This window comes from Haliotis cracherodii, unplaced genomic scaffold, assembly GCF_022045235.1.
Source record: "Haliotis cracherodii isolate W230 unplaced genomic scaffold, xgHalCrac1.p SCAF_3, whole genome shotgun sequence".
In the NCBI taxonomy this organism is placed as follows: domain Eukaryota; kingdom Metazoa; phylum Mollusca; class Gastropoda; order Lepetellida; family Haliotidae; genus Haliotis; species Haliotis cracherodii.
In genome coordinates, this window is record NW_027266286.1 from 76,049,135 (window position 1) to 76,193,313 (window position 144,179).

Genomic DNA, 144,179 nt, shown 5'->3' on the forward strand with positions numbered 1-144,179 from the left:
ATTTATGTATATTTAATATTTAGCTTTTGCTATTTTTTTTATTATGTGACTGTTTACAATGTACCGTCTCTGATAAATCGCTGTGCGATTGGTTGTAAAAAAATGTGGTATACAAGTGAGACGTTAATAAAATCTTCTTCTTCACAGGTAAAGACGACACATCTTTTGATATTGACACACTTGCTCGTGCAAAGTCTTGAAAAGCTGCTCAGAATCCACAGGTCGCGTTGACCTTTCAGGGGGTAAGTAACATACACATACACTGAAGGTGCATTCACTAGTCCGTGACGAAAACTTCAGCCAAAGAATATCGTCTATGGACTGATCGAGAACAGAAACATCAAATACATTCAGACAGTCCTTCTTTATAAAAAATCCTACCCCTACCAGATGCCCTTTTAGCATTCACATGTCTATCGGACCTATTTCTACCATACCACACGTACTCATTAGGACAGGGTAACACATCATCATAACTAAGAAATGTTTCACAAATTGCAAAAATATCAAAACACAGATTGGTAATAACACTAAGTCTAAAATCAGAATTGTCATTTACTTTCGTGGAGAAACCTCCCACGTTCCAAAATCCTAGTCGGGCACACCTCGAGTCTCTCTTTTTATTTTCCTGCTTGATTTTCACAATTCTCCCGCTTTTAACTGTGAAAAGTTTGTCTTTCCCTATTTTCCTCAAAATTGTTTTCATGTTTGCATCGAACTTCCTTTTATCACTGGGAATGTCAAGTTCAATGTATGCTTTATTGAATTTCTTACTGTCTTTCAGTTTGAAATCAAGTCAGACAACATGGCTGTTCATATTTATTACCAATCTTCTCTTAGAATTAGTGATAAATGTTAGAATCCCACACAAAACTTTCTCTTATTAATTCTTACAAAATACAAAACAGAAAGTGAGGAGTGGGGAAATGGGACATATCCCTACGTGAACAAATAAGACATTATTAGTGGTGACATCTCTATCATAATTGTACTATCTTAAGCACAAATTTGGCGTACGAAAAGCGTAATAGTTGCAATCACCTGGAATGACTCATGCTGGCAAAACTTAAAACGAATATGTCCGCAATCCACACACAGTCAACTCGGTGTTTCCCCTAGCAATAAACTCGCATCTAAATTATACTGAGAGAGAATATTGTTTATTAAAGTGTCACATGTTATATACACTTCGTGATAGGATATATACAAAACAGTTAAATATAACATCCGGCCAAATATGGCCTACGAGACACTATAAAACGTATCAATCATAAACTATTCAGTTGAAACAGAATAAAAAATGAAGCACACGGACACATACCTGCGTGAACTTCTTTTCAGCCACACGGAGGTGCGTACTCATACTAAACATACACTGCACATATACATCCATCCATAGACACATATACATAAATACATACCTCGTGATGCAGGCGCGGAGCACGGCCGTGGGCGGCTTCAATGAGGAGCGCACCAGTATGCCAGAATACAGTGCAACTGACTTCGAAAGTCCTAAGTTAAAAAGTGCGCTCCCCCTTGACTCCCCCCACCGCGTTGCGCCGCCCCGCTCCCGAGTGTACAATTACTCACCCTGCATGCACACACACGCGCACACACACACACACACAAACATACAAACGTCATACACACACACACACACGCACGCACGCACGCATGCATGCATGCATACATACATACATTACAGTCATACAAGTCATACATACATACTTGGCTTAAAAATAAAATTGCCTTCTTTGAACCATGTTGTAAATTGATTTGGCTAAAATACGTTGAAGCGATTCTTTGTTCATAATAAAAATAAACTTTTCTAACCTACTCATAAAATGAAATGCATTATCTACTGAAATTGCTTCTTTAGCTAAGTTGTATCTTAAATCATCATTAAATGGACATTCTATTAAAAAGTGACATTCATCTTCAACATAATTTACATGATCATTTAACAGTGGGGTAGTCCTATCCAACAGTGGGGTAGTCCTATCCAACAGTGGGGTAGGTGGCTTGGCGTAACGGCCGGTTATGCTGTTCTACAGTCGGCTAGCCCAATGGCTAGACTGGATCCTCGTGGAATGAGCCATGCCATAAAAGTCCAGCAACCGAACACTAATTAAGACGGGCCGACCTTGTGTTTATGGTCTGGTGAACACAGGTCAATGGCTCCTCATTAACTCAAGATTCACATCTCACTGTTTTGTTGTATCTCACTATTCATTTGATACATTTCTCAAATTCAACTGAAACCTGGTCCCGTGTTACATGCATGGCACACGCGTGTGCAACGAGTGACCCACGCGTGCTTAACGGGTTGCACACGCGCTGCACACCCGTTGCACACACGTGTTCAACGGGTGCTCGACTCGTGTGCAACCCGTTGAGCACCCGTGTCACATGCGTGTTACCCGCGTTCTCAACGCGTGTGAGGGGAATGAACTTCTAGGCAGTAGTGTATGCCTGTATGTCTACATTTTGACATACTTCTCCCTAAAGTATCTACAAGTGATTATATTCTTTCCACCAAAACACACAGCTATAAATGGAACTCTCGTAAGCGTGATGTGTCTAAAGGAAGTATAACAAATCTAGTCCATCCTTTAACGAGCTTATCGATCTTTTAACTTTTGATTTTAATCTTGCCCTCGATAAATTTGTTAATGTCGTTCTTAGTGTCGCTGAATGTATGAAGGTACCTTGTGTTATAAGTCCATCCCGAAATACGGGATTTATAAAATTGAATTGCCGACAAAGCGGGAAGCAAGGCGATACGTGAGAAAATTCAAAGAGAAGAAATCTAACGAAAATAAGTTAAACTTTTGTAAAATGAGAAACAAGTATAAACTCGTTTGCAGAACAGCAAAACTATCAATTTATGATACGAACAAAACTAAAGCTATCTCTATCTGATTCAATCACATGTTGGAAAGATTTATGGCCTGGAGTATATCAGGCCATAGGGAAAAAAGAATAACATAAGTAAAGAGTGCTGGTTTGATCATGTTACAAAAGTTTTTCAGTGTACAGATGTATTACAAGCTGAAGTCGAATATCAATGTGATGAAGATTTTATACTTGATGAAATTGACCAGTGCATTTTGGAGTCGCCCATTACCGACAAGGCTATAAATCGTTTAAAGAATGGCAAATCCCCTGGTGTTGATGACGTGGTTATTGAAATGATGTTATTCTTGTCTATGACACAGTAACTGGTTTACAGAGCCAACTTAATACTCTTGAACAGTTTGCAGATTCACATGGGTTAACGGTAAGTTTAGATAAAACGTGAGTTGTATTGAGACGAGGAGGGCGGTTATCTGTTAATGAGAAATGGTTTTATAAAGGCAAACTTGTTTCCATCTCCTATAGATTTCTTGGGTTTGTATTCTCATATACATCAAAGATGAACCAGTGTGTCACAGATCTAGCATCAAGGGGTAAACGAGCTTCAATGGAAATATTTCGCAATCTACGGAAGATTGGTTTGTTGACACTTCCGGTTTCTTTAAAATATACGATAGTAAGATTCAACATGTTCTTTTATATGGTGCGGAAATATGGGGTGCAGACAAATATGAAGTACATATTATGGCTTGTAAAAAGTTTCTTAACGTTGGTTTGCAAACACCAAATGTTATTGTGTATGGGTAATTCGGTCGATACCAACTATATGTAAATATTATGAGTCGTTCTGTAAAGTATTGTCTAAACGTGATTGAAATGGACAAAGATTGGATACCAAGAAAATGTTATTATATGCTGGTATATAACGATAAGAGTGGCAGTCATAACTATGCTTCTTATAGTCAATCCATGCAATTCTCTCACTGATTTGGAGTAGTTTGGTTCAGACAAACCATCATTCAGTAATAGTTTTTATTTTTTTTGGATAGATATGTTCTACTAGCCATAGAATAGTAATATCAAGCCTTGTTCTAGGTACATCCTTTATGAAGAGTTGGAAAGTCTCCTGGAACCAGAGAAATACCGTTCCATTATTGCAGAAATAAAATATCGAAATAGTATGATAAGGCTTAGAGCTGGGCTCAACTTTTTGCCATAATCCAAATATGCATAAATTTAAAATGCTTGTGTCGTGCTCATGGAAACAATTACCTGGAAAACTTTGTAAATACCTGTATTGCAGCTTTGAAAGAAGACGCAATTATGAAAAGCCTGTAAATCTGTAAATGTGTACCTGACATTACCTTTCTTCATGTACCACACTATTTCAGATTTATGTACTGTGAAGGGGCTAGTGGCCTTAGTACAAATAAAAGACTTCTACAAGTCTTTGAAAGAAGGCACGATGAACCCCAATAGTGAGATTATCAGAGTTTATGTATTGCTAAATGATAATAATACAACAGCTGCATCAACATTTATTTTTTATCAGTTTGAATAACAGATCAGTACACCTCCTTATGATCGTTACTTTATTAACAATCATAGGAGGTCACTTCATGATACACCCTCGAGGCAGGTCGGTACCGAGATATACAATTGTAGGAGTGCCACACACAATTTTTCACCCAAACTTATCAGAGACACAATAACTGTTGCTGTCACATACAAGTTACTGTCAAATAACTCTTTTCTAGTAGAAAGGTTTTCTGTGCATCACCCACAATCATGGGAAATATTAAATAAACACGAACAAAGAACCATTTTGCAACGGAACAATATATTGATGTCAATGAAACATGGATTCATCTTGACAGTGTCAACACATGTCTCTGTAAACGTGTTCTGAGGCTGGTCAATCGTCAGTTCACAAGTCAGTATCGTATATGACCATCATTATCAGTGACAGAAGTTTGCAACGGCGCCTCAACGCTGACACAAGATGGTTGAGGGAAGCTTGTGGGATGTCATTCCAGATGTGAACCAATGCCTATCGCAGCTGGACCAACGTTACCGGTCTGTCTGGAGGTACGTGAAGAGTTGGACAAACATATGACATGTGACATGCGAAGCATTGTTTGACCCATGTGACATACATATGTCTGTTTGATTGTCGCATGTTAAGGCGGCTGATGCACGTGCTAGACGTGGGAAGCCTTCTGGTCCTTTTTTATAATTTATTATTTTTGTTGCATTTTTCATAAGTTGCACATACATATTAGACTTGTCACTACTTTTTCTAAAATAGTAAATGACAGCTTGACCAAAACTTATTAAACATGTTAACATTCGAATTCAAAGTTGCTGCATATTTAGTTAAGTTGTAATAGTCGGAACAGCCTTCTGGTCCTGATGTTATACCTGCTGAGACATTAAAAACAGTAGTTGAGTGGACGTTCTTTTCAGATTGTTTACATGTTGCTTCGATAATAGTACTTGCCCAGATGTATAGTGTAACAGTATAAGTAATCCCGTTTTGTCGACAATGTTTCAAACATGTGTATCTATCTGCCTAATTCTTTGGTCGTCAATCGACGTATGTGCCTTCAGTTGTTGCATTCCTTAGACGCGTATGTTGTTCTGCTCTCTGATAATGATGTGCAACGATTCTGTCACGATACACCAAACCACGGGATGTCAAGCACCTCGTGCACATCGTGTCCATGACTGAATGCCTATGTCCGTCCATCATGACACTGAGGTCCTACACTGAGGTCCATTGTGGACCGCGATATTTCTCTCTGGGATCATCAAAAGGTGTGTTAGCAAACTCTGAGTAGTATATGTGTATGTTATAATTTGTGAAATTGTCACTCTGGACATCCTGAAATCTCTTACCGTTCCCCATAAATGTTATATGAGCATCCTGAAATTTCGTGCACTGTTCACCTTGAAGTTTATGAAAAGAATACATTTAACAGCCATAACCACATTTTGGGAGGAACAGTGAATAATCAATATTTGTTATTAGAGTGAGTGAATGTCTATGGTTTTACGCCGCTTTAAGCAATATTCTAGCAATATCACGGTGGGGGACACCGGAAAGGGGTTTCACACATTGTACCCATGTCGGGAATCGAACTTGGATCTTCAGCGTGATAAGCGAAGGCTTTAATCACCATGCTCCGCCACCGTCCGTTGTTGTCAGAAACAACTGTACAGTAAAACATTGTTATGAGGCACCGTTTTAAGTTCAGTCCATGCATGGTCATAGCCTTCACTACCCGTGTGCTTCGTTACCTGTGTTCTATTTGTTATTGTTACTGTACATCAGGCTTCATTACCCGTGTGCTTCGTTACCTGTGTGCTATTTGTTTATCTTACTGTACATCTGGCTTCATTACCCGTGTGCTTCGTTACCTGTGTTCTATTTGTTATTGTTACAGTACATTAGGCTTCATTACCTGTGTGCTTCGTTACCTGTGTGCTATTTGTTATTGTTACTGTACATCTGGCTTCATTACCCGTGTGCTTCATTACCTGTGTGCTATTTGTTATTCTTACTGTACATTTGGCTTTATCCCAGTATCAGTATCCTACTTGTTATCTATTACCGTTGTTGTCATCACTTGGTTGTTGTCACTCCAGCTTGATAACTTTGTAAGAATCTACATTCAAACGTCGCTATACGCAATAAATCAGATGTTGTTATCCATTAGGTTGTACGTTTCCTTACTTACACACCAACATTTTTTTGATACAAATCAAACAGTGATTTTGGACTCAAGATGCCCGCTAAACAATCCAGTCAATATTCTAGTTGAATGTCTGGATTCGGGATGATCTTGAAATAGTATACAGGTGACATGTAAACAGTTGTTGTTGTTTTTGGTCAGTAAATGGCAGTACTGACTCGTGCTTTCCATTCCAATATCAGACCAGGGACAGCAGAGACAGGTATTACATACAATTGTTATTGACAATGTTATCCTGATAATGCATTCTCTAAACGTGCAGTATCTGTTTACTATGACGACACTGACACACAAATCATCCCAACAAACGACCTGGTGGACCCATCCGCGTGCAGGTCACGTTTCTGATATTGTATTGAGCTGTTCCTGATAGCGCGGTGCTAGACTCACAGGTCAGTGGGCAGGCACACAGAAAGGTAGACCTTGCTTTAGCAGGCATCCGACACACAAGTCAGTGTGCAGGCAGACGGGTACGTAGAAACAATGGACGATATTTCATTGGTGATCAATACCTTAAAGTTTTTATGTAGAAGGTATGTAGAAAATATAATTAAATTCGCCCCAGTTATTTGTATATGAAAAGGGTTCCATTGAGAAGTACATGACACAAAGCGAAAAACCCCTTTCAATATCCAAAAGAAATTTCTGCATAAAGCGGGGTCGATTGTACAATTTCGACTTTTCCATGATCATGTGTTTAGGAATCACTATCAAAGAGTGATGATGATACTTGGTGATGGCTAAAAACGTGAGCGTATTGTGCCCCACCGTGGGCACCCGTCACAAACCCTAAAACAAGGCTAAGTATTCAATCCTTGCCCTGTTTCAACAGGCAGTTTATAATTACAAATTCAAAAGAATATCAGTTTTGGCAATCAGTACGGTTTTAACTGTTCTTTCCACATTGATAACGTCAGTCAGACCACATCTAGTGAATGGTACAATGCCAGTGCCATCGTTTATCGTCACCTAACTCAGGATAAATGGCTAAAGTTTTGACGCGTTCTCCGAAAAGATTTTTGTTTCTTTGAGTTTTTTTAATTCAATGATAATATGTGAATGTGCTGTTACTGATGGGTAATTATACCCAACCTGGATCAAGGAAAATACACATACACTCTTCAAAAAAAAGAAACGCACAGGTAGTATGTAGTTCATTGAACCTGACTACATAAAAAAGTCCGGTATAAAAATTGTTTACATGCGATTGGAAAATGTTGGTTGACTGATATTCAACAAACGGAATCGCAGTCTTCTGTTGCACGCCACTTTAACGTCCACCACAGCACCATTTGCCGCCTTTGGGGCCGATACACACAGTTCAATTCCACTGCACACCGTCTGAGAACCGGCCGACCAAGAGTTACCACCCCTGCACAGGATCGCTACGCTACGCCCTACGTCATCGCAATGCCACAGCTACAGAGACTGCAGGACCCTTGAGGAGCATATCAGACCAGACTGTCAGGAACCATCTTCGCGGGGCTGGAATACGACACAAAAGACCAGTTATCGTCCCTGTTTTGCAACCGATCCATCGATAGCGACGCTTGCGTTGGTGCCATACCTTACAGCCTTTGAGATACTGGAGACGAGTGTGGTTTAGCGATGAATCACGTTATCTTCTTCGCCGGCGAGATGGAAGACAACGTGTTTATCGTCGTCGAAATGAGCGTTTTGTCATACATTGCGTACGTAAATTCCACAGTTTCGGTGGCGGTAGTGTCATGTTGCGGGAGGCCATAACCTACACCAGGAGATCTGACTTGCTTGTGGTTCAGGGAAGTTTGACAGCAAAGCGCTACATGAATCAAATTCTTCAACCTCACCTTCTTCCAATCGTTGACCGCCAGATGGAGCTGTTTCAACAAGACAACGCTCCATCGCACACAGCCTGTGTCACGGTAGACTACCACCTTCAAACACGTTACGGTTAAAAAGCTGGACGAGAAATACCTTTCCTTGCGCTTTTATTACAGTACATTGAAAAGCGTTTTGGAAAAACTGTGAAGACGTCTGTGACCATTGGCTGGTTATTTGAAACAGTGAGTTGTTTCGGTTCAAAAGCACAATTAGTGGAAGTACACGCACGCACACACACACGCACACACGCACGCACGCACACATATATACAACATCTAACACGACACGACGTTTCGGATAATATGCTTACTTCTTCATCAGGTGAACGAATAACTGTATATATATGCATGCGCACACACAAATACTCCAAATTTGTGGTATTTCAGTTCTCTGGTTCAGCAGCTACTTTTAAATAGAACAATCAGAAATGTGCATCATAATACATTTTGTTATCTGATTTTTATGATATGACTTGAGTTCAGTAAGATGTCTACCTAAATCTCATCAGTGTTTAAGGTGCTGCCTTTTTTCTTTGCAGATATTTTACATGGGAACTGTGTTGTACGCACCTGCATTAGCTCTGAAAGCAGGTTGGTAATTACTGCACGTGCAACTCTGAAAATGAAAACTATTGAATATATAAAACATCATAGCCAGAGAATAATCCGTCTACACCACCTGCCAAAACAGATTCCATCTGGCGTAAATGAAAAGTATATGAGTGAGTGAGTACCGTTTTACGCCACTTTTAGCAATATTCCAGCAATGTCAGATCGGGGGACACCAGAAATGGGCTTCACTAATTGTGCTCATGTCGGAAATTGAACTCGGGTCCTTGGCGTGACGAGCGAATGCTTACCAACTAGGCTACCCGAACGCCCCTGAAAAGTATTTGAATAGATCACTCAAAATCAGTTAGTGTTCGCGTCAATGGTAAACATGTCCTACCAGTAGTACCCGCCACTCGCACAATTTGCTTAACATGTAAGTGTTTGTTGCCTGGCGCCGCATTGTGGTTCTCCTGCCATGCGACAGCGGCCTGTAATCAAGTGACCTATGGACTAGAAAATCCAGTTAAAAAAAACTTAAAACGAAATGTTGATTTTAACATTATGTCTGCTGTGTACAATGTATTTTCTCATGTGACTAATACGATATTTAAACTTACAGTAACTGGTATGGAGTTGTGGGTGTCGATTGTCACGATAGGGTGTTTGGTCACAGTGTATACAACATTGATGAGTTACATTGGACTGATCAACCAGTGAGTCACTGTCAAACGAACATGCAAAGCGACTGGTACACTACACACTGTAACTAAACTCGGGCGTTACTTACAATAATTGAGAGACATGTTTAACGTCTCAGGTATCTATTCTTTTACTCACTTACAATTTACAAGTTTATGATTTTAATTGATGCGGAAATATTCATTATTTTACTTGATTTTATTGCTCTCTTTGTCTGTATTGTATGTCCCGTTAGGGTGGTATGAAAGCCGTTCTGTGGACTGACAGTTTCCAGGCTGGGTTGATCGTAGTTGGTCTACTGTCTGTCGTCATCCAAGGCTCTGTCGTCCTAGGAGGATTTGACAGGGCGTGGCAAATTGCAAGTACAAACTCCAGGATCTATTTTGATAAGTAAGACGAAGTATATACTTTTAGATCATGAACCATTTCAATAAATGGCAAAGACATAATGTTAAAGACATTTTCTCTGGATAGATTATGCAACATAAAGAGACCCCTGCGAATGAGGGCCTTTCATATTCCTGTGTTCGTCTTTTACTGTTTTGTGTGTTTGAGAGACCTATCTGGAACAACTAACTGAGGTAATGCTGTTCAGCTTCAGTGTCGATCCTGGTACCCGAGTGTCAGTCTGGTCCGCTGTTATTGGAGGGGGTATCATGCTGATGTCCTTCTATTCAGTCAACCAGTGTCAGGTACAACGACTCATCGCCTGTCCAACACAAAAGAAGGCTCAGATGTAGGTTTGCAGGAATTACGGGAATCTTGATAACTAAATGCGACAAAAGCCTCCGACTCTAGCTATAATGTTACAGGGCCACATTCTCCTTTATTACATCACATACGGTAGTAGAGCACATCTAACAACGAAAACATGTCCATAACCATCAGCAAGCTCGACAGAAAGCCGACAGAGAACATTGTATTATTCCACTTTATAACAGGCATGTGTCAACAAAAACTACCAAACATCGACCCACATAATGAAGGATACGATAACACGTTTTACACCCTGTACCTGTGTCTTCATGTGGGGAGCTACGGTACAACACGGTACAACACGGTACAACATAATCACAGTTAGTACATGTTTGACACACCAGTTTACATGGAAATAGCAACTAGCCAGGGAAGTGGAATTAAGAAATTCGTATGTATGAATGTATATGCTTGACATGCTGGATGCTTTCGTATGAACAAACATAATTCAGCCATCACCAACACCTGCTTCCAGTAACTGGGAAGTAAATGAATAATGGATAATGTGCTTGTACGAGCACGTCCTGAACGTATTAATATACGCAGTGAAGCTTTCGGCCTCCCAGGCCTTCACCAGGCACACTCTGTTGGTTTCCTGCTACATCACTTGAAATCCTTGTAATGGTTGAGTTAATACGTGAATTAAAATTTAACGCCACATGGGTTATGAATAGGTGTTACTGATATGTCAAAACGAAAATAATACCTATTGTATTCATACTATCGTCAAAATATGTATCAATATTGGTAACACACTTCCGTTTGCAACAAATCGATTTTTCTTGAAAATGTTGACTTTGATGTGATTTTTTTAGAATTAGTAAGAAATGCATCGCCACAACGCAACAAGTGGCACCTTGCACGTTGAAATTGGGCAGGAAAAGCATGCAGTGTTTGGCAATAAAAAGCAAGCTTGCTTTCGGAAATAGGCATTCGTTCAGAAGGTGTTTCCAAGCCAAATGAACATGCCACGTCTAGATGCTGCCACAAGGAACATCGCCATTGGAAGACTGCAGGTTGGCGAGTCCCAATCGTCTGTTGCCCGACGTCTGAATGTTAGCCAAAGCACAATAACACGGCTTGCAGCTCACTACAACCAAACAGGCACAACAAGTGACCGTCCCCGTACACGGAGACCTAGAGTCACCACAGCCCAGGATCGCTACATCCGGGTCCTCCATTTGCGTGACCGTACTGCTACGGGTGAGAGCACTGCAGCCAGGGTGCCAGGACTTAGGAGGATATCAGGCCAGACTGTACGGAACAGGCTGAGAGAACATGGACTGAGAGCCAGGAGACCCTACGTCGGGAACGTGTTACGTCGTCACCATCGTGCTCATCATCTCCGTTGGTGTAACAACATGACTGCCTGGAACCTTCGCAACTGGCGACGCATTTGGTTTAGCGATGAATCCAGATTCCTGTTGCAGAGACGAGATGGTAGGAACCGGGTCTACAGACGTGTTCATGAACGTTATGCCCCTAACTGCGTGCGTCAAGTGGACAGATTTGGAGGAGGGAGTGTGATGATGTGGGCGGCAATATCCTACACTGATCGTACCGATCTTGTCCAAGTCCAGGGGCACTCGTGAAGAGCAACCTCCTCGTGGTGAGTGCTGGGTAGCGCTAATAGCTCTTCCCCCGTGTGGAACCGGGGTAGAATATTTCCACAGCACCCCATTGCTGGTCGTAAGAGGCGACCAAAGTGGGCAGCCCGTTTGCCGTGGGTTGCGTCCCTGTGTCGGCGGAGGACGGGAGTCTGGTAGTTGAGGGCACTGGTTCCTGGAACTGTGTTCCTTTGCCCAACACACTACTTCGACCCTTACTTCGCCTAGACGGGTGGTAAGATGGGCCCGGTCTTATCAATCGGCTGGTCATGCCAGGCCCTGTGCGTAATAATGTATATGCACACATGTGTTGTATTCTAATGTAAATTTCGGTCTTGGCCATGCATATCTTGTGTTTATTATCAATTTTGGATTGAATAAATTGCCTAGAGTCTTACGCCAGAAGGCGGTGGCTCATGGGCCAATCTGGTACTTTCGACCTCTGAGTTCTGTATGTCTTCAATTTCCTGTCATGGGCCGAACCAGCCTGGCATTTTATTTGATAGACAAATACAGCTATTCATGTTGTTCTTACTGGAGTATACCACCTCTGTATCCCTGATGTTTGCATGTTGGAGATCCGGTGCAATATAACATCGCTCTTTGTAGCACTCCATGGTGGGTGGGGAGCAGAGGTGCTGAATAATTTACTTTCACCATGGCAAACAATCTCTCTGGTTCAAACCGCAACGAAAAGAAAAGACGTTTAGAAGCTGAGACTTTCTCATCTGACGCTGCTTCTGTTCAACAAAATTCTAATTGGTCACGATTTCTTGTAGTTGAATCTGGAACTGATCATCCTTTAAAAATGAATCCATTTGCAATTTGCAAAGCCATTGAAGGTATTTGCGGAGAGGTAAAAAATGTTTCACGGCTCCGGGGCGGCTCTCTTTTGGTGGAGTGTGCACGGAGACAGCAAGCTATCAATCTTTTGAAGTGTACAATGTTTGCAAACACTGCAGTAGTTGTCTCTGAGCACAGAACGCTAAATTCAAGTCGAGGTATCATCCGCGACAGAGCCCGTTGTCTGGCTGAGATGTCAGAGGACGAGATACTTGATGAATTACAGGAACAACATGTCACGTCAGTGAAACGTTTCTCAAGAAAAGACGGTGAGACCTTCGTTCCTACGAACACATATTTGTTCACCTTCTCCCTTTCAACCATACCCCAATCAATAAAGGCAGGCTATTTCAACATCGGAGTGGAGGTGTATGTCCCCAATCCACTCCGATGTTATAAGTGTCAGAAGTTTGGACATGGGTCCAAGACATGCAATCGATCGTCTGTTTGTTTCCGCTGTGGTAGCAATCATGACGGTTCTGATTGTACAGCTGAACTCAAATGTGTTAATTGTAATGGCCGACATGTTGCTTCTTCCAAATTCTGTCCACTGTGGAAACTGGAAAAGGATATTTTGACTGTCAAATGTCAAAATAATTTGTCTTATCTAGATGCTAAAAAACTTGTTGCCAGCCGGTCTCCTCCATCAACACAAACCTATGCTGCAGCTGTCTCTCGCCCTTCCACAACTAGATCAATAGAATGTCAAACAGATTTGACATGGACAAATTCAGACCATCCAATGCCTATTACGACAACATCTGAAAGCCAGACACCTCAATTAGCTACTACAGCATGTGACAATTCTCCACCATCTAAGATTATGAGTGAAACTTTGACTCAATCTTTAGCAGCTCCAGAAATGTCAGCTACTGTACAAACATCAGCTGACACGTCAAGAAAACAAAAGAAAAAACAAAACAGGAAAATTACAACAAAGATCCCGACTCCTACTGAAACATCTGTAGATGTTCACAACTTCTTTGAACCTTTAGAGATGGATGTTACTCCATCCTCACATCACACCAACAGTTGTGACTCCTCTTCACGTTCACGTGAGCGATCTCCTGTGGAACCGCCATGAATTATTCAAATGTACTTCAATGGAATTGCAGAGGGCTTAGGCACAATTTTAACGAACTACAGTTATTAACAACTGATTTTATTCCATCAGCAATTTGTTTACAAGAGACGTACCTGAAAAATACTGATAAATTTGAATTAAGGCAGTATAGTTCCTATCATTCTTTTTCTCCTCCGGGAGATAAAGCTACTGGAGGTGCTTCTATTTTGGTGCGGCGGGGCGTTGTTCACAGTCCTGTTCCGCTTGACACGAATTTGCAAGCAGTTGCAGTTAGACTTACACTGCATATTGCCTTCACACTTTGCTCCTTATACATTCCTCCATCCTCAAATCTTCAGCGTAATGATCTCCAAAAACTGTACGACCAGCTCCCAAAGCCCTGTCTCATCATGGGTGATCTAAATGGGCATAATACTTTATGGGGAGGTTCTATCATTAATCAAAAGGGTAAAGTCATTGAGGATTTTGTTTCTGATAATGACCTCTGCATCTTTAACGATGACTCGGACACCTACTTACACCCTGCAACTGGTACGTATTCATCATTAGATCTGTCTTTGACGGATTCAGTTTTGTTGAATGAATTTTCATGGTTTGTCCATGATGACCTATGTGGGAGTGACCATTTCCCCACGGTGCTTAAACCCATTAATCCCGCTGATGATCCACCTTCACCTCGATGGAATTTTGTGAAGGCTGATTGGCCTTTATTTCAATCTTTATGCAAAGATAAATTACAACCTACGTCCTTTCAGAATGTTAATGACCCGATTCAGTTGTTCTCAGATCAACTGAATAAAATTGCTGATGAATCAATTCCTAAGTCCTCCGTCAACCCACATGTTCGTAAACCATGGTTTGATGACTCTTGCAAACAAGCTAGGAAATGTCGTAAGAAGGCGGAGAAATACTTCCGTAAACATCCCACTGTCCATAATTTAAACACTGTCAAAATTTCAAATGCTAAGGCGAGGCGTCTATTCAAACAAAATAAACGTCAATCCTGGCAGAATTATGTCTCAAAAATTAACTCTCGTACCCCCATGTCCAAAGTATGGAACATGATCAAAAAGATCAAAGGCAAGGGATCAAATTCTACAGTAAACCATCTAAAGGATGGCGATACTTTGCTAACGAATAAGTCTGATATTGCCAATAGCCTTGGGAAAACGTTATCTCAACATTCGTCTTCATCAAATTACGTTCCTGAATTTCAAAAATATCAGCTCCAACAGGAAAAGAAAAAAGTAAATTTTACATCTGATAATGGTGAAGATTACAATGAGGTATTTTCACTACATGAGCTATATACTGCCTTAGGGCAAGCTCATGATACAGCAGCAGGCGCTGATAATATTCATTATCAGCTACTGAAACACTTGCCCGAATCATGCCTTGCAACTTTGTTGACTATATTTGATGACATTTGGACATCTGGGACATTTCCACCTTCATGGCATAATGCCATTGTTATACCAATACCCAAACCTGGGCGGGATCATTCTGATCCATCAAATTATCGACCTATCTCACTAACTAGCTGTGTTTGTAAAACGATGGAACGCATGGTAAATAATCGATTAGTGTGGTACTTGGAAACAAATAATCTTCTTACCAATATACAATGTGGTTTCCGGAAGAACAGAAGTACTATCGATCATTTAGTGCGTTTAGAATCGTTCATTAAAAATTCCATTGTAAATAGACAACATGCTGTATCGATCTTTTTCGATTTAGAAAAAGCTTACGATACAACATGGAAACATGGTATTTTAAAAGATCTTCATGATTTTGGATTAAGAGGCCGTCTGCCTCATTTTATATCCCAGTTTTTAACAGACAGGCAATTTCAAGTCCGAGTGGGTACAACCCTGTCTGATCATTATAATCAGGATCAGGGTGTCCCACAAGGCAGTATTTTGTCTGTCACTTTATTCAGTATCAAAATTAACAGTTTGTCAAAAGTTTTAAATGATTCAGTTGATGGTTCACTTTTTGTGGACGATTTTAATATTTCATGTCGTGGTAAAAATATGCGTACCATCGAGAGACAGTTACAGCTATGTCTCAACAAAATCGAAAAATGGTGTCTTGAAAATGGTTTTAGGTTTTCAAAAGCTAAGACCAATTGTATTCATTTTTGTAGAAAATACAAGCACCACAACGATCCAGAACTAGTTTTACATGGCACTCCTATCAAGGTTGTAAAGGAGGCCAAGTTCCTGGGTCTCATTTTCGATCACCATTTAACTTTTAAACCGCATATTAACTATCTTAAAACTAAATGCCTGAAGGCTCTAGATTTGTTGAAAGTTGTTGCCAATACGAAGTGGGGAGGTGATCAATCAACTCTCCTACACTTGTATAGGTCTCTAATCCGCTCTAAATTAGATTATGGCTCCATCGTTTATGGTGGAGCCTGTAAGAGCAATTTACAAAAATTAGATTCTATTCACCATCAGGGCCTAAGACTATGTCTTGGCGCCTTTCGAACGTCTCCTGTAGAAAGCTTATATGTAGAAGCTGATGAACCATCGTTAAAGCAGCGGCGTATCAAATTATCGCTTCAATATATTGCAAAATTACGTTCTAACCCGTTAAACCCTGCATATAACTGTATATTTCAACCCCATTACGAAGACCTTTTTCATAGTAAGCCTAAGCTGGTCCCACCACTAGGCATTCGGATTAAACCCCACATTACAGCTGCACATATTGATTTAGATAATATTTCTCCTTTCAGGCTTCTGTCTTCCCCTCCTTGGCAACTTATCAGACCGGAGGTGGACTTGACTCTCACACAATTTAAAAAACAAGACACAAATCAATTAGTATATCAGCAAGAATATTTACAAGTTAGAGCTAAATACGAATCCCACCGTTCTATTTTTACAGATGGATCCAAGGACGGCAGCACAGTCTCCAGTGCTGCTGTCATTGGATCCAAAACCGTCTCATCTCGCTTACCAGACCATAGCTCCATTTTCACTGCTGAAGCCAAGGCAATATTAACTGCTTTAGAATATATCCCAAAACAGTACAGTTGTAAACGGTTCATCATCTTTTCAGATTCATTATCGTGTCTACAGGCAATCAAATCTAGCTCTTCGCATCATCCATTCATTTTAGATATTTTAGAATTGTATAATGACCTTGCTACTGGCCAATACGACATCGTCTTTTGCTGGTTGCCTAGTCATGTTGGAATCACGGGTAACACTATGGCTGATGCTGCAGCAAAGGCAGCTCTCAACAAATCTGTGACACCACTTCTACTACCATACAGTGACTATAAACCTGTTATTAGATCCTATATCAAAGACCTAATGCAGAAGAAGTGGGACACTCAAGTGGGTATAAATAAATTACATGCAATTAAAGCAGATATTGGTTATACCTACTTGGGCTGTCAGTCCAGATTTGAAGAAGTCGTATTAAGACGATGTCGTATTGGCCATTCTCGTTATACTCATGAATATTTGTTAAAAGGTGAGGATCCTCCATTCTGTATCCCTTGTGATGAAAGAATCACAGTCAAGCATGTCCTGCTTGACTGTGTTGATTTTTCCATCACAAGGGACAATTATTTCACGGTTTCATCTATGAAGGATCTTTTTAAGGTAAGTTCTCATTTAATTATTGCTTTTTTAAAAGAAATAGAATTGATTGATAAATTTTGATATGTATTGTATAAAGTATGTGCTTTTAATTTGGTAAAATGATTATATGACTGTGATTGTTAGTGGCTGTTCCTTCAAAGGGGGTTGAAGTAGCGTAAAATAATTGTCCCCCTGAGAGGGTACATAAGTCCTATTTCATTCAAAGTATTTTTCATTTTCCATGTTTTTAATCGTAGAATTCTTGTTGTTTTTAACTGATTTGGCTTAAACTTGCTGACAATCACCAGTAGCCGGAGCGATGGTGTAAATCCTGCTGGAGTACCATGTAGGTAGCAGAAGTATCGTAAGTCCCCATGGTACCCAGTATGGTGACCTACCTTTGGCTATTGGTGATCTATAGGCCATTTTTATTGTGTATTGTTGTGAATTGTTACAAATTTTATTATGTTATGCTAGTTTTACAATCTACATCTGTGATGGTCTAGTGTTTTTACTGTCCTTTGTCGACAGATTTAAATGTCTTTATTTATGTATGATTACTGTCCAACTTGATTTAGTCATGATATGGCTGAAATATTGCCGATGTGACTATAAATCTTAACTCACTCACTCCAAGTCCAGGGAAACCTGACGGCTGTACGCTACAGAGACACCATCCTGCTACCACACCTCCTGCCAGCCATTGACGTCCAACGTGAGATTTTCCCGCAGGACAACGCCCGGCCCCACACGGCACGTGTCACAACGACTTTTCTCGCTGCTAACAATGTCAACGTGCTCCCCTGGCCGTCCCGTTCCCCGGATCTTAACCCAATAGAGCACCTGTGGGATGAACTTGATCGTCGTCTCCGTCAGCGTCAACATCAACCCCAAACTCTCCTAGCACTAGCTGCATTTCTGCAGGAGAAGTGGCGGAGGATTCCCCAGGCCTTTATCCAGCGTCTCATCCAGTCCATGACAAGGCGTGTGAGAACTGTTACTCGTGCACGTGGTGGGCACAACATAATTATATTGATACTCCATTCACGATTGAGGGGAATATTGTGAATGCCTTATCTCAAGTTATGGACATCATGGTATAGACATTGATCTATCCTAAACGGATGTAAAATTTCATGTACTCAAGTTCATTTCCTACCAAGTTATTTATGTTTTAATATACAACATTTTCTCAGCAAATACGGTTTATGCGTTTCTTTTTGGAAATTGTATTGTCAAAACATACATTCATTAAACAACACAATATAAAGACGGGCTATGGATCGCCAGCTACTGAAGGTAGATCACCATACTTGGGACCACAGGGACTTACAATATTTGCAATGGTTGAAGAAGGATTCAATTAATTGAATTGCCCTTTGGAAATGAATGTGAAAAGAGCTGACTTGATTTGTCTGATACACCTGCTTTGTGTTGCAGTGCGATGTGGTGCAGCGGGGCCCAGCTGGTGCTCATTGTCAGCCTGTGCTGCATGGTCGGGGTAGTTCTCTTTGCCTTCTACAAGGACTGTGACCCCCTCCAGTACAACCTCGTCAGCACGACGGATGAGGTGAACTACTTGGGGATAGTACTTTACAGTAAAATAAGGATCACATTAGAATGTTTACCTCATTGAGCGGATATATGCATTTTGACATCAAGCAAAGGAACCTGTACTTTCCCCTTGAAAATTACCGGAGAATATACATTGCCTATAGTTAGACATATACCAATACTGTTATTATTGTTAGATAACAAACAAACCTCATTACAAAAAGAGCAATTTGGCGCTGAATCTTCAATCAATATTGACGTCACAGCCACACTGAGAAACAAGCCGAGTGAGTTCTTCAAACTTAAATAGTGACAGCGACCAGAAGGTTTTCAAAAAGCCAATATACTATCCTGCCTGGTAGATAGCGCGAAGATGCTGACGATTAGTAAATATTACTTATGAAAAATAATGCAATTTTACACCAAAAAGAATTAAACACATACATGTTTAGAAACGTGTTTCAATCCTTAACGGTATGAGCATTTAGAATTGTCTATCTAAATACGTTTCGTGTGTAAACACATGACATGACCTCAAACTGCCACCTGAACACATCCTTAACGCAACATCCCCCAATCCAAATTTAAAAACCGCTTAACACGTTTAGAATTTAAACACCTGTAAACATGTTTAGAATTTAAACATGGTTTATAAAGTGCATATCATCAGAAAAATAGGGATGTGATGTATAACATATATTGAAATTGCCTCCCAATATGTCCGCCCTGTTCCAGGCTTGTCTGAGTTCCACCCAATATGTCCGCCCTGTTCCAGGCTTGTTTGAGTTCCACCCAATATGTCCACCCTGTTCCAGGCTTGTCTGATTTCCACCCAATATGTCCACCCTGTTCCAGGCTTGTCTGAGTTCCACCCATTAAGCCCGCCCTGTTCCAGGACTGACTGAGTTCCACCCTATCCGTCAGTCCTGTTCTAGTTTTTTCGTTTCCACTCGTGAATGCCGTGACCCCATCACTAATGTATTTGCACACTTTTCCTGTGTGTTTTCTATACGCTGCTTGCATTACACTACACCCATCATGCCGTCTGCCCGTCATGTGTTAACTTTTCACGAACATCATGCATTTTACTTTTACCAAGTCCTTGAAACTGTTTTCATGTTGCTATTCTGCAATAGGTTGCATTCGCTTGTTTCTACTGTTTCATGGAGACTTAAGCGCTCGGTTCCAAATTATATACGAGCTAGCTAATCTACATATAGACTCAATTCTGTGAGTGGCATTAAAAAGTGATACACATAATTAAGTGAATGGATGGATGTCAATTTCTTTATTCTGAGGCTAGGTGTTTCCTCATACTGAAATAAAACCCAAATGATTCAGGTATATTCAATATCATGCCATTTATTTGATATTTATTACCTAATTTATTTTGAATTACTTTATGGCTGATTGGCATTGGCAAAATAATTAATGATATATTCTGTGCCCTGTAAATGTCATGCTCACATGTCTGTATTTCGGGCCACTGGCCTTTTACTGAATGTCTGTCTGTCTGTCTTTCTGATTGGCATTGTATTTCCCAATATTATACTAAAGTGTTTATCCAAAACTAATATAGATATTGAATATTTACCTGTATGGTGTCAATCTTTTGTCATCAGCTATGTTAGCTATGTTAGCACCTTCTGTCATAATTCCACATAGCTTGTTGACACACAGTGGGGCATTTTTTTGTACCAGTACGACTGTTCCTTCCTGTTGTTATTGACTGCTAGAAAAAAATGGACTGTCTGGTGTACAAGAGGCTGGTGGTCGTCTTTGTCTGTACAATTTATATGCATTGACAGGGCATCTTTCCAGGTCTTCTGGTGTTGCATAGGCTCTTGGTTTTATTTGCCGTATATTTTTAGGATTATCCCCAGGTCTTGTTTTTGTTTGTCGCTCACTTATAAAGATAAGATACTCGGATCCATCATCATCATTTCTAATGTCAATGTCTCCCCATTGTAAATTTCTGGTTTCCTTTCCAGTTCTCATGCCGAAGTTCAGACAACAAATCATCCACATGGTGTGGAGGAGGCTGTGGGGGTTATCACTTCCGAGGGTCTTGGCATCGTACATGGCATCAATATCCGTATCTGACAGCTCTTCAGCAGCCTTGGGTTTGTTGCCTTTACCCATTGATTTAAGTTCTTTTTGTTTGCATTTGAGTGTTTCTCTAGATCTTGCAAATGTGATATCAGAAATGATGTTAAATGTAGAACCCATTTGTTTCAAGTATCTTTCTAGGTAAGATTGGTAGCTTTTTAGACTGACTGGTTCATATTCTGATCCATCATCCTTTTTTACTGACAGAAAAAATCTTGACAAATAGGAATCTAAAGATACTGCATCGATTTCTTCAATTTTTCTAGTTTCCCCCTCAACCATCACTAGGTACTCACTGATAATTCTAATGTCTCTATCTGTCTTCTTTCTTGTGTTTCCATTTTCCAGATCTCGAAGAAACCTTGAAACATCATCATCACTGATCGATTGGTACTTTTTATCACCAAGTATGCTGTAATTTATTAGCAGATAATAAATTATCCACATCATCTCTCTCTATTTTGTCGCTCATTTTGGCTAGCAGACGATCCAAGGGAGGTAATCATGAAAATATGTCCCTTTGTATCAAGGGGAAGTAACTCGAGATGAAAGTAGTTTCGGTTCAAACCTAATATTTTCACCGGTTAAAATAAAAGTTTATATTTTCACTGCAGTGAAATATCATTTTTCAAATTTATTTCACAATACCTTTTATATTTTCACTATATATCTATATATTTCATACTTATGTATATAACAAATAGAGAATACTAAACGAGCTTCCGTGTAATACCAATTTTATGAAACGAGTGAATAGTTGTGGTATCTGACGAGCGAAAGCGATACCACAACTATTCACTCGTTTCATAAAATTGGTTTTACACGGGAGCGAGTTTAGCATTGTACTTATTACTTGCCATTTATAACGTTTTTAGAATTATACTGTTGAGTATGAATAGGCTGACACCTACACGATCCACGGCATAGTCCAATTGAGTTGAACAGAACAATACTTCAAACACGTCAAAAGTTGAAACGTATGAATTTAATACCATACAACGGTCCACCTTTAGAATTCACAAAATTATCGTAGGGCTAAGACTATCGCAACTCACTTACTTTAACTTAGACTATCGACTGGCGTTGCGCTACAATACGATCGCCTTGTGGAACGGGCCTTGCCCCTCAAAGTTTACAATAACGTCACAATACCCGATGACGTAAATTGTGGAACTTTGTTGCAAGATCCATCGGCGAAACAATGCCATGTGACGTCAGCCTAGCAACAACGTTGCTGGGGTCATCGTGTTCAAAAGCTCCTCTCATTGATCTATCAACTCCACACGCAATGTCGTTGAATAAGCCAAGGGATGTTGAGAGCTTTCAATATTTGTTCGTGAAACGTGTTCCGAGAGTACATAAGCTCGCGTTTTGGTATTACACAATATGTAATGCAGCTCTATGTTTATTAAACGGGTGATCTCTTCACGGGCAAGTAATAATAAGAAATATCACACGGGTAATGAAGTCATATGTGCAGTAAGAATAAGAAATATCACACGGGTAATGAAGCCAGATGTACTGTAAGGATAACAATTAGCACACAGGTAATGAAGCCAGATGTACAGTAAGGATAATACAGGCAATGAAGCACACAGGTAATGAAGCCAGATGTACAGTAAGGATAATACAGGCAATGAAGCACACAGGTAATGAAGCCAGATGTACAGTAAGGATAATACAGGCAATGAAGCACACAGGTAATGAAGCCAGATGTACAGTAAGGATAACACAGGCAATGAAGCACACGGGTAATGAAGCCAGATGTACAGTAAGGATAACACAGGCAATGAAGCCAGATGTACAGTAAGGATAACACAGGTAATGAAGCCAGATGTACAGTAAGGATAATACAGGCAATGAAGCACACAGGTAATGAAGCCAGATGTACAGTAAGGATAATACAGGCAATGAAGCACACGGGTAATGAAGCCAGATGTACAGTAAGGATAATACAGGCAATGAAGCACACGGGTAATGAAGCCAGATGTACAGTAAGGATAACACAGGCAATGAAGCACACAGGTAATGAAGCCAGATGTACAGTAAGGATAACACAGGTAATGAAGCCAGATGTACAGTAAGGATAATACAGGCAATGAAGCACACAGGTAATGAAGCCAGATGTACAGTAAGGATAATACAGGCAATGAAGCACACAGGTAATGAAGCCAGATGTACAGTAAGGATAACACAGGCAATGAAGCACACGGGTAATGAAGCCAGATGTACAGTAAGTGAGTGAGTGAGTATGGTTTTACGCCGCTTTTAGCAATATTCCAGCAATATCACGGCGGGGGACACCAGAAATGGGCTTCACACATTGAACCCATGTCGGGAATCGAACTCGGGTCTTCGGCGTGACGAGCGAACGCTTTAATCACTAGGCTACCCGACCGCCCCTTGTACAGTAAGGATAACACAGGCAATGAAGCACACAGGTAATGAAGCCAGTTCCACAATAGACACGCCAGGTTTCTTCAGTAAATCTCCAAATTGTGTCAGTGTTTCAATGCGATACTTCAGATAGTCTTCAATCCCTTCCAACAAACCTATCGGCATGGCGTCGGGGTCTCTCGTGGCCAGGCCACCTAATGTCCATTTCCCTTCTGTTCGGCTTAACCGGGTCTAAAGTGTGACGAAGAGGTCCCTGTCGCTTACTGCTATAAGGCCACCAATGTTGCACAATCCATACTTTTTAGCGGAAACATCACAAGAGCAATGTCTCTTGCTGAACTGTTAGCATACGTCATGTCTCTTATTTTGATGAAGAATGCATTTTCTGCAAAGCGACATCCGTCCATGAACACACGAATACCCTTCTCATGGTAGATCTCAGAAGGTCTTGTTATGCGTGCCATGGATACTTGCTGCCCTGCCCTATTGCTGGTCAAGGTCAAGACAACCATGGTATTGTCTGACTCAAGATCTACCCGAGCCAATTCTTCTTCCAGTTCCTCACAGTCAATATTACCATTAAAGGGTCCATCATACAACCATTTGCAAGGGAGTTGGATAACTGTAGCTTTAACAAGTTCAGCATTTCTTTTAGAAGTAGAATGCAATGTGTTACTAAAGACTTTAAACCCCGGCTTAACAAGAACTGAGAAGAGAGCATGTTCCGCTTCCCTTCCCTGGTGAACAGAGAGGACATGAGGGAAGCCGCTTAGAGGTTCAATGGTTTCTTGAAACTTCAAATAACTGTCAGAAACAAACAAAACCCTCTTGGGATTCGATCATGGCGGCCCACTGCTGATTGCACATTGCACTTGTCCCGGAATCCGTCCAAAGATCAAATGTGACCGTTCGGTCTGGAACCCTAATGTTCAGCATAAGATTCAATCTCTCGTCCCTTGTGATGCTTGGTAAAGGTTCACCCATTTTTATACGGAATGATTCTACAAACGCCATTCTATAAAATGATAAAAGTTACAATTATTATGCGGCAATAATAACTTTGGGAGATGATTCTAACGTACCGTTGCCGGGATCCCCATGCAAGCATGTTGTACAATATTGTATTGATTTAACCTGGAAAAAGGACCACGATTTCTCAGCAATCGGTAGCGGTGATACGTGTCTGTTAGTTTAAGATCAGTCATAAGGTACTCGTATGTATTGATTGAGTGGAACGGACGGAGACAGACATACTTTACATACTTGGCTTTGTTTATGGATATGTCGCGCCACCTTGGTTCCACATGATATTGAAATTTATGCCATGAGGTTAGCCCGGGTTTGTGAGGGAAAGAAAAACCTTAGTTCATAATTCTGGCTAAAGAAAAAACCTCCATCTGCTTGGAAAAAGATACTTCTGCCGCAATAATAAGTCTGGACGGCAATATGGCCATCCTCATCAATACAGAGTACTTTGTGGGCAAAGACGTAATCTTTGACAGCGAGACAGGGCCATGAGAGACAGTATGCCTGTAACACTCATTTATGAATATAGAGAATCTCACCCTCGTGTCTTTTGATATCAAATATATCAACACGAGTTGATAAAAGTGGAAAAATTCCGAGGCTTGCCGAGGATTTTTGCCACTTTTATCAACGAGTATTGATATATTTGATATCAAAAGACACGAGGGTGAGATTTTATTTATCATCCAACATCATTCTTCCAACTTTTTCAATTTGTAGACAGTAATTAGCAGTGTCTTCAGTGTAAAAAGTACTGCTAACAGCTTCAGTAGCAGAGCCATTAGTGATGTCATTTGATTGTGACGTCATGGTAACAAGTGATGTCACAATGGTCTGCAAAGCATTGTGATGTAATTTCATTGCAGCGATATCTACAGTGTAGATATCGCTTGATCTCATCCAAGCGATATCTCCTGTTGGAGCCAGTTTTGGATGATAACAGCATTTCAAATCTTCCTTTTTTCAATAGACCATAACAGTTGTTCACTGTCATGTGAAATGACCATTAAGCATCATTTACCATTACTTGGAAAATAATCACAATATAATCATATATATTAAACAAAAATAGTTTATTTCAATAACATAAACTGGAGAGCAAAAGAAACGTTACCAACCAACATTGTTTGTTCCTAAAAATAAAACAAGACCAAGGAAGTCAACAGTCAAGTAAGATATTTGTATTGTCAAAAGACATGAATTAACATCATTACAAATTATGCCATGTCCACACCCACATCCACTCTCACATCCACATCCGCTCTCATATCCACACTCAAATCCACACCCACATTCATGCCCGCTCTAACAACCATATCCACGTCCACACCAACATCCACATCCAAACCCACATCCACACCCACTCTCACATCCAGATCTACATCCACACCCACTACCACATCCACATCCAAACCAACATCCATACCCTCTCTCACATCCAGATGTACATCCACACACACTCTCGCATCCACATCCACACCCACATTCACAACCACACCCATATCAACATCCACGCCCGTTCTCACATCCACACCCACTTCCACACCCACTCTCACATCCTCTTCCGCTCTTATACCCACTGTCACACCCACACCCACTCTCACATCCACATCCGCTCTCATACCTACTCTCACACCTACACCCACTTCCACATCCTCTCTCATACCTACTCTCGCACCCACTCCCACATCCATACCCACTCTCACACCCACTGCCACATCCACATTCACACCCACTCTCACATCCACATCCGCTCTCATACCTACTCTCACACCTACACCCACTTCCACACCCTCTCTCATACCTACTCTCACACCCACTGCCACATCCACATTCACACCCACTCTCACATCCACATCTGCTCTCATACCTACTCTCACACCTACACCCACTCCCACACCCACATCCATACCCACTCTCACACCCACATTCACACCCACTCTCACATCCACATCCGCTCTCATACTTACTCTCACACCTACACCCACTTCCACGCCCACTCACATCCTCTTCCGCTCTTATACCCACTGTCACACCCACACCCACTCTCACATCCACATCCGCTCTCATACCTACTCTCACACCTACACCCACTTCCACTCTCATACCCACTCTCACACACAAATCCACACCCACATTCACACCAACTGTCACATCCACATTCACACCCGGTATCACTCTTACAGCCACATCCATACCTACATCCACATCCACTCTCAAATCCACACCCACATCTACATCCACTCTCACATCCACACCTACATACACTCTCACACCCACATATATATCCACACCCTCACCCACATCAACATTCAGTCCCATATCCACTCCCACATCCACACCCACAGCCAGACCAACACCCCCACCCACATGCACTCCCAGGCCCGCATTTACATCCGCATCCACATTCAGTCCCACATCCACGCCCACACCCACATCTACAGACGCATCCACATCCTCACCCACATCAACATTCAGTCCCATGTCCACTCCCACATCCACACCCACAGCCAGACCCCTCACCCCCACCCACATGCACTCGCACATCCACTCCCACACCCGCATCTACACCCGCATCTAGATCCACATCCTGCCAGAACATGTCATGCGTTCTTCCCTGATTTTCTCTGGACGATAAAAAAACTTTCCTGACCAACTGACTAAACAGGCAATAACCGGGCTTGCCTTGGGACGGCTGCCGAGGGCAGTTACTGCTGCATCAAGGTCTCATCCAAACCCTCCTACCATCACCATTTTATTCTTCAACTATCCTACCGAGTTCTCCACTTGGAGGCTCAGCAACCTGTTACCCTTCCACCAATCCGATTAACACATTATAACACGATTTTATCATTTTCACAATGAGTACATGTAGATTCAGTGCATATATGCTTACTAACTCAGTAACGAATATGGGTGATGATAGAAAGTGGTTGATATGCTACTCGTTTCAGGACATGAACAGGAAATTATAGGATTTTGAATAACCTGTTGAAAGCTAGTATACTACGAAACATTTGCTGAGGATCACCACTTTAAAAGGCAACACATCAAGTTGCGTGATGGGCTGAAATAGACAGAGACAGTATTGCGTGACTACATGTTTAGTGAACAAAAGTCCGTTGTCGTGTGCCACAGAGTACAAACAGAACACATGTTACCAATAATCAAATCACCCCTCAAAGTCTTTTGACCAAAACTGAAACGTAAAAATTTACGAAAACAAATTCATTATTTAAAAAAAACAAGTCTCAGTAGCGCGTGTGTGATCCACGTGATGCGATCACAGCCTGGCACCGTCGTATCATGCGCCCAATATATGTCTGGATGGTGTCAAGGAACGATTGTTCCACTCTTCAGTAAGAGCATTGCCGATTTCCAGTAGAGTTGCCGTAAGGACAGTTCGTCGTATATGGGTGATCTGAAGCTTGTTCCCCTTGTGTCCGATAGCGTGACCGGGATGACCAACCCATGGGGACAACACTGGCACGGTGAGGTCGTGCGTTATCATCCATGACCAAGTTCGGTCTGATTACAAAGCATACGCTCTTACTTACAAATCCTAAACGTCATCCGTGTAGCGCACACCTGTCACCGTGTGGTCACAAATCATGATTGCTTCTCCTCCATAGCGGTCATAGTCGCTTCGTCTGAATCCTGAAATCTTTGTCTTCTGTCTGAGCCACATTCTGGCACGACGGTCTATGAAGTCTTCTGTCTGAGCCACATTCTGGCACGACGGTCTATGAAGTCTTCTGTCTGAGCCACATTCTGGCACGACGGTCTATGAAGTCTACACAGTATCTCGACACATCAGTGAAAAGTACTGGAGCCACGTCCTGGTCTGTCCAACTGATGTGAGTCCAATCAAAACGTGTCTGCATGTGATGTCGGCTCATTGGGGGAGACAATCACGCACTCTCTGAGTAGAAGCGTTAAAGCCACTGACATTCCGCAGGTCATTTCTGAGAGTGATGGTAGTCACAAAGAGATGACGTGTTGTTGACGTCAATCAGGAGACACTCGTCTTCCCTCTGGGTGGTGGAACGCTGTCGACCACCTTGATGTCACTGTGTAGCTGATCCAAACGTCGGGAGTCGATTCCATTCCCTGCTGATCACACTTTGGCTGACACCAAAGACGTTTGCAACGTGGCGTTGTGTGGACCCAGTTTCAGGCATACCTATCCAGCGGCCTAATTATTCGGTTGTCAAACGGCGTATTTTTCGTTTAGGGGCATATATGAATTCAGTTGTTGCAATCCTTAGTAGCAAATGCTGCTGTGCTCTCTGATAATAATGTGCAACGCTTCTGTCAGGATACATCCCAGCACAGGTTTTCAAGCACCTCGTGGAGAACGTGCCCATTACTGCATGGCTTTGTCTGTTCATCATGAAATTGAGGTCCTATAGGGGTTGCTCATTCATTGTGTGGCGGGATATTTCAATCTTTATTTGTTGGATGATATTTTGATAGCCACAAAACTTGATCCTTGGCAAACTTTGAGTAGTATACATATAGTAACGGTTATAGAAATACAAATCAAAAGAAACATCTTTTGGAACCAGGAGTGTGTGAGGTATGACCCGTGGATTTGCACTAACTGCGCATATGAGAGTACGGTCTGTAGTAGACTGAGAGCCTTTCAAAAACTTTACCTGATAAAGAAGTACGTCTGATAATTACACATAGATCGCAATACATCGCTCCGTGTCACTATTGAGAGGCTTGCATGACTCGTCCATGGCTCCGAGGATCACAGCTTCTAATGACCTACATAGACATTCATGTACTTTCATGTGCTGAATTAACACAATACAAGGTTTGATACTCACATACACTTTACTGCACTTTAGCCCTGAGTAAACTACTAGTCAAGGAATGGACAGATTCCACTCACCTGAAGCCCGCAAAGCCCGCACTTTTCGCTTAGCCATGAGAGGGGCCTTTTAAGGTGTTCGAGTACCTTCCGGCCTGGCTTGCCTATCACGTGCTAAGAAATAGCATTTTGATCTGTCAAAACATATCCAACCATCATTACGTGTTGTTTTGATTGGATGATTCCTGACTTTGAAGTGACTGGTGTCATCATGTATGAATGCCATTGCCTTGGTGCTTAAGTATTTTAAAACTTTCTGTTTCCAATATTTCCAAACGTAGTAACTCTTTGCGGAAATACATCATGGAATGAATTGAGAAGTTAGCCACCATTTCCTACGAACTTTCTAATTGTTTTTTTTCAATGTATTTTGAGCTCATTACAATAGTGATTTATAATCACGTGCTTATGATACAGTCGGCATAGTGCACATTTTGATTATGGAAAGGGATTTTGTCACTTTTATTTATTAACATTTCAGTGTTTTGTGGTGGGTAGAACCATTTAAAACCATAATTACATCTTTATATGAATATTTCGACATTGCCAAGGTTAACTATGGTAAATAGTCACTATGGGAGAAAATGCCCTAATACACCATTCCATCAGGGCAATGCTATTCGAGGAATATTGATGCGATTTCTGTCTACATCATTGAGAAATGCATCTTGAAGACCGCGCTTCTTCATCGTTCCCTGTGAATATGAACAAGGGTGCGTTTGGTTTACACCTCTACCTATTTCTGTTACCGATATAAATACGTAATATTAACAACAAAAATGTATCGTCCTACCAGCCATGAAGAGAAAACGACGAGCTACTCTGAGTCGCCAAGCCAATGAGATACGAATGTTTGGACGTGTTGTTGGCACTGAATTAAAACATATCTGAGACGTCATTCTATTGTTTGAGCGCCCCATAATGTTCAGGGAATGGAGAGTTGATTGTGTTCTCTGCCGCTGTGGCACGTCCTCCGCCGCGAGCTGATCTTTACAATGCTTGGTACATGGCTGTTCAGAATGTTTTGTCAAAGTGTAAGAGTAGGGACGTGTTTTTAGTAAGAGAATATCCTCGTAACTTCCTAAAAAGTAATGGGTCTCTGTTCCATCATATTTAAGGAATTGAGAGTTACTCGGACATTCCGGTCTGTAAGCCTGGATATCAGGGAATCCGTCCTCGACATGGACGAAACATTCCTTAGCCATTGGTAAACTATCCAGTCTGACCTTGTTTTCACATTTGTCACATGTGGCGCCAGGTGTGATGTGACACGACACGCCTACACATATTCATTGCAAACAGTACCATTAAAAACATTTCTTGTATGCATTTTTTTCTGCAAAACTGATTTGGCAGAGACATTGTTTTCTAAACAATGTGTATCTGTATACAATAGAGCTATTGTTGTATCTTGTCCCTGTGTAGTATGAAATTGATAACCAGTGGCCCCATCAGTGACATCACATGGAGCACGTGTTTCTGTGACCACGAGTGTCGAACAGCTTACTGGAGTGATACAAATGAACTGACAGACAACTGGCCATGTGTGAAGTGATGATATTACTTAACGAGGTCGATATAATGTGCTATTCCTATATGGATTCCAACATGGATTTAATGGAATGTACACATGATCGACATGTGTCGGCGAAATACATTACCCTTCATAATGCATGTTTAAGGAATGCTGCAAACATCAGGTTTAAGAAGAAGAATTTGAAGAGGCTTTATTGCATAAATGTTGTCAATGTATAACAGGATCACTTATGTGATATGGTTAATTCTGTTTGTTTGTTGTTTAACGCCGCACTTAGCAATATTTCAGCTATATGACGGCGGTCTGTAAATAATCGACTCTGGACCCGTCTATCCAGTGATTGACATCATGAGTGTCGATCCATGCAATTGGGATACGATGACATGCATCAACCAAATCAGCGAGCCTGACCAGCCGATCACATTAGTCGCCTCTGACGATAACCATGGGTTGCTGAAGACCTATTCTATCCTGGATCATCAGGGGTAACTTGGGAGGACAGGTTTCTGCAGACATAAAATATCAATGTTCGGCCACGCATAGGGTGCCCCAGGTCAACGACACAAAGGACCACATACACTGACTAGTGCATAGCACCACCACATACACTGACTAATGTATAGCACCACCACTTACACTGACTGGTGTATAGCACCACCACATACACTGACTAGTGTATAGCACCACCACATACACTGACTAGTGTATAGCACCACCACATACACTGACTGGTGTATAGCACCACCACATACACTGACTAGTGTATAGCACCACCACATACACTGACTAGTGTATAGCACCACCACATACACTGACTGGTGTATAGCACCACCACATACACTGACTAGTGTATAGCACCACCACATACACTGAGTAGTGTACAGCACCACCACATACACTGACTAGTGTACAGCACCACCACATACACTGACTAGGGTATAGCACCACCACATACACTGACTAGTGTATAGCACCACCACATACACTGACTAGGGTATAGCACCACCACATACACTGACTGGTGTATAGCACCACCACATACACTGACTAGTGTATAGCACCACCACATACACTGACTAGTGTATAGCACCACCACATACACTGACTAGTGTATAGCACCACCACATACACTGACTAGTGTATAGCACCACCACATACACTGACTGGTGTATAGCACCACCACATACACTGACTGGTGTATAGCACCACCACATACACTGACTAGTGTATAGCACCACCACATACACTGACTGGTGTATAGCACCACCACATACACTGACTAGGGTATAGCACCACCACATACACTGACTAGTGTATAGCACCACCACATACACTGACTAGTGTATAGCACCACCACATACACTGACTGGTGTATAGCACCACCACATACACTGACTAGTGTATAGCACCACCACATACACTGACTAGTGTATAGCACCACCACATACACTGACTAGTGTATAGCACCACCACTTACACTGACTGGTGTATAGCACCACCACATACACTGACTAGTGTATAGCACCACCACATACACTGACTAGTGTATAGCACCACCACATACACTGAGTAGTGTACAGCACCACCACATACACTGACTGGTGTATAGCACCACCACATACACTGACTAGGGTATAGCACCACCACATACACTGACTAGTGTATAGCACCACCACATACACTGACTAGTGTATAGCACCACCACATACACTGACTAGTGTATAGCACCACCACATACACTGACTAATGTATAGCACCACTACATACACTGACTAGTGTATAGCACCACCACATACACTGACTAGTGTATAGCACCACCACATGCATTCAATAGAATATAGCAACACCCAAAAATCACAAACACTTGATGTAAACCACTAATGATTTTACTCCAGATCCAAATAAACATGTTATCATGACAGGCAATGCTAACACAAAATGTCAACAGATGTAAAAATGACAGGGGGGGGGGGGGGGATCTCCGTAAACCCCCTCCCTCCACAACCTTAAACACTTATGACTGCTTCCACATTCAGGGTCACTCAATTCCATCAACAAGAACAATTACTGAACAATTGTTTCTGATCTTTTGACACGTTAATCTTGAGTGAGTGAGTGAGTGAGTGAGTATGGTTTTACGCCGCTTTTAGCAATATTCAAGCAATATCACGGCGGGGGACACCAGAAATGGTCTTCACACATTGTACCCATGTCGGGAATCGAACCCAGGTCTTCGGCGTGACGAGCGAACGCTTTAACCACTAGGCTACCCGACCACCCCTTTTAATCTTGAACTCTGGGGATGTACATTGGAAACAGGCAGGGTATTGTCTGCTTGGCCATTATGAAATATTACAGTGAACAAAAAGAAGGAATGGACATCATGATACCGGGTTAAAGAAAGGTCCCTTCCAACTTATGCTTGTCGTACGTTGACTTGATTGTTGCGTTTCAGGTTACCCAACAGCCTGTGTCATTGCTCATAATATCAATCACTGCCTAAACTTGATTATTCATCCATCAGATAGTTCTAGCTCTTGTTCTATGTCCACTTACAGAAGTGAGATGTCAAGCATGGAACACTGGTGACACAGCCCTGATGTCAAGCATGTAACACTGGTGACACAGCCCTGATGTCAAGCATGTAACACTGGTGACCTAGCTCTGATGTCAAGCATGTAACACTGGTGACACAGCCCTGATGTCAAGCATGGAACACTGGTGACCTAGCCCTGATGTCAAGCACGTAACACTGGTGACCTAGCTCTGATGTCAAGCATGTAACACTGGTGACACAGCCCTGATGTCAAGCATGGAACACTGGTGACCTAGCTCTGATGTCAAGCATGTAACACTGGTGACCTAGCTCTGAAGTCAAGCATGGAACACTGGTGACCTAGCTCTGATGTCAAGCATGGAACACTGGTGACACAGCCCTGATGTCAAGCATGTAACACTGGTGACCTAGCTCTGATGTCAAGATTGTAACACTGGTGACCTAGCTCTGATGTCAAGCATGTAACACTGGTGACACAGCCCTGATGTCAAGCATGTAACACTGGTGACACAGCCCTGATGTCAAGCATGGAACACTGGTGACCTAGCTCTGATGTCAAGCATGTAACACTGGTGACCTAGCTCTGAAGTCAAGCATGGAACACTGGTGACCTAGCTCTGATGTCAAGCATGTAACACTGGTGACACAGCCCTGATGTCAAGCATGGAACACTGGTGACCTAGCTCTGATGTCAAGCATGTAACACTGGTGACCTAGCCCTGATGTCAAGCATGGAACACTGGTGACCTAGCTCTGATGTCAAGATTGTAACACTGGTGACACAGCCCTGATGTCAAGCATGTAACACTGGTGACACAGCCCTGATGTCAAGCATGGAACACTGGTGACCTAGCTCTGATGTCAAGATTGTAACACTGGTGACACAGCCCTGATGTAAAGCATGTAACACTGGTGACACAGCCCTGATGTCAAGCACGTAACACTGGTGACCTAGCTCTGATGTCAAGCATGGAACACTGGTGACACAGCCCTGATGTCAAGCATGTAACACTGGTGACCTAGCTCTGATGTCAAGATTGTAACACTGGTGACACAGCCCTGATGTCAAGCATGGAACACTGGTGACCTAGCTCTGATGTCAAGCATGTAACACTGGTGACCTAGCTCTGATGTCAAGATTGTAACACTGGTGACACAGCCCTGATGTCAAGCATGGAACACTGGTGACCTAGCTCTGATGTCAAGATTGTAACACTGGTGACACAGCCCTGATGTCAAGCATGTAACACTGGTGACACAGCCCTGATGTCAAGCATGGAACACTGGTGACCTAGCTCTGATGTCAAGATTGTAACACTGGTGACACAGCCCTGATGTAAAGCATGTAACACTGGTGACACAGCCCTGATGTCAAGCATGGAACACTGGTGACCTAGCTCTGATGTCAAGCATGTAACACTGGTGACCTAGCCCTGATGTCAAGCATGGAACACTGGTGACACAGCCCTGATGTCAAGCATGTAACACTGGTGACCTAGCTCTGATGTCAAGCATGTAACACTGGTGACACAGCCCTGATGTCAAGCATGGAACACTGGTGACACAGCTCTGATGTCAAGCATGGAACACTGGTGACCTAGCTCTGATGTCAATCATGTAACACTGGTGACCTAGCTCTGATGTCAATCATGTAACACTGGTGACCTAGCTCTGATGTCAAGCATGTAACACTGGTGACCTAGCTCTGATGTCAAGCATGTAACACTGGTGACACAGCCCTGATGTCAAGCATGGAACACTGGTGACACAGCCCTGATGTCAAGCATGGAACACTGGTGACCTAGCTCTGATGTCAAGCATGGAACACTGGTGACCTAGCTCTGATGTCAAACATGTAACACTGGTGACCTAGCTCTGATGTCAAGCATGTAACACTGGTGACCTAGCTCTGATGTCAAGCATGTAACACTGGTGACACAGCCCTGATGTCAAGCATGGAACACTGGTGACCTAGCTCTGATGTCAATCATGTAACACTGGTGACACAGCCCTGATGTCAATCATGTAACACTGGTGACCTAGCTCTGATGTCAAGCATGGAACACTGGTGACCTAGCTCTGATGTCAATCATGTAACACTGGTGACACAGCCCTGATGTCAAGCATGGAACACTGGTGACCTAGCTCTGATGTCAATCATGGGTCATTGGTGACACAGCCCTGATGTCAATCATGTAACACTGGTGACCTAGCTCTGATGTCAAGCATGGAACACTGGTGACCTAGCTCTGATGTCAATCATGTAACACTGGTGACCTAGCTCTGATGTCAAGCATGGAACACTGGTGACCTAGCTCTGATGTCAATCATGTAACACTGGTGACCTAGCTCTGATGTCAATCATGGGTCATTGGTGACACAGCCCTGATGTCAAGCATGGAACACTGGTGACCTAGCTCTGATGTCAAGCATAGCACACTGGTGACCTAGCTCTGATGTCAATCATGGGTCATTGGTGACACAGCCCTGATGTCAAGCATGGAACACTGGTGACCTAGCTCTGATGTCAAGCATAGCACACTGGTGACCTAGCTCTGATGTCAATCATGGGTCATTGGTGACACAGCCCTGATGTCAAGCATGTAACACTGGTTATCTCTAATGACACAAAAGGAATGTTCATTTGTCGATGTTGCTGTCAGATACCTTATAGTTACAGTTTCTCCAGGACATCAGAAATCTATATCAGCAACAGTTGGCTTCCTTCTGTCCAGCTGCAACTTATTCAGTTCATCTTCACAACCAGCGACAGGCAACACCTTCAGGTCTGCTGTAGTGCTGTCCACACAACTAGTGTCAGACTGACAGCTACAGGCTACTCCACATGACTTTCCTGCAACAACGACATCCATCTCACCAGACCCCGGGACGGAGGTAGAAATACTCTCAGCTTCTTCTCGAGCCAGCTTGTCTGCCAGCTGAGGACAAATTAAGGTCTAATCACACCATGCCCACAAAGACAATGTTTCAGCTTTGCAAATGTCATTATTAACAGCATTTAGACCTAAGAAAGTTACATGCGCTTCCAATCTTATCATCCAAGAGTAATCTGTCCGTAGAACAGGACTTTTCATCAGAACCAAGAACCATGTCTGTTTCACAACTTAGTGGCTGCATACAATTAACCATTGACAAGCTGTATCAATCTTCTGTCCCCAGACATCAGCACACATCAATAGGTTCCACTGTACAGGCCTTCACAATCCCATTTAATTTTCTGCATTATTATTTAGCTTGTACTGCATGAGTTGTCTCCCTTTGACCCTAATGTTGCTTTAATGACGACATCTTACCTTCCTTCTCTCCTTGTGCTCCTTGCCAATCCCGAGTCTGGGGGAAGCAGACGTACACAGTGTTAGTGGGAGACAGAACAACATGTCACCAACACACCCACGGTCCCCACAGGTTTATAGGTGTTTAGTTCCCTGGCTGGACTTCACTGCCATGTTTCCATGACCACAGTGAGTGAGTGAGTCAAAATCAGCAGTATTTCTGCCATGTCATGACTATAACAAGTCCTACATTAATAATAAATACATTTAGACTATATAAACACCTATCACATATAAACTGTTATGTAACCATGTAAACAGATATCACTTAATAGGGTCACAGGCAGACACAATGACAGGAATTTTAGATAACTGACCCTTGGTTTCAGCTTTTGAACTTACAGATTTAAATAAAACAAAATCACAGCTACTCTTCTTTCATATCAACGTATATCAATCTCCTACAGTGGATAGCAGACACCTGCAGACTAGTAATAAAGTTGATATCATATAATATTTTGTGACTTGGCACTAACTGTTTCTGTCACACACAGAGAGACAGACATGAGAGAGGCAGACAAGAGAGAGGCAGACAAGAGAGAGGAAGACATGAGAGAGGCAGACAAGAGAGAGGCAGACATGAGAGAGGCAGACAAGAGAGAGGCAGACATGAGAGAGGCAGACAAGTGAGAGGCAGACATGAGAGAGGAAGTCATAAGAGAGAGGCAGACATGAGAGAGGCAGACATGAGAGAGGCAGACAAGAGAGAGGCAGACAAGAGAGAGGCAGACATGAGAGAGGCAGACAAGAGAGAGGCAGACATGAGAGAGGCAGACATATGAGAGGAAGTCATAAGGGAGAGGCAGACATCAGAGAAGAAGTCATAAGAGAGAGGCAGACATAAGAGAAGAAGTCATAAGGGAGAGGCAGACATCAGAGAAGAAGTCATTAGAGAGAGGCAGACATGAGAGAGGCAGACAAGAGAGAGGCAGACATGAGAGAGGCAGACATGAGAGAGGAAGTCAAAAGAGAGAGGCAGACATGAGAGAGGCAGACATAAGAGAGAGGCAGACATGAGAGAGGCAGACATAAGAGAGAGGCAGACATAAGAGAGAGGCAGACAAGAGAGAGGCAGACATGAGAGAGGCAGACATATGAGAGGAAGTCATAAGAGAGGCAGACATAAGAGAGCGGCAGACATGAGAGAGACAGACATCAGAGAGGAAGTCATAAGAGAGAGGCAGACATAAGAGAGAGGCAGACATAAGAGAGGAAGTCATAAGAGAGAGGCAGACATAAGAGAAGAAGTCATAAGGGAGAGGCAGACATCAGAGAAGAAGTCATAAGAGAGAGGCAGACATGAGAGAGGCAGACAAGAGAGAGGCAGACATGAGAGAGGCAGACATGAGAGAGGAAGTCAAAAGAGAGAGGCAGACATGAGAGAGGAAGTCATAAGAGAGGCAGACATGAGAGAGGAAGTCATAAGAGAGCGGCAGACATGAGAGAGGAAGTCATAAGAGAGAGGCAGACATGAGAGAGAGGCAGACATGAGAGAGGCAGACATCAGAGAAGAAGTCATAAGAGAGAGGCAGACATAAGAGAAGAAGTCATAAGGGAGAGGCAGACATCAGAGAAGAAGTCATAAGAGAGAGGCAGACATGAGAGAGGCAGACATGAGCGAGACAGACATAAGAGAGAGCCAGGCGTGAGAGAGGCAGACATGAGAGAGGAGTGAGTGAGTGAGTGAGTTGGGTTTAACACCGCTTTTAACAGTGTTCCAGTTATATCGCGGCGTGTCAGCTTAATGTTGGAGGAAAGCCCTAAGTGATGCAGGTCTTACCAGTTCAGTGAAACCCACGAGCACGGGTATTGTGCTGACAAACCTAGAAACATAATCGGGGCGAAACGGGATTCGAACCCACAAACATAGGTTTCTGGCGTGCCCAAGGGATGCAACTAGAAGAAGCGCCTTAGAAGACTGGGCCACCCGTGCCCCCACATGAGAGAGGATGTCATAAGAGAGAGGCAGACATGAGAGCCAGACATGAGAAAGGGAGGCATGAGACAGAGGCATACATGTGAGAGAGAGGCAGAGGTTCACCTACTGTAGCAGACATGAGAGAGAGACAGATGAGAGAGGCAGAGATTCACCTACTGTAGCAGACATGAGAGAGAGACAGATGAGAGAGGCAGAGATTCACCTACTGTAGCAGACATGAGAGAGAGACAGATGAGAGAGGCAGAGATTCACCTACTGTAGCAGACATGAGAGAGAGACAGTGATGAGGGAGGCAGAGATTCACCTAGTGTAGCAGGCATGAGAGAGAGACAGATGAGAGAGGCAGAGATTCACCTACTGTAGCAGACATGAGAGAGAGGCAGACATGAGAGAGGCAGAGATTCACCTACTGTAGGAGACATGAGAGAGAGACAGTGATGAGAGAGGCAGAGATTCACCTACTGTAGCAGGCATCAGAGAGGCAGACATGAGAGAGAGGCAGAGATTCATCTAGTGTAGCAGACATGAGAGAGAGACAGTGATGAGAGAGGCAGAGGTGCACCTACTGTAGCAGGCATGAGAGAGGCAGACATGAGAGAGAGGCAGAGATTCATCTAGTGTAGCAGACATGAGAGAGAGACAGTGATGAGAGAGGCAGAGATTCACCTAGTGTAGCAGACATGAGAGAGAGACAGAGATGAGAGAGGCAGAGATTCACCTAGTGTAGCAGACATGAGAGAGAGGCAGACATGAGAGAGAGGCATAGATTCACCTACTGTAGGAGACATGAGAGAGAGACAGTGATGAGAGAGGCAGAGATTCACCTACTGTAGCAGGCATCAGAGAGGCAGACATGAGAGAGAGGCAGAGATTCATCTAGTGTAGCAGACATGAGAGAGAGACAGTGATGAGAGAGGCAGAGGTGCACCTACTGTAGCAGGCATGAGAGAGGCAGACATGAGAGAGAGGCAGAGATTCATCTAGTGTAGCAGACATGAGAGAGAGACAGTGATGAGAGAGGCAGAGATTCACCTAGTGTAGCAGACATGAGAGAGAGACAGAGATGAGAGAGGCAGAGATTCACCTAGTGTAGCAGACATGAGAGAGAGACAGAGATGAGAGAGGCAGAGATTCACCTAGTGTAGCAGACATGAGAGAGAGACAGAGATGAGAGAGGCAGAGATTCACCTAGTGTAGCAGACATGAGAGAGAGGCAGACATGAGAGAGAGGCAGAGATTCATCTAGTGTAGCAGACATGAGAGAGAGGCAGAGATTCATCTAGTGTAGCAGACATGAGAGAGAGGCAGATGAGAGAGGCAGAGATTCAGCTAGTGTAGCAGACATGAGAGAGAGGCAGACATGAAAGAGGCCGAGGTCCACCTACCGCGGCAGTCCTCGGTTCAGTCCCTCCAGAAGGACGCAGGCTTTACACACAGGGTTGCTAGACATGTAGCCGCACCGTGAACACTGACCTGCAGGAGAAGACTGACATCATCAATAACGGCGGACCTACCACACAACACCTGACAGACAGATGAAACATGAGCAGTGAGCTAGTTTGTATATAGGGTTGTCCCGCATTCTCTCCATAAACTCACCTGTGTTGATTCACTCAAACAGACAGTTATTTACTGACTTTGTTCTGGGTAAGGACCATGTTTCAACCATCATTACTGAGTCAGCAAATTGCACAGAGGAGGGCAAGCTCATCATGTTCATTTTTTTCTGAGAACAATAAGGGGAGACCACTCACCCTGTACTGGCATTCTAACCTCCTTCTTCACTGACAGACTCTCGCCGGAGTGGATGATGTCTGAAAATACAGTAAAATGTGGTTATCTTAGTCAGATAGTTATCCAGAGAGTCACATAATTATCTCGTGATTCACACAGTTATCTAGGGAGTCACAGAGTTATCTAGTCAGTCACAAGGTTATCTAGAGAGTCACAAAGTTATCTAGAGAGTCACACAGTTATCTAGAGAGTCATATAGTCATCTAGTCAGTCACATGGTTATCTAGAGAGTCACACAGTTATCTAGTCAGTCACACAGTCATCTAGTCAGTCACACAGTTATCTAGAGAGTCACATAGTTATCTAGAGAGTCACATAGTTATCTAGAGAGTCACACAGTTATCTAGAGAGACACACAGTTATCCATAGAGTCACACAGTTATCTAGTCAGTCACATAGTTATCTAGAGAGTCACAGAGTTATCTAGAGAGTCACATAGTTATCTAGAGAGTCACACAGTTATCTAGTCAGTCACACAGTTATCTAGTCAGTCATACAGTTATCTAGTCAGTCACACAGTTATCTAGAGAGTCACACAGTTATCTAGAGAGTCACATAGTTATCTAGAGAGTCACAGTTATCTAGTCAGTCACACAGTTATCTAGAGAGTCACACAGTTATCTAGAGAGTCACACAGTTATCTAGAGAGTCACACAGTCATCTAGTCAGTCACAAAGTTATCTAGAGAGTCACACAGTTATCTAGTCAGTCACACAGTTATCTAGAGAGTCACACAGTTATCTAGAGAGTCACATAGTTATCTAGAGAGTCACAGTTATCTAAAGAGTCACACAGTTATCTAAAGAGTCACACAGTCATCTAGTCAGTCACACAGTTATCTAGAGAGTCACACAGTTATCTAGAGAGTCACAGTTATCTAGAGAGTCACATAGTTATCTAGAGAGTCACACAGTTATCTAGAGAGTCACACAGTTATCTAGAGAGTCACACATTTATCTAGTCAGTCATATAGTTATCTAGAGAGTCACGCAGTTATCTAGAGAGTTACATAGTTATGTAGAGAGTCACACAGTTATCTAGTCAGTCACATAGTCATCTAGTCAGTCACATAGTTATCTAGAGAGTCACACAGTTATCTAGAGAGTCACACAGTTATCTAGAGTCACACAGTTATCTAGAGAGTCACATAGTTATCTAGAGAGTCACACAGTTATCTAGAGAGTTACATAGTTATGTAGAGAGTCACACAGTTATCTAGTCAGTCACATAGTCATCTAGTCAGTCACATAGTTATCTAGAGAGTCACACAGTTATCTAGAGAGTCACACAGTTATCTAGAGAGTCACATAGTTATCTAGAGAGTCACACAGTCATCTAGTCAGTCACATAGTTATCTAGAGAGTCACACAGTTATCTAGAGAGTCACATAGTTATCTAGAGAGTCACACAGTTATCTAGAGAGTCACATAGTTATCTAGAGAGTCACACAGTCATCTAGTCAGTCATATAGTCATCTGGTTAGTCACATAGTTATCTAGAGAGTCACACAGTTATCTAGAGAGTCACATAGTTATCTAGAGAGTCACACAGTTATCCATAGAGTCACACAGTTATCTAGTCAGTCACATAGTTATCCAGAGAGTCATATAGTCATCTAGTCAGTCACAGAGTTATCTAGAGAGTCACATAGTTACCTAGAGAGTCACACAGTTATCTAGTCAGTCATATAGTCATCTAGTCAGTCACATAATTATCTAGAGAGTCACACATTTATGTAGAGAGTCACATAGTTATCTAGAGAGTCACACAGTTATCCATAGAGTCACACAGTTATCTAGTCAGTCACACAGTTATCTAGGGAGTCATATAGTCATCTAGTCAGTCACAGAGTTATCTAGAGAGTCACATAGTTATCTAGAGAGTCACACAGTTATCTAGCCACCACTACTGCACTGACCTATGATAGCACTGGGACGTATCTTCTCAAGGTCCTTAATATATGCTCGAGCAAATCCCCTGAAACAAAAAAGTCAACCCAACATTACGTTCACCAACATTGTGTTCACCAACATTGTGTTCACCAACATTGTGTTCACCAACATTACGTTCACCAACATTGTGTTCACCAACATTGTGTTCACCAACATTATGTTCACCAACATTGGGTTCACCAACATTGCGTTCACCAACACTGTGTTCACCAACATTGCGTTCACCAACACTGCGTTCTCCAACATTACCATCAAACATCACGTTCACCAACATTACATTCACCATCCCAACATTATGTTCACCAACATTGCGTTCACCAACATTGCGTTCACCATCCAAACATTATGTTCACCAACATTGCGTTCACCAACATAACGTTCACCAACATTGCGTTCACCAACATTATGTTCACCAACATCACGTTCACCTACATTGCGATCACCAACCCAACATAATGTTTACCAACATTGTGTTCACCAACACTGCGTTCACCATCCCAACAGTATGTTCACCAACATTGTGTTCACCAACATTGCTTTCACCATCCCAACATTATGTTCACCAACATTGCGTTCACCAACATTGCGTTCACGAACATTACGTTCACCAACATCACGTTAACCAACATTACATTCACCATCCCAACAGTATGTTTACCAACATTGTGTTCACAACATTGCGTTCACCATCCCAACATTATGTTCACCAACATTGCGTTCACCAACATTACGTTCACCAACATTGCATTCACTATCTCAACATTATGTTCACCAACATCACATTCGCCATCATTGCATTCACCAACCCAACATTGTGTTCACTGACATTACGTTCACAACCCAACATTGTGTTCACCAACCCAACATTATGTTCACTAACATCACGTTCACCAACCCAACATTTTGCTAACCAACAATACGTTCACCAACATTTGTCTTCAGTACCGGTGGCACAAAGTCTTAGCACGCCATCCCAGACAACAATATCACAGTTGATTACGCTGGTGTGTGCGGTGTGTCCGACACCCCAGAATTCATTGAACTTGTCACAGACTTAGATCAGAAATAGAAACGTCCACCACCACTATCACAGACATCTCTACTGATGACAACACATCACAATTAAGGAGGATAGCTACACTCTGTGGGACTTATCTACCTGTAGGCGTTGGGAGAATAAATACACTCTGTCGAGAAGTAGTCCAGTTTCTTGAAGTAGGCGTACCTGTAATATACAGAGGACATTCCATGTGTTGAGAAAACAAATATTTTCACGAGTGGCAAAGTGACAATAGTTCCGTCAAAGTGTTAAGTGTCACAAATCACACTGAAGTATATATAAATGAGACAGATACACAATAACTGACAATATTGGTCTCAGTGCAGTGGAAGAACAGTGACATTTAATCAAGAACCAACCTGTGGATGAAGTTATAGTTCCTTACAGCTTCAGTCTACTAAGATACTCAGATTTTGCGACTAATGAATTAGAGTGAATGAGTGAGTTGGGTTTAACGCCGCTTTTAACAGTATCTAATGAATTAGAAGTGTGGTCAGTCAGGGGTAGACTTCCCTCTGTGTTGCCAGCAGGCCCTGGCAGGTCTTCTGGACACTGACCAGCTACTGATGGCCATACAGGCCAGCACGTTTGACTTCAGTTCCTTTCAACAATAACTTGTTGTTTTGGCCAGGTTTCCTCTTGAACCTACCCATCTTCCCAAGGCAAGGGAGTTAACCGACTCTAAACCCCAGTTTCCACCCTTGCCGTATTAGGCTGGAATTTCTGGGCTTGATAGTAGCGCCACCAGTTCCTATTATGAGTTATGTCCCTCCTTTTGGCAATCAGATCCACCTCTCATATATCCCTTGCATTTGCTTCAAACAAAATGGCGGCACCCAGCCAAGACCAAGATCGATGATCAAGATATATATCTTTTTATAAACGGGACTTATCTGGCAGAGTGCATCAAATCATGTGGGCAGCTTGATTATACACATGAAAAGATTTGGAAAATATCTGTTGATTATGAGTTGATGGTACACATCCTTTGTGAATCCTGCAGTTGGGCAAAATCTGCACTTTGACAGCTGTGTTGTTTACGAAAGGGATATTGATTTCTTTACGCTAATTGATTGGACTATGCATAAACTCATTAGTCCAAAATACAACTCCATAATTGCAGACTAGTTCGGCAAGAGTGGAAACTGGACTTTTACAGTCAGTTACCTCCCTTGCCTCAGGAAGATAGAACCTACCCAAGTCATGGCGACCCTATGCAGCAACACAAGCGTTGTTTCACAGACTTCTTATCAAGTGGTATTTACCCAAGGTCCCAGGTTTACAGATGCATCATACAATCTGTATGAAATGCAATAACATTGAGCGACAAGTCAAATGTTTAAAGGGAGGTTAGTCTGTCAGTGTTATCAGTGGGAATGAAGAAGAAAAGTGATACTCACATGACAATCTCCTTCTCATAGGTGTATTTGAATGGTTTACACCTGGGCAGAGCTCCATCCGTTCCCTAAAAAGACACAGAGAACAAAATCATACTCCAACCTGTCCCAAGGGAACAGCACTGATGTCCCAACACGCCCTGGAGGAGAAAGTGAGTTGGGTTTGGCACCACTTTTAACAATATTCCAGTTATATCATGGTGTTTCAGCTTAATGTGGGAAGAAATCCCCAAGTGATGCAGGTTTCAGACATTTACCACTTTGGTGAACCCCTCAAGCATGGGTATGGCGCTGACAATCCAAGAAACCTAATCTGGGTGAATCAGGATTCGAACCCACAATCATAGCTGTATGGTGTGTCCAAGGGACGCAACTCTGCAGTGAGAATAGCACACTCCAGCAAGTCCTACTAGAGGAACAATTACACACACATGCACACGCATGCACGCATGCACGCACGTACACACACACACACCTCAAGGCCCATGTTCTACATGGGACATTTTCCTAAGCTACAATACATTGATAACACTGTACCAGCCCTAGGACTCACGGTTGTAATGGCTGTACATCTCCGCAACCTTGCAATGTCACCACGTAAAACTGAAAATAAACAACGTGTGAGGTGAATGTGAGATTCACACCACAGGGAGAAAGAGCAGACAAACATGAAAACTCTTCATTGTGTGTCACAGTTCACAGGTCAGCATAGTACTATCTACAATGAAGGCTGAAGGCTCACCCAACACCATTAATACTTCTTATACTGAGGACTCACCCAATACCAGTAATACTACTTATACTGAGGACTCACGGAACACCAGTAATACTACTAATACTGAGGACTCACCCAACACCAGTAATACTTCTTATACTGAGGACTCACCCAACACCAGTAATACTACTTATACTGAGGACTCACAGAACACCAGTAATACTTCTTATACTGAGGACTCAAAGAACACAAGTAATACTACTTATACTGAGGACTCACCCAACAGCAGTAATACTTCTTATACTGAGGACTCACCCAACACCAGTAATACTTCTTATACTGAGGACTCACCCAACACCGGTTAGATCGCTGACTTTGTGTGCTGGCGATTAGGTGCCTCACCCTGGCAGGTGTGGGTTCGAATCCCGCACGGGACTCAACCCAAAAATGTACTAGAATCTGTACTTTACTAAGAAAGTATTATCCCAAATATAACATTAGTTACATTTGACCACTTTCTAAATGGCATTGTGTATTCATAGCTTTCGGCCATGGGAGCCGTGCCAATTTACACTTGCCAGAGGTGTACTCAAAGTACGTGATCTAGACTACCAGTTGTCGGACTTTCATTTTTGTGGAAGGCTCGGTGGCTGAGTGGGTTAGATCGCTGACTTTGTGTGCTGGCGATTAGGTGCCTCACCCTGGCAGGTGTGGGTTCGAATCCCGCACGGGACTCAACCCAAAAATGTACTAGAATCTGTACTTTACTAAGAAAGTGTTATCCCAAATATAACATTAGTTACACCAGTAATACTTCTTATACTGAGGACTTACCCAACACCAGTAATACTTCTTATACTGAGGACTCACCCAACACCAGTAATACTACTTATACTGAGGACTCACCAAACACCAGTAATACAACTTATACTGAAGACTCATCGAACACCAGTAATACTTCTTATACTGAGGACTCACCCAACACCAGTAATACAACTTATACTGAAGACTCATCGAACACCAGTAATACTTCTTATACTGAGGACTCACCATTCATAATCACTGTCTCTGCTATGTCATCAGCATTGTGGCCTGAAACAAAAACATTGAGATAAACCACCTGCAATGTCTCCACTAAAATCTGTACATCACCTGCCAAGTCTCAATACATCATCCACCAAGTCTCCACTAACATCAATACATCATCTTCCAAGTCTCCACTAACATCAATACATCATCTTCCAGGTCTCCACTAACATCAATTCATCATCCACCAAGTCTTCACTAACATCAATACATCATCTTCCAAGTCTCCACTAACATCAATACATCATCTTCCAAGTCTCCACTAACATCAATACATCATCCACCAAGTCTCCACTAACATCAATACATCATCCACCAAGTCTCCTATAACATCAATACATCATCTACCAGGTCTCCACTAACATCAATACATCATCTTCCAAGTCTCCACTAACATCAATACATCATCTTCCAAGTCTCCACTAACATCAATACATCATCTTCCAAGTCTCCACTAACATCAATACATCATCTTCCAAGTCTCCACTAACATCAATACATCATCTTCCAAGTCTCCACTAACTTCAATACATCATCTTCCAAGTCTCCACTAACATCAATACATCATCTTCCAAGTCTCCACTAACATCAATACATCATCCACCAAGTCTCCTATAACATCAATACATCATCTACCAGGTCTCCACTAACATCAATACATCATCTTCCAAGTCTCCACTAACATCAATACATCATCTTCCAAGTCTCCACTAACATCAATACATCATCTTCCAAGTCTCCACTAACATCAATACATCATCTTCCAAGTCTCCACTAACATCAATACATCATCTTCCAAGTCTCCACTAACATCAATACATCATCTTCCAAGTCTCCACTAACTTCAATACATCATCGTCCAAGTCTCCACTAACATCAATACATCATCTTCCAAGTCTCCACTAACATCAATACATCATCCACCAAGTCTCCACTAACATCAATACATCATCTTCCAAGTCTCCACTAACATCAATACATCATCTTCCAAGTCTCCACTAACTTCAATACATCATCGTCCAAGTCTCCACTAACATCAATACATCATCTTCCAAGTCTCCACTAACATCAATACATCATCGTCCAAGTCTCCACTAACATCAATACATCAGCCGTCAGGTCAAAACAGATAGTACACCATGAAACAACACAACCTATCTATCATTCCACTTTCTGCATGCCGACTCTCTCACCTGTCACAATTTTGTCCACCTTGAGTATCATTGCTCCTCTGTCCAAAGCCTGGCGCCGAAACACTCCACAGAATGTACCTGTAACCACAGTAACAGTAGAATAGGAACCGGAGAAGACGTGTTACCTTTGTGACTTCTGTCCATCTTTTTGTCAACAGAGGACAATTATATGTAAATCAGCATGCCTCATCTTCAGTCTGCTCAATGTTTATGACGTGAAATGCTGCAAATGTTCTTACAGTTCTGTAATATCGTAACAAGTTTATTTTTAGTGGTATTTTTAGTGGTATTTTTAGTGGTATTCACTCACATGGTATGCATGTGCACTCTTCTGTGAAGAATTATGTTTCTGGTGTTCACGTGCAAAATGGTCCACAAGCAGGCCATGTGTTTGGGTTCTCGCCCAGTTTTGATTAGCGATAAACCTCCCAACCCCCAGGCAATCAGTGTGAGTAATCTAATTACTGTACTACTGTGGTATATATGCTCTTATCAAATGTGCCTTCATATTTATCGTGGTATATGAACGTCTTGTTGTTTGGTAAACTTTAGAAACACTCTCACGTCTCGACATTCCGTTTCACATGCATACTCAATACTGAATATACCCATCATAGTTATTGGCTGTTTAGTTTGTATCAGCCATTTACCCTCTAAAAGTGTCAGGAACATCAAATACAACAAAGGTTAAGCTGCCTTGTGTACATTGTTCAGTAAGGCTCCCGACCCGGGGTTATCTAAACCACCAGATCCCCTCCTGGGGTTAGGCAGAACAAATAATATCTCACAGTTATTCTTGAGGCCGATCTGTTTGACAATTGCATCCATCGTCCACCCGTAAAGTTCCTGAAAATCAGATATCCATAACATAATCAGTTTTACACAACAAACTACCATGTTAATCCAGTATCTAACACAGGCAGACATATCAACAATTTCATGACAATGTTCATAGGCCACATAATGATCCCCTTCCCTCCCTAAAGAGTTATCTCCCCTTGGTCACATATGTTCATCTCTTACAGACAATGACTCCACCGCAAACATGCTTCCTACGTTTCCCTTCGCATAACTCTGCTAAAAAAATGTCTTTCTGTTCCAATTCCGCCGCTCACAACATTCAGACTTGACTTAACATGATCAGTGACACGTGCATGAACACACAATGCCATGTAGAAAGTGGTCAAATGTAAGTGGTAGTTCGAATCTCGAATGGGACTCAACCCAAAAAGTACAAGATGCTGTACTTAACTAAGAAAGGGTTATCCCAAAAATAACATTTGTTACATTTGATCACTTTCTAAATGGCATTGTGTTGCATAGCTTTTGGCCATTGGATCCATGCTAATTTACACTTGTCAGAGGGGTACACAAAGTAAGCGATCTAGACACGTGAAGATTCCGGGGTAGAATAGGTCTTCAGCAACCCATGCATGCCGTAAAAGGCGACTATGCTTGTCGTAAAAGGCTTTCTGATTTGGTTGATGCATGTCATTGATCCCAAATGCGTGGATCTATGCTCATGATATTAATCACTAGATTGTTTGGTCCAGACTTGATTATTTACAGACTGACGTCATAAAGCTGGAATATTGCAGAGTGCGGAGTTAAACAACAAACCAAACAAAACCATAAAGACTACCAGTTGTCAGACTTTCATTTTTTTTGGAAGCATCGGTGGCCGAGTGGGTTAGATCGCTGATGTTGTGTGCTGGCGATTAGGTGCCTCACTCTGGCAGAATCCCAGATGGGACTCAACCCCAAAAGGACTTGAATCTGTACTTTTCTAAGAAAGTGTTATCCCTAAAATGATATTCGTTACAGCAACATATGCAGGTTGAAACCTACGGACCTCGTACGAGACGATCTTGAGGGGCAGGTCGTACTGCTGCTGGTTCCTCTTGACAGTCTGTAAACAAAAGAGAATTCTGTAGAGTGAAAGAGTCTATGTTGTTAACAAATACAATATTCAGGCTACAAATATTGCAGACCTGTAAATCATCAACTCCAAACTAGGCAAAACACCTCTAAATTATGTTGACGCATCTCCAGTGAATCATCCTTGTAGCCTGTGACCCCCTTGTTTACAGACAGTATCAGGTACACCAACCTGTGACCCCCTCGTCTACAGACAGTCTCAGGTACACCGACCTGTGACGCCCTCGTCTACAGACAGTATCAGGTACATGTACCTGTGACCCCCTTGTTTACAGACAGTATCAGGTACACAAACCTGTGACCCCCTCGTCTACAGACAGTATCAAGTACACCAACCTGTGACCCCCTCGTCTACAGACAGTATCAGGTACATGTACCTGTGACCCCCTTGTTTACAGACAGTATCAGGTACACCAACCTGTGACCCCCTCGTCTACAGACAGTATCAAGTACACCAACCAGTGACCCCCTCGTCTACAGACAGCATCAGGTACATGTACCTGTGACCCCCTCATCTACAGACAGTATCAAGTACACCAACCTGTGACCCCCTCGTCTACAGACAGTATCAGGTACACCAACCTGTGACCCCCTCGTCTACAGACAGTATCAAGTACACCAACCAGTGACCCCCTCGTCTACAGACAGCATCAGGTACATGTACCTGTGACCCCCTCGTCTACAGACAGTATCAGGTACACCTACCTGTGACCCCCTCGTCTACAGACAGTATCAGGTACACCAACCTGTGACCCCCTCGTCTACAGACAGTATCAGGTACACCAACCTGTGACGCCCTCGTCTACAGCAGTATCAGGTACACCGACCTGTGACCCCCTCGTCTACAGACAGTACCAGGTACACCGACCTGTGACCCCCTCGTCTACAGACAGTATCAGGTACACCGACCTGTGACCCCCTCGTCTACAGACAGTATCAGGTACACCCACCTGTGACCCCCTCGTCTACAGACAGCATCAGGTTCACCAACCTGTGACGCCCTCGTCTACAGCAGTATCAGGTACACCAACCTGTGACCCCCTCGTCTACAGACAGTATCAGGTACACCAACCTGTGACGCCCTCGTCTACAGACAGTATCAGGTACACCAACCTGTGACCCCCTCGTCTACAGACAGTATCAGGTACACCAACCTGTGACCCCATCATCTACAGACAGTATCAGGTACACCGACCTGTGACCCCCTCGTCTACAGACAGTATCAGGTACACCGACCTGTGACCCCCTCGTCTACAGACAGTATCAGGTACACCGACCTGTGACCCCCTCGTCTACAGACAGTATCAGGTACACCAACCTGTGAGCCCTCGTCTACAGACAGTATCAGGTACACCGACCTGTGACCCCCTCGTCTACAGACAGTATCAGGTACACCCACCTGTGACCCCCTCGTCTACAGACAGTATCAGGTACACCTTCCTGTGACCCCCTCGTCTACAGACAGTATCAGGTACATGTACCTCCAGTGAGTCATCCCTGTAGCCTGTGATCCCCTCGTCTACAGACAGCAGGATCAGCTGTACGTTGTAGTTGTATCTCTGGTTGAGCAGTTTCAACACGTACGCCAGGACGGTGGAGTCTGGTCAATGAGAACGCAGGCTGTTATACACGTTGTATGCTGTCATACATGTTGAGATGTAACACAATACAGATAGGATTCAATCAATTATGAATTCACTTAACTATTAATCTCACCGCCATTTTGTGATACACATTTTGACATTTTTCAGTGAAAGAATATGTCACAAGATGCCGATGAAGTCATATCTATCTCACCCTTGCCGCCAGATGCTCCCACAGCGATTGTCTCCCCTGGCGTGAACAGCCCAGCCGAGGTGATGGTGTGGTGGACCTCCTCCTCGAAGGCGGAAAAGAAGCAGTCCTTGCACAGAGCATCCCCCTACAAGCAGAGATACCATCTGTAGACTGGAGCCTCACAAAGCATCTTATAGCAAGTAGATACCAAGTAGACTGGTACCCTGTCAAACAGGTCATACATTAATACCAAGCAGACTGGTGCCAAGTCAAACAGCTCATAGATTAATACCATGTAGACAGAAGCCCAGTCAAACAAGTCATAGATTTATACCATGTAGACTGGCACCCAGTCAACAAGTCATATATTAATACTAAGTAGACTGGCACCCAGTCAAACAGCTCATAGATTAATACCATGTAGACAGAAGCCCAGTCAAACAGCTCATAGATTAATACCAAGTAGACAGGAGCCCAGTCAAACAAGTCATAGATTAATACTTTGTAGACTGGCAACCAGTCAAACAGCTCATAGATTAATACCATGTAGACTGGCACCCAGTCAAACAAGTCATAGATTAATACTAAGTAGACTGGCACCCAGTCAAACAGCTCATAGATTAATACTAAGTAGACTGGCACCCAGTCAAACAGCTCATAGATCATATGTCTGTTGCAGTTCTTGTTTTGTCATTATCCTTCCACAATCCCCCAACAAATCTCTCACAATTACAATTCCAGATTCTACCCAACATTCTCTTGTCTCCTTCCTCACACCATTCGGTTCTTGATCCGCACCTTCCGCTTGCCTGTTAGAAATATCTCCACTTCAGTTTGGCTTCAAAATGTTGCTTTTCAGGATGATCATACCTATTATCCAACATTTGACAGCCTAAATTGCCAATTTCTTTATCATTTCTCTTTCATAATTATTTCTCTAAAAAATAATTTCTTTTTCGAATAATCTCTTGAAATCTGAAATCTGCATTATATTATATTTCATCCATCGCAGTCATTATGTGGATTGGCAGACATATTTTTTCCAAAAATCAGATGCAACATGTCTCTCCTTATCTATGGCTTATGATACAATTTTGTGATCTGATTTTATGCTTGGAATAATAATTGACAAAATACATCTAGTGACTACAGACTTGGTTACTGAGAAATAATCTATCCCAGACTGAGTTGTATTATTTAGTCAATTTGCGTTCTTGAGTTTGCTTTTCTCTCCATATAGCCTATCTGTAAGTGTAAGCTCCAATTTAACAATAAGCTTAGCTAACGATTCACTTGTTTTTGTTGATAAACCTAATCTATCCTTTAATAGATTAAGAACAGTGTTAAAGTCTCCACCAATAACTGTGCTATCCCTTTCTACAAATGTTTTAAATTGGTCACCTTGAATAACTCTAAAACAACTCTCTGTCTTTTTCATTACTTGGGGCATACACATTTACCATTGTCTCAGTACGCCCTTCATGCTCTGTCTCTAACTCTGTCTCTAGCATCTAACTCTGTCTCTAGCATCTAACTCTGTCTCTAGCATCTAATTCTGTATCTAACATCTAACTCTGTATCTAGCATCTAACTCTGTCTCTAGCATCTAATTCTGTATCTAACATCTAACTCTGTATCTAGCATCTAACTCTGTCTCTAACATCTAACTGTCTCTAGCATCTAATTCTGTATCTAACATCTAACTCTGTATCTAGCATCTAACTCTGTCTCTAGCATCTAACTCTGTCTCTAGCATCTAACTCTGTCTCTAGCATCTAACTCTGTATCTAGCATCTAACTCTGTCTCTAGCATCTAACTCTGTATCTAGCATCTAACTATGTATCTAACATCTAACTCTGTATCTAGCATCTAACTGTCTCTAGCATCTAACTCTGTATCTAGCATCTAACTCTGTCTCTAGCATCTAACTCTGTATCTAGCATCTAACTCTGTATCTAGCATCTAACTATGTATCCAGCATCTAACTCTGTATCTAGCATCTAACTGTATCTAGCATCTAACTCTGTATCTAGCATCTAACTCTGTATCTAACATCACCAACCTTCCCTTGTTATCAGTGGTACCAGAAGTAACTTGGAGTTGTCTCCCCTTAATCAAAACAGCTGTTCCCCGGCTATCTGATGTACCATGACAAAAATATATTTGATTATTTCTGCCCCACTGCCGTCTCCAAAATGTTTTATCTTCTATAACACTGAGTCTTTTGAAACATATAAATATCTGCATTTGGATTTTTCAAACATGAGTACTTCTCTCCTCTAGCTTTTATCCCGATGTAATAATCTTAACCATGGTGAGCTACAATAACTAGAGTGAGTGAGTGTGTGAGTGAGTTTAGTTTAACGGTGTGTCAGCTTAATATGGAAGGAAAGCCCAAAGTGATGCAGGTCTCACACGTTTACCAGTTCGGTGAAACCCAAGAGCACGGGTATTGTGCTGACAAACCTAGAAACATATTCGGGGCGAATAGGGATTCAAACCCACAATCATAGGTTTCAACTCTGCACAGCTAATCGCGGCGCCTTAGACGGCTGGGCCACCCGTGCACCAACAATATCTAGAACTAATCACAAATATGTACCAAAATAGAACATAAACAAAATGGAAACAAGCTACCAAAGTTAACTCCTGCTGAGACCCTAATGTGAAGGTTTCAGCTGAGTATACTTAACTGATAAGGGAGAACAAAGCTTACACTCAAACCTCCTGGCAGCATCAAAATATAATAGCCAATAATCCAGCAATCCAATTTCTGGTCTTAATGTAAAAGATTTATCTGAAAAGTTATGTATATAATCTTTTGAACCATAACAACTTTGCATTTAATGTTAGAGTAAAAAATACTTATTCCCGAACATGTCACCATAACGAAAGAACAAAAACAAAGGGATTCTAACACTTTGTTACCATTTAATCTTGACTCTAAAATGAAAAGTTAAACAGCCCACATGTACATATAGTAATCTTCAGATACTAGCAACATTATCCTGATATCAGCTGTTCCTCATTTTGAAACCAGTATGATGACTTTATGACAGGGTCTTCACCATGCTGATTACTCCTCATATTGACAACAGTATGATGACTTTATGTCAGGGTCTTCACCATGGAGATTACTCCTCATACTGAAAACAGTATGATGACTTTATGTCAAGGTCTTCACCATGCTGATTACCTAACTTTAACAAAAACACTTTGTGCGCTAATGGTAACAGAAAAACAAACACGTCAATATGAAGAAACAGTGAAGAAGAGAAAAGAAAGGATTTATCCAATATAGTGATTTTATGTCTGCTTCATGTATCATCACATAGAGTTCCCTCATCACATGCAGTCCTGTCACATTAAGGGCGGTACTGAATCCCATTTATAAACAATTTATCCTCGATAAACCAAACTTTGTCCTGCCAAATCTGTGACATCACTGTTTGTAGGAGTCTTTTAGCCTCGAGGTCCTGCTTTAGAAGTTCTTCTCTGACACAGAAAGGTGTCTCCTTCAGAGATTTTCTTGCTTCAATTAGCATCTGGAGCCTCTGTGCCCTTAACAAAACCTTGGCAATGAGAGGTCGAGGTTTAGTGAGAGGTGACATTGATGGCCGCCCAAGTCTATGATAGTTCTCAAGTGGAGGCTTTTTTCACTCACATTAAGTTTTCCTGTCACAAAGTTTGACAACACATCCAAATAGAGTGCACGGAGATGTATTCCACCCTGTTTGTTATATCCGTCCGCCATGTTGGCTGAATAGTCCAAGTCTGATATCAATGTATCGTGGTTAAGCAGTGATCTGTCTCTTTCACTGTTCGAGTTGCTCCACTTCGGCTGTTTTGGTGTGCTGGAGTGTCCTGGTCTCTGCTGACAGAGCGTTTGGCTGTGTTTCCCCATCTGTATTTAGATTAGAGCTGAGTATCGCCTGGTATATTTTTATACGATTGGTATCACGATACAGACAGATGATACTACTGGTATCATGATACACCACAGCAAATCGTAAGAAATGATGAAAACACATCAGAAATACAGCCCTAGAACCTCTTTCTTCATACATTCATTTAATATCTGAAAAACTTTAACAAAGAAAACCACATTAACAAAACAGTTTTAAATGAATGGAAGGTTATTAAATGTAACAGTTATTCAGCGCATCTTCAGCTACCACGTTATCACGTACACTTACAGGGAGCCCTGTGCTACTTCTTCCACACTTACAGGGGGCTCTGTGCTACTTCTGCCACACTTACAGGGGGCTCTGTGCTACTTCTGCCACACTGACAGGGGGCTCTGTGCTACTTCTGCCACACTTACAGGGGGCTCTGTGCTACTTCTGCCATATAAACAGGGCTCTGTGCTACTTCTGCCACACTTACAGGGGGCTCTGTGCTACTTCTGCCTCACTTACAGGGGGCTCTGTGCTACTTCTGCCATACTTACAGGGGGCTCTGTGCTACTTCTGTCATACTTACAGGGGGCTCTGTGCTACTTCTGCCACACTTACAGGGGGCTCTGTGCTACTTCTGCCACACTAACAGGGGGCTCTGTGCTACTTCTGCCATACTTACAGGGGGCTCTGTGCTACTTCTGCCATACTTACAGGGGACTCTGTGCTACCTCTGCCACACTTACAGGGGGCTCTGTGCTACTTCTTCCATACTAACAGGGGGCTCTGTGCTACTTCTGCCACACTTACAGGGTGCTCTGTGCTACTTCTGCCACACTTACAGGGGTCTCTGTGCTACTTCTGCCATACTTACAGGGTGCTCTGTGCTACTTCTGCCACACTTACAGGGGTCTCTGTGCTACTTCTGCCACACTTACAGGGGCCCTGTGCTACTTCTGCCACACTTACAGGGGGCTCTGTGCTACTTCTGCCACACTTACAGGGGGCTCTGTGCTACTTCTGCCACACTTACAGGGTGCTCTGTGCTACTTCTGCCACACTTACAGGGGGCCCTGTGCTACTTCTGCCACACTTACAGGGGGCTCTGTGCTACTTCTTCCATACTAACAGGGGGCTCTGTGCTACTTCTGCCACACTTACAGGGTGCTCTGTGCTACTTCTGCCACACTTACAGGGGGCTCGGTGCTACTTCTGCCACACTGACAGGGGGCTCTGTGCTACTTCTGCCACACTTACAGGGGGCTCTGTGCTACTTCTGCCACACTTACAGGGGGCTCTGTGCTACTTTTGCCATATAAACAGGGCTCTGTGCTACTTCTGCCATACTTACAGGGGGCTCTGTGCTACCTCTGCCACACTTACAGGGGTCTCTGTGCTACTTCTGCCACACTTACAGGGGGCCCTGTGCTACTTCTGCCACACTTATAGGGGGCTCTGTGCTACTTCTGCCACACTTACAGGGGTCTCTGTGCTACTTCTGCCACACTTACAGGGGGCTCTGTGCTACTTCTGCCACACTTACAGGGGGCTCTGTGCTACTTCTGCCATACTTACAGGGCTCTGTGCAACTTCTGCCATACTTACAGGGGGCTGTGCTACTTCTGCCACACTTACAGGGGGCTCTGTGCTACTTCTGCTACACTTACAGGGGGCTCTGTGCTACTTCTGCCACACTTACAGGGGGCTCTGTGCTATTTCTGCCATACTTACAGGGGGATCTGTGCTACTTCTGCCATACTTACAGGGGGATCTTTGCTACTTCTGCCACACTGACAGGGGGCTCTGTGCTACTTATGCCATACTTACAGGGGTCTCTGTGCTACTTCTGCCACACTTACAGGGGGCTCTGTGCTACTTCTGCCACACTTACAGCGGGCTCTGTGCTACTTCTGCCATACTTATAGGGGGCTCTGTGCTACTTCTGCCACACTTACAGGGGGCTCTGTGCTACTTCTGCCACACTGACAGGGGCCCTGTGCTACTTCTGCCACACTTACAGGGGGCTCTGTGCTACTTCTGCCATACTTACAGGGGGCTGTGCTACTTCTGCCACACTGACAGGGGGCTCTGTGCTACTTCTGCTACACTTACAGGGGGCTCTGTGCTACTTCTGCCACACTTACAGGGGGCTCTGTGCTATTTCTGCCATACTTACAGGGGGATCTGTGCTACTTCTGCCATACTTACAGGGGGATCTGTGCTACTTCTGCCACACTGACAGGGGGCTCTGTGCTACTTATGCCATACTTACAGGGGTCTCTGTGCTACTTCTGCCACACTTACAGGGGGCTCTGTGCTACTTCTGCCACACTTACAGCGGGCTCTGTGCTACTTCTGCCATACTTATAGGGGGCTCTGTGCTACTTCTGCCACACTTACAGGGGGCTCTGTGCTACTTCTGCCACACTGACAGGGGCCCTGTGCTACTTCTGCCACACTTACAGGGGGCTCTGTGCTACTTCTGCCATACTTACAGGGGGCTGTGCTACTTCTGCCACACTGACAGGGGGCTCTGTGCTACTTCTGCCACACTTACAGGGGGCTCTGTGCTACTTCTGCCATACTTATAGGGGGCTCTGTGCTACTTCTGCCACACTTACAGGGGGCTCCGTGCTACTTCTGCCATACTTACAGGGGGCTCTGTGCTACTTCTGCCACACTTACAGGGGGCTCTGTGCTACTTCTGCCACACTTACAGGGGGCTCTGTGCTACTTCTGCCACACTTACAGGGGGCTCTGTGCTACTTCTGCCACACTTACAGGGGGCTCTGTGCTACTTCTGCCATATAAACAGGGCTCTGTGCTACTTCTGCCATACTTACAGGGGGCTCTGTGCTACCTCTGCCACACTTACAGGGGTCTCTGTGCTACTTCTGCCACAATTACAGGGGGCCCTGTGCTACTTCTGCCACACTTATAGGGGGCTCTGTGCTACTTCTGCCACACTTACAGGGGTCTCTGTGCTACTTCTGCCACACTTACAGGGGGCTCTGTGCTACTTCTGCCACACTTACAGGGGGCTCTGTGCTACTTCTGCCATACTTACAGGGCTCTGTGCAACTTCTGCCATACTTACAGGGGGCTGTGCTACTTCTGCCACACTTACAGGGGGCTCTGTGCTACTTCTGCTACACTAACAGGGGGCTCTGTGCTACTTCTGCCACACTTACAGGGGGCTCTGTGCTATTTCTGCCATACTTACAGGGTGCTCTGTGCTACTTCTGCCATACTTACAGGGGGATCTGTGCTACTTCTGCCACACTGACAGGGGGCTCTGTTCTACTTCTGCCACACTTACAGGGGGCTCTGTGCTACTTCTGTCATACTTACAGGGGGCTCTGTGCTACTTCTGCCACACTTACAGGGGGCTCTGTTCTACTTCTGCCACACTTACAGCGGGCTCTGTGCTACTTCTGCCATACTTATAGGGGGCTCTGTGCTACTTCTGCCACACTTACAGGGGGCTCTGTGCTACTTCTGCCACACTGACAGGGGCCCTGTGCTACTTCTGCCACACTTACAGGGGGATCTGTGCTACTTCTGCCATACTTACAGGGGGCTGTGCTACTTCTGCCACACTGACAGGGGGCTCTGTGCTACTTCTGCCACACTTACAGGGGGCTCTGTGCTACTTCTGCCATACTTATAGGGGGCTCTGTGCTACTTCTGCCACACTTACAGGGGGCTCCGTGCTACTTCTGCCATACTTACAGGGGGCTCTGTGCTACTTCTGCCACACTTACAGGGGGCTCCGTGCTACTTCTGCCACACTTACAGGGGGCTCTGTGCTACTTCTGCCACACTTACAGGGGGCTCTGTGCTACTTCTGCCATACTTACAGGGGGCTCTGTGCTACTTCTGCCATACTTACAGGGGGCTCTGTGCTACTTCTGCCATACTTACAGGGGGCTTTGTGCTACTTCTGCCACACTTACAGGGGGCTCTGTGCTACTTCTGCCACACTTACAGGGGCTCTGTGCTACTTCTGCCATACTTACAGGGGCCCTGTGCTACTTCTGCCATACTTACAGGGGACTCTGTGCTACTTCTGCCACACTTACAGGGGGCTCTGTGCTACTTCTGCCACACTTACAGGGGCTCTGTGCTACTTCTGCCATACTTACAGGGGCCCTGTGCTACTTCTGCCATACTTACAGGGGGCTCTGTGCTACTTCTGCCACACTTACAGGGGGCTCTGTGCTACTTCTGTCATACTTACAGGGGGCTCTGTGCTACTTCTGCCACACTGACAGGGGGGTCTGTGCTACTTCTGCCACACTGACAGGGGGCTCTGTGCTACTTCTGCCACACTTACAGGGGGCTCTGTGCTACTTCTGCCATATAAACAGGGCTCTGTGCTACTTCTGCCACACTTACAGGGGCTCTGTGCTACTTCTGCCACACTTACAGGGGGCTCTGTGCTACTTCTGCCACACTTACAGGGGTCTCAGTGCTACTTCTGCCACACTTACAGGGGGCTCTGTGCTACTTCTGCCACACTTACAGGGGGCTGTGCTACTTCTGCCATACTTACAGGGGGCTCTGTGCTACTTCTGCCATACTTACAGGGGGCTCTGTGCTACTTCTGCCACCACGGGAGGTCATTATTTGTTCCTGTTCTATATATTGAGTCCCGCGATCTCACAAACTGACAATTCAAGAATCGTGAGTACCGAGGTATCGATGATATCTTAGGTTTCGGTGAATCATTACATCCTAATTTAGATTCAGACTGTTTCCACACCCTGTAAGAGCCCTTCCGTTAGCCTTTGTGTTACATTCATGGTCATAACTCTGTCAAAAAGGAATTTACAAAACCAATTTTTGACGTCATTTAAGATCATGTCCAGTCAAATCAGTGTGTAAAATTTCATATCTCTGACTTAAATAGTTTTAAAGTAAATATGCCCACATTGAGAAGGGACTGACGGAAGGACTGACAGATGGTCAAACTCCTTTCCTATATCGCCCACCCCACTTTGCGGTAGGGAATAATAAGTTTTAACACATTATCTTCACACAAGGTAGCTTCAAATAAGTTTTAACACATTATCTTCACACACGGTAGCTTCAAATAAGTTTTAACAAGTTATCTTCACACAAGACAGCTTTAAATTAGTTTTAACATGTTATCTTCACACAAGGTAGCTTCAAATAAGTTTTAACACTTTATCTTCACACAAGACAGCTTCAAATAAGTTTTAACACGTTATCTTCACACAAGGTTGCTTCAAATAAGTTTTAACACATTATCTTCACACACGGTAGCTTCAAATAAGTTTTAACAAGTTATCTTCACACAAGGTAACTTTAAATTAGTTTTAACATGTTATCTTCACACAAGATAGCTTCAAATAAGTTTTAACACGTTATCTTCACACAAGGTTGCTTCAAATAAGTTTTAACACATTATCTTCACACAAGGTAGCTTCAAATAATTTCTAACAAGTTATCTTCACACAAGGTAGCTTTAAATTAGTTTTAACATGTTATCTTCACACAAGGTAGCTTCAAATACGTTTTAACATGTTATCTTCACAAAGGTAGCTTCAAATAAGTTTTAACAAGTTATCTTCACAAAGGCCCACCCCACTTTGTGGTAGGGAATAATAAGTTTTAAGACATTATCTTCACAAAGGTAGCTTCAAATAAGTTTTAACAAGTTATCTTCATACAAGGTAGCTTCAAATAAGTTTTAACAAGTTATCTTCACACAAGGTAGCTTCAAATAAGTTTTAACACATTATCTTCACACACGGTAGCTTCAAATAAGTTTTAACAAGTTATCTTCACACAAGGTAGCTTTAAATTAGTTTTAACATGTTATCTTCACACAAGACAGCTTTAAATTAGTTTTAACATGTTATCTTCACACAAGGTAGCTTCAAATAAGTTTTAACAAGTTATCTTCACACAAGACAGCTTCAAATAAGTTTTAACACTTTATCTTCACACAAGATAGCTTCAAATAAGTTTTAACACGTTATCTTCACACAAGGTTGCTTCAAATAAGTTTTAACACATTATCTTCACACAAGGTTGCTTCAAATAAGTTTTAACACATTATCTTCACACAAGGTAGCTTTAAATTAGTTTTAACATGTTATCTTCACACAAGATAGCTTCAAATAAGTTTTAACACGTTATCTTCACACAAGGTTGCTTCAAATAAGTTTTAACACATTATCTTCACACAAGGTAGCTTCAAATAATTTCTAACAAGTTATCTTCACACAAGGTAGCTTTAGATTAGTTTTAACATGTTATCTTCACACAAGGTAGCTTCAAATACGTTTTAACATGTTATCTTCACAAAGGTAGCTTCAAATAAGTTTTAACAAGTTATCTTCACAAAGGCCCACCCCACTTTGTGGTAGGGAATGATAAGTTTTAAGACATTATCTTCACACAAGGTTGCTTCAAATAAGTTTTAACAAGTTATCTTCACAAAGGTAGCTTCAAATAAGTTTTAACAAGTTATCTTCACAAACGTAGCTTAAAATAAGTTTTAAAAGTTATCTTCACAAAAGGTAGCTTTAAATATGTTTTAAGGTGTTATCTTCACACAAGGTAGTTTTGGCGGATCAGTGCAGACCATCCATCGATGCCCCAAGGCAGGGAACACCCCGATCAGCTGAAGCCATTGTCCCTGGGCCCCACGGATACAGAACCAGATCTAGATTGATTACGGTAGAAAGAAGGGGTATAGCTGATGTCAATTTTTAGCTCTTGTTTCAATTTGTTCGAAAACATACACTTAGCTGACAGGTAAAATGTCTGTATGGCGAGGTGAAGAATGTTAGTTGTGCTGGGGGGCGTGGGACACGCTTGCTGATCATTAGCCCTGACAAAACGCTGGCTGTGACATATGTGATTCACAACACGACAAACGGCCAAACGTCTTGGGAAATGACGGCGTTGGGAGGAGCTGGGAGCTGCTCAACGACTTACCTGGCTTTCTGCGGGGCGTTGGTGTGTGTGTCGTGTTACCACCATAAGCCCCACATACCGTGGCCCGGGCTAAACCGGCGGGAAGGGAGGGAGGGGGGTCATTTTCTCAACAGGGGTCCATAAACGAGTGGAAATTTGTCTTATGATCACACCAGAACAACAGGCTCTTGTTTTTGTCATAAGTAAAAACGAAGAACAAATCGCTGTTGCTGTCATTAAGATGACTACAGTCACGACTGCTGTGTCTGGCTGGATGAAACCCTATAACACCTGCTGGGGCGACACGGACAGACCCCAAGGATAATTAATGAAGAAACGCTGGGATTGTCCTCACACACACAGTCAGCTCTAATAACCAGGTGTGCCAGCGAGGGGTCAAGGTCAAAGAAACTACGAGGAACATAGTCAGACACATGAATTGGAAGCAAATATGTGAAACTCCAAACCGTAGGATCTTGTTAGCGATTTGTTGGTAATCCTGTTTAATGATGTAAAGATGGGGGCCTACAACATAATGGTCACCCTCGCGGGCCGCTTCACACCCTCACAACACTAGGGACCACGCAACACACATCCATCAAGTGGTATGGGTGTTTGTGCTTCACAGTGCTGTACAGACAACCTCCCCACCTGGGTATCCGTGTTTGTTTGTTTGTTTGTTGGTTGGTTGGTTTTAACGACAAAATCCTCACTATTCCAGCTATATGACGGCAGTCTGTAAATAATGGAGTCTGGACAGGCAATCCAGTGCTTGACATCATGAGCATCAAACCATGTAATTGGGATATGACATGCATCAACCAAGTCAGCGAGCCTGACCACCTGATCCTTTTTGTCGGCTTTTACGACAAGCACAGTTGCCTTTTATGGCAAGCATGTGTTGCTTAAGACCTATTCTACGCCGGAATCTTCACGGGTCCCAATCTATCTAATATGAGCAGTCAGGCAATTAAAAATAAAGTTTAACCATCATTATGTCATGGTCTGATTGAGACTTTTCCCTCTCGTCAGTGCCATCAGTATCTCCAGGCAATAGTGCTAAATGACGGTCACCATGCTCACAGAATGCTGTGCAGCTCAGTACAGTAACAGCATGTACCACAACAAGAACACTGGCCATGCACTCACCATGCAAACAAGACAGTCAACTCACTAAGGTCCTAATTGCCTAATTGTACCTGTCTACTTTTACAGACACAGTCAACAGACAGAGGTCTATGTTGTACCTGTCTTCTTTTACAGACACAGTCAACTGACAGAGGTCTATGTTGTACCTGTCTTCTTTTACAGACACAGTCAACTGACAGAGGTCTATGTTGTACCTATATCTAGTCCTTCACAGACACAGTCAACTGACAGAGGTCTACGTCGTACCTGTCTACTTTTACAGACACAGTCAACTGACAGAGGTCTATGTTGTACCTGTCTACTTTTACAGACACAGTCAACTGACAGAGGTCTATGTTGTACTTGTCTACTTTTACAGACACGGTCAACTGACAGAGGTCTATGTTGGACCTGTATCTAGTCCTTCAAAGACACAGTCAACACACAAAGGTCTATGTTGTATCAATATCTACTTTCACACACACAGAAGTCAAAAAGAGCCCAAAGATGACATCAAAGATGAAATCCCTATCAGCATCCAAGTGGGGCATCACCATCCAGACATTGTTATCTTACGTAACCAGTCATCTCTGCTAACAATAACTGACAGACCGACTTGGCACTGTAATTAGCTGTATTCAAAGCGGAGACTTTTACATGGTGTGTGACACTATCAGAGTCGCGGCTGGCCCAACATATGGGCACCTAATGATCTGTTGTCTTCTCATCTTCCTGATTCAATTTACTGACATCTAAGGAAGATGGAGGAAGAAAATTGCGAGTGTCTAGTCTTTGTTCGGAATAGAACAACAAACAGCAGAAACCCCATCCACTTCGGTCAGGTTTTACCAGCATCAACAACATGCAAAACTCTCAACTGAGCCTGAAAAATTGAAATTTTAATAAATCTTAACTGAACTGAAATCTAAACTGATGTTTGTTATGTTAACAGAGCAGATTTGGCCCCACCACTCTGTGACACAAGACAGGCCTTTGTACAGCGGGACATAATGGCTGGGCATCCCTTGGGTCCAAACGTCCCCTACGGCAAAATAAAACAGGGCCCTCCTTGGCTTGCGAGGGTGGGCGCACAAGAGGCAACCACTTAACTAGCCATTATGAGATGCAAGTGTTGAGTCAAGGAGGTTTAATAACTGCAGCAGTCCAGAAGGCAATCACAGGACGGCGGAGTGCCCCGTAGGTTAAATGGCTGTCCCCTGTAGTTGACCATAGATCACGGGGATGCTGGACGCTCTGATCACCTGGGAGGGACATCTAACTACATGCGACAGGGCAAACAATTAGCAGTCACTAATTACACCAGCCAGTCTGCTCCCATCTCCTCTTGTTAGGCCGACACAATCTGCCCGACACAATCCGCCCAACACAATCTGGCAAAGGAAGGGACACGATACCAAGATATCACAACAAACTGACATTACCCATGAAACCATGATTCATTCCAACTCACTTCATCATTAGTTTGTGACAAATATGAAATAAGACTTGATGAAAACTGGGAGGTCCCTGGCCGAAAGCTATGAACACACAATGCCATTTTGAAAGTGGTCAAATGTAACAAATGTAATATTTGGGATAACACCTTAGAAAAGTACAGATTCTCATACTTTCTTAAGTCCCATCCGACATCCGAAACCCACACCACACTTGTCAGAGGTATGTGATCTCGGCTACAAGTTTTGTAGAAGCATTGGTGGCTGAGTGGGTTAGATCGCTGACTTTGTGTGCTGGCCTCACTCTGGAGGTTTGGTTCGAATCACTGATGGGACTCAACCAAAAAAAGTTCTAGAATCTGCACTATACTATGAAAGTGTAACCCTAAAATATAACATTTGATACATTTGACCACTTTTAGATGGCATTGTGTGTTCCTGAATATGAAATATGACTTGATGAAGACTGGGAGCATGAGGTGCCGATGCTATAGCCCGAACAGAGTGTCTACTGTTAGAGGTATCCTGACAGCCAGATGAATTACAAGATTGTCAGGGTGTCCTTATCAGTCATTCAAATAAGTAAATGTTGGCTGCATCCCCAGAAGTAAATGTTGGCTGCATCCCCGGAAGTAAATGTTGGCTGCATCCCCGGAAGTAAATGTTGGCTGCATCCTCGGAAGTAAATGTTGGCTGCATCCCCGGAAGTAAATGTTGGCTGCATCCCCGGAAGTAAATGTTGGCTGCATCCCCGGAAGTAAATGTTGGCTCGAGGCCTGTAAGTCAATGTTGGCTGAATCACTGTAAGTCAATGTTGACTCGATGTCTGTAAGTCAATGTTGGCTGAATCACTGTAAGTCAATGTTGGCTGAATCACTGTAAGTCAATGTTGGCTGAATCACTGTAAGTCAATGTGGGCTCAATATTTGAAGTGAATGTTGTAAGCAACTAGATGCAGATAAACTGTCTGACTGGGAAAAGTTTGACTGTATCCAAACATAAAAAAAATCAGAAGGAATTTTAGGTATTTTTAGAAAATTAGTGACTTGTAGTTTAAACATAGAGTTCTAGATAATTTTTGTCATTAAACAATATATCATGTGACTAATGCGCCAACAAGAGATATCATATTTTTCCTGAGATCCATGGAAAGAATGAAAGTTTGAAACATAAAATTCTTGATATGTGATACTTCAATCTTTCTCCCAGTTTATAAGTCAGATTGAAAATTTCCCCCCGAGTTTTACCCTCCACATCGTGTGTCAGTACTAGCTGTCCTTCTGTCCAACATGCAATTCTAAATACTGTCTGGTATGTTTGCTGAGGTAATTTGATAGTTGTTTTGCGAAAACTATTTGAAAATATAAAAAATTTATTCAAAGCCTATTAACTGTGAAAGGAGCGTGAAATACTCAAGCAGATAATCATCAGCCTGACAATTAGACAGAAACGTTGCACACATTTTAAAGAAGCTCACAGATGTTGGCAAGATGCGAGGCACACCTCCAACAAAACCAGTCTCTTAACAGGCTAGATGATGGTTGGTCGGGTGACTCCGACCATTGTGTCATGATTGTGTTGTAATTGTGTCGTGGCTCTTCAGTCAGCGACCACCTCACCCTGAACACTGCCATCTGCACACCCACAATGCCGTGCTTTAACCTCTGACTTCCTCACAGTGGGGGGATCTGACCCTGCACACCTCTGACAGGACGAGGACAAGATAGTTCTCGTGGAGAGCCTGCCAAGCTGACAATGTCAAGTAGAAGACATGATCTAAGAGCTGAAGTAAACTTTCATTGTCCACCACAGCCTCAACACAGTCCAACTGTTTCTATTTCTGTTGGAGGGTTGATGGAGACGTGGAAGCTGGGTGAGATATGCCTTCATATGTCTCCATGGCGACTCAGACAGGCCTCATAGACACTAGGGGTGAAACGATCAGTGCATCATGAGTATTCACATGACAATACGATACACAACAATTTTATTTCTGTATCAATAATCATGATAATGACCCCTTGAGTTTTTGTCATTCAGATGTCGCAAAACGTGTTGTAATTAGTGTTTCAAGTTCACTACTAGAAATAGCCGCTATGAACATGTGTCTACAGCCAGCTTTTCATTTTGAACATGCTCTGAAATATTTATTGTCAAGAATTTTCCATGCAAATTCACGTAGATATGTGTATCGTGATACGTATCAAAACGTGACCCTGCTGTAACGTACACCAGTGTCTGCAGCAGGGACAGTACAGACGGGACGACAGCATCACAGCCTTCATCTCTCATGACTACTTGCATACTGGGCATGTAGGTCTTCTCTCAATAAACTGTAAGTTAACCATGGTTACTATTTGACAAAGATAAGATAACGCCAACATATAGGAACCTCTCAACAAACTGTTACCATGGTAACTAGTAGACTGAATATAAAATAGTGCCAACATGTATGCTATCCCAAAAAAACATGCAACCATGAAAACTACTTGGCTGAATGTTAGACAGTGCCAACACAATCTGAAACCTCATAATCTAAGAAATATAATCACAAAGTTGACAGTGAGTGTTTTAACATGGCTATTATATGTTGTCTCAATCCATCAATATTTGCTAAAGAAACTCCAGCCTGACGAGTCGCGTGACCTTCAACCTTGTTGTTATTGATCGATTAGGCCAGTAATGATATGTGCCCAGTCTGTCATGATGGGGCTGGGGCATGGGGTTAGAGGGCATAGGTGACCCAGTCGTCTAAGGCGCCGAGACTTGCTGTGCTAAAAACCTATGATTGTTGGTTCGAATCCTGGTTCGCCCCGATTATGTTTCTAGGTTTGTCAGCACCATACCCGTGCTCGTGGGTTTCACTGAAGTGGTAAACGTCTTAGACCTGCATCACTTCGGGCTGACACGCCATGATATAACTGGAACACTGTTAAAAGCGGTGTTAAACCCAACTCACTCACTCCCTCTGTCATGATGGGCAATCAGATACATCTTGTACATAAAATATGACATGGAAAACTAAATGTACAAGAACCTCTGAACAGAAGGCAGGGCTTTACCTTGACTTACAAATCATTAATATTTAGGGTCCTCCATTCCCAACTAACCCCACCCCACCCCACCCCACCACTACACCAGCAGAGCAGGCCAATATCCTCATCAAATCCCTTACTACATAAATCAAAGTCCTAAAGAGGATCCCACGTACACAAACATCTAATGAGAATAAATCCTCCACAAACAAGCAGAGCACCTGCATAAATTTGCCACCAGCAACATCCAGGGCGGGGCTCGGCCATTTCCAAGAGTGAAGTATGTCTACACGATACTGCAGGGCCATCCTACTCCTCTGTCGCCTCATCATCTATTGTGCTGCTCTGATTGGTGGGCCTATCCAGTTACCTCCCCTGAGCCAAGACTTTCACACACGACCAGAGCGAGACTAGGGGCCGAAGCGTGCCAGCCTTTGTTGGAGTGAAGTATGTCCGACAGATTTATATCCCCCAGCGCACAGGACTACATAAACATGCCGGACACAGAACACATTACACATACATTGTAGATTGGGGATTAGGACGCACTACACACTAAATACATCTGGTAATCTTACAAAGATAATATTGACATTAATTATGCTCTCTTCATTTCCATTCATGAAGCAAAGAGTGGTGCTAGAGGGATTTCATACAGCTTCATGTGAAGGTGGTGTTTAGTCATTCAATGGACTCCGAGATCAAGTGGTTTGGACTCTGACACTAGGTAACTGAATCTACAGCAGTTTAACATGGGTACCGAGGACACACTGAACATTTATGCCTTGTAGACAAGTACCAGGGTCACTAAGAAAACTACTCCGTACTTCTTATTTTTCGGACTTGTCTTTCATTTGGTTGTAATTAGGCTGATGCCATGAGGAAACAGCGGAGCAGTTTGGACAGAGTAGAGGTGATCTCTCCCTCACACACACACACACACACAGACACACAGACACACAGACACACACACACACACACACACACACACACACACACACACACACACACACACACAATAGATGCATAACCATGGTAACTTGCCATGTTTCATGCCATCTCAAATACATCTGGGAACAGTCCTATAGTATTCATGACAATATATTTTATACAACCTATTAACAATCTTCTGAATTGGTTTAATATATTGAGGGTTCCCTTGTACAAAGCCATGATTTTGAATGAAGATCTATGCAGAACTCGAGTTCAAGTGGGAGAAGTTCTGTGCTGGGTGAGCCGGGAGATGGAAATGAAGCCATGGCGGTGGATGGGTCCAGGGTACTAACATCACAGAATGTAGACAGAGCCTGAACCACCAGTGCCCCAATGTGGGTGTCTTTTAACTTCAGGCAGGGTCACAACAAGTACCATCTTTTAACTTCTTTTGGTATGACTAGGTCTGGGATCAAACCCCAGACCTCCCACTCTTCGGGTATACACTCTACCACTAGCCCACAGAGGCAGTCTCACCCAGAAGGAAATGGATTCTCGATGTATAGGCAGCTTGGGTCCACAAGGAGCCATGGGTCATGGAACAAATAAATCGCAATCGAGCAGATGCTAGCATCTGGATAAGCGTGCTGTATAAATGTATAATATAATCATTATAAGATAATTTGGGATGCAGCTGCGGCAGCCATTCTTAATTTTTCAAATTTAGAATATCCATTGTTGTAATAATGTTCAACAGTGAAAGGTTTTTGGGGGGTTTTGGGGTTTGTTTGGGTTTTTTTGGGGGGGGGCATTGTTGTATTGTTGTTTAACTCCGCACTCAGCAATTTTCCAGCTATATGACAGCGGTCTAGAACAGACATCCCAGTGAGTGATATCATGAGCATCAATCCACGCAATTGGGACTTACCTCAACCAAGTCAGAGAGCCTGACCTCTCAATCCCATTATTCCCCTCTTACAACAGGCATAGTCACCTTTTACGGCAAGCATGGATTGCTGATGACCTATTCTACCCGGATGTGAGTGAGTGAGTGAGTTAGGTTTTGCCCTGCTTTTAGCAATATTCCAGCAATATAACGGCAGGGGGCAGCAGAAATGGGCTTAACACATTGTACCCATGTGGGGAATTCAGCAGTATAGGAGGAGAGATTTTAACCGTCAGTGCTCAACAACGAATGGATGAAGACCCACAAAATAAGCAGACACTGACAAAATCTAAAATACAACGTAACCATGGTAACGGGGAGGATCACCACAGGAGTCCCCTATTTCCCCTATTATTAACAGAAGTTTCTATCAAACAGGTGAAAATCAACTCAATGATTAGGCAATTATACAATATATCTTATCTTTTTGGATGAACCATAATTAGGCCTATATGCTTATTGAATATTGGGGAGTAGTGCACTTTAATGGGCGCACTTTTTCAGATCCAATTAGCGCTGTGGGGGCTCGAACGCGCTTCGCCGGCTCACCGGCTGTGCTAATTAATGCGTTAATTAGCCGACGCTCTACAACTGGACCACAGGCGCTATCACATGTAATCAGTGCTCGTTTAACAGGTCATTAGAATCCCCATTGACATGCATGCGTAATTCAGTAAACAATGAATTGCGCATGCGTGTGACGTCACTGCCCGCTCTCCCATTCATCTTTTCTTTAAACCACAACCGCAATTGTTTATGTCAACATGACCGACCAATGGGATTAACTGGAATAACGCTTGAAAAGGTAAGAATTTATGGCTAACCCTTGCCCAATGCCAGCTGACCCTAATGACCGAAAAGGGGTTTTGGATCGTAAAGACGTGTAAGTTTCCCTAAGACCGAAAAACGCGTTTTGGATCGTAAAGTTGTGTAAGTTTCCCTAAGACCTAGAACGGGTTTTGGATCGTAAAGATGTGTAAGTTTCCCTAAGACCGAGAATGGGTGTTTGATTGTAAAGATGTGTAAGTTTCCCTAAGACCGAAAACGTGTGTTGGATCGTGAAGCGAGAGGCACGGTAACGGTATAACGAGACAGCGGTGGCACTATAGCGCGGTAATTGAGCGGATGGTAGAGCTCGGGCTGCGCCCGGTAAACTGCATTGTTGCCGAATATTGTTCTATTTATGACTTTGTATGACGTGGAACATTGTCGTTTTCTCTGCAGCATGGGTGAAAATGAGATACGAGCATTCCAGGAGACTAAAATAGTGCTTCCTGAAAATTCATGGTTAGAAAATGAGAACTCTTTTTTTGTACACGAAAAGAGGGTACATCATATATTTGATCGAAAACAGAACAAAGTGTCAAAGAAAAATGAGGAAGAGTGGGTGTACGGATTAAGGGATAGGTATTAGTTACATACTGTTTTGGGTCTTTTCAAAATCGCCTGTCTGACACAAGATGAGCACGTTACAGGCATGTCGACGAAACTTATGAAGGCCGACCGTACGTCAATCAAACATCAGCCCATGCAAGTCTTGTGTAACCTCGTGGACTTGTTTTCTTCCGGTTTAAGTAAAACGCAATATCACTGGCTACACCTTTCACAGGCAGCCAATAGACGTGCTTGATACAAAGCACCAACTTTTGTCGTATTTGTTTGTAGAGATGTCTACAGGGGAGATCACTCTTAGCTTTTCTTTACCGAGCTGCTGTCTAAGTGCTTCGCGTGCGCGAACCAAAAGTGGGGCTTCTCTGCCTGTCTAATTGTGGTGTTACATAAAGTTTGGAGTGAACTATGTGTACAATCTGAACGAACCTCATTATATATGTTGTACATTCAGAGTCAAAAGTATACACTTACAATTGGGGCCATTTTCGTTGAATGTAACTGACATTATATAATTGTACCATAATTTATAGAAATTTGAAGTGTTCTTCTCATGACGCCTCCATCGAGATAGGGCGATATACTTTAGTCCCGAGAACAGAAAGACTGTGTAAGTTTTGTAATATCCTAGCTATCGAATACGAATGTCACTTTTCGCTTGTATGTCCATTCTACTCGTGTGTTTTGTATTAATGAGGAAAATAATATTATATTCCAATGTTTGTTAAAGAATAAAGACAAGGTAATTATACAACACAAGTCTGTATACCACACATATGTACAGACACTTATTTATGAGTATTGCTGAAAATGTATACACTATAGGGGCTTAAAGTGCTTAAATAAAGTCTGATTGACAGAGAAGTAGGCATTGTTTAAATGCTTATACAAGTGAATCTCTTTTGGTATGACCCTCCACTACATGATATCACTGAATAATCAATAAACTTGAAGCTTGTTATTATTACTCACACACCTGTAACATCAATAATAATACATGTAGTGACATGTTTCAACTTCACTGGTTTCTCTTGTAGCACAAAAAGCAGTTTGAAATCGTTACAAAAATGTAATGAAAGAAATTTTTTACAGAGGATTATTCTTTCAGCCGTTTCTTTTGGTGCTAGAAATGACATGATCTTTGTTAACTTACAGGTTGTCCCGTCGTTGATGAGTTGGGTAGAAGTTGTGTTTCCTTGTTGCATTAGTTTTTGAGGATATTTGGTAAGGTTTGGTTTCCAGATGTGTGGCTGAAACATCTCCACAATTGCAAACATGGCTGCAGTTAAGTCATTTGCCTCTTTGGGCAGTTCAGCTAACATTGTCTTCATTGATTTCTAAAGCTACTTCATTGTATGAAGTTATTTTGTGTGAAATTTCGTCTTAAGCATCCTTTATCTTAGGAGTGACACATGATAAAGAGAGTATTACCATTATGTGTTTTTCCATATCATCAGAAAAAGCCAGCAATATACATTTTTTGTTTCTACTTTGTGATATTTACAGAAACACACAGGGGTCATAACCTCTGTTACTAAACACTATATATTACTGTTGTTACAGTGAACTCCCTGTAATTCCACTCATTTATCATATATCAGCCAATCAGCTTGTAAAATATGTTGCATATCAGCAATTTAACAGATATTTCAATGTCTTTTTTTCAAATGAACCCCATTGTTTAATTTTCATTAAAGGTTAAACTCTATATTCTCTCCCTGGAAGATATTCAATTGCAAGTTGTCGTTATAAATAATCCTGTATGAGTATTATTATTATTACACAAGTCAGCCAATGAATATAGCCTGTACGTGTTAGCCAGTATGTGGACATGTTCGCTATATTTAGTCTGCAACATTTTGTGAATGGGCTGGTGTTTGATGTCAGACCCAGAGCGCCAGATACATGTAACTTTTTGAGCAATTGAGTTTTACTCTAGGGTTTCGATTTTAATTGGGTTGTTACATTTTTCATTGTGTAACCAATAATTTTTCACTCTTCTATTCATCACTCTGTTGAATTTTTCCCAAAATTAGTGAACATTTTAAGATTTAAAAAAATAAAATAATGTTTTAGATGTATACAACTGTTCTAAATATAAAGGCTTAACTCGGAAAGTAAATGAGCTCGTAATTGTGTTTCGGAAATTAGCTTCTTTGTACGCATGGTGAAAAAGCTTCATTGGGTATTTACATGTGCTGTTTTTATACATTTGAGTTTATCATTTAATGCATGCATTTCTGTATGAAAGTTAATTGAAAGTAATTGGATTTTGAATGTTTTTTAGGGGTATTTTACACAAATACGCTGTTTATCTGTAGCTCTGGGTTATGACAACACACTGCGGAATCTGGATGATGGTTGTGGAGCGTGTGTACCAGACAGCCGGAGATATACATTCATGTCCACGTCATCGCTGCTTACAATGGTTCAGTGCGAGGGTACAAGGGTGGAACTGGGAGGGACAGAGCCGCAGCCATTCTAGCAGCACATTCAAGGCTTTTATATCACTGAACTTAACCATACTTGCAGTAGAAAAAGACGACAGGCAAAGCTGAAACGTTCCACCAGTGTCTCACTGCCGTGCGTGTGTATACACACATATTGCAGGACCACATGACACTGAGCTTGTTTATCATTGTAAACAGGGACATATTGTGGTAGATAGTAGTTCTGTATATATCAATCATGTTTTATTAATTAGCTTTTAATTTACTATGTATGTTGTCAATAATGATATTTTGTATATTTCAGATATTGCAGTAATCAAGAATTATTTATTGTATTTCTCATTTCAGGCTTCATACTTAAATAGTTGTAAGTCAAGTATTATCATTAAAGCCCTATTCTAATGTCATGTTTTACTTAGTTGGTCAGTCAACTGCTTGGTGGTCAATCAGAGTGTAAGCCCAGGCGTCCTCTGGATTGGCTAGTTTTAAATCTCTGTGTCCCACTTTCAAACCCCTTTGTTTTCACCCTGCACTTGGCATTACTACTTCACTGTGCACTGGACTGGAAGAAAGGATATACTTATATAAAGGTTAGTAGTTAAAAGTTATAATTGTATTTCATGCCAGTATAATTATGCAAATCACTTAAGTTTAATCAATGTCTATATAGATCCTTAATTATATTTAAACATGTCACATTTACTAGTATTAGTGTGTGCATGGTGAGTGTATGTATACTAGATATATTTCATTTCACTATATGTGGGTCTGTGTTAATCTAGGACATTTGTGTATTCTGTAACTTGTATTGTGTATTAATAAGTTGATAATAGTTTACATGTTATGTTCATGTGTGTAGATAAACATACCTTCATGATGTATTTTATATCATGAACAGGTTTTCACGAGGGATTTAATCTATTTACAAGGGATTGTGACCACCCAAATACACCCCAGTGGGATTCACCGGGTATATATATATGTATACTTATATATTGCTTGCATTGTAACATAATATAATATTTATTGTACCATATTTATATTAAATGTGTAAATCCATTAAACTTACATATCTAAGCTTATAATTGTGAAATGTTATAAATGATATAACATGTATAGCTTATAAGTGTAGTAGATTATTAATTAATCTGCTTCAGTTTTGATGTACTAGATATAATTGTATGTTTATTATTGTATTCATTGTTCCAGGGTGTCGGTTTATCACGACAGAATAAATAATCAGACCTCACACCCTAGCCTGTGTCATTATGTTATCTGGGACACATATGCACCTATAATGGCTACAACAATGGAGCCCCCAGTGAGGATCTGTTGACGACTGATGTTGGGTGGAGTGACAATTCCCGTGATTCAGTGACCATCCCAGTGATCCAGTAATGGACTGCATACCCATGTGAATACGTGGTAATTATGAACTATTTGGGTGCAGAATGTTATCAACTTGTACCAAGATTCACGCAATCATGGACTCGTTTTCAAAGCTAGCTATGAAGCAATTGCTTTAGCTCTGTCTCATCAAATGCGCATTTGTTCTATTGTCAGCAAACAGTCATAATTGTGTTATACTCTACAGAAGATGCATCTTATATTTCTTTGAAAATTCAAATGGTGTTCCCTGTCATACTTTGTTACTGATTGTATACTGCAGTGTTATTCCTGTGTTGCAACACATTTTTTTCTTTTGTATATTTAACCATGGTGCCATTACTGACTCAGTTAGGTGTGTCAGTTTGTTGAGTCTTACCTTGAAGGTCACGGTAAACTGTATTTCTTTATTTATTAGTGTTGACTACATGTACCCGGATACACATGCATTAGTGATGCATGGTATTTCATTGTGATGTGTATGAGTGGTGTGCTTTGTGTTTACATAATGCTTAGATAAGATTTAAATACTTGCTTAATTAATAAAGTGTGTAGGCATTCATCTTAGGCATTATGCATTAACCAAACCAAAACATGTTATCCATAAACCCAGAATGACTCTGTGACTGACTCACTACATATATTTATCATCACCCTGCACTCACGGCACCTTGCACACATCTATGCACCAAGATGGTATAACAGGTGGTTCTGGTCGTGTCCCACTTATATTGTCATTAGTGTCGTCAAGCCAGGTTAGTTTGCTTTGATCTCACTCACTCATTTTATGTGATTGAACCCACCTATCCCATACTTTAGTATTAATTGGTAGTTAGACATGTTCATATTCTTTTCCAGGTGATCAACTCAGATGACTTTGCTGCTTCACTTGGTTATATCAAGTCTGCTTTACTGCCCTTCATTTTGTTTTCAGCTCATAATGCCTTCTTTCTAGCTATAATCACATTCTTGTCAATTTGCTTCTTTCATCGTCACATACATACTTAGTCACAAAGGTGACAACAGCGCTGGCGCCATATTGCACTTTAGTTTTTTTCGTCTTAGTGACACTTGTTAATATAAACTCTTCTTAGAACATTTGTCCGCGATTATATCCACTCTGTCCAATATGGAACTCAGTAAGGAGGAGTTGGGTAACATGGTGAAACTGTTTAGAAAGATGGGGATGACACCTAAAGATGATACTCCAGAGGATTTAAAGCATTGGATACATGGAATGTCTCAGGAGGAAGGTATTGCTATAAAGATGGAAGACTCGTCTGATACCTCAAAGCCGCAAACAAGTCATAGCCATCCGACATCAGTTTCTTACCAGCATTTTCCCAGATTACCATTCTTCAGTGGAGAACATGGGAAAGATACAGAGTATGATCTTTGGAGATATGAGGTGGATTGCCTCATGGAGAGTAAGACATACAGCCCCGAGGTAATATTGCAAGCCCTTCGCAAATCACTTAAAGGAGAAGCAGCTTTGGTTTCCATGAAATTAGGTCATAAGGCAACTATTGCAGAGTTGTTGTCCAAATTTAAGAGTGCTTTTGGAACATTACGGAGTTGTTCCTCCTTGTTATCAGAGTTCTACAGTACCAGTCAGCATGATGACGAGGACGTGGCAACCTGGAGTTGTAGGTTGGAGAGGTTATTGTTCCAGCTTACTGAACTAAAGCACATCTCACAAGAAGAACAGGATGATATGCTAAGGTCAAGACTTTGGGATGGTCTACACTCATCGCTTAAGAGTCTAGCTGGATACAAATACGATGCTATATCCAATTTTGATGAATTAAGACTATGCCTCCGGGAACTTGAGTTTGATCTGAACCATGGGAAACGAGACACACCCAAGATCAGGCCCAAGTCTGCAACTGTGAAGATGGCCTCGACAACTGAGACTGCCAAAGAAAGAGACCTTTCGGAACTTAAGGACATGATGAAAGAATTGAAAGCAGAAATTTCAGAGATGAAAGAACAACAGACACAGATGTCTGCTCAGGTATATCAGTGTCAGTCATTTATACATCCCAATCCACCAAGCTATGAGGACAGACAACACCAGAGTGGTTCATGGAGGGGAAGAGGCAGAGATCCCAGACGTAGAGAGTGTGGACAAAAGGTTACTTGGAGGGGTGCACAGTCAGGGGATGCCCCACAGGGTGCGGCTGCACCACTGTATCAGCCCCCCAGCCCACAGCAGTCTCAGCCGACAGGTGGACGTATCACGTCACAGTGGAATAACACACAACCTCAAGGAAACACACCTATTTGCTACAGATGTGGATATCCAGGCCATTTAGCCTATGGTTGTCGTGTCTTATTGGATCATCAGAGGCGCCCTTTAAACTTGCCCGGGCCTATGGGGAGGGGCTACCATTAGGCAATTCTCAACGCCCCACACACAGGCAACTGCCTCAAGGATTAGTAGGAACTTCTAATGAAGTTGAAGTTTACATTGAGGACATTCCAGTGTGCGCCCTTCTTGATACTGGAGCCACTGTATCAATACTTTCTCAATCTTTTTATGAGAATCATCTTTCTCATATCCCATTAGTGTCTTTGGATAAGTTGCTTGATATTGAATGTGCTGGTGGTGAGCAACTCCAATATCAGGGAATTATCGAGGTTACAGTTAGGACTCCTGGAGGTGGTGTTAATGAGGACTCTGTATCTTGTCTGTTTCTTGTGGTATCTGACACCAGATACAATGCAAAGGTGCCAGTTTTACTGGGCACAAATGTGTTATCACATTTTCTTGAAACATGCCGAAACCAAAATGGAGATAGGTTTTTACAGAAGGCCAATTTGCATACCCCCTGGTACTTAGCATTCAGAAGTATTGTATTACATGAAAAGGAATTGGAGAGAAACCATGGGAAACTTGCTTTGGTTAGGAATGCAGAACATAAAAGTGTTGTAATCCCTAGTAATAGCACCACAGTCATCAAGGGTCAACTGAGCAGAGGGTTAGCATATCCTCAGGTATGTGCATTGCTACAACCAACCATCAGTTCTGCAGTACCACATGATCTTGACATTGCCCCAACTATCATCCAATACAACCCTCAAGGACAGGATACCATTGAAGTGCACATCTCAAATGTCACTACCAAGGCTGTCGTCATTCCGACTCGGGCTATTTTATGTGAGCTGCAACCGGTCACAATTCAAGATCTACCACCTGGTCGTCCCGTAGACTCTGACACATTGATTGATCAGATAGAGATGGATAAGGAGGGCCTAACACGTGATCAGATTGAGGAAGGATTAGACACCATACTCAAATTCAAGGACATCTTTTCCAAGGCAGATGATGACTTGGGTCACTCAACACAAGTTCGGCATCGGATTGAGCTCTATGACCACACGCCCTTTAAGCAGAGACATCGTCGTATTCCACCAGCTATGTTTGATGAAGTTAGAAGTCATTTACAGGAGTTGCTATCTGCAGGTGTAATAAGACACTCACACAGCCCATGGGCATCCAATGTAGTCCTTGCTAAGAAGAAAAATGGAAAACTCAGGATGTGTATAGACTTCAGGCAACTGAACCGCCGAACCATAAAAGATTCCTATGCACTCCCCAGAATCGAAGAAATGCTTGACTGTTTAGGTGGTATGACCTACTTTTCTGTCCTTGACATGAAGAGCGGCTACCATCAGGTAGAGGTGGAGGAAGATCATAAGCAAAGAACCGCATTTACAGTAGGTCCTTTAGGGTTTTTCGAGTATAACCGGATGCCTTTTGGCTTATCCAATGCTCCAGCTACTTATCAACGACTGATGGAGAAGTGCTTAGAAGGTCTGCACTTGAATATATGTCTGATCTATATTGATGACTTGATCATTTTCTCCAGGACATATGAGGAGCATGTCGAGAGGCTTAAGCTTGTGTTCCAGCGGCTGCAGGAATGTGGACTTAAGCTAGCTCCCAAGAAATGCAAGTTTTTCAAGAGAAAGGTCAAATACGTCGGGTACATTGTTTCAGCTGATGGCATTGAAGCAGATCCTGAGAAGATTGACAAGATTCGTCAATGGCCTACGCCAACTACACCAGAACAAGTTCGACAATTCCTGGGGTTTGCAGGCTATTATCGAAAATTTGTCAAGGACTTTTCAAAGATTTCAAAGCCTTTATCTGAACTACTGCCAAAGACTGCTTCCAAGAAGTCAAGAGCCCAGAAGCTGACCAAACAGGAATGGACATGGGGTGTTTTGCAGGATCGAGCTTTCAATGAGTTGAGGATAAAGTTATCAACACCGCCAGTGCTTGGTTACGTTGATTTCTTGAAGCCTTTTGAACTTCATACTGATGCCAGTACCCAAGGTCTCGGTGCAGTACTGTACCAGGAACAGGAAGGTCACTTAAAGGTCATTGCTTACGCCAGTAGGAGTTTGAACCATTCAGAGAGAAATTACTCAGCACATAAATTAGAGTTCTTGTGTCTGAAGTGGGCTATCTCTGATAAGTTCCACGACTATCTGTATGGTAATGACTTTACTGTAGTGACAGATAATAATCCGCTCACATACGTACTAACTACAGCTCGACTTGATGCTACGGGTCATCGCTGGTTGGCAGCCTTGGCAAGCTACAACTTTAGCATCAGATATAGACCAGGAAAAGAGAACGTGGATGCAGACACTCTATCCCGGCTGCCCACTGAAGAAGCCAATACTGAGGTTGATCAAATCACAGCAGATTCAGTTCGTGCTATCTGTGGAATGATCAATGTAAACAGCTTGGTAGAAAGTCTCTGTATGTCCACAGATGTAACAGGAGAGAAGGAAATCAATGTAGACGAAGATCAGTGTAACATGAATGCCAATGATTGGAGACGTGCGCAAGCTAGAGACCCTTGTCTTGCAACCATCATTGAGGGACTGGAGAACAGGATCAAGCCTGACAGAAGGTCATATATAGGGAACTCAGAGATGACAATATTGTTGAAGAACTACGACCACTTCAAAATCCAGAAGGATGTTCTCTACCGTGTTGTTCAACAGCATGGAACTGAACAGAAGCGACTTGTTCTCCCTTCACGGTGTCGAGCAGCAGCTTTACGAAGTCTTCACGAAAATATAGGACACCCAGGCAGAGACAGGACAGTTTCTCTCCTCAAGGAAAGGTTCTACTGGCCTGGTATGACCAAGGATGTTGAGATTCACATACAATCTTGTGGCAGATGCATGAAGCGCAAGTCCTCCACCTCAATTCGTGCACCTCTGGTTAGTATCGCAACATCTCAGCCACTTGAACTAGTGTGCATGGATTTTTTGACATTGGAACCCTCTACAGGTGGTCAGCAATATGTTCTTGTGATAACAGATCATTTTACTCGTTATGCACAGGCATATCCATCAAAGAACACTTCAGCAAGAACCACAGCAGAGCTGTTCTTCAACAACTTTGTAGTCCATTATGGTTTGCCCAAAAGGATTCATTCGGACAAGGGAGCTAACTTTGTGGGCAAGGTGATGACTGAGCTTTGTCAGCTTCTAAAGATAGACAAGTCCTCCACAACACCTTATCATCCCATGGGTAATGGAATGTGCGAGAGGTTTAATAGGACGTTGTGCAATATGCTTGGAACACTTGAACCTGAAGCCAAGAAGGATTGGAAGACCCATGTTGCACCACTAGTGCATGCGTACAACTGCACACGACATGAATCTACTGGACACTCTCCTTTCTATCTCATGTTCGGTCGTCATCCCAGACTTCCTATAGATCTGGCCTTTGGACTAGACATAGAACCTGTCACCACGAGATCAATTCTCAAGTACACCAAGACCTTTCAGGAAAAGCTGCGTAATGCCTATGAGATAGCTACTAGACAAGCCAAACAGTCTCAATCCCAGCAGAAGTCCTACTACGATCAGAGTGCAAGAGCAGCTGTATTAGATGTGGGTGACCGTGTCCTTGTTAAAGTAGTAGCTTTTGACGGTCGTCACAAACTAGCTGACAAGTGGGAAGATGACATTTACATTGTCACAAGCCAACCAAACCCTTCTATACCAGTGTATGTTGTTGAAAAGGAAAACGGAGGGGGCAGGAAGAAGACTCTTCATAGGAATCTGTTACTGCCCATTGGTTCTCTTCCTAGACCAGAAACATCTATTCCTGTACCCAAACCACGGAAAAGGAGGTCTAGCCCACGTCTGCAACCTACTATGAGAGAGACAGCATCAACTGATAATGATCAAAACACCACCGCAGAGAGTGAAGATGATGACTTTGTACTTGTCCCCATCTCTTCATCCGAACCGTCAGTTTCAGCTGCAGATGTAGTTGATAGGCCAGCTGAGGTAGAGGCAGATATAGATAGTACTGCTGTGGATGATGAAGATGCAGAGGACCAGTCACAGGAAGTTGCTCTAGATTTGGAGCAGGATGTGGGTGCATCTTCAGCGGTGGATAGTTCCAACAATGATACATCTGACACAGCACAGACATCACAGGAGGACGAAACATCTGAAGTTCTGAATTTTCCTTCAGAACCAGGGATAGCACAAGATGTTAGCGTACCTCAAGAGAGATTGGTCACACCACCAGTAGCATGTCCCAGGACATCCAGTCGTTCCAGGACTAAACCACAGTGGATGACCAGTGGTGAATATGTGATGTCAGCAGCTGTACCAAAACCTGATTGGAAATCCAGAGCAGAGTACCTCACTTCATTGATGCTCAGTGGTATTCTGACGAGTGATCCTGGACAAGTTCAAGACACTCTACTTCACCTTATCTCAGGCAAATGATGAGGACATCATTTAGTCCCAGGGGGGGAAGTGTGTGGTAGATAGTAGTTCTGTATATATCAATCATGTTTTATTAATTAGCTTTTAATTTACTATGTATGTTGTCAATAATGATATTTTGTATATTTCAGATATTGCAGTAATCAAGAATTATTTATTGTATTTCTCATTTCAGGCTTCATACTTAAATAGTTGTAAGTCAAGTATTATCATTAAAGCCCTATTCTAATGTCATGTTTTACTTAGTTGGTCAGTCAACTGCTTGGTGGTCAATCAGAGTGTAAGCCCAGGCGTCCTCTGGATTGGCTAGTTTTAAATCTCTGTGTCCCACTTTCAAACCCCTTTGTTTTCACCCTGCACTTGGCATTACTACTTCACTGTGCACTGGACTGGAAGAAAGGATATACTTATATAAAGGTTAGTAGTTAAAAGTTATAATTGTATTTCATGCCAGTATAATTATGCAAATCACTTAAGTTTAATCAATGTCTATATAGATCCTTAATTATATTTAAACATGTCACATTTACTAGTATTAGTGTGTGCATGGTGAGTGTATGTATACTAGATATATTTCATTTCACTATATGTGGGTCTGTGTTAATCTAGGACATTTGTGTATTCTGTAACTTGTATTGTGTATTAATAAGTTGATAATAGTTTACATGTTATGTTCATGTGTGTAGATAAACATACCTTCATGATGTATTTTATATCATGAACAGGTTTTCACGAGGGATTTAATCTATTTACAAGGGATTGTGACCACCCAAATACACCCCAGTGGGATTCACCGGGTATATATATATGTATACTTATATATTGCTTGCATTGTAACATAATATAATATTTATTGTACCATATTTATATTAAATGTGTAAATCCATTAAACTTACATATCTAAGCTTATAATTGTGAAATGTTATAAATGATATAACATGTATAGCTTATAAGTGTAGTAGATTATTAATTAATCTGCTTCAGTTTTGATGTACTAGATATAATTGTATGTTTATTATTGTATTCATTGTTCCAGGGTGTCGGTTTATCACGACAGAATAAATAATCAGACCTCACACCCTAGCCTGTGTCATTATGTTATCTGGGACACATATGCACCTATAATGGCTACAACAGACTGCTGAGAGGAATGGATACATTACATTTCCCTGTTTCTGAAAACATTAAAAAAAACGGACATGTCCTGAACGAGGTTTTAGGTTAAAAAGAAAATGACAAAAGTGAATTAACTTTGTCCACCAAAACACATGAACGTCTGTGAATTATACTTCAGATTTGTAAATTGAAGACTTCAAGAGATTTCTTAAATCTTCATTCTAGTTTGGAGTTAGAGCAGTTTGAAATGATTGTACTGTAAAACGTAAGCGAATACACCTGGCACGTATTACTATAAAGAAAAACAAATCCATTGGTTCTGACGGAACTTTTTAGATTATATATTCCTGAGGCTCATGTTTAAGTAGTTTAGGAGGTCCTGTCTACTGGACAACAGGAGGAGAGTGGGCCTGTCTACTGGACAACGGGGAGGGGGGTCCTGTCTACTGGGCAACAGGAGGCAAGAAGGCCTGTCTGCTGGACAACAATGATAGGGAGGTCCTCTTTATTGGACAACAGGGGAAGGGAGGTCCTGTCTACTGGACAACATGGAGAGAGAGGTCCTGTCTACTGGACAACAGGGAGAGAGAGGTCCTGTCTACTGAACAACAGGGGAAGGGAGGTCCTCTCTACTGGACAACAGGGGAAGGGAGGTCCTCTCTACTGGACAACAGGGGGAGGGAGGTCCTATCTACTGGACAAATGGGGAAGGGAGAGAGGCCCTGTCTACTGGACAACCTAGGGAGAGAGGCCCTGTCTACTGAACAACCTAGGGATGGAGGCAGGTCCTGTCTACTGGACAGCTGGGGAAGGGAGGGAGGTCCTGTCTACTGGACAATAGGGGGACAGAGGTCCTCTCTATTGGACAACAGGGGGAGGGAGGGAGGTCCTGTCTACTGGACAATAGGGGGAGGGAGGACCTGTCTGCTGGACAACAAGGATAGGGAGGACCTGTCTACTTGTCAACAGGGGGAGGTCCTGTCTACTGGACAGCTGGGCAAGGGACGGAGGTCCTGTCTAATGGACAACAGGGGGAGGGAAAGAGACCCTGTCTACTGGACAACCTTGGGAGGGAGGCAGGTCCTGTCTACTGGACAGCTGGGGAAGGGAGGGAGGTCCTGTCTACTGGACAGTAGGGGGGGGGGGGGGTCCTGTCTACTGGACAACAGGGGGAGGGAGGGAGGTCCTGTCTACTGGACAATAGGGGGAGGGAGGACCTGTCTGCTGGACAACAAGGATAGGGAGGACCTGTCTACTTGTCAACAGGGGGAGGTCCTGTCTACTGGACAAAAGGGGGAGGGAGGGAGGTCCTGTCTACTGGACAACGGGGGGGGGGGGGGTCCTGTTTACTGGACAACCGAGGGAGGGAGGCCCTGTCTACTCGACACCAAGGATAGGGAGGTCCTGTCTACTGGACAATAGGGGGAGGGAGGTCCTGTCTACTCGCCACCAAGGATAGGGAGGACCTGTCTACTGGACAACAGGAACAGGGGGAGGGAGGGAGGTCCTGTCTACTGGACAACAGGGGGAGGGAGGTCCTGTCTACTGGACAACGGGAAGGGAGGGAGGTCCCGTCTACTGGACAACGGGAAGGGAGGGAGGCCCGGTCTACTGGACAACAGGGGGAGGGAGGCCGGTCTTTTGGACAACAGGGGGAGGGAGGTCCGGTCTACTGGACAACGGGAAGGGAGGGAGTCCGGTCTACTGGACAACGGGAAGGGAGGGAGGTCCGGTCTACTGGACAACAGGGGGAGGGAGGTCCTGTCTACTGGACAACTGGAAGGTAGGGAGGTCCGGTCTACTGGACAACAGGGGGAGGGAGATCCGGTCTACTGGACAACGGGAAGGGAGAGAGGTCCGGTCTACTGGACAACAGGAGGAGGGAAGTCCTGTTTACTGGGCAACAGGGAGAGAGAGGTCCTATCTACTGGACAAGGGGAGGCAGGTCCGGTCTACTGGACAACAGGGGGAGGGAGGATGTCCTGTCTACTGGACAACAGGGTGAGGGAAGTCGGGTCTACTGGACAACGGGAAGGGAGGGAGGTCCGGTCTACTGGACAACAGGGGGTGGGAGGTCCGGTCTACTGGACAACGGGAAGGGAGGGAGGTCCGGTCTACTGGACAACAGGGGGAGGGGGGGAGGCCCGGTGTACTAGACAACAGGGGGAGGGAGGTCATATCTACTAGATAACAGGGAGGGAGGTCCGGTCTACCGGACAACAGGGGGAGGGAGGTCCTTTCTACTGGACAAGAGGGTGGGGGAGGTCCTCTTTACTTGACAACAGGGGGAGGGAGGTCCTGTCTGCTGGACAACAAGGATAGGGAGGACCTGTCTACTGGACAACAGGGGGAGTGAGGTCCTCTCTACTGGACACCAGGGGGAGGGAGGGAGGTTCTGTCTACTGGACAACAGGGGGAGGGAGGGAGGTCCTGTCTACTGGACAACAGGGGGAGTGAGGTCCTCTCTACTGGACACCAGGGGGAGGGAGGGAGGTTCTGTCTACTGGACAACAGGGGGAGTGAGGTCCTCTCTACTGGACACCAGGGGGAGGGAGGGAGGTTCTGTCTACTGGACAACAGGGGGAGGGAGGGAGGTCCTGTCTACTGGACAACGGGAAGGGAGGGAGGTCCGGTCTACTGGACAACGGGGAGGGAGGGAGGTCCTTTCTACTGGACAACAGGGGGAGGGAGGTGGTCAAAGTGCATCATAACCAACACGACATGTAGCACAGGGATGGTCAAAGTTCATCATAACCGACAAGCCATCTAGTACAGGGGTGGTAAATTAATGTTTAATAAAAAGTATTGTTTCATACTAAACTACATTTACAGTAATGTTTCATACTGAACTACATTTACAGTAATGTTTCATACTATTCTAGATTTACAGTAATTATTCATACTATTCTAGATTTACAGTTATGTTTCATACTCAGCTAGATTTTCTGTCATGTTTCATAGTAACCTAGATTTACAGTAATGTTTCAAACTAAACTAGATTTACAGTAATATTTCATACTAAACTAGATTTACGGTGATGTTTCATACTATTCTAGATTTACAGTTATGTTTCATACTCAGCTAGATTTTCTGTCATGTTTCAAAGTAACCTAGATTTACAGTAATGTTTCAAACTAAACTAGATTTACAGTAATATTTCATACTAAACTAGATTTACAGTGATGTTTCATGCCAAACTAGATTGACAGTAATGTTTCATGCTAAACTAGATTGACAGTAACGTTTCACACTAAACTAGATTTACAGTAATGTTTCACACTGAGCTAGATTTACAATAATGTTTCACACAAAGTTAGATTTACAGTAATGTTTCAAACTAAGCTAAATTGACAGTAATGTTTCATGCTAAACTAGATTGACAGTAACGTTCCACACTAAACTAGATTTACAGTAATGTTTCACACTGAGCTAGATTTACAATAATGTTTCACACAAAGCTAGATTTACAGTAATGTTTCAAACTAAGCTAGATTGACAGTAATGCTTCATACTGAACAAGATTACAGTAATGTTTCATACTAAGCTAGATTTACATTAATGTTTCATACTAAACTAGATTTACAGTAATGTTTCATACTGAGCTAGATATACAGTGGTGTTCCCTGGAGTATATACGAATGCTTCAGCCACCTCGGTGAGGCCTGCCGGACCATGCAGCCAGCAGTACACAGCGGTACATCCTGGTGCTGTCGGCGAGGAGCGTCACTATATCAGGGTGCACGGGGTAAACTATATTGAATTAGCTGATTTTCAGAAACACGGTAACCACTCCGCTCACTGTTGCCATTGTTGAAAAAGGCACTTTAGGCCTGCGGTGAATTTACGATATTAACACGTGTGAGGAGACAACGTGTGGATTACTCTCCGACATACGATGATCACTGGAAGAACAGTCGTGTATATTGAAAGACAACATCATTGTACTCATAGCTCTACGTTAATAATAAATGTGATTAACTGGACTAGTAGGTTTGTTTTTTTTATAAACTGACCAATCTACTGACTAAACAACATAGCAACTATCAAGACCTGGAAACTTGATGCCATTTCAATTAGGTAAAGTCCTTTCTCCAAAACGAAAGGAAGTTAGTATTAGATACTTGTACTTAAGTGTGATTTCTGAGTGTTCTGCGCAAAGTTTAGGTTAAGTAGTTTACCTACCATTGTCACTTGTATGTTTTGATAAGCGCACGTGACAGCTGAGTGAGTGACCATCCTCCACCTCCCACCCCCCTCCTCAGCGCGGGATGCTGTCAGTCGTGTTTCCTCGGAAGTTGTCAGTCCAGCTTTAAACACAAGCGATTTGGTTTTCCTCACACGGGGAACAGATACTTGTATTCCGAAAAATTGATCGATATTTTCTGTTTAGAATTTCATGGACAGTTAATATTTTTCAGATGGAATAACACATTTTTCGTCAATTCAGTGGCAAATTATTTCTTAATAACCCTGAAGATAACATGATCCTAAACAGGCTACGATGTGTGCAACGGTAGCTGCTTTTAAATTAATATGTTTGAAGGTGATACAGATAAACTATAAACACCACACGTTGTTGAGAGATAAATATCCTGACATCCTGATTCTCGTGACGGACATTCCCCGTGTTAGCATGACGGCGTATAATCATTTTAATTTCACACCGCAACAATGCGATTTATTTTACTGGAGATTCTGTTCTCATAAGCGCGGATTTTTTTAATGGGAATGTTTATTTTCTTTGTAAAAATTAAAATTTAATGAACGTTATTAACATGTCCTCAACAGGTGGGATGTCTATGATTCTATATTGTTGTTTCAAGTGATGTATTTATTCTGTTCCTACGTTTCGTTCAATTGGTGTCAAATTGCAGAAGTGGTCGCCGAGGGGTCATTATATCATCTCAAAATATATTTTAAAATAAATGCAGAATAGTGTAAGGATATCCGGAAGAAGAAATGATTATTTCGTCACGGATTAGGTTTAATTTTATTAATAGTGACATAAAAGAATTAAGAAAGGCAGACACATCTAATTGCTAAGTACATATGTATACCCGGGGTGACACCCCCGGGCAAGCAGGACGCACCCTGGCGAGGCGTAGAACCTCAGCATTAGAGACATTAAGTGCCTTGATTTCGGGATATTCATCTTCATTTTGTACCCCGGAATCAACGCTACCCCACTGAGCTCGGACAACTGACAGCGGACAATTCTACATTGTGTATACACCTGTGTGCGCGCATCTTCAAGTGAGACGTTAAGGGTTGAAAGCCTAGGATATGTTAAACAGGGGACCACTCCTAGCTGGTATTTTTATTGTCATCATTCTTTTCGACACCATCGTAAAAGTAGTAACACTTGTACTACTATGAAGATTAAAGTGAAATCTTTATTTTATCATATCCAGAATTAACAGAAAAACTCCAAGCTTTTATGTTAGGATAAAGTAGGTTGTATTTTTATTTTCATTTTGTAAATATAAAAAAAGATTGAAAATGAAATAATATATGCAGCATAAAAAAGAAGAGAAAATTATTCCCGACAACGGAAAAGAAATACATGTACCAGGAATTAGAGACACATATCCAAAATATATAGTATTCCAAAGATTAATATAACCATATTTAATTCTAGAGGTAAATGTATACAAGTTTCCCTTCACGTGAACAATCCCAATTCTACTTGTAGCTTCACCCTTGGAAAACAGTGTTACCCCAATAAATATTGTACCCTGATTGTTGTTTTGTCAGATACGCGATGTGCCACCGTCGTGATCCGGCAGACGGACACACTTCACCATCAGGCGAGGATTCTGGACGAGGGGTGGGGCGCCCGCGCGCGCGCGCGCGTGTGTGTGTGTGTGTGCATAGGGCGGGGGAGGTGGTGGGGGGGACTATATTTTGATATTACCAAGTCTTAATGAACGTTTCACATATTATCAATCCTTACAGCTAGTGTCCTTACATTTCGTTTTACTGTAGGTTGCTTGATGATTTTTTTCACGTGGATTTCAAGACATTTATGTTTCTTGAAATATAGAAACAATATGTAATTTTACCACATAAAATATAAACAGAAAGAAAGAAAACTTAAATTCGAGAATTATACTTATTTATTCCTTTGTCTAAAATGTTTTTTCTAATATTTGAAATTGATGTAAGCGAGAATCGAGTCCCACCTCCCTCTGAGTGGCGCTATTCAACTGTCCACGCTACGCAGCCGCCCCACCTCACACACAAGCTGCCAATACTGGCACCGAGAACTTCCATATTCTCTGCACGTGTTCTCTCAGCCCGGGGGTGGGGTGCGCGTGCTAGGGGTAGAGTCAACACGTCACTCGGAGATGCAGCTTTACCTCCCTCCATCGTAGATTCCTGGAACATATATTGCCATCCATAAAACCTGAAAAAGGTGACGAAAATAGCAACTTTACGAAATAGTTTTTAGAACATTGTCCCAAGTTGGATACTTCTCGTGTATGTAGTTTATAGGCGGGGGTCAAATTACAACGCCGGTTGTGGTCCCCAGGGTTAAAATTTGAATGTTGCTGTGAAGGGGCGGATCCTCGTTAGCTAGCGTCGTCAGAACATTGTGTGTGTGGCTGGGGGCAGTCCCGTCAAGGCAGCTGTTAGCGGGACGGGTGTGATTGGATCAGATCCCCAGGGGGTTGAGATGCGACTCAAAGACGAGCCCCGCCCCCTCTTTTGACTGGCGAAGTAGCAGGCTCTTTGCCCCGACCGATCCTTATATAGGTAGCGAGAAGTGGCAAGGTGAGTCGAGTGATCGCAGCCCACACAGATACTTCGCCACAAGGTTTAACACTGCCACCCCTCTGTCAGCTTTGCCTGGGTGTACTACAAGGACTTATACCGTCATCCGACTGTTAGCTGTGCCTGGGTGTACTACAAGGACTTATACCGTCACCCCACTGTCACCACAACCACACTCTGCCTGGACATACTCTTGTGTAGAGACCTGTGCCATCATGGAGAGTAAGGAAATGTACCCTAGTAGTGACAATGAACACATTTCTGTGGACTGTGATTCCGATTTCAGCGACGACGCGAGCGACGTTTCGTCTGACCGCTACCTTCTGAAGGCCAAGCGGAAGGGTCAGCTCGCCAGTAAGTGCCTCAGTGAGAATGAGCTGCAGGATCTCAGACTCAAGATCAACAGCCGGGAAAGGAAGCGCATGCATGATCTCAACTCCGCGTTGGACGGCTTGAGGGAGGTGATGCCCTATGCCCATGGCCCGTCGGTAAGGAAGCTGTCTAAAATCGCCACACTCCTTCTCGCCAAGAACTACATCCTGATGCTGAGCAGCTCCCTAGAGGAGATGAAGAAGCTCGTCAGCGACATCTACCAGAGTCACCATCACACACGTGCCACCGCCCCCGCCCCGCACGTGCACACACAACTCCCCGTCATGCCGCCCCTGCCCCCGCTCCCCCAGACCATCGCCGGCCTGTCGTCACCGGAACTTCCTCGTGTTTCGACAGTCACAGTCAAAGATCCGTCTCATGCAATCACATCCTCATCCCTCGCACACGACCGCTCCCTGATGTACGGACGCTGGCCGGCCCCTGCCTGCGCGTGCAGTCAGTGCTCGGCGGAATCTGTGCGGGCGCCCTTCACAGCCTTCGTCCATAAATACCCAAGTCATCTCTCAGCTGCCAATACGTTCAGGAAATAAAAAACACTGTGTGTACATGTGTATATAGATGTGTGTATATATTTATGTAAAATAATCTCGGAAGTTTGCCGTGAAACAGACTTACGTCCTGAGGTTCCGTCAGTAGGCCGACTTGTGTCCCCCAACAAATTCCCCGCAATCACAGCGATGTGACACGTGTGCCATGAGCTAATGTCAAACGCTGAACATTGAACGATTTCCTGTGAAGACCCAGGTCCGCCAGGGCGACTGTCTCCGCCTACAGTATGTATTGATGATATTTTTGTATGAACTGATTCGCCATATGTTTGAGTGCTGGTGTAGGGTGAATCTACACATTGTGCCTTTGAGCTTTATTGTTTGTGATAAAAGACCGGAATATATTGAAATGAAATAAATCTAAATCATGTTAAATGATTTTTAAAGAAACCAAAGCCTTTGTCTTGTATAACATGTTTCCATGCCCATCTTGGCGCTGTCTTTTATACGCTTCAATAGAACCTTTTTCAGTTTTGTTGAAAATCCACAAATAAGACTGCTTTTCCTTTTTTTTCTGTTTTTAATGGTAGAATACTTTTCAACGTAATACATTTAAGAGAACTCGGAAACACTTACAATCACAAACAATGGCAGAGATGGGTCAGATTATCAAGGGATGCGCGAGATGAACCATCCCCGAACTGCAGCAATAGACTGACGGGAAATAAGCAAAATGGGGTCTGCATAAAAATGATTAAGTGACAAATATATGATAAAGGATGAGTTAACCTCGGTGATGCCAGCGGCTGCACCCCATCTGGTGATCGCAGGGAGCAGCATGGTTTACTGTTTGTCTGGATATAATGGATACATTTTCCAAAGAAATACAAACTACATTTAAAGTTTATTTGCCGGCGTACAACACACGCGGGATCCCGAGATGCGTTGTACAGTCACACTACCGACAGTATCCGACGGAAACAATTTAAAAGACAGTATATCATCGCCGAAGGTGTATTAACTCAACGTACTTGAAATGCATTAATCCAAAAATATATCAGCTGCAGAGATTTATTAAATCAACGTAATTGTAGCACATAAACCCCCAAATATCGTGATCAGAAAGGTACATGCTTATAGAGTTTTCTTTCGAGTTACAATTGTAGTGTCCAGCTGCTTCACAGTCTTATCTACATCCACATCCACGTGTCCCGACGGGGATGATGATGATGATGATGATGATGATGATGATGACGATGATGATGCTGTCAGTTACTAAATAACACACAGGAAGATGTAGTTACGGCAGTTATTTCTTTCCTACTTTAAGGGGAAAATAAAGAAGTCTTTGAAAGTGGAAATATCTATTGTTTGCCAAAATAATGATTACGTCCAACAATTGACGTAGAAATTACAGATATGTATTTCAAGCGAAGTTGAACCGTAGTAATCAAAAGAATGTTCCTTTTTTATCGATACACTCGACAGCGCTACGATATTGCAGGTTTTATGAGTACCATTCAAAATGAAAACGTTTACAAAATATTCCGCATGTCTGTACTTCCCTCTGCGCCCTCTACTCGCCTTGCTGTGGAGCAGACACATAGAAGACAATGGGGCGAAGGCAACTCAATTAGAAAAGCGTGTTGTCACAAGTCAGTGTTTAAATATTTTTCAGTTTGAAATGAAAAGTGGAACGAGATCAGTAAACAAGCCGAGAGACTATTTTGAATATTTGTTCCTTGAAAACTTAATTACTAAAATGACTCCAGATATGACGAATACCCCAGCCAAAAGGAGTACCCCGTGATTTGTGTAACAATGCGCATAATACAAACACAACGAACGACTGAGTAACGATATAGATATAGCTGAGTAACGATGTGGACAATACCAAATTGTTAAATGATTTACAATTCTAACTTTTCAGGTGTGGTGAAAGAATACATGGAAGTTATATTAATAATTTTATCAGTACTTTCAACTTAAATGCATCTGTGTGAGCTCTGACTCTTGTCTGTACCTGCTCAGCAATAATAAGAAGAAGAAGTAGAAGAAGAAGAAGAAGAAGAATTTTCTGTCCCTTTTGACAGTAATGTGATTAACAAGATTGAGGAAAAACATGGCAAATATGCAGACCTCGCTTTCGAAATGTCACACTTGCATCCCAAGTACCAAGTTGTCCGACTCCCCATTGTTCTCGGTGCCTTAGGTTTGGTACCTCCCAATCTGTTGACTGACATCGGGAGAGTACCCGGGTTTGCTTTAATAATAATAATAATAATAATAATAATAATAATAATAATAATAATAATGCACTTCCACGCAACTGCGCCTAGGTTAAGAAATAGTCGACATGAATTATAATATTTTTACGTATGGAAGGTAGTTGAATAGCAAAAATATTTTATACACGATTATGTACAATCTGTGTTCATGATTTTGTAGAATATTATTGTCCATATAGTCGCTGAGAAGTAAGTTGGTGACGATAGATTAGAGAAAGGTATCCGAACAACGATGGAGGTTTAGTTTCGAGGACCTCTCATCTTGTCATCTTGTTTTCAGTACTCAGTATACGGAATTTTCTTATTCATAAATGGAAGAAGTTTATTAAAATGCAACTTTATGATTATGTTGCACAAATAGAAATATTAACGTCAACTTCTTACATTATTGTCAGCGTTGTGTTCATGTGTGTTGTGTGCAAATTAATAACAGAATTTTCAACACCTGACGAAACTTTAGGACTGATTACGCTAGGATATAAACACATGTACAGGTGGGTCACAGTCATAAGTGCATGTACTTCGCAATCATGGGCACAGGTGGGCGAGGTGACACAAGACTTGTTGCAGGTGTATAAGGTGATTGTGACCATCTAGCTCACCCCACGTGAGGTCACACGCCAGGACAGGGAGACTGACCAACACGATGGCCACAGGCGAGGATTTACTCTAGTTGTGACAATATGTGTTAACAAATCAACGACTCCGCAGGTAGACACACCTGAATAAATCTGTATTCTTACCTGAACGTCCCCCACACATCACCTGTCATTAAAACCACACGCTCTATATGTCATGGATATTCTCACAACATAAATCGGATTGTTTCATATATATTTCTGTTCCTATCAGCCTCGTTAACGCACCATGTCACTTCCTTCCCCTCAACGTCCCCCACTGCGGTGCTGGAGGCTGGTCGAGCCATCACCTAACACGGTACATCTTACTAGTAACCGAAAAAGTCCATTGATTCGATTTGCAAAACGTAAAACTAATAGGTTTCATCAGAATATGACATTATTTATAATATATTAAACTTGACATTTTTATTGCAACATGTTTTTCAATATAAGATTACTAGATCAAGAGACAAAGCATAGAATAACTATTGATTGATGTTACACTGATCTAATGGAAAGAAATATGTCCTTTTCCGCTCATGTACACGAGCTGAGCGGTCACACACACATAGGATTTATATTGTCACGTATGCTACACGGTGATAATAATGTGTTTTGTTTCCTTTTTCGTGATTTCAAGACCACAATATGAAGGATTATGATCGTCAGTACTGTCTCCCACACGCTGCCTCGCCCCGTTGCCGCTTTCACTCCGACGTCTGTATTTCGCCATTCGTGTATAAGATTATAATTACTTCATTTAAAATAAAGGCAGACAGAAATATTTCATTTATTCGGGTCTGGTTATTTCCCGGTTTCGCACGTGATCATGGCCTGCATGGTTTACTGGGCGCAACATACGGCGCTATACGCTTACACCTTGTGAATAGAAGAAAAAGTATAACTGCTTGTCCCTGTGGACGCATGGACGTGTGACCGTTTGAATCATTAAACTTCTCTAAATTGTAGATTGCATGTCATATATAACTGACATTTGTCTAGTGAGTAATACACGCAGACGTTAGGATGTCCGTGTGTGACTCTCTTCAACTGGATATCAGAATCCCCATCTATGACAGGCTTATACAGTTTCTCCGCATACCAAATAAAATAACGTAAACAAAGCTAGGATATCGAGTAATGCGTGCTGCGGGCCGTTAGTCTCAGACTCCCATGCCTTGTACCCCAAACATGTATTACTCCAAAACAGATAATTTCAGGTAGATCTCTGGTCAGTCAAACCTATGTTACTTTTGATTATTACAGCAACGTAGCCACATGTTCGGGGTATGAAGATAGTTGAGGGTTGTCATCGTCCGGGCAGCCAGTACGTGAAGCGCCTACTGCAGTAGCCTGTGTAGTCCTGCTCGGGCGTTGATCACGTCGTGGTCAGTGCTCTCATACCCTCGGTGGAATTTGCCTCAACATTATTTTAACCGTACTATTACATCATAGAAGAAAGGAAATTGCAACAGCAGTTGGATTTTTTTATTTTTAAAATTTCCGTTATCAATATTGTGGTTAAACCAGAAGGACACAGAACCGCTGAAATGTTCGTGCTAATGCAACTCGTGGGAAGAATTATAACAATGCACACAAGGATACTAATTTTCAGGTTCCAATATATCAAAGAATTAAGAAAACGTTTTTAAGCTTAAATATAACAGTACAACAATAGAATGAACTAAAACAATTCAACTCAAGAGAATTGACTTTATTAAAACAATTCACGGGTTGAATTAAATAAATTCAGCTACAGAGAATGAACTTAAATATGGCAACTTAAGAGATTCAGTCAGTGGTTGAACCAAAGATAATTATCTGTAATAATTCAACCAAAGACAATTCACTATAAAAAAGCTAATATAAAGCGAATAAATTGGAATATCTAAACTGAAGATAGTTCACTAAAATAAAACAAGTATAAAGCGAATAAATTGGAATATCTAAATTGAAGATAGTTGTTTACCAAAAATAAAACAAGTATAAAGCGAAAAGATTGGAATATCTAAACTGAAGATAGTTGTTTACTAAAATAAAACAAGTATAAAGCGAATAAATTGGAATATCTAAATTGAAGATGATCCACTATGATAGAGCAAGTATAAAGCGAATAAAATGAAATATCCAAACTGAAGATAGTTGTTTACTAAAATAAAGCAAGTATAAAGCGAATGAATTGGAATATCTAAACTGAAGATAGTTGTTTACTAAAATAAAGCAAATATAAAGCGAATAAATTGGAATATCTAAACTGAAGATAGTTCACTATTATTACGCAAGTATAAAGCGAAAAGATTGGAATATCTATACTGAAGATAGTTCACTATAATTACGCAAGTATAAAGCGAAAAGATTGGAATATCTAAACTGAAGATAGTTGTTTACTAAAATAAAGCAAGTATAAAGCGAATAAAATGAAATATCTAAACTGAAGATAGTTGTTTACTAAAATAAAGCAAGTATAAAGCGAATGAATTGGAATATCTAAACTGAAGATAGTTGTTTACTAAAATAAAGCAAATATAAAGCGAATAAATTGGAATATCTGAACTGAAGATAGTTCACTATTATTACGCAAGTATAAAGCGAAAAGATTGGAATATCTATACTGAAGATAGTTCACTATAATTACGCAAGTATAAAGCGAAAAGATTGGAATATCTAAACTGAAGATAGTTGTTTACTAAAATAAAGCAAGTATAAAGCGAATAAATTGGAATATCTAAACTGAAGATAGTTGTTTACCAAAATAAAGCAAGTATGAAGCGAATAAATTGGAATATCTAAACTGAAGATAGTTCACTATAATTACGCAAGTATTAAGCGAAAAGATTGGAATATCTAAACTGAAGATAGTTCACTGTAATTACGCAAGTATAAAGCGAATAAATAAGAATGGCTCAACCTGAGGAACGTAGAAGTGTTCTACATGAAACATGGCTTGAGTAGTTAGTTTGATATAAGTTGTCCTTGTCACGATGTTTTCCACGTCTGATGCCAGGAACGGGTGATAGGAAGCACTTCTAGCTACAGTCGTTCTGCTACAGTCACTAAGTCACATGACGCCCTCACACAACAGCATCTTAACCCTACATGCTGCAGGAGCTACTGACATCCGGGACTTTGGTTCGAGTGGAAGTGAACAATTTTAGAAAGCCTAATGAGACAGTTTAACATTATATTTTTTCTGTTTCTGGCACATGAGCAACCGGTCAAAACACAAACAAGGGTCCTCCGTCGGCATTAAACAACTTAATGCATTTGTAAAACGTCAATTACGAAAATTATTGGCGGTAATGAACGTTAATACACCCCAACCCCCATCCCCCCACCCACCCACCTACCCCCTTCCCTTCCCCCTCCCTCACCACCACACCCCTCCTCCAACTCACAGCTTCCTTCTAGGCCGGGTGACCCGCGAGACATATGTAGAAAGAAGTTGACTTCCCTAAAGGTTCTCTCTCGTATGTTTCTTTAGACAATTTCTATCCTAACAGATGCAGCTGTTTTAGGATTTTGAAACTCGGCGGCGTTCACACAGAATATTGGAACAAGAAGCTTAATGACAGTTGTGAGGTGAGGTCGCACCTGTCTGACTTCTGGGTCCAGGTATAAGCGTATTATGAGCTCGGGTGTCCACCCGATGTCCAGATGTGGCCGGCCGCCCGCTCATCTACCGTAATCCACCTCTTTTGTATCAGTGTTGGGAATGTGTTCCAGAACAAATAGTTCAAAGACCTTTATGACACTTTCAATAAATTGTCGGCCGTTAAGGGCTTATCACAGTTTTGCTATGCACAATGTACATGGGATCCCGGCTCGACGGTTGAGCTGGGCAGTGTTGCGTGTATGAGACTCCATGTCCCTTGTAGCAACCAGTTGACGAGATCATTGCTACATCGAGGGAACCTGACACACCCTCCCTCCCCGGGGCCGCTCACACCCGGATTCTGTTACCCTCTCACATCGGTAAATTACACCCCCCGATACACCATGTTTATTCCTCCACAGAAATGTATGAACTATGATGACAGCCTCCGTGTTTGTTTGGTGGAGAGATATGAAATATAGCCATACCGATTAGTCCTCCATCCAGGCCCGGCATGACACTCTGGTCGTCATCTTCATCAAGCAGCCTTGTGCTAGTGGCGGGACGACATGTTGCTTCTTGTGTTGTTCATGACGCCGCCTTACTGGTTAGCTTGTGTTGTTCCTGACACCGCCTTATTGGTTTGTTTGTGTTGTTCATGACACCGCCTTATTGGTTGCTGATTGTGTTGTTCCTGACGCCGCCTGATTGGTTTGTTTGTGTTGTTCCTGACACCGCCTAATTGGTTGCTGCTTGTGTTGTTCCTGACGCCGCCTGATTGGTTTGTTTGTGTTGTTTCTGACACCGCTTTATTGGTTGCTGCTTGTGTTGTTCATGACACCGCTTTATTGGTTGCTGCTTGTGTTGTTCATGACACCGCCTTATTGATTGCTGCTTGTGTTGTTCATGACACCGCCTAATTGTTTGCTGCTTGTGTTGTTTCTGACACCGCTTTATTGGTTGCTGCTTGTGTTGTTCACGACACCGCCTAATTGTTTGCTGCTTGTGTTGTTTCTGACACCGCTTTATTGGTTGCTGCTTGTGTTGTTCATGACACCGCTTTATTGGTTGCTGCTTGTGTTGTTCATGACACCGCCTAATTGTTTGCTGCTTGTGTTGTTCATGACACCGCCTTACTGGTTGCTGCTTGTGTTGTTCCCGACGCCGCCTGATTGGTTGCTGATTGTGTTGTTCATGACACCGCCTAATTAGTTGCTGCTTGTGTTCTTCCTGGCCCCGCCTTGTTGGTTAGTTTGTGTTGTTCATGACACCGCCTAATTGGTTGCTGCTTGTGTTGTTCCTGACGCCGCCTAATTGGTTGCTGCTTTTTTGTTGTTCCTGACGCCTCCTTATTGATTGCTGCTTATGTTGTTCCTGACGTCGCCTTATTGGCTGCTGCTGGTGTTTATCATGCCGTCACCTTATTGGTGCCGCTGTCAGGTGGCATGCTGCTGCTTTTTGTTCATGGCGTCGCCTTATTGGTGCCGGTGTCACGGGGCACGCTGCTGGTGTTGCTCCTGACGTCGCCTTATTGGTGCCGCTCTCATGTGGCATGCTTCTGGTGTTGTTCATGACGTCGCCTTATTGGCGCCGGTGTCACACGGCATGCTGCTGGTGTTGTTCATGACGTCGCCTTGTTGGTGCCGGTGTCACACGGCATGCTGCTGGTGTTGTTCATGACGTCGCCTTGTTGGTGCCGGTGTCACACGGCATGCTGATGGTGTTTTTCATGACGTCGCCTTATTGGTGCCGGTGTCACACGGCATGCTGCTGGTGTTGTTCATGACGTCGCCTTATTGGTGCCGTGGGCGGTGTCACAGTCTTCACTAACTCTACATAACACATATTGCAATGGGAATAGCCTTGCAGCATGCATATTGGTACATATGTCTCTTTATCTGAAAATTCAAAGACGCAATTCAATACACGTGTGTCCACTTGGAGAAACCCAAGTTGTTAACAAGAAAGTGTCTGTGTATTTACAGAGGAGCAGTGTGTATCTATGTTAATCTAGCATTGAAAAGGACACATCAAACAAGGCTTCATTGTGAGTTACGAAGCACCATGTGTTATTTGACACATTGTAATTCTTGTCAGTTTTGAAGGGACGGTATAACAAGACACCCTGACTGTCACCAGCAATTAGCCTAAGTAAGTAGGTACGGGGCTCAGGGTGGCGGGGGTGGATGCTGCACTATGCTTCACGTCATGGGTGGAGGGATGGACGAGTTTCCATCGGTTAGGACGATTAATAAACTTCTAAAACACAACATTCTAAGAAATGAGATTCCGATTTATGAGAGCCCCAGTTGGTTTCTATCACCTGTATCCCCCGAGGCTGTTATGTTTAGTGTAAGAAATAGAAATATTAATACAGAGTGGCACCCCCGAGTTAATATCCGCCATTATGCCTCCGACACTAGATACTGTTGCTTTATGGCGGCGTTTAAGCACCGTCTTTACACACGTTTCATTCTGGTATTTAGAAAGTAAAGAAGTCTTTTTACACCTGTTCCCCGTGGGCAGTGGCGCTGTCTGCGGCTACAATCCGCTACTGTGTGGCCACGCTTAACATCACCTACCACAAATGTTGTTGTTTCTATTGAGCGAAAGCGGTGAAGGAGAGAAGCATTTAACACTTCAAGTGCCATGTAGAATTGCGCACCCGCATCACAGAGCCGCAGCCTGGTGGAGAGGACTGGTTGCACGGCGCACTGTAGCTCACAGCGGTCTAAACAAGCAGTTTTTTGTCAAATATTTTCAAATAATTTTACACTGCCAAAGAAGCGATTAAAGATTTTGTGTGCTTTTCGAAAGAAGGTTTAAAGGCATGGACACAACACGGGGCGAAATATTCCAATAATAATGTAATTATTTGGACAACCACTATTATATAGTCCGAAAAGAACTTTGTTAATTGTTGTCACATAAAGATACAATCGCCAATAGTTCCGATGATATGTGGGTGTGAAATATAGGACAGGTAACCTGGATTGTTAACACAGAGATATAACCCTCACATCTCCACCCATTCCTCACCCCACACAACCACCCATATCCCACCGCATCCAGCGATACCCCACCCAACACACCGACCCATATCCCCAAGCTACTTATAGACCCTACTTCCCACCCATAACCCACCCCAACCACCCACCCACCGATATCCCACAATTACCCCACCCAACACAACCATCCATACCCCAACCTACTTAAGGACCCTACTTCTCCATCCATACCCCATCCCACACATCCACCAAACCCCTTCCCACACACCCACCCATACCCCAACCTACTTATAGATCCTAATTCTCCACCAATACCCCACCCCACCCACCCACTCATACCCTACCCAACACAACCACCCATACCCCAACCTACTTATAGATCCTACTTCTCCACCAATACCCCACCCCACCCACCCACTCATACCCCACCCAACACAACCACCCATGTTGTCTCTCACATCAGCTGTATATGTTGTCTCTCACATCAGCTGTATATGTTGGCTCTCACATCAGCTGTATATGTTGGCTCTCACATCAGCTGTATATGTTGTCTCTCACATCAGCTGTATATGTTGTCTCTCACATCAGCTGTATACAGCTGTATTATGTTGTCGATCAACGCTTGATGCAGGTTGACATGTTTCGCCATCTACTGCCGACCTACTCCTGCAGATGAAGGAACAATGGATCTATCGCAATCCTTAGTCATATCTTCAAGCATGAGCTGCCAAGTCTTCAATGTAATCCACAATTACTTCCCTTGGGTATAAAACATTTTCCCAGCGTATTTAGAGAGAAGTGATTATGAGTCACTGGTGATTGATTTGTACATTATTCACTTAAAATAACAGACCAAGGCCATTAATAACGGCCCATGGTACGACCCAGAATATGTCGAGATCCTCATGGAAAATGATAAATATAAACTTCTTTGGAATAGGCCCGTATACAGCCTTCATGAATAGATCCCTTCTAACAATCTGAGTAATGCAGGAGGCTGCAGTGTTGGGGAGCCTTCACATTCTCCGAAACGTTCTGGGTGGGTTCGACTAGGTAGCGCTCAAAGTGCTTCGATAAACAATAGATCAATTCATATAGACAACAATAGTAAAGTGGCACGGTGCCCAGGAGAGTTTCAACACCTTCGTATCTGCCATATGCTTCACAGAAAAGTAGTTTTGAGTTTTGATTTGCAAAGTTTAAGGAAGTCTGATATGATTATCAGATTCTTCCACAGACAAGGCTTGTGTGGTTTGATACATGATACATGATACATGATACATGCTGGTGCTCGGCTTGGTGGACTTTTTATGTGAGACAAAGAACTAGTCTGTCGATCCTGGACTCATCAGGAAGCCCGTGCAGTTCCTTCAGCATTGGATTAATGTGGGAGTACTTCGATGTTCAGGTCACAATGCTAGCTGCAGTGTTGTGCTTCTTTTGACGTTTCTGTAGGGACGATTTAGACACGGACAAGTCCCAGAGAAGACTGTTTTCAAGTCTACAAAGTGTCAATGACTGAACCAGAGTCTTTGTTTCACTAGCAGTGGTGTTATGACGGAACTGCCCAATACGTAGACGATGATACAGATTGACCTACACAGAATGTTGACCTGTGCCTGCATATTTGGGTGGGAGTCACTGTACACCAGGGATCCTCTGCAGTTCCTTCAAATGGAATCTGCGATTGTCCATTGGTCACCCGTGTGTCATAAGCATAAAGCTGGCGGTCGAAATAACGTTGTTCTGTCATAATTCTGAGAACGTTTGTATATACAGCAAACAGTACCGGGCCTAATACAGAGCCTTGTTGGACACCACCGATCGGGACCAGTTGGCTTCGAGTCCTCATGTCCTGTGATGACAGTCTGCTGTGTTCCATCGAGATAGGACCGGATTAACTCCAGAACAACACCTCCTTCATCTTGGGACAATCGTTTGAGATGCCGGAAACGAGGGCAATAATTTGTTTATCCTTTGTCATTTTGAAAATTCTCGAAGTTACAGCTGGAATTGTATTTTCTAAAGTTAACTTAACCTCAGAAGCCACAAATGAACACAGGGCAGGAACGATGCGCCCAATTCGTTTAAAAGTGACAATGATCCTTATCAACGATTGTGTTCATAAGCGTTCACACATCGGGAAACTACTATAAATCGCCTAAGGTACGTTAACCAACCGTACGAATGTATCGAGCTTTTTGAAAATAGATCCTGTTAGGTCACATCATTAACATATTTTCCCGAGCATATTTACAGTTAAAGATATTGAATTATCACATCCAGACAGGGCAATGTACTGCCGTGTGTCAGTAGGAGGGAATACATACACGTAAGACATGTGTAGAAGCATCTTACAGGGACTGCTCAAATATACCTAGCCAATCTTTAAAACATCGGAGAGCGGAAAAAGGTCCAATACAGGATTGTCCTGGGGTCCTGTAACATTTACAGTATACAAGACTCCATTTACAGTATACAAGACTCCAATTCAGGAGTGTCCTGGGGTGTCTAGTAACATCTACAGTGGAAATACACCAATACGGGATTGTCCTGGGGTGTCTAGTAACATCTACAGTGGAAAAGACTTAAATACAGGATTGTCCTGGGGTGTCTAGTAACATCTACAGTGGAAATACACCAATACAGGATTGTCCTTGGGTGTCTAGTAACATCTACAGTATACAAGACTCCAATACAGGATTGTCCTGGGGTGTCTAGTAACATCTACAGTATACAAGACTCCAATACAGGATTGTCATGGGGTGTCTAGTAACATCTACAGTATACAAGACTCCAACACAGGAGTGTCCTGGGGTGTCTAGTAACATCTACAGTATACAAGACTCCAAATACAGGAGTGTCCTGGGGTATCTAGTAACATCTACAGTATACAAGACTCCAATACAGGATTGTCCTGAGGTGTATTCGAAGTATTCACGTGAAGGAAGCACACCATTTCATGTGCTGGATCCCGCCAAGAGTAGCGTCAGATGCCCCGGCCGGCAACTATCGCTGATCGCTCCTGTTCATACGCACTCTGATTGTATTTTTCACAGCCGGAGACATCGACGAGGATAAACTAGCTATGAAAGATAAGTCTTTTCAGGGTGTTAAACTACAGCGGTGATCGCCTTAGGACCACAATGAGCGGAAATTGAAGTTTGAAAGAGCCTATTTTCCCAGCATTTTCCTACAGCAAGGCCCCCTCTTGACATGGTGTAGTCCTACACCTCTTTATCCGTCAATGTGCCAGTATGTTCACAAGATGGACGCAGGCGATTATTTCTGGCATTTACTTGAGGGTTGCTTTTGTTGGGATGTCTACGTTGAAGCAGCACGAAGGAGCATACACATCCCTGTACGGAGCTCTAAGTACCCGATACTTGATAGTCGATTTTCTCAAGCAGCGATATTCCGGCGCAGCGTCGGATTCCCGGGGTGGTGGACAAAGCCTGTATGTTCGTGTTACCCGTCTCCGTGGGTCGGGCCCTTGCCTCATGGCTACCCTCAGCTCCCGGCCCAGCAGGGGGTGCGTTTTATGTGCTCCTATGTAGAGGGTAGCTAAACACGTACATTCTCCAGGCATAAGTTTCCTCGCAATGTTCATGTAAGTTCAATCAGTGTCGTCAAAGGATTCTCTCCTCCCCGCGGAGACGCAACAATGACGCTCGTAAGAAATGGAGAAGTTTAGCTCGACTTGTGTGCGCTGATTGGGTAACGTTGCTACAGTAAACGAAGGCTTGCTATTGTCTGCTCTGTCAGCCGTGCCGAGGTCGTGAAGAGGAACACCCATTAAAGCTTCTAAAACTCTTTACTTTATTTTTGTAGCAAACAATGACTTGTATTAGTCAGAGCGCTTTTTGACCGCGGGAGATTAAAATGCAATCATCTATGGAATAAATCACTGTCGCTTGGTGTCCATATGTACGTGTTTGTGGGCCGCATAGTAAAGACATGAAAAGATTAAAACCACTCATTCACGTGCTTCAAAAAGTATTATTAGGTGAAACTGGTTGCAAGAGCATAGAGTGGCTCGTACCTAGGTGGTCTTAATGATAAGAAGATTTATTTAACAATTTCAAAACGAGCGCAAGATGGCATACACCGCGGTTAATGGTCCGGGCGGAGGTATGATAACATTAAGTGTCGAGGAGGACAGTGGGTTGGCGAGAGCTGGAATGTCAAACACTTTACCGGATGAGGGGACACAGGGGCGAGGATAAGGCATTATTAGGGCTATGTTAGCAAGATTAGCCCATACAAGTATAAGTCTAACAATCTGGCCTGGATGAGTCTACCACAGCCCTAGCGAGTACATGCCAGTACATTGACGCATGTGTCTATAACGTCTCCAGGTTGGGAACTATAACATCCTGATTTAATCGCATTCTTACCTAATGAGATAGTTGGATTAATTTCAGCGTGAATCTTTTATTGGGGTTAAACACATTCCTGATACACGTTTCTTTCCGGCGGGTGGGGAGTATTCACTAAATAAGAGCATACAGAATGATAAGGATTGCCTCGTGTCAATATTGCTTATCATGTCATCTGTAAAAGGCAAACCCCCAGGTTGAGGGGTGTGATGCTCTCTCGCTTCATCCCGTCACATCTGCCTCTGGTTTACAACCTGTACCGCTGCCCGTGTCCAGTAGAAGCGTTAAGGGGCTCCTTGAACTGCTTATATATCTCGGGGTCACGTGACACCGCTTCTCGAGGTGTGCAACAATTAGCTGTGTCAACAAGATGGTGTTAATCGCCGACAATAATGGGAAACATCCCCGGAGTCGTTCATGGCCGATGTTGTTTTGTAAGAGGCTTCTCTTGACATGGCTGTCACGTCACTGAGGGACACAGGCAGGAGGCGAACTCTCACAAACATCGCCACCATTATCTCCACAAGGTGACGTGATAAGCTATTAAATACAAATCCGTGAAAGAGTGAGATGTAATTGTAGCCCTGCTGAGCTACCGTACACCGCCGAACCCCCGCCGAGCTGTAATGAGTGGTAGATACACTGTGATACACACACAGATTCATTCACAGCTCCTCGCACCATTGTCTGGCTGACTTTTAATCTAACTGCAGGCTCTAGGGAGGGTCAGATTTCACAGACAGTAGCGACACTGCGCGGAGTTAGTGCCCCATTACACACTTGGCCAAATGTGAAAGTATCGTCTTTACCTTGACTGTCACCCCTCTTCTCTACCCCATCCAACCACTCATCTCTCCAATCTGCCTCTTCCTGAACCTCATCCACATCCATCACGTCCCCATCCACGGCGACGACGGCACGACAGGGTGTTTAGAGGATGTCAGCTGCAACCAATCGGAGCAACAAGCTCCAGGGTTAGATCTCCGTCCAGATAGTACAGAGCAGGGTGTCTCGCAAACAGGGGTCTGTCTTTATACCTCTGTCACTATAATACCTGTACGGGTGAGAAAGTCTAAATTGTCCTCAAACAATCTAACAAACACGTAGCCGATAACGTTGACAGGTAAATGACAACACATACCCGAGATGGTTGATGGCAGGATGTCCTGCAGGAGCTTTCCGCGGATGGGAGGGAATCTGTGCACACCTCATCCTGCCAATGATGATGATGATGATGATGATGAGAATAAGAATAAGAATAAGAATAAGAATCATGTCAGACAATATATCCCACCACCCTCGCTCTTCCCTCAATCGCTTATATTTACCAATCATTATGGGAGGGCGTGGTTTGATTAACGTTGGGGCTCTTCATGATAGAATTGTTTTGTGCACTTTTGCACACATTTTCTTGTCTGGTGATCCTCTTGTGAAGCATGTCAAGACTCATGACTCATGAACACAAGGCACTCCACAGTTTTTCTAAACGAGCCAAGGATGTGGGACATAATCTCAATGTCGGTGTTGATGTTGTTGATTGTTCTGTACTGCTGGGCGGTCCAGAAATGAGTGTCAACCAAGCGAAGTGCCATATCAAGTCGGCCCAGATTAAGTGTTTAAAGGAGAGGCTATCTGAACGACCACTGCATCGAGTTTATGTGCAATGTGTGGCGAAGATCAGCAATCCTACAGAGTCCTTCGCTTGGATGAAGTTGTCTGGCTTGAAAAGTGAAACAGAAGGCCTTCTGTTTGCTGTTCAGGACCAGTCACCTCCCACTCGAAACCATCAATGTGCATCAAAATGTAATGTGAAATGTAGATTATGTAATGAATTTAATGAGACTGTCCAACACATTGTTAGTGGATGCCCAGCTTTGGCACAAACACAGTATCTTAAACGACATGGTGGTGTAGCTCGATCTTTTTATTACCCTCACCGTTACCGTTTTGACACAGAGGTCTATCCTTGGTACGATCCGGAATATGTAAAGGGCGTCAGGGAAAATGATAAATACATTTTTTTTTTTTTTGGAATAGGCTCATTTACAGCCTCAGACGTATCCAGGCCAACAAACCTGATCTTGTCCTTTTTGATAAATCCAATGAAATCATTTATATCATTGAATTCTCTGTCCCCTTTGACACTAATGTGATTGACAAGATTGAGGAAAAACATGGCAAATATGCGGACCTCGCTTTCGAAATGTCACGCTTGCATCCCAAGTACCAAGTTGTCCGACTCCCCATTGTTCTCGGTGCCTTAGGTTTGGTACCTCCCAATCTGTTGACTGACATTGAGAGAGTACCCGGGTTTGCTGCCAGGATACAGCCCTTCTGACCATCTGGGTTATGCAGAAGGCTGCAGTGTTGGGGATTCTTCACATTCTCAGAAATGTTCTGGGTGGGTTTGACTTGGCAGCGCTGTCCCATTCGCTGTCTGGGGGCAAGAGGGGGCAAGGGCCCTGAGCTGATGATGAGCCTAACCAGCCTGACTGTGCCACGATCACCAAATCTCTTTGCTGCATTTTTTTACTTTTATCTGTACACCGTGCTGTCAGTGCAGTTATCAGTGCAGTTCTTCACAGAGGTTTAGTCTAACCACAGTGTTAGTTTGCAGCGTCTCGCGTATTGGTTCCGTGAGGTTTTCCGTTAAAATATATGCCCACCAAGCGAGACGAGCAGCTTCCGTCTTGTGTCACACGGTCGAACAGAGAAGGAAAAATGTTCAGATATGCAATATAATCATTTGTCCAAACATCTGAACCTACATCTGTCCAACCGTCTGTACCTACACCTATCCAACCATGTGAACCTACACCTGTCCAACCGTCTGAACCTACACGTGTCCAACCGTCTGTACCTACACCTGTCCAACCATGTGAACCTACACCTGTCCAACCGTCTGAACCTACATGTGTCCAACCGTCTGTACCTACACCTATCCAACCATGTGAACCCACACCTGTCCAACCGTCTGAACCTACACGTGTCCAACCGTCTGTACCTACACCTGTCCAACCATCTGAACCTACACGTGTCTGTTTGTAGCTGCATATATTCAAATTCAAATAGACCGTGTCAATCTCCGTCAGACCAACCTGTGTGTGCTGAGTGCATTTTTAAAAGTTCTCGTATCGACGCAGGTGGAGTTCTTAGGATCTGTAATTCTAACATTTCGGTATAGATTCTTATACAGTTGTCAAGAAACAGTCTTGGGTGGTGTTTTGGGGGTGGTCATCTTGTTAATGGTTTGCGAGATTCAATTAGTAGCGGGAATTATTCACAATGTCGGCTACCTTTTATCTTGGACTACTTCCTAGCCCACCCGAAAGATATATTAATACTGAAATAGTACTTCCCCAACATGGGGAACAATGGCACTAGCAGTGTACGAGACATGCTAGTGTTAGTGTGATGGTTGACGTGGTGGGTTTAGGGGTGGGTCCCCAATCAGCTGCTATCACTATTTAGGACACTTTGCTCATCAACGTATAACTTTACTTTGAATGGGAAGTTGTCACCTGGGGTAGGTCTCTAATTTAGCCCCAGACGGGGTGATAGGCCAGTGTGCCCACTGAGGCTGTTAGGTGGGGACGGTGTTGGTTAGACACTCTGCCTTAGGCCTGAGTGTTGGGTGATAGCCGACTTTCGACATGCTACATCCCATCAAGATGCAAATCACGATAACACGGAACAAATTACACTCTCCATAGTGGTTTACTCCTGCAAACTACCCCGTCACTGACCCCCGCCGACCCCGCACGTCACCCACGTATTGTTGCCGGCGAGGGGGTGCGTCCTCGAACTGCGGTGTGACTGTCGGTGACCAGATTACGATAATCACATAGTGTGAGAAACTGTGATGGATATACAAGATTTCCACATTGGGGATTCTGCTTCCACTGATAGCGGACGGGATGACATTGTCCGATTCATCTTTCACTTAGCTGTATGTTGCAGCAGCAGCCGTGCTTGTGATATCATTCTACACTCAACCCGGCTTTACACGGGAGTCAGAGGCCAGGGAATGTCTTGTCAGTGAAATCAGAATCTGGTTGGCAGTGTTATCTCTGATCCCTCGCAGCCACTGACGAGCGTGTGACTGGACGAGCTGATGGCCGTAATTGGCTGGATGTTGTCTGGTGATTTATATGACAATAGCCTCGTCATCATCAGGGACAACGGCATGTACAGCAGAGACGTCTTCATCAGCGACATCTCAGACGGAGGACAATACGACGACGTTTTGATGGAGCTGATTGTTGGAAGGGAAAGATTCACGGGGATTTATGAGATATTGTTTGCAAATCGTTTTTGAAAACTAATTGGAACACTTAGTGAATTTGTGCGGCGCTCTAACAGTGCCACGACAAGGCTTCAACCATCACCCTGACAGGCAGACTTGGGGGGAATGCTGCTTGGGAATTCTGAAGCTACTTCGTGTAAACTACCAACTAACAAAGAAACAGTGAAAACGTTAAGGACATGTTAATGTAGACTTACATCTAGTCTCTGGAATGAACATATTTTACAGATGAATACAGTTGTTAAACTATAGTTATGAAATATAATAAAAAGGAACCCAAACACGCCCTTTGTTTTCTGATACTGCAGTAATCTAGATTCGCCAAATATTATAGACTTCCACGGGTTGTATTGGATATGTTTGTTTCAGTGTCTGTATTGCAGACTAATGTTGATGATCTTTTCCCACAACAGCCTGTGTGCTTGTTAACCATACATATGATCTGTTCCCACAGCCTGTGTGCTTGCTAACCATATATATGATCTGTTTCCACACCACCCTGTTTACTTGTTAACCATATATATGATCTGTTCTCACAACAGCCTGTGTGCTTGTTAACCATACATATGATATGTTCCCACATCACCCTGTGTGCTTGTTAACCGTATATATGATCTGTTCCCACATCACCCTGTGTGCTTGTTAACCATACATATGATCTGTTCCCACATCACCCTGTGTGCTTGTTAACCATACATATGATCTGTTCTCACAACAGCCTGTGTGCTTGTTAAACATATATATGATCTGTTCCCACATCACCCTGTGTGCTTGCTAACCATATATATGATCTGTTCCCACATCACCCTGTGTGCTTGCTAACCATACATACGATCTGTTCTCATTTCACCCTGTGTGCTTGTTAACCATATATATGATCTGTTCCTATATCACCCTGTGTGCTTGTTAACCATACATATGATCTGTTCCCATATCACCCTGTGTGCTTGTTAACCGTATATATGATCTGGGTTTTTTATGTAGCCGATTTTTGACGGCTACATCAACCAGAAATGAACTGTTTGGGTTAGACTGAGTGCGCAAACTGTTCGAAACCGTCTGAGAACTGCTCACCTTCAAGAAGGACGGCCATACTGCGGGCCGATTCTGACTCAATTACACTGACGCCAAAGTCAATTGTGGGCACAGCGACACTTACGATGGACTCAGAGGAATTGGAATCAAGTCCTCTTCAGTGATGAATCCCGATTTATTCTTCGATTTGCTGATGGTAGGGCGAGGGTGTGGAGGCGCCGTCATGAACGTTACGCCCAGTGTTGTGTACAGGAAGTTGACAGATTTCGAGGCGGTAGTGTCATGGTGTGGGGTGCTTTCTATGGCAATGCACGTTCCAGGCTTCTTATCATCCTTGGCAACCTCAACGCTGCTGCTTACCGCGACCAGGTACTGGCACCAGAATTTCTGCCTTTTATGGCAGCACATGGACCCGGTTTGATCCCCAACGCGACAATGCCAGACCCCACACAGCAATTTTCACAAGGAATTTCCTTCAGAATGCGGGAGTCAACGTCATGGACTGGCCGTCAAGGTTTCCCGACCTCAATCCAATCGAACACGTCTGGGATGCTCTTGGCAGAAGCCTGCGCACTCTCCAGAACCAACCACAGAATTTGCAAGATCTTGGCACCATTTTGCAGCAACAATGGCGTCGTCTTCCCAATCATGTGTTCACAAGCATCACAAGGTCCATGCGGAGGCGTTGTGTGGCCGTTGTCAACGCACATGGTGGCCATACACGCTACTGAACTTGTGTGCAAACAGATTCTCGTGCTTGGGACTTATGATTTAAACTGTTGATGTTATTACCGAATACCGTAGGTGCTTGGAACAAATTATGGTTACCACCGTTAATTTAAATCCTTTTTTGGACATTAATGATTAAAAATTACCTTCTCTGATACATTTGTCCGCTGTATATCATATATGGGATTACTTTTTAAAATGTGAAGTTTTTAATTTGACTCAGTATGTAATCTGTTCCTACATACTGTGTACTTGCAAACCATATGTACGATCTGTTCCTACACACTGTGTACTTGTAAACCATATACATGGTCTGTTCCTTCACACCGTGTGCTTGTTAACTAGATACGTTACTTGTTCCTTTGTTCAGTGAGGCGTTTTATCCATGTTAACAGACACATGTGAATATTTGAATTAGGAATATATGAAAACCTCTCCGTCCTTGTAAAAAGTATTCACAAAATTATGACCAATAAAATAGTTAAATTTTCGTTTACAATTACTTTCAGGAAGGTGGGGTTTGCTGATAAATAAAAAAATGTCTCTGAAAGTTTCTGAGGTTTCTTGTAGTGTGCTACAAACAGTGGTAGGATTTGCTAAGAATATGCTAACAATGTGCTAAGAACATGCTAAGAACATGCTATCTATGCTATCTCTATGCTATCAGTATGCTATTCCTATGCTACAAATATGTTATCACTATGCTAACAATATGCTATTAATATGCTAACAGTATGCTATGAATATGCCATCAATATGCTATCAATAAACTAACAATATGCTAACAATATTCCTCGTCCGTTGTTTAGCAGAATATAGTTGTGTCACGCTTTGGTATGAAGAAAGTAGACGGTTAAACACGCAGCCAAAAGGATGGGAGGAAATTACAAATTCATGATCTTACACAAGCTGTTATTGAAATAAACTTGATTCTTAACACGTGGGGTGGGGACTGTTACCACGTGGGGGTGAGGCCTGTTACCACGTGGGGGTGAGGCCTGTTACCACGTGGGGGTGAGGACTGTTAACACGTGGGGGTGAGGACTGTTAACACGTGGGGGTGAGGACTGTTACCTTGTGGGGGTGAGGACTGTTACCTTGTGGGGGTGAGGACTGTTACCTCGTGGGGGTGAGGACTGTTAACACGTGGGGGTGAGGACTGTTACCTTGTGGGGGTGAGGACTGTTACCTCCTTGGGGGTGAGGACTGTTACCACATGGGGATGAGGACTGTTACCACGTGGGGGTGAGGATTGTTACCACGTGGGGGTGAGGACTGTTACCACGTGGGGATGAGGACTGTTACCACGTTGGGGTGAGTGGATGCTGAGCTCCTAGTGCCGGGTACCCCCTGCTGCGCCCGGCCGACCACCCGAGTGAGAGCCCCGCTCCCCATGTCGCTCTGTGCAGGAAGTGTAAAGTGACTGTATGTCGAGTGTGAACGATCACACTCACTCCAGCCTTTCACGCCACCTAACAGGGCGGTAAACGACAGACGTTGGTATTTACAGCAATATTAAAGGGACCTTATTAATTTTTCATAATTGCCTGGTTGGTATAATGTATTCAATGTCACAAATTGTATCAGTTTTGATGGCCTGTTATGAGTGTCGTTTTCCCAAATTAATCACAAACCTTTTATTCCCATGAATTTCCAGTGGGGACGCTGATTACATTTTAACTATGATAAATGAAGCTTGGTAATAGTTTGGGAGTTTTCTTGACAAATGTTTTAACGTCATTCTTCTCGGTAAAACAAAGTTAAATGAAGCAGAATCGGTAGAAACATACTTTCTGTCGACCAACCCGCCCCAGTCTTCTGTCGCACAGTCTGGCATCCCGACGTACATTATACATGCAGTTTATACGCACATGAATAGACCAGTAATATGGGACATATTTCATAACAAAACCTGTTTTACAAAACATTTAACTTTGAGCTAATAAATAAACAGCCCCGCCTGTGATGTCGTCCATTCAATGGCAAGGTGTTTAGGACGTCGTGGTGTCTGATATGGAAACGTCTGCCGCACGATCTCAACAAAATGATTCTTTTACAACTTGGCAGACAAAGTTAACAAGCATGAAGTGCAAGAAAATACTCCTTCTAAGGCTGAGAGAGTTTCTCTTCAGAAGCTCAGAAATCCAATTTAATCCATCATCCGTCTTGGCCTCGGCTCACTTGCTCTCATCAGGTGACGCCAGGGGGTGCCACTACTTTAGCGCCCCCTGCAGGAGAAATGAATTAGCGCTATCTAGTTCACTCTGTCCGTTTGTCAGCGACAGATCTTCTGATGAACTTCAGATATTATTTGTCGGCAACGCGAGAGGGCTCTTCAACCATGAATGCCGCGGTCGACGGGAGGAACTGTCATTGGTGTTTTAGTAATTGTCACGGATGACGGGTAATCTTTGAGTTCAGGTTAAAAGGTTTATATTCAATAACTTATAAAATGTTAATAAACCGACATTAAGTACTTCTAACCATCTATTAGAAAATATTCTTTGAACATTTAGATCGTGTTGAGTGGTGGTCACCAATCGACATTCTCCAACCAGCATAGCTCGATGCTCTTCAACCAGAGCCGTACAGACAGTATATCTACCCTGTACCCGTGCAGACAGTATATCTACCCGTATAAGTGTACAGACAGTATATCTACTCTGTACCCGTGCAGACAGCATATCTACCCTGTACCCGTACAGACAGTATATCTACCCGTATAAGTGTACAGACAGTATATCTACCCTGTACCCGTGCAGACAGTATATCTCCCCGTATAAGTGTACAGACAGTATATCTCCCCTGCACCCGTGCAGACAGCATATCTACCCTGTACCCGTGCAGACAGTATATCTACCCGTATAAGTGTACAGACAGTATATCTCCCCTGTACCCGTGCAGACAGTATATCTACCCGTATAAGTGTACAGACAGTATATCTACCCTTTACCCGTGCAGACAGTTTATCTACCCTGTACCCGTGCAGACAATATATCTACCCTGTACCTGTACAGACAGTTTATCTACCCGTATACCTTTACATTTTATCTACCCGTATACTCGTGCAGACAATATATCTACCCTGTACCTGTACAGAAAATATATCTAACTGTATCTATGCAGACAATTTATCTAACCGTATACATGTGCAGACAGTATATCTACCCGTACCTGTACACACAATATAAATAGACTGTACCTGTACAGATATTATATCTACCCATACCTGCGTCGACAATATATCTACCCTCACCTGTGCAGATAATATATCTACCTGTACCTGCACAGACAATATATCTACCTGTATATCTGTACAGAGAATATATCTACCTGTATATCTGTACAGACAATATATCTAACTGTATATCTGTTCAGACAATACATCTACTCGTACCTTTACAGACAATATATCTACCCGTATATCTGTACAGAAAATATATCTACCTGTATATCTGTACAGACAATATATCTACCCGTAACTTTACAGACAATATATCTGCCCGTATATCTGTACAGACAAAATATCTACCCGTACCTGTGAGCTTGCCAATCAGGGAACAATTAGTCTGATTATTATAAACAAGACAAACTTACAAAGTAATACTGCGGCACCTCTGGACAGAAGACCGTGGGATCCCTTTACGATTACGACAGACTCATCATTACAATGCTGTACAACATGCTTCATTGAACAGTAATACCGTGGCTGCATATGTCTGCGTCCTGGTACTACCCGTTCAAAAAGAAAATAATTCCATTCAGCTTACTTGCATTCAAGAACGAGTACTTTGTCCATCTCTTGATGTTGCTGATGAATGTCTTACAACACAAATAGTACTTTGTCAATCCCTTGATGTTGCTGATGAATGTCTTGCTACACAACTAGTACTTTGTCAATCCCTGGATGTTGCTGATGAATGTCTTGCTACACAACGAGTACTTTGTCCATCCCTTGATGTTGCTAATGAATGTCTTACTACACAACGAGTACTTTGTCCATCTCTTGATGTTGCTGATGAATGTCTTGCTACACAACTAGTACTTTGTCCATCTCTTGATGTTGCTGATGAATGTCTTACTACACAACTAGTACTTTGTCCATCCCTTGATGTTGCTGATGAATGTCTTACTACACAAATAGTACTTTGTCCATCCCTTGATGTTGCTGATGAATGTCTTACTACACAACTAGTACTTTGTCCATCCCTTGATGTTGCTGATAAATGTCTTACTACACAACCAGTACTTTGTCCATCTCTTGATGTTGCTGATGAATGTCTTGCTACACAACTAGTACTTTGTCCATCCCTTGATGTTGCTAATGAATGTCTTACTACACAACGAGTACTTTGTCCATCTCTTGATGTTGCTGATGAATGTCTTACAACACAAATAGTACTTTGTCAATCCCTTGATGTTGCTGATGAATGTCTTGCTACACAACGAGTACTTTGTCCATCTCTTGATGTTGCTGATGAATGTCTTACTACACAACGAGTACTTTGTCCATCTCTTGATGTTGCTGATGAATGTCTTACAACACAACGAGTACTTTGTCCATCTCTTGATGTTGCTGATGAATGTCTTACAACACAAATAGTACTTTGTCCATCCCTTGATGTTGCTAATGAATGTCTTACTACACAACTAGTACTTTGTCCATCCCTTGATGTTGCTGATGAATGTCTTACTACACAACTAGTACTTTGTCAATCCCTTAATGTTGCTGATGAATGTCTTGCTACACAACGAGTACTTTGTCCATCTCTTGATGTTGCTGATGAATGTCTTGCTACACAACGAGTACTTTGTCCATCTCTTGATGTTGCTGATGAATGTCTTACAACACAAATAGTACTTTGTCCATCCCTTGATGTTGCTGATGAATGTCTTACTACACAACCAGTACTTTGTCCATCTCTTGATGTTGCTGACGAAAGTCTTACTACAGTGCCAGTACTTTGTCCATCTCTTGATGTTGTTGATGAATGCCTTACTACAGTGCCAGTGCGTTGTTCATCCCTTGATGTTGCTGATGAATGTCTTACTACAGTGACAGTGAGTTGTTCATCTCTTGATGTTGCTGATGAATGTCTTACTACAGTGCCCGTACTTTGTCCATCTCTTGATGTTGCTGACGAATGTCTTACTACAGTGCCAGTACTTTGTCCATCTCTTGATGTTGCTGATGAATGTCTTACTACAGTGCCAGTACTTTGTCCATCTCTTGATGTTGCTGATGAATGTCTTACTACAGTGCCAGTACTTTGTCCATCTCTTGATGTTGTTGATGAATGCCTTACTACAGTGCCAGTGCGTTGTTCATCCCTTGATGTTGCTGATGAATGTCTTACTACAGTGACAGTGAGTTGTTCATCTCTTGATGTTGCTGATGAATGTCTTACTACAGTGCCCGTACTTTGTCCATCTCTTGATGTTGCTGACGAATGTCTTACTACAGTGCCAGTACTTTGTCCATCTCTTGATGTTGCTGATGAATGTCTTACTACAGTGCCAGTACTTTGTCCATCTCTTGATGTTGCTGATGAATGTCTTACTACACAACGAGTACCTTGTCCATCTCTTGATGTTGCTGATGAATGTCTTACAACACAAATAGTACTTTGTCCATCCCTTGATGTTGCTGATGAATGTCTTACTACACAACCAGTACTTTGTCCATCTCTTGATGTTGCTGACGAAAGTCTTACTACAGTGCCAGTACTTTGTCCATCTCTTGATGTTGTTGATGAATGCCTTACTACAGTGCCAGTGCGTTGTTCATCCCTTGATGTTGCTGATGAATGTCTTACTACAGTGACAGTGAGTTGTTCATCTCTTGATGTTGCTGATGAATGTCTTACTACAGTGCCCGTGCTTTGTCCATCTCTTGATGTTGCTGACGAATGTCTTACTACAGTGCCTGTACTTTGTCCATCTCTTGATGTTGCTGATGAATGTCTTACTACAGTGCCAGTACTTTGTCCATCTCTTGATGTTGCTGATGAATGTCTTACTACAGTGCCAGTACTTTGTCCATCTCTTGATGTTGCTGACGAATGTCTTACTACAGTGCCAGTACTTTGTCCATCTCTTGATGTTGCTGATGAATGTCTTACTACAGTGCCAGTGCTTTGTCCATCTCTTGATGCTGACGATGAATGCCTTACTACAGTGCCAGTGCGTTGTCCATCTCTTGATGTTGCTGATGAATGTCTTGCTACAGTGCCAGTGCGTTGTCCATCTCTTGATGTTGCTGATAAATGTCTTACTACAGTACCAGTGCTTTGTCCATCGCTTGATGTTGCTGATGAATGTCTTGCTACAGTGCCAGTGCGTTGTCCATCTCTTGATGTTGCTGATGAATATCTTACTACAGTGCCCGTGCTTTGTCCATCTTTTGATGTTGCTGATGAATGTCTTACTACAGTACGAGTCCTTTGTCTATATCTTGATGTTACTGATGAATGTCTTACTACAGTACGAGTCCTTTGTCCATCTCTTGATGTTGCTGATAAATGTCTTACTACAGTGCCAGTGCTTTGTCCATCTCTTGATGTTGCTGATGAATGTCTTACTACAGTACGAGTCCTTTGTCCATCTCTTGATGTTGCTGATGAATGTCTTACTACAGTACGAGTCCTTTGTCCATCTCTTAATGTTGCTGATGAATGTCTTACTACAGTACCAGTGCTTTGTCCATCGCTTGATGTTGCTGATGAATGTCTTGCTACAGTGCCAGTGCGTTGTCCATCTCTTGATGTTGCTGATGAATATCTTACTACAGTGCCCGTGCTTTGTCCATCTTTTGATGTTGCTGATGAATGTCTTACTACAGTACGAGTCCTTTGTCTATATCTTGATGTTACTGATGAATGTCTTACTACAGTACGAGTCCTTTGTCCATCTCTTGATGTTGCTGATAAATGTCTTACTACAGTGCCAGTGCTTTGTACATCTCTTGATGTTGCTGATGAATGTCTTACTACAGTGTCAGTGCTTTGTCCATCTCTTGATGTTGCTGATGAATGTCTTACTACAGTGCCATACTGTACACAGTTGACACCAACTAACTTTTATCAACATTGTTTGTGTTGCTTTGATGAATACATATTTTTATCTCGTATAAAATAAATCTGTAAAGTCTCAGCATATAACAGCTATGCGTGTAATAAAATTGTCTTCTTTCAGTGATTGCTTGAACCGCCTGTGATGCTTATCGTCTCTATGTGAAGAGTTTGTGTGTATGCTGGTATAGACATGGCGGAAGCAACACGTGGAGCGCCTACAGAAGTACATGTTATTTGGGTGGCATTTGATTGTTGACAGACAGTTAGGTTAATGTATGTGGATGAAAAATTTCTTTATTAGATATTGGAGCGACGTTTCGGTATAGGTTCTAACTTACTTGGAAAAAAGTGTTAGAACCCACACCGAAACGTCGGTCCTAACTGTAATAAAGAAATTGTTCATCCATATATCGTGTCCTTACTTAGTACTCCAAGAATCTTTCACTTGGTGAAGGATACAAAGGCAGCATGGAACGCTAACTTTGATAGTAGAAATGACATGAGTAGGTTGTAAATGAGAGATTGGTTCGGGTAATTATCCTGGAGAACATACAGCCTCTCCCGTGCTGCGTCCGTACACACATGTTGTCTGTGTGGCCACGTGAGAAGATAATTGTTTCACTCCACGTCTATTCACGTGCAGGTCGCGCGGCGTGGCGATGCTGTGGTAGAATCTGGAGGAGTAGGTGGTAACAGTGACCACAATTTCAACTGTCAACTCACACTTACTCACATTGATGCAGACAAGCATGTGACAACATACTGGACGTTGGGATCGGTCTTGACAGGAGTCCCCCAATTAGCGCAGAACAAGCCGGAGACTCGGGGGATTCAATATTTATAAAACATTAAAGCCGATCATAATGACGAAAACAAATAAAACTCGAACAAACGCTGGTTTGTGCAATTCACATTTCCCCCAATCACACAAACAGGAAGGAATGTTAAGAATTAAATATTTACAAAACATCCCAAATGACAATTTTGATAAGAGAAGATGTCTCTCATAGACTCTGTAGTTTGTTGGCAGCTGGTAACGGGCGGGGGATGCCGAAGAGGAGGGGTGTGAGTGGAGGAGGCACAAGAGTGACGTACAATATACTCTCTCATCTGCGGAAACATCATTGTGGCCCTTGAGACTGTTTTGGGCGGCATTTATGTCGGTTATTAAACAGCATATAGGTGTTATTGTCCGGCATCAATACAACTGGGATCTGCGACGTGTTCCGATGATAGCGTTGTGACAAGTAGCTCCGATATTGTAGTCGGGCAAAGAGATGCATTGACAGGGGCGGTGGGCGTGGTCGTCTGTGTGCACACGTCCACTCAATCGTCTTATACAGAGTGATCCGCTGTCAACCACAAGTACACTCCATCACACACACTGACGCTCGCTCTTCATCCCCGCTCCTTGCCTCAGTCAGGTTGGGTGGTATCCTTACACCTTTATACAAACCCTGAATATGGCTTACTGCACACGGGCTAATTGGGAGATTGAAACTGCCTTGTTATGAAAATTCAATTCCAAGTTTATTTTTTAGGCGTCATGTCTGAACTAAGCCTGCCTTATGGTGAATGTCGTAATATGGTGAACGTCGTAATATGTTGAATAATTGTGATGATATACAATATAACGACGGCAGACACATCTGCTCGGGTCGGTAAACAGAAGGAATTGTATAAAATTCAAATGGATTTCATAAGCAATGTTGTCGTCTCAATTATCAAACGATAATTAGATTTGTTAGAAAATTGATTTGTCTGTAAACTGTTTTGGGCCTAAATAGAAAAATTCGTATGGTTAACATCTTCACAGAGCCGTAGAACGTAGTTAATAACCGATTACCGCAACATGGCAGAAGAAGGTACTCAATATTCCAGCACTCTCATACACCTGCATTATTCAAGTACTTTCGCACACCTGCATTATCCCGTCACTGTCATACTCCTGCATTGTTCTGTCACTCCCATACACCTGCATTTTCTGGTCACTCTGGTACACGTGCATTATTCTATCACTCTCATACACCTTCATTATTCCACCACTCTGATATACCTGCATTATTCAATCACGCTGATGCGCCAGCATTATTCCATCACTTTTGTACACCTGCATTATTCCAGCACTCTCATACAAGTACATTATTCCACCACTCTCATACACCTGCATTATTCTATCACTTTGGTACACGTGCATTATTCCATGACTCTCATACACCTTCATTATTCCATCACTGTGATACACATGCATTTTTCAATGATTTTGGTACACCTGCATTATTCCGTCACTCTCACGTCACTCTCATTAACGTGCAGTATTCAATAACTCCTGCATTATTACATGACTCTTGCACATCTGCATTATTCCATCACTCTCATAAACCTGAATTGCCTGGTCAGTATGCTACACATGCATTATTCTATCACTCTCACACACCTGCATTACTCAACCACTCTCATACGACTACATTATTCCATCACTATGGCACACCTGCATTATTCTATCACTCTCATACACGTGCATTATTCCATCACCCTCATACACCTGTATTATTCTATCACTCTGGTACACGTGCATTATTCCATGACTCTCATACACCTGCATTATTCCATCACTATGGTATCCCTGGATTATTCCATGACTCACATACACATGCATTATTCTATCATTCTCATAAACCTGCATTATTCAACCACTCTTACACACCTGCATTCTTCCAGCACACTACTGAACCTTCGTTAATCCATGACTCTGGTAAGCATGTATCATTTCATCACTCTGATGCATCTGCATTATTCCAGCATACTCATGCACCTTCAATATTCCTTCACTCTGGTACACGTGCATTATTCCATCCCTATGACACACGTGCATTATTCCATGACTCTGGTACATCTGCATTATTCTATCACTCTCGTACACGTGCACTATTCCATCCCTATGATGCACGTGCATTATTCCATCACTATGATAACCTGCATTTTTCTATCACTCTCATACATGTGCACTATTCCAGCACCCTCATACACCTGTATTATTCTATCACTCTGGTACACGTGCATTATTCCATGACTCTCATACACCTGCATTATTCAATCACTCTTAGCACCTGCATTATTCGATCACTTTCATACACCTGCATTATTCCGTCACTCAGATACATCTGCATTATTCCAGCACTCTGGAACACATGCATTATTCCATCACTCTGGTACACATGCATTATACCATCACTATTGTACACCTGAAGTATTCCATCACTATGGTACATGTGCATTATTCCATGGTTCTCATTCACATGCATTATTCTATCACCCTCATACACCTTCATCATTCATTCACTCTGGTACACACACACATTATTCTATTACTCTGATACGCATGCATTATCCATTCATTCTGGTACACATGCATTATTCTATTACTCTGATACGCATGCATTATCCATTCACTCTGGTACACATGCATTATTCTATTACTCTGATACACGTGCATTATTCCATGACATTAATACCTCTGCATTATTCAATCATTCTGATACACCTGCATTATTCCAGCACTCTCATACACCTTCATTATTCCAGCACTCTGGTATTTATGCATTATTCCAGCACTCTGGTACATCTGCATTATTCCAGCACTCTGGTATCCATGGATTATTCCATGACTCACATACAAGTGCATTATTCCAGCATTCTCATAATCCTCACTATTCCTACACTCTAGTACACCTGCACTATTATACCACTCTGATACACATGCATTATTCTATCACTCTGATACACTTGCATTAACCAATCACTATGGTACACCTGCATTATTCTATCACTCTGATACATCTGCGTTATTCCAGCACTCCCGAACACATGCATTATTCCATCACTCAGGCACACCTGCATTATTCCATCACTCAGGTACACCTGCATTATTCCATCACTCAGGTACACCTGCATTATTCCATCGCTGTGGTATCGTGGATTATTCCATGACTCACATACATGTGCAATATTCCAGCACTCTCGTACACCTGCATTATTCATTCGCTCTGATACACATGCATTATTCATTAACTCTGGTACACCTTCATTATTCATTAACTCTGGTACACATGCACTATTTTATCACTCTGGTACACATGCATTATTCTATCACTCTGGTACACATGCATTATTCTATCACTCTGATACACATGCATTATTCCATCACTATGATACACCTGTATTATTCCGTCACTATGGTATCCCTGGATTATTCCATTACTCTCATACACCTTCATTAATCATTCACTCTGGTACACATGCATTATTCATTCACTCTGGTACACATGCACTATTTTATCACTCTGGTACACATGCATTATTCCATCACACTGGTACACGTGCATTATTCCATGACCCTCATATCACTGCATTATTCAATCAGTCTGATACGACTGCATTATTCGAGCATTCTCATACACCTTCATTATTCTATCACTCTGTAACACATGCATTATTCCATCACACTGGTACACGTGGATTATTTCATGACCCTCATACCTCTGCATTATTCAATCACTATGATACACCTACATTATTCCAGCACTCTGGTATTTATGCATTATTCCATTAATCTGGTACACATGCATTATTCTATCACTCTGATACGCATGCATTATTTCATCACTCGGGTACAGGTACATTTTTCCATCACTATCGTACACGTGCATTATTCTTTCACTCTTATACACGTGCATTATTCTATCACTCGGGTATACGTATATTTTTCACCCTGATACACGTGCATTAATCCATCACTATCATACACGTGCATTATTCTATGACTCTCACACACATGCATTATTCTATCACTCTGTTACACGTACATTATTCCATCACTGTGGTATACCTGCATTATTCAATTACCCTGGCACACATGCATTATTCCATCTTTCTCGTACACATGCATTATTCTATAACTCTGGTACAAATGCATTATTCCATTACCCTGGTACACATGCATTATTCCATCTTTCTGGTACACATGCATTATTCTATAACTCTGGTACACATGCATTATTCCATTACCCTGGTACACATGCATTATTCCTGATACACCTGCATTATGGCATTATGTTCAGTCTATTTTGTATTTATCTGATATTCATCTAACGTGTCAACTCCAGTCATTTTTGAAAAATGACATTAATTTACCAACAGATGCCGGCATCCATGATGGAACTACACTTTCAGAGCATGTGTCCCAAACAGGACTAAACTCTCTCCGTGGTATTGTGTGACGTAATTACAATATTTGCGTACAAAGGCGTTGTCAAAAAGTTAATTGAATATTTACTTGAAGACGTATCGGTTATATAGATTACACCGATGCCCATTTCATGTGTGTAGCTTAATTTAAGCATGAAAAATAGGTTCGAGAAACTTTACAGATAAATTAAGTTAATTCTAAACTGGCATTACAGACAGATTTTCTTCTGCAGTTTTATTTTACAACAATCAATTCTGTCAAATAAGAGGTATTTGTGCTGCAAAATGATCAAGCCGTCTTTGTCGTCGCACAATAGTCAGGGTGACATTGATGTAGACGATGATGTATGGTGATTCCAGCAATAATTACACCTCTGCCTCTACAGGCCGTGCGTTCTCACCTTGCTGCAACACCGACGTCTTGACGGGACGCAGCCCATAGCCACCTGCATTGTGTTGAGGAGTGAGGGCATACGTGTGGGCCGGGGGTTAGCCAATATTGCATGTTCTTGTAGAAATCGGATGCTAACTGCTCGGCTTTGGCGCTATGTGAACTGGCTATGTGTATGAATACAAAATGTCGGACATCTGGAGGGGCGGATCACGAAGGGTTTGCGTGTAATTGGTTACATTTGGAGTTCTGTTGCCTGAAACAGAAACCCGAGGGGTCGACCTAGTTTGCATAAATTTGACAGCAAACAATGCCCAAGATGACAATTAAATTATCCGTCAAAACGACGAGAATTCTGGGTCACATTAAATAAGCGACCACCTCACGAGTGAGAATGTGAGGGAGGCAGCGGCTAGCCCGGGGACAAAGCTATCTGAAGCCCACACATCTGTGCCAGTCTGATTCAGCTCCACGAGAGGGCGCTCCAAACTTGTCTTTAGAACCGGAAGTAGTACGTCATAATCTCGCGAGATTTGATTTGGTAATGTCGTACCAGCAAGCAGATGGTTTCGCCTTCCTGTGGGCCGGTTCGACAGTGTATGCTTGATTAGCCGAAATGAAAAGCTTCAATTTGTTGACGGTCTATCTTGAGAGTGGTTAAAGGTTTAATTGGAGCCAGGCAGTTTCCAAGAAGGTTCCTGGGTGCTTAAGAATCCTTCAGAGAGGTTGAATTATGTCAGGAGGGAACAAAAAGACCTGTCTATCATGAAGAGAAGCCATTAGATTTTGGTCACTTTTGAAGAGCGACCACGCCACTATTCGTAACCAAAACGTGCAAATTAGGACCCCTACTCTATCGTTGCTACTGACGTCATTGTATCAGCAAATAACGGTGCTTGTGAAGTACTTGCAACAAGACCCTCAAGTGTGTTATTATGTTGATTGTGTGATTTAGCAGTAAAGGCGGCAGTACTCGGCGCATGCGGGCAGTGACATAAATGGTGCCCTTCTCAGTGCAGGGCGGGGCCATCTAATCGCATATCGTAAATACGTAACACCTTCAGTAACACGAAGGGATATCACGTGACTCGTGCGCTGCCTTGATGATAGAAATGATTAACTTGACAACACGATGACATATGATTCATACACGAAGTAGGTTGCCGGCAAGAGTCCCAGGTACAACGCACGCTCAAATAGCATTTCCCGTACAAATCGTTTTGGCGACTTGTTATTTATAGGACGTATTGTGAATAACATTACAACCGTCACAGACAACCGACACACACAACAGACACAGACAACGACACAGAACCGTCACAGACATGTAAGACGCTTGAAGGCTTCTGTTTCGTCATGGCGTCACCCCCATTAGGTGTTATGTTCAGTCAGGTTTTATAACTTCCGTCATTTTAATTCTTAATTTAAAAATGTATGTTATATTTGAAGCCTGGGAAACCTCTGGCAATTAGTGGATCAAGTGACCAGTTTCACTTCACACGGAAACAGTGTGAACCTACAGGTTTTATCAATAATAATGACAGTCGCGATATTCCTGTAGTCCGACTGGTCATCACAAACCTGATCTCGACTTTTCACCTAGGGCATGCGGGTCACGTGATTATTGCGCCCCCTAGTGAGAGGTCGCTCGTCTAGTGGGCTTGGCTGGCTCCACCGCCGCCCCTTTTACTGCAAGCTATGGTATTCAGAATAGAAAATATTGGGCGTGATGAATTGCTAACTAAATTTCCGTTCCCTTGAAGCAAGCAGCCGCTTTAATCGCAAGACAGTTCAAATTGTCGCCCTCGCACTTTCAGAAACAGCCGCTGTCTAAAGATGGTCGGCCATTCTAGCTTTTTGTTTTGTTGCAAGGCATGGCGTGAAATCAGCATGACAGCGTAACTCAGAGCTGACAAACATGTGGCGAATTTCAAAGTGTCATCATTTCTGTTGGAGAGACAATCGTCCAGCTCCGTACCCCGGCTGCCAGCCGCGGCGCTTCCCGTATCAGCTTTCTAACTAAACTTCAAAGTCAGATATTTAAAGAAATTTATACCCGAGTTGTCACCGGAAACAATGATTTCACACACGGTTTTAATTAAACTTTTAACTGGATAAACAATAGAAGTTTAAGAAAATATCCGTTCCCCTTCCACTGAGACTGTATCAGTCAAATATTTCAATTTAAGTCAACATTATATCAAAGTTGTCACGCGTCAAAAAGCGAAGTTGATTGGAGGATGCCTTTCACGTGGGTTATAGAAGAACATTAACAGGGAACGTTGATAAATAGTTTTTAGGAAGTCTGGCATGTCCATCTTGCCGCCTCACCGTCAACATGCCATGTGTCAACTGTCGGCCATTTACACAGACAGTTATTGCTAAATGGGACAAAAAGTACAAGTATTATATTTTTTGTAGAAAGTATTTCGTTCACAGAAACAGAATCAAGGCCACGATTTACAGGATGTGTTGTCCACCTGGAGACGAGACTGTAATGGTTGTATTCGAGACCACATCATAACGTCTTCAGTTTCACCCGCTAATCCCACCCCGCACCATGCCCTGCGTATAAAATAAATACATTGTTAATGATAAAGTGAATATTATACAAAAGAAACGAATTCCCGCGATATTATGGGATGAAAACGTGTCCTGATGGAGGGGATGGACCCGACCGAACTCAAGAGCAGAATTTCTGCAGTAGGAGTGAGTGTACAGTGCTGTTCATCGCATGTGTACAATATGTTGGGATGTTTTTTCCCAGAATATTTGACCCTATTGTAACTAAACAAAACAAAGCTAATCCTACAGCGTATATGAGCAAACCAAACAACGCATTTATGGACGTAGTTAACTAACTATACGGCATATATATCGACAAAGTTTACTAACCACACAACGAATATATCGATGTACTTACCTAATCACACAACGAATATATCGATGTAGTTACCTAACCACCGACGAATATATCGATCTAGTTACCTAACCACACAACGAATATATCGATCTAGGTACCTAACCACACAACGAATAGATCGATCTAGTTACCTAACCACATAACGAATCTATCGATGTAGTTACCTAACCACACAACGAATAGATCGATCTAGTTACCTAACCACACAACGAATAGATCGATCTAGTTACCTAACCACACAACGAATCTATCGATGTAGTTACCTAACCACAGAACGAATATATCGATGTAGTTACCTAACCACATAACGAATATATCGATCTAGTTACCTAATCACACAAAATGAATATATCGATGTAGTTACCTAATCACACAAAGAATATATCGATCTAGTTACCTAACCACACAACGAATAGATCGATGTAGTTACCTAATCACACAACGAAAAGATCGATCTAGTTACATAACCACACAACGAATATATCGATGTAGTTACCTAATCACACAAAGAATATATCGATGTCGTTAACTAACCACACAACAAATGTATCGATGTAGTTACCTTATCACACAAGGAATCTATCGAACTAGTTACCTAATCACACAACGAATATATCGATGTAGTTACCTAATCACACAACGAATAGATCGATGTAGTTACCTAACCACACAACGAATATATCGATGTAGTTACCTAATCACACAAAGAATATATCGATGTAGTTAACTAACCACACAACAAATGTATCGATGTAGTTACCTAATCACACAACGAATCTATCGAACTAGTTACCTAATCACACAACGAATATATCGATGTAGTTACCTAACCACACAACGAATAGATCGATGTAGTTACCTAACCACACAACAAACAGATCGATCTAGTTACCTAACCACACAACGAATATATCGATCTAGTTGCCTAATCACACAACGAATATATCGATGTAGTTACCTAATCACACAACAAATATATCGATGTAGTTACCTAATCACACAACCAATAGATCGATCTAGTTACATAACCACACAACGAATATATCGATGTAGTTACCTAATCACACAAAGAATATATCGATGTAGTTAACTAACCACACAACAAATGTATCGATGTAGTTACCTAATCACACAACGAATCTATCGATTTAGTTACCTAATCACTCAACGAATAAATTGATGTAGTTACCTAATCACTCAACGAATATATCGATCTAGTTACCTAACCACACAACGAATATATCGATGTAGTTCAGTAATCACACAACGAATATATCGATGTAGTTACCTAATCACACAATGAATAGATCGATGTAGTTACCTAATCACTCAACGACTAGATCGATCTAGTTACCTAACCACACAACAAACAGATCGATCTAGTTACCTAATCACACAAAGAATATATCGATCTAGTTGCCTAATCACACAACGAATATATCGATGTAGTTACCTAATCACACAACGAATATATCGATGTAGTTACCTAATCACTCAACGAATAGATCGATGTAGTTACCTAATCACTCAACGAATATATCGATGTGGTTCAGTAATCACACAACGAATATATCCCATCCTCGTAAGTCTTTAACGGGTTTAGTTATCTTCTACATACACAGACACACACAGGCTTTGGCCCATCTCGGTAAGTCTTTAACGGATTTAACTATCTTCAACACACACACACACACACACACACACACACACACACACACACACACACACACACACACACACACACACACACACACACACACACACACACACACACACACACACACACACACAGGCAGTGGCCCATCCCCGTAAGTCTTTAACGGGTTTAATTATCTTACACACACACAAAAATACAGGCCGTGGCCCATCCCCGTAAGTCTTTAACGGGTTAAAGTATCTTCCTCACACACACACATACACACACACGGACGCACCCACGCACCCACGCACCCACGCACGCACGCACGCACGCACGCATGCACGCATGCACACACACACACACACACAGGCCGTGGCCCATCCCCGTAAGTCTTTAACGGGTTAAAGTATCTTCCTCACACACACACACACACATACACACACACGGACGCACCCACGCACGCACGCACGCATGCACGCACACACACAGGCTGCGGCCCATCCCCGTAAGTCTTTAAAGGGTTTAATTATCTTCCACACACACACAGGCTGCGGCCCATCCCCGTAAGTCTTTAAATGGTTTAATTATCTTCCACACACACACAGGCCGTGGCCCATCCCCGTTAGTCTTTAACGGGTATAATTATCTTCCACACACACACACACATACAGAGGCCGTGGCCGTGGCCAATCCCCGTAATTCTTTAACGGGTTTAATTATCTTAATTATCGTAATTCTTTAACGGGTTTAATTATCTTACACACACACACACACACACACACACACACACACACACACACACACACACACACACACACACACACACACACACACACACAGAGGCCGTGGCCCATCTCGGTAAGTCTTTAACGGGTTTAATTATCTTCCACATTCACACACAATCCGTGGCCCATCTCCATAAGTCTTTAACGGGTTTAATTATCTTCCACACACACACAGGCAGTGGCCCATCTCGGTTAGTCTTTAACGGATTTTATTATCTTCCACACACACACACACACACACACACAGGCCGTGTCCCATCCCCGTGAGTCTTTAAAGGGTTTAAATATCTTACACATACACACACAGGCCGTGGCCTATCTCCGTAAGTCTTTAACGGGTTTAATTATCTTCTACACACACAGGACGTGGCCCATTCCCGTAAGTCTTTAACGGGTTTAATTATCTTCCACACACACACACACACACACACAGGCAGTGGCCCATCCCCGTAAGTCTTTCACGGATTTAATTATCTTCCACGCACACACACACACACACACACACACACACAGGCCGTGGCCCATCCCCGTAAGTCTTTAACGGGTTTAATTATCTTCCACACACACATGCACACACACACAGGTAGTGGCCCATCCCCGTAAGTCTTTAACGGGTTTAATTATCTTCCACACACACACACACACACACACACACACACACACACACACACACACACACACACACACACACACACACACACACACACACACACACACACACACAGGCCGTGGCCCATCCCCGTAAGTCTTTAACGGGTTTAATTATCTTCCACACACACACACACACACATACAGAGGCCGTGGCCGTGGCCAATCCCCGTGAGTCTTTAACGGGTTTAATTATCTTCCACATACACACACACACACACAGAGGCCGTGGCCCATCCCCGTGAGTCTTTAACGGGTTTAATTATCTTCCACACACACACACACAGGCCGTGGCCCATCCCCGTAAGCCTTTAACGGGTTTAACTATCTTCCAGACACACGCGCCATGCTTTTATAATCATGGTCTGTATATCAGTACCAATTGCTGATGACAATTCAAATATTTTGATACACCGAATGTGTTTGTATTTCTGAAGGTAAGGTTTGCAAATATTTATATGTGGTGGTATTCGTCACCTCGCCATCGCATTTCACCGGTGGGAGTGCACGGCTACGGGTTGAAGTGGCCCTCTGTGAGCGGGAGTAGGTATAGAAGCCACATATCTACCGGTGTAAGAGTTAGAGGGGGCGGGGAGCAATGTCTGGCATCGTGGGTGGAGGGGGCCCAAGTGTCAGTGCCACCGGGGGGAAGTGCTGCCAGAAGCCCGTCAACAAATCCCAGCTTTATCAAGTTGATAAAGGTACAAGTTGGACAAAGCGGCTCAAGTGTGAGAATGGAATTAGACTGATATTCGGATAAAAGCGACATGTGGATTTAATAATGATAGTGCCTCTCACTAGGCCATGCCTTTCATATTGATGAAGTGTGTTTTTGATGGGGAAGTTGAAGGAGCGGAGATTGATTATACACCACATCCTCTGCCTCCATATGCCTACTCGCTTGATTTATGGTCTTGTTAACGCCGAGAAAACGTACGGCCTATTGTCAGTACTAACTGATAAATACCCGAAAACTAGCTATGAACTTTTCACTAACTTTTCTTTTCAGATTTCATTGTTATCGGTGCCGTATATTGTTGTCGGCGACTCAATCAGCGGAGACTGTTAAAGCCTCCAGGTCGGGACAATGTCTCCCCGTGGAGGAATATGCCACTTCATGAGTTTCTCTTTATTTACTGATCGTCTGTTTTCGTCTGTGAATGTTGTCAAGTATTTGCTTACGTTAAGTTCTCATTAATGCAGCTGTGAGCCCCATAACACAATCATTCTCCGCTGCTTCTTGTCTCTGGGAAAGCGTTCGGAGGAAGAAAAACTGCAGAAATATTGATTATTATGAGAATGGGCAATGAGAACAGGCCTATATTCTCCCGGAGAAACAGATCGGCGACGTTGTGAAGTAGGACCGCCAACACAATTTCTTGTTTGTTCATAAGGTTGTCGTTCTACTCCGGCCATCGCTCCATGGTATGACGGGCTTCCTGTCTGAACAGTTACTCCCCGGCATCGGCAGACAGCACCTCGGCAGAATGGCGTATGAATAGCCAAATCAGACTCGACAAATGTTCATATTGATGGTTAAATACAGGAGTAGGGCGAACTCCTGCACAAGTGTGTGAATCTCACTCGGGCTTGTGCAGTTCCCGTGTCACACGGTCCCAGATCTGCAGGGAGCTTGTTCCGGACCCCGTCAAAGACAGACCCTCTCGACGCTTCCCTCCCCGTCCCGCTGACAACTCGCGACACAGATCGGAACATATGATACCAGGGAGGAACAAAAGTGATTCCAGGTTCTGACCCAGAATTGCAACTTCTGAAGTGGAGGTTCCAGCTAGTTCTCCGACGTAAATGAAGCCAATTAGACGCCACACACTCACAGCATAAGTCGGCCGCATGGCTCGGTCTTGTTAAGCAACTTCACCAGAGGGGAGGACTGATGTGGAAACCGTTCAATCGTTAAGCAAAGCGTTTATTCAAAGAACACAATGGATTGTCCCCCCTGTTTTTGTTATGGTGGCGCTGCGGGAGGCCCACCGATAGCAGGAGGCCACAAGGTGTTGAATTGGATCACCTTACGTCAGGCGGGGCCGATAACGTCATTAACCCTTCACGTCCAATACAAATAGGCCGGGGATTTATGTTAACCCCTGAACAGTGTTCTTCCACCTGACTTTGGCCATAGTTGTAGGGCAGTGGAGTGGACAGGCCAGTGGATGTCCTGCAGTGGATCATCATGGCTTTCACGTGCATTGTTACTCAAATGAAGACATCCCGAGTGGGTTAGACCGAAACTGGGGCTTTAAACTTTCTGCAAGTCCCCTCTATTCGGTTTGAAATGCATGCACAACATGTGGCCTGTAACAACTGATGCTAAACGAAAGCCTGCATTCAGAGTTCACATCCTGAAAAAACCCAATGTTGCAGAAATAGTAACACTGTCATCACACTGCAGGAATACTGACAGTGTCACGATGCGACGGTTATACGGACAGTGTCACGATGCTACGGGCATACTGACAGTGTAACGATGCAACAAGGATACTGACAGTGTTACGATGCGACGGGTATACGGACAGTGTATCGATGCTACAAGAATACTGACAGTGTTACGATGTTACGGGTATACTGACACTGTCTCGATGCTACGGGTATACTGACAGTGTCTCGATGCTACGGGTATACAGGCAATGTCACGATGCTACGGGTATACTGACAGTGTCATGATGCTGCGGGCATACTGACAGTGTCACGATGCTACAAGAATATTGACAGTGTCTCGATGCTACGGCTATACAGGCAATGTCAGGAAGCTACGGGTATACGGACAATGTCACGATGCTACGGGTATAATGACACTGTCTCGATGCTACGGGTATAAAGGCAGTGTCACGATGCTACGGATATACTGACAGTGTCACGATGCTACGGGTTTACGGACAGTGTCACGATGCTACGGGCATACTGACAGTGTAACGATGCTACAAGAATACTGACAATGTCACTATGCTACAAGAATAAATACTGACAGTGTCACGATGCTGAATGTATACTGACACTGTCTCGATGCTACGGGCATACTGACACTTTCACGATGCTACGGGCATACTAACAGTGTCACGATGCTGCAGGTATACTGACACTGTCACGATGCTTTAGACATTCTCCTGAAATACTAGAACTGGTCTTTTCAAATCTCCTTAGTTACGCTCCTTGTGCAGACTGAATGAATTTGATGAAATGTGAAATTAATATCGTGTTAAGGCAAAAATCAATGTGTTTATGATAGAAAGCACGATTTTACGCATTATATTTCGCTGAAGGGCAGCGTAATACTTTACAAGCGAAAACTGTAGCAAAGGAGTAAACGTTCCCTAAACGTTTGTAAATATTTGCGAATGCCCATGGCTATATGAGGGGAGCAACTTTGTTGCTATTGTCAGTCTCTATGCCCAGGGGAAGAACACACAGACGACAAAATCATATCATTTTTCTTAATCTCCCAACACACATGCCTAACAGACGCTTTTGTTACCATTTTCTCCACGCTCACAGTCCTCCATACAGTGGAGATTGGAATTCACACCGTCGACAGACGACAGACCCAAACAGCAGACGATAGGGTCAAAAATGGCGCGAAGGGTCATGATTCTGGGGGCATAATTATTAACGCGGGGACCCTCTGATGAAGTGAGGCCCCACACCGCCGGAGCCCTGTGAAGCAAAATGGACCCCAATGAGATCTAAATTACTGTCATTTCAAGCAGAAATAATTTGATACATTTGCAGTTGAAGCAAGACTGAATGCAACACAGCCATGCCCGGGGATACCACGGAAGTCGGAGGGGTGAAAACCGAGGCTCTATGCCGTCTTTATTAATTACTTTATTCTTCTCTGGTTTGCCCGGCGCTACCAGGTTCGGCCTGCTTCGTATGATATATGTTAAACTGTAATGTTGGAGCTGGAGTAACGTTTCCACTTGGTCGCCCAATGTCCTTAAGGAATGATTAGAGCTCTCGGTACAGATGAAAAGATCATCTTTCGTCCATTGTGGCCGCGGATGTAGAACGACAGAGACTACTTTCTATGCCCAATTTCTGGCTTATTGTCGCCTTGTTCGGGTAGCCAATGTTCTTAAAAAGATCCTGAAAAAATCTTTAGGAAATCTGATTCTAGGAAATAGGATTAGGAGGCAGAGCAGCCCGAGTAAACGCTCAGGGGAGTTCCAGGTCTTCCCCAACCGCAATATGACGCCACCTTATACGGCGTGAAAATTGAAAATAATGGCCTTTTGGAGTTTCCACTTCCTTCAACATACAGACAAGGAATGGATGTAAACTATCGCTACACACTGCGGACTAATCAAGGCTGATCAATGGTCAGTAATGTGTCACACCAGTGGGCAGCACCTATCCGTTTCTAAATAAACAGTTCAACATTTAATTACCATTAAACACGACATACGCGGTATCATTTGTTGGAATTTTCAAAGCACTTAACGAAGATAAAATTGTCCTTTCAATTTGTTTAAATAGTGTATGTTTAGTAATGATACTGATGTTGTACGTGGGATCCCGGATGCAGGTGCTGACAGTGGTGTGTATTCTTCAGGAAAAGATGGGATGTCGAGAAAACTGACACACTCCTGATACGCAGAGTCAGAGCTGTAGCCAGTGTATACTTTGTTCCACGACTAAATACCGATTAACAAAGCCATCTTATATACCCTATATTCTGAAATGTTATGAAGTCATATATAAATTGCGAATTAAAGTTTGACACAATCTAGTTGTTCATGTGGTACAATGATCAGTCACACATCCGACTCTACTCGTGAATAATATATATTCGTCACTATTCGTCACCATTCAGAAATTAAGTGAAGACTATTTTCAAGTATTTTATATAAATCAAATACGTTTTCGACACGCTGGTTTAAAACAGCCAAATATCAATAACGACTGAACCTATTCATTGGGAAGTGGATGCTCTCTCAACTCAAATGTAATCATAATTACACTATTCTGCTATTATCACAACAAACACTGATGGTAAAACACGAGGTTGTAGTTTCAGCTACGTTTAATGACCATGGACACAGCAAGCCAACGTTCCCGTGTCGTGAGACAGCCTCCATGTGCTCCCATCTGTCATTACGCCGTCGGTTATCGTATCCCCACAACGGACGGACAAGTCAAGACGTCGTTACAATCAGCAATTGTTTCTTAACGAGCGTTACATCAGTGTTACAGGATCCGAGGGCATGTTTATGGTTTGTTGGTGGGTCATGGTGGTTTAATTCTCTTATGTAAAGTGTGTAACACATGTCCAGGTAGGGTAGCTGGCCAGACTCGGACACGGCAACAATAGGACCCAGAATCTGGCGGGAGGATGGAGACGTCATTATAGAGAGATCATGGCAGGCCTCCCCCCGCGCTGTTGATGGTCAAGAGGCATCAAGAGGGGCACAGTTCAGGGGCACAATTGATTCTGTGGACTGAACTAATTCCCGGGCTGTTAAAATCAATGGTCATCGAATGGTCAAGAAATGAGGCGAATGTGAAGAGGATGCGACTGTCTGTAATCGGCCTGACCACTGTCCGGAGTAGTGTGGTTGTTATGCGGTCATTGTGTTTCGGACAATTGGTCGCGGGTCGTTACGTAGATGTCGTGAGTATCCTGGAGTGACGTTGTCTCAGGAGTGGACGTCCCGGGGGGAGGGTGGTCTTTACATGTTATTTATATACAATTTGTCTTGGCGCTCATCATCAAAGGGAGGTGTTGATGAGTTTGATTCTGACTGAGCGTGAAGCATTCGAGCTGGATGCGTCTCTCCAGATCTTACCCGCAGTGGGGTGCGGCCATTATTCCACAATTACAACTTTAAATCATTCATTGTGATACGGATCTGTTAACAAACCTAAGTGATTTTTTCACTGCGCTTCCTGTGTGTTAAATGTATTGCAGCGGAGCATGAATATCAGGTGTATAAGATTGACGTCAACACGGTCGGCAGCGCGGAGGGGGGAGAGTGGACCTCGGATGGAACTACTACACACAAGCCGCGCATATTTTACTATATAATCGCTTCAATGGAGACAAAATATGTCGGGTTGTAAAAAGATATTTGAATAATAAAATAATTACAATTCTATTTTGTTACTGAAACCATTTCTGCTGAGCATTAGCGTCGAGGATGGGGCGGTTCAACAAATAGAGATATTTTCTTTCCATAGTTTCAGACTGGACTGGTTAGTTTTACAACATTAAAAGAGTTCATGTGAGCATGAACTACAAACAGTTGCTGCTTGAACAAAGCGTACAGGACAGTTATAGAATTTCGAAATATTCATTCAAAAACAATTTTGCACTTGTGTCAAGAACGCTGCATCGGAATCAGAACTATGTTTCAATAGCACGTTCTAGTGTATTGTATTACAGTGTATAGAGTTATAGTGTATTGTATTGTAGTGTATATACAGTTATAGTGTATTGTATTGTAGTGTATATAGAGTTATTGTGGATTGCGTTGTAGTGTATTGCATTGTAGTGTATATATAGGTATTGTGTATTGCACTGTAGTGTATGTAGTGTTATTGTGTGTTGTAGTGTAGTGTATTGTAATGTATTTAGTGTTATTGTGTATTCTATTGTAGTGTACACACAGTTATTGTGGATTGCATTGTAGTGTATATATATAGTTGTTGTGTATAGTGTTGTAGTGTATATAGTGTTATACTGTATAGTGTTGTAGTGTATTTTTTTGTAGTGTATATAGTGTTATTGTGTGTAGTGTTGTAGTCTATGGTGTTCCAGTGTTATTGTGTATAGTGTTATACTGGTATAATGTTATTGTTTGTAGTGTTATACTGGTATAATGTTATTGTGTGTAGTGTTAAAGTAGGGTGTATACTGTTACTGTGTATGGTGTTATACTGGTATAATGTTATTGTTTGTAGTGTTATACTGGTATCAATGTTATTGTGGGTAGTGTTATACTTGTATAATGCCATTGTGTATAATGTTATACTGGTATAATGTTATTGTGTGTAAAAAGTAGGGTGTATACTGTTACTGGGGAGATAATTTCCTTTGGTCTATTATGGGTTTCATTGACCCAAGTCCTAGAGTGTGTCAAGTGGTGTTGGTGGAGGACCTGATAGGCCGACCCTGCAGCACTCTGGCAAAGTATCGTTGTAACTTCTCTGCTTCCTCGATCCGACACTTTCTGTCTAGTTCTCCCACAGTTTACTTCCATAGAATGCACATGGGGATATTACTCGTTGCCATTTATTCGTGTAGACGTCCAGCACGCAAACCAAGGGGTTTGAGAGAATTACTACTTCTCCATCTCCTTGCCTTGTTACATGAACATGTGTCCTCTCTCTGGTGTTGTCTGTAGATGTATGGGAGGGAGCAAGCACAGGCTGTGCCACAGTTTACAACCAGTGATGTGTCACATACAATTAAAACAAGTCAAGCGCCATTTTGTTGCATAGTCCTGGAGGTGAGGTGAGATGAAATGGGGTTTAATTGCACCTATATGTGTGTCGGCTAGTCTGTCCTGATGCCAATTAGTAGTGCTAGCCCATGATACCATGCCGCAATTTAACATGAGCACCCCACTCAGACACAGTATGCTGACTACGATCCGAGTCTTGTTTTAGTCCTTTAATGCAGAGCGCCAGGTAGGGTAACAACAAGTACCATCTTTTAAACGTCGTTTGGTATGACGCGGCCGGGATCGGACCGGGGACCTTTCGCTCTACGGGTGGATGCTCTACCACTAGACCACGGAGGCGGTCCATAGTCCTGGACAGTCTCAAAAGAACTTTGTAGTCTAGTTCCGCTGTTGTGTCATCGGTCAAAACGTGATATCTTGAAATGATTGTTTGAAATGTTTGATTGTGAATAGTGTTATTGCGCATCGTGCTATTGTGTATAGTGCGAGTGTGTGTTGTGTTATAGTGTAAAGTGTATAGTGTTATCGTATATAGTGTATACTGTTTAGGGTTATATTCTATAGTGTTATAGTGTATAGTGATAGTGTATAGTGCTATGTTGTATAGTGTTATACTGTATAGTGTTATTGTGTTAAAGTGTATAGTGTTGTGCTGTATACAGTTATAGTGTACAGTGCTGTAGTGTTCGGGTTATAGTGTATACCGTATAATATATAGTGTCATAGTCTATAGTTTTAAAGTGCATAGTGTTATAATGTATAGTGTTGTAGTCTATAGTTGATGTTGTAGTTCAGTCTAACTTTGATGATACAGTTCATTCTAACATTGATGGTAAGGTTCAGCCTAACATTTAAGATATGGTTCAGTCTGACATTGGTGGTAAGTTCAGTTTAACATTGTGGTGTGGTTCAGTCTGACATTGGTGGTATGGTTCAGTCTGACATTGGTGGAATGGTTCAGTTTAACATTGTGGTATGGTTCAGTCTGACATTGGTGGTATGGTTCAGTTTAACATTGGTGGTATGGTTCAGTCAACATTGGTGGTGTGGTTCAGTCAACATTGTGGTATGGTTCAGTCTAACATTGGTGGTATGGTTCAGGCTGACATTGGTGGTGTGGTTCATTCAAGATTGGTGGTATGGTTCAGTCTGACATTGGTGGTGTGGTTCAGTCAACATTGGTGGTGTGGTTTATTCAACATTGGTGGTGTGGTTCAGTCTAACATTGGTGGTGTGGTTCAGTAAACATTGGTGGTGTGGTTCAGTCAACATTGTGGTATGGTTCAGTCTGACATTGGTGGTATGGTTCAGGCTGACATTGGTGGTGTGGTTCAGTCTAACATTGGTGGTGTGGTTCAGTCAACATTGGTGGTGTGGTTCAGTCAACATTGTGGTATGGTTCAGTCTGACATTGGTGGTATGGTTCAGGCTGACATTGGTGGTGTGGTTCAGTCTAACATTGGTGGTGTGGTTCAGTCAACATTGGTGGTGTGGTTCAGTCAACATTGGTGGTGTGGTTCTGTCAACATTGGTGGTGTGGTTCAGTCTGACATTGGTGGTATGTTTCAGTCTGACATTGGTGGTATTGTTCAGTCTGACATTGGTGGTATGGTTCAGTCTAACATTGGTGGTATGGTTCAGTCAACATTGGGGCTGTGGTTCAGTCAACATTGGTGGTGTGGTTCAGTCAACATTGGTGGTGTGGTTCTGTCAACATTGGTGGTGTGGTTCAGTCTGACATTGGTGGTATGTTTCAGTCTGACATTGGTGGTATGGTTCAGTCTAAAATTGATGGTATGCTTCAATCTGACATTGGTAGTATGGTTCACTCTGACATTGGTGGTATGGTTCAGTCTAACATTGGTGGTATGGTTCAGTCTGACATTGGTGGTGTGGTTCAGTCAACATTGGTGGTATGGTTCAGTCTAACATTGGTGGTATGGTTCAGTCTGACATTGGTGGTATGGTTCAGTCAACATTGGTGGTGTGGTTCAGTCTGACAGTGAAGGTTTGGTTCAGTCAACATTGATGGTATGGTCCGGGTAGATGTGGACCGTGTGACGTCAACAAACTTCTAGGGTTCTCCAACCCACTGGACCAGTGAAAATCCGGAGAAGAGTAGGTCTTCAGCAACCCATGCTTGCCGTAAAAGGCTACTATGCTTGTCGTAAAAGGCGCCTAACGGGATCAGGTGGTCAGGCTCGCTGACTTGGTTTGTGCATGTCATAGATCCCAATTGCGTGGATCGATGTTCATGATGTCAATCACTGGATTGTCTGGTCCAGACTCGATTATTTACAGGCCGCCGTCGTATAGCTGGAATATTGCTGAGTAAAATAACAAACAAACAAACCCACACCCAACCCACTGAGTTGACAGAAGCGGCTGTAAAATATATTGATGGCTGTAAGGGTTTTCATTATTTCATTATTTTCCACTGTTCGTGGTGACAACGTTAATGCAGGAAAGACACAAGACCACAACAATTAGCAAAGCATATTTTTGTGAGAAATAATCACACATATATAGTACAAAGAGAAACAGCATTCACACAAGAATTACTCACACAGAACATTACATACAGAATTAGTACACACACACACACACACACACACACACACACACACACACACACACACACACACACACACACACACACACACACACACACACACACACACACACACACACACACACACACAAGAAGTAAAATTACAAACCTTATCAAACGTTACTAGGTTAAAAACGTGCATGGGCAACCCTATATAAGTGAAATAATTTGATCGCGATGTCGACCCAACCTGTTTGTCATGGCATGTATATATTCCTTCAATCGTGATGCTAGACATTAACAAAATACAAAACTAACTGTGATCCTACGATGCAAGAGGTAGGTTAAGGGGGATGTTTGACCAAATGGAAATGTAAATTTGACAGTTTATTTTGAAAATTATCAGACATGTTCAAGTGTTTGATTACAAGCCGTTTTCTTTCTTATAGTTGGAGGTTTTAGACATCTGACATGGTCAAGTACACACATATCCTTCTGACGTGGTCAAGTTTTGTTCATATGAAATATCTGACAACTTTCATCATAATTTCAATTTTGTTCTCAATACTAGAATTCTGCAAATCCAGTGGGTCGACATCATAAGTTGTCAACCGGTTTCTAGGGGTACATCACAACGTATGTATCTTATCGAGATTTATTCATACAGACCCGGAATATATGTCCGAAGTTTCATTGAGTAAAACGCTTTGATTCAGCCATTTTGACAGCTAGCCGACGACGCAAACGAAACGAGCTGCTTCCCTTTTCCCAGTGCATTCGGATAAACATCGGTTCACTTCAGTCCAACGACATTTATGCTTATACTTATGCGAGGTAAGCAAGTTACCTAAGGTGTGTTATGATTGATTTCCCATCGGGGTACACGAGCGGGCTTCCTGGAAAATAACTGCCCGCTCCTTGACGAATCAAAAGCTTGTATTTTAATGCAAGGTGTGATAAGGAGCCTTATATTGCCTTCTCCTTTATTGGTAGAAAATGACACTGGTGATATGGACCTTATGAATTGCTAGAAGGATCAATATTCTCATCTGTTCAAAACGAAATTTACATCTCAAAGTTTGTTTCCTTCTCAAACATTTATAGGATTAATAACCACACATCTCACGAACGTTTCTGCAAAGGACACGAACATAGCTGGGTATACATCTTGTTTTAATCCTAACCATAAGAAATGTGGCATCTTTACAAAACCCATGCAGTCCTACAGCCCAATCAGCTCAACAAAACACCATGATAGATAAACACTCCCACTCTGGATTATGCTTTTGGATGACAAGTATGCGGTAACAGAATATACAGCGTCAATGCCTTGAGTATCCGCCGAAACACATGTACAGATATGTCACGCGGGAGGCATTCAATGTCCACAGTTGGCATGTTTGTATCTCGACAGCAAGACGACATGTATCAGCCTGACATTGTTTAAAGGGGAAGCATTCAACCCTTGGTAGCTTTACAGAGTAAAACACATTGAAACGTGAACAAAAACGCGATAAACGCCTTTCCATAAACTTATGAAATATCAGCTAAAGGCAGAGTCCATTGTAGGAGTCCGACTAAACATAAGCATAAAGCCTTGTGGCAGACATCAGGAGGACATTTTAAACTTTGACAAATCAGTGACAAAACACTGTGGCTGATACAGTTTGTCTTTACCATATGTTCTCGTGTTTGGTCACGTTTGCATGTGTTTGTGACGGGTGCCAATAGTGGGACACATACCGACACCTATCATAAACATTCATAAAACACATTTAATAACACATGCATATCATAAACACATGCATTTAATAATTCATGCATGTATTAAACCAATGTATTTAATAAATTCATGCATTAATAAATTCATGCATTTGATAAACACGTGCTTATTAAACACATGCATTTAATAAAGTCATGAGTTTCATAACAACATGCAGTTAACAACCACATGCATGTAATAATTCATGCATTTAATAAACACGTGCATTTAATAAACTCATACATTTAATAAACACGTGCATTTAATCATTTTGATAATTTCATAAGCGCATGCATTTAATAAACGCATATATTTCATAGATTCATGCATTTCATAAATATATGTATTTAATAAACTCATGTATGTGTTCCCTGGCGATGCCTCATATAACAAGACCTGTATATGGAAGCATCACTACAATAATTGGGTGATCAAAGAACTTGGGGGCGGTGGGAAAGTAGTGGTTAAAGGGCTCGCTCGTCACGCTGAAGACCCTGGTTCGATTTCCCACATGGGTACAAAGTGTGAAGCCCATTTCTTGTGTCCCCCGCCGCGATATTGCTGGACTATTGGTAAAAGCGGCGTAAAACAATACTCACTCACTCAGAACTTGGTATCAATGATATATCAAATAATGCTGCGTATGATGTCATCCTGATGAGTGAAGAAAAACGCTGCTAAAACCATGCATCAGTACTATCAACTTTTGACTTGGCTCTAAATCTCCATTCATCTTTTGTACTGGATTCCAAAGCTCCATGAAAAAATCCGTACAAAGAGAGGTTCAGGACAATTTGTCAAAAATGAACGCAAATGCCACTGAGAAAACAATATGTGAAAGGCTGGACTACCTCATTGACAACATAAATGTAAAATTTTGGGGTAAGACATTTAGGTAAGAAGTAGGTGTCCCCATGGGCACCAACTGTGCTACCCTTCCTGCTCATCTGTTTCGTACTGCATATGAATAGGAATTTCTGCTCGAATTGGCAAATTCAAAACAAGCTAATTTGGTCAGGATGTTAACTTAAGCTTCAGGTATATCAATGATCTGATATCGTTCAATAACCATCAAATAGCCAATTCCCTTCCACAGATTTACCCACCTGAACTAGAAGTAAAGGAGACCAGTGAGACCGCCTCATATTTAGATCTACGCATAAAGATTCAAAGTGACAAAACACTCTCTACAAGACTGTATGTCAAGAGGGATGACTTCAACTTTCCTATTGTCAACTTTCCCTTCATGTAGAGCAATATTCCTGCATCTTTAGCCCTTGGTGTCTACATTTTACAACTTTTGAGATCCAATTGAGCATGATCTGTCTTCCACGCTTTCAAAGCGCGTTATATAACACTTGTCAACAAGTTGTTTGGACAGGGCTACAACGTTCAAGGCCTCAGTAAAGCTTTCACAAACCTTTATGGCAGACACGCAGGGGACATTTCCACATTTGACCCATCAGTGACAAAAATAATGTCTGATGCAATTCCCTATTTTGACTTGTATCATATGATTCCGTATTTTGTCAGGTTACCAATTGACTTGCCTTTGCATGTGTTTGTGACGGGTGCCACTGGTGGGGCAGGGTACGCGCACCTATTCGCGAACACCTGGTATCATAACTATATGATAGCCACCCATAAACAAATGCTCATGATATAGTTGGAATCGTACGATCGACTTTGTTTTTGGCAGAGATTTCTCATGAATATGGAAAGGGATTTGTCGCTTTTATTCATATACAGATGGAAAGAAACAAGAGAACGATTATAACGATTATAGAGTGTCACTGGACATTAGTGGTAAATACAATGTATAGATGCAGATCATGTACTAAACACATCACTGATCTGATTGTGAGATCATGTACTAAACACATCACCGACCTGATTGTGAGTGAGTGAGTTGGGTTTAACGCCGCTTTTAACAGTATTACAGTTATATCACGGCGTGTCAGCTTAATGTGGGAGGAAAGCCCGAAGTGATGCAGGTCTCAGACGTGACCTGATTGTGAGATGATGTACTAAACACATCACTGACCTGATTGTGAGATCATGTACTTAACCCATCACTGACCTGATTGAGAGATCATGTACTAAACACATCACTGATCTGATTGTGAGATGATGTACTAAACACATCACTGATCTGATTGTGAGATGATGTACTAAACACATCACTGACCTGATTGAGAGATCATGTACTAAACACATCACTGATCTGATTGTGAGATCATGTATTAAACACATCACTGATCTGATTGTGTGGTAATGTACTAAACACATCACTTATCTGATTGTGAGATGATGTACTAAACACATCACTGATCTGATTGTGAGATGATGTACTAAACACATCACTGATCTGATTGTGAGATCATGTACTAAACACATCACTGATCTGATTGTGTGGTAATGTACTAAACACATCACTGATCTGATTGTGAGATCATGTACTAAACATATCACTGATCTGATTGTGAGATCATGTATTAAACACATCACTGATCTGATTGTGAGATCATGTATTAAACACATCACTGATCTGATTGTGTGGTAATGTACTAAACCCATCACTGATCTGATTGTGAGATCATGTACTAAACACATCACTGATCTGATTGTGAGATCATGTACTAAACACATCACTGATCTGATTGTGAGATCATGTACTAAACACATCACTGATCTGATTGTGTGGTAATGTACTAAACACATCACTGACCTGATTGTGTGGTAATGTACTAAACACATCACTGACCTGATTGTGTGGTAATGTACTAAACATATCAC

The 144,179-nt window shown here is 42.6% G+C and overlaps 5 protein-coding genes and 1 pseudogene across 5 annotated transcripts; 3 read left to right on the forward strand and 3 right to left on the reverse strand.

Moving 5' to 3' along the window:
• Positions 1-23,664: 23,664 nt before the first annotated feature.
• LOC139475715 (tryptophanase-like) lies at positions 23,665-24,687 on the reverse strand (annotated as a pseudogene).
• Positions 24,688-25,916: 1,229 nt separating this feature from the next.
• On the reverse strand, positions 25,917-27,264 carry LOC139475716 (fibroin heavy chain-like). The gene is made up of 2 exons (XM_071258902.1): positions 26,604-27,264; positions 25,917-26,518 (listed from the first exon to the last, which is right to left on the reverse strand). The coding sequence occupies exons 1-2, from the start codon at positions 27,262-27,264 to the stop codon at positions 25,917-25,919; spliced, it is 1,263 nt and encodes a 420-aa protein (XP_071115003.1).
• Positions 27,265-35,975: 8,711 nt separating this feature from the next.
• LOC139474635 (cytoplasmic tRNA 2-thiolation protein 1-like) lies at positions 35,976-71,773 on the reverse strand. The gene is made up of 15 exons (XM_071257722.1): positions 71,642-71,773; positions 51,897-52,020; positions 51,581-51,699; positions 50,014-50,070; positions 48,950-49,007; positions 48,162-48,239; positions 46,933-46,974; positions 45,721-45,770; positions 45,171-45,235; positions 43,870-43,935; positions 42,677-42,735; positions 40,719-40,778; positions 40,350-40,437; positions 36,987-37,023; positions 35,976-36,611 (listed from the first exon to the last, which is right to left on the reverse strand). The coding sequence occupies exons 1-15, from the start codon at positions 71,696-71,698 to the stop codon at positions 36,366-36,368; spliced, it is 1,206 nt and encodes a 401-aa protein (XP_071113823.1). The 5' UTR covers positions 71,699-71,773; the 3' UTR covers positions 35,976-36,365.
• Positions 71,774-75,874: 4,101 nt separating this feature from the next.
• On the forward strand, positions 75,875-79,129 carry LOC139474595 (uncharacterized). The gene has a single exon (XM_071257667.1). The coding sequence runs from the start codon at positions 76,574-76,576 to the stop codon at positions 77,837-77,839; it is 1,266 nt and encodes a 421-aa protein (XP_071113768.1). The 5' UTR covers positions 75,875-76,573; the 3' UTR covers positions 77,840-79,129.
• A 1,871-nt stretch (positions 79,130-81,000) lies between these two features.
• LOC139475051 (uncharacterized) lies at positions 81,001-83,327 on the forward strand. The gene is made up of 3 exons (XM_071258280.1): positions 81,001-82,635; positions 82,944-83,015; positions 83,255-83,327. Exon 1 carries the CDS (start codon positions 81,010-81,012, stop codon positions 82,216-82,218), a length of 1,209 nt encoding a protein of 402 aa, XP_071114381.1. The 5' UTR covers positions 81,001-81,009; the 3' UTR covers positions 82,219-82,635; positions 82,944-83,015; positions 83,255-83,327.
• Positions 83,328-90,135: 6,808 nt separating this feature from the next.
• On the forward strand, positions 90,136-91,383 carry LOC139474732 (oligodendrocyte transcription factor 2-like). The gene has a single exon (XM_071257846.1). The coding sequence runs from the start codon at positions 90,324-90,326 to the stop codon at positions 91,029-91,031; it is 708 nt and encodes a 235-aa protein (XP_071113947.1). The 5' UTR covers positions 90,136-90,323; the 3' UTR covers positions 91,032-91,383.
• Positions 91,384-144,179: the final 52,796 nt, after the last annotated feature.

Coding starts and splice junctions, on each gene's coding strand:
- LOC139475716 (XM_071258902.1), bottom strand. CDS start 27,264: ATGCGGGTGTGGGAGTGGATGTGCGAGTGCATGTGGGTGGGGGTGAGG. Junction 26,519..26,603: donor GTGTGAGAGTGGGTATGGAT/GTGGGTGTGGGA, acceptor TGGATGTGGCAG/TGGGTGTGAGAGTAGGTATG.
- LOC139474635 (XM_071257722.1), bottom strand. CDS start 71,698: ATGCCTGTAACGTGCTCATCTTGTGTCAGACAGGCGATTTTGAAAAGA. Junction 49,008..50,013: donor TCAAGATCGTCTCGTACGAG/GTCCGTAGGTTT, acceptor TCTGATTTTCAG/GAACTTTACGGGTGGACGAT. Junction 40,779..42,676: donor ACGTCCCAGTGCTATCATAG/GTCAGTGCAGTA, acceptor CTGTATTTTCAG/ACATCATCCACTCCGGCGAG.
- LOC139474595 (XM_071257667.1), top strand. CDS start 76,574: ATGGAACTCAGTAAGGAGGAGTTGGGTAACATGGTGAAACTGTTTAGA.
- LOC139475051 (XM_071258280.1), top strand. CDS start 81,010: ATGTGCGAGAGGTTTAATAGGACGTTGTGCAATATGCTTGGAACACTT.
- LOC139474732 (XM_071257846.1), top strand. CDS start 90,324: ATGGAGAGTAAGGAAATGTACCCTAGTAGTGACAATGAACACATTTCT.